The following is a 120,888-nucleotide window of genomic DNA, read 5'->3' on the forward strand; positions in this document are numbered from 1 at the left end:
CCCACCATTCTCTCTCTCTTTAAAATCATATCTTGTATTCTGAATCGATGGAGGAGATCTGACAGAGGTATTGAACATGTTTAAGGGATCGATTTGTGTAAGTGTGTTCACATCCTACTGGAACGGAGGGATATGTTCTGCTCCACAGATAGCCATTCCGCTGAGTATATCGCTATTTGATCCGAGATTGCATTTTTTTTCATTCCCAACTAATTTGAAATGTCAAACTCCGGAAAAGTCACGGTCACACCGAGAAATGTTTGGGGTGCGACAGGTATATTTACCCTTTTCGCGAACACCTGGTGTGTGCGAACACCTGACTTCAATTCAAGAATCAGTGCTATATGTTTAGACTGATAATCGAGACTGGTTATTTTCTGGCATTGACATTTTCTCTGAACCTTATGGTAACATTAACCGTCCTTTCGGAATATCCCTCCATTTAATAAAACGTCTATATAAAGAAGTTGTGTATTAAATCCTTGCCTTATTACACAAATCTACCTTGGACGTACTACAGTCTTAGTGCTAAGATCCTCTTGGTGAACATTTCACACAGGTACTACTCTTGCTTCAGGTTGTGGGTCAAAACTGACTGCATGTAACTCTCCTAATGAGGAGCAAATTCGTAAAATGAAGTCTGTAAAATGAAAACGAGGAAAATTCTTCTTGGACGTTGGTTCTTTTTCCATATTAAGCTTACAAACCTTGACCTAACTGAAGCCGAATACGAAAACACGGACGGATTCAACACTGAAACACAACAACGGTGTACAGTACGCAAGCTTTGATATGTTTCTTTAAAGGCCCTTGAGTATTTACTTGAAGATCTCGTATGTTTCACTATCGCAGACGAGAACCTTTAACGGCAGTTTACTGCTAAGCAATTCGTTTTACCAGTTGTAGAGAACTCTTGGGAATTGGCAGTCGGGAAAAGAACGGCTATTAGTTAGGGACAGAAATCGATATAATGTGATTAAAAACAGCTCTTCCCCAGATGTATGTCTGCCTTGGAACTATGAATAACAAAAAGGGTCGACGTCGCTACTAGATTATATGTACACACGACACAAGGCCGATAGTCTGAAGCAGCGGTGAACAAACAAACCCGAGAAACCTTCATGCACTTTAATTTACCAATAACGATGACAACATCCTCCCGTCTTTGTTGTAGCTTTAATAAGTTTAATCAAGACCTGCCTATCAACGTCTTACAGTTGATCACGGAGTCCAAACAATTTGAAGACATTCTAAAGTATATCCAGGTGGTATTAATATTCACTTTTTAGAAAGGCATGAGCAGTGCTTATATACATAGAAACACACTTTGGCAGATTCTTTGATTCAAGGTGGTGAGGTGAGGTGAAATTGGGTTTAACGTCGTGCTTGAGAATATTTCGCTCATATGACGACGTGCATGCGTGTGTATGTGTATGTTCGGCTGCTTGTACTAGCCCAGACAGAAGCTGGTTTTATAGTGCTAGCCCACTGAGATACCATGCCGCAGTTAAGCATGAATACCCCACTCAGACACATTATACTGACTCCGAGCCGACCAGTCCTTGTTGTACCCATTAATGCCGAGAGCCAGGCAGGGACCAACAAGTACCATATTTTAACGTCTTTTGGTATGACGCGGTCGGGGATCGAACCCGCGACCTTCCTCTCTCCGAGCGGATGCTCTAACCACTACACCACGGAGGCGGTCTCTTGGATTCAAACGTTGCGAATCCTGGCCGGTAAAGGGGGTAAACTCAATACCACACTGGTGCCTTAGCCAACGGTGTTTGAAATAATTATCCCCCAATAATGACATCAGTATTCATATTACAATCAATGAGTTCCTTTAATGAGCTTGCATTTATTGTAAGGTTACCTGCTCCTTCTTCACATAAACAGGTAATGTTACGAACGGGCTGTGTGACCTTTAGCAAATGGTAAACATCAGATAGTATACCTTCTAAATGTACTTTAAGACTAAAGTTGGTTGCAGTTTATGTGTTGCCATGGTAACCGGGCGTGGTGTAGTAGCGTCCAGCAGCTGGGCTGCTAGTCAAAACAAGGCAGTCCTTCATGAAGATGATTATATTATATGAATGAACCTCCCTCCATTAGAGTGCATGCATAATTTTATATATGTAATATAATTCAAGTAAGCCAAAATAAAATGTTATTTATTTATTCTTATTGGTATCGTGTTTCTGTAGCACATGGTTGAAGAAATGTTGCAAAACATGTTTAAACTGATACATATCTGATATTGTATCTAAAATAGAAGGAGGACGTCCAGGTGAAACTGGATTGATGAGAAGCTGTACAAGGTATCAGGGTTGAAAAGGCTGACATTATAACTGCAGACTAACACTACCTATAATGAAAACAACATATATGTATATATGAGAGGGTTCTAACCACCTCCCTGCTACACCATCAATGAAACTACGATAGAAGAGAATTGCTGACTAATTTGTGTACAGTTCTTGTACAAACATAATTAAAACAACACAACGTTTGTTACGAAAATATGAATTTAGCATTTCAATTTGAAATCGCATTGAAGCTTATATAGACAGCAAGATCGTTTGGCATTCATGCCACCACCAAAGCAAAATACCCTATTTCGAATAAACATATGGTCTTAGTATGACATTACAGTTGATTTTAATGGATATGCTGTGAAAAAGACAGTATGGTATAAACCAGTGACCTACTGCGCCCTTCTGCTTGTCAGAAACGAGACCTGACAAAATCATTTCCGTAAGAAATCCCTGCTACGAGTAGAGTCCGATGTGCTGTTCTTACTATATCATTATCATGTGTTCACAAGTGATTATACCTAGTCTTCGTAACACGCCCCACTGATAACAGCCGAAGGCAAATCAGTTGTCACTAAATAGGTAGGGGCGATTAGGTAGCCTAGTGGTTAAAGCGTTCGCTTGTCACGCGGAAGACCCGGGTTCGATCCACCACATGGGTACAATGTGTGAAGACCATTTCTGATGTCCCCCGCTGTGATATTGCTGGACTATTGCTTAGAGCGGTGTTGAACCAGGCTCGCTCGCTACAATTAATTATTTCTTGTTAAAACTAAAACTTACTCACTCACTCACTAAATAGGTAACTTCTTTGAGTGGCATTTTAGAAGCAGGGAAGTATAATATAGAGGAACTTTATGGATAACAATAAGTACAGCTGTACAGATAATAATAAGTTGTTATCCATAACGTTTGTCTATATTCACTACACAGGTATCTGTGACTCTTTGCGGGCCATGGTACCCATGGAGTGAGGCGATGCTCATGCTATCAGTCACAGGTTGCCTGGTTAACTAAGGTATTAACAGGTGCCCGTCATATTGCAGAAGCAAAGATGAACTATCATTATCATCGCACCCTGAGATTCGCCTCAGGAAAGACAGCACAACGAATCAGACGGTCGGACATTGTCAATTACATATCACATGATACGACTACTGGTCATAATCGAGCAACTATACAGTATAACAGAAGACTGGACACCCGCAAGGAAGAACATTCCCACGATAATACTCAGTCGTGGTGCTACACGACCTATCAACGTAAACGTAATGAGATGGGCAATATCCGTTGACTTCTTTGTAACATTGAAAGGAGGAGAAAATCAATGGTTCACTTATACCCATTGATACAACCTATCTGACGGCTTATATCTTAACCCTTTGTGAGAAACTACATTTCCGCTTTTACCATACTATCGATCACGCGTGCTTGGTTTAGTAGGAACCGAATATATGTAATTACTGCAAGGATGAGGTTCTTCTCCCTGGAAACTTCAGATTATTACAGTATACAAAATATTGCTATGAACATCGTATACAAATGTACATATTGAATACTATTGAAGGGTAACACTGGTGTACCAGTCTGGCAAGGCACCGAAATTCGATGAGCCGAGTTGCGACCCGTGGACACGCCAGAAACCTATGATTGTGGTTCGAATCTCGGTTGGTAAACATGCAAGACCTGCATCGTTTCGCGCCCTCCTCCACCATTAAGCCGACATAACAGTAATACATGTATTGTTAAGAGCGGCCATGACCCCAACACTCACAATAAAAGTGTCCCCAGACAAAGGAAAACTGGGCAGACGTGACAACTGCCCTCCAAACCGGTGCACACAGACCCACGTATACATGTCACGGCCCAGGCCTATCCACCCGCCAGTGGGAAGAACAGTTATATAAAACGAAGCATGAATAATGTTTCGTGGCCCGTCCAATAAAGGTTGAGAGTCATAGCATGCGATCTTGTAGCTGTAAAGGTCATGCTCCTGAAATGAGGGAAGAATTTACAGTTTTGTTTCGTGACAATAATTCCAGTCCTCAGCTCTGTAACCAATGAGACCTTGATCTCTATCCTCCTCAAGGTCAAGGACAAACGTTGCGTAAATGGTCATACATTTGCCTAGAGGAGCCCGGATGACAGTAATCCCTTCCATGGCCATCCTAATTCTTTCTGTCACGTCACTGACGGCGAAAACACTATAGCCGTGAGCACAGACGGTCGTTCAGACGGAAAATTTAATGTGTTTATCTTCGAAAATAGTGTTATATTATTATTGTACTTTTTCAATATCCAAGTGTTATGAAAACCTGAAAAATCCTGAAACTCATAATTGTTTTTTGTTGCTTATAACACGTTGCACTGGTAATGTATTTAAAATGAGAAAAAGATATTTTCGCAAGTCAAATACATATTGAAAATTCATTCTAAACTTCTACAGCCTTTATTTATTTACAGCACACATTTAAGAGGAATACATTTCCAACTATAGAAAGAAGTTTCACACGCTCAATACTCAACGCAGCAGATTTTACTGCCAAAGGACATGGTATATTGAATTCTGCAGTCTGCACTTTAAACAGGGGAAATGTCACGCTTTTTTATTCTGTACAAAAAGAAGAAACTTGACTTCGCGGAGCAAACAACTGACCTCCATTGGCGTCAAAGATGATTTACCCACTGTAGGGCTCCATCTTTAATTAGACAACTATTTATCTTCATGTCATTCCATCAGTGTGCAATACCATATTAATATAAAATAAATCTTTTCATAACCTTAAATTACCAAATAAATTTTACTTTCCGCAAGGTTGCATTTTACACATTCAGTCCAATCTTCATTATTCTATCAGTTCAATTCTATTATTGTACATGAATAACGTCACTGTCAGATACGACCTGTCTGCCGAAACAGATTCAGGCCTAAAAGAATAAAATAGCGGTAAAAATATATAGATGGGTGACTGAAAATCATTGATGATATTAAAGCTGTAATGTATGGGGGAGCCTTCCTTCCATGAGTCATTTGTGTGGTTGCTGTTGTCATCGTTGTTCTTCCTTATTGCAATGGTAAAATGTGTGCATTAAGAGTGACAATGATTGTCCTCGAGACTGTATGACAACAGGGATGACTTCAACTTTCAAATGGTCATACTGCCCTTTATGTCGAGCAAGTTCACCACGTTTGAGGAAAATTAGATCAAGACGTTTTTACGATTTTTTTAAAGAGCGTTTGACAATCCCCGTTTAAAGCTGCTTGTTCAAGGTTACAACATTTAAGGCCTCTTGCAGGAACGTTTTTAGGTTTTTTGGATGACATTTCAAACTTGGATCCTCCATTGACGCAACAAAACCCTTTCCGTAATCAGAGAGAGCTTGTATTTACTTATCACTATAGTGATGGTAGCAGATATCAGTGAAAAGGTGCGGGATCTTGTCCCACCGATGACTGCCTTCTCAAATGCATGGAAAGGCAAAGCGAATGTTTGCCTGAACGGACACGGGGAATGTGCACCGTTCTATATTTGCAAGCATTTAGTAATTAGCAGGTTGTCTCCAGATATGTTGCCGTACAGATTATGTTTACGACCAGTCTTCATGAACCCATGCCCAACGCAATGGCGACTCACGGGATGCTGTCGAAATTGCGATTGATGATTAATCACTGGATTGTCTTCTCGAAACTCGATTATATAACTCACGCCATATAGCTGGAATATTGCTGAGTGCGGCATTAAACATCAAACAAGCAAAATATAAAATATAACATTATATAACAGAAATATAGAGTCTGACTTATGTTCCTGGTTCCAGTTGTCTGAAGGGGGTGGGGTCTCCGTTTGTAAAGATATAAGGTTCTTCAATCCTCTGTACGTTTTTTCTCAAATTCTACAAATCCCAAGCCCAATTCCCAGAGTCAAGCAGATCGTTTCTGAAGATTGTGAAACTATGAGAAATAGCAAACGTCAACGCTAAGGTTCGATTATCTGCCAAAACAGATTTAACTGGATGTAAAAGGAACATAGTATAAACGGATCATTGATTTATGACATAAGATGTTCGCTGAAAGTCTTTTTTTTCATTAAGTGCAAAACTCGATAAAAGATCCTAGTCATCCAAACAAGAAACATGAGTTTCGTAACAAAAATTAATTTTGAAACGTGTTGAAATAGAAGCGTAGTGTTTTCCCCTCTTCGTGAAGAGGCTTTTTCTCTAGTGAAAGCCCTGTGAACTGACAGCTGCCCTCTATCGGGGTTAGCCGTAATTCATGCCTGTGTTGACATGCTCAACAACATGGCGCTGATGGACACAATGACACTACTTGCCTACAGACAAGCTGGGGTCACCTGGTCAATAACATGCATATGGCGCTGAGGTCACCTGTTCAATCCCGCTTTTGTTCTACGACTATACTATATTTGCACAGCAACTTTCTAGCGGGTTCCAAACACATATACTTTCATGACATTGAAAACTGCTTGATTCTGATTGGTTAAAATAGGTCTTCCCTTTCCCAAACCGTCTTATGAATACATCGATAGCCTATCGATCACAAAATATTTCGATATCGGTTTGCTTTCCGATATTTGGGACAAGGATTTGGACAGCAAAGACGTCAACCCTTACTGGTTTGATGACATTACAAGCAAGGATACGACACTGAACAACCATTGAAGAAGCATTGAGCAGGATCCAAACAGATAACATATAACGATAATACGTCAACAGATAACGGCGTACGGGACCAGTGTGCATGTTCTTGTACGACTAAGATAGTTCCTGCAATATGCACAGGTGACAGTAGAATATATTGGCCGAACTTATAGCTATATTGGCATAACAGCTTAGCTATGGAGCAAGTGAGTGAGTGAGCGAGTGAGTGAGTTTAACTTAGTTTTACGCTGCACTCAGCAATATTCCAGCTATATGGCGGCGGTCTGTAAAGTCTGGACCAGACAATCCAGTGATGAACAGCATAAGCATCGATCAGCGCAATTGGGAACCGATGACATGTGTCAACCAAGTCAGCGAGCCTGACCACCCGATCCCATTAGTCGCCTGTTACGACAAGCATGGGTTACTGAAGATCAATATTCTAACCCGGACCTTCACGGGTAATGGAGCAAGTAATACCACTTACTTAATATTAGTTTTGCAGGGTATAAACGTTCTTTCTAATAACAAATGTTCTGTTTATGGCTACACTTTCTTTATTAAGTTATTATTGTTGAGTCACATCCTAGATTCTAACTCACACTCTCAGAGTGAGGTCCCAAGTCGCCCAGACAAATTCAGCGAGCAAACCCACTCAGCCACCGAGGCTACAATTAACTGAAGTCGACCTTTTATTGTTGCTTGTAAGAGAGGGATACTGGTTGCTAAGCATCAGCATCAGGGTAATTGGCCAGTTACAATGCATCGATAGTTTGACATGTGGCCAGATAGTTTGACCAGAGACTTCAGCGGGGACACAGAAAACATACATATACATTGCAGGTATGCATGCATGCGTCCGTTCTTCCATCCATCCATACGTACGGACATACATACATGCGTGCATACAAATGAAGGTATATTTGTATAACATTCAGAATTGTCCAGATGTTCATAAACTGAGGGGTGAGTTTCAATTGAAAATGTCTTCAGATAAGTTCTTTCAATTTTCAATTACATACAAGAAACACATATACTTTCTTTTGCCCCTCAAACCGATGAAAGAATGTACAATGTCCATCACCAGTCTCACAAACAGTGTTAGGTTCATATGCATACGTATCGATACTATTTGATGTTTCATATTCAGCGATCCAGCAGATTATAGAGAATCAATTAATTAGCGACACAACAGATTGCCGCCTTAGTCTACTGAGAAAATGGCCAAGTAATATTGTGACGCGTTAGTTTCTACAGGTATAGCTGTTTATCACAGGATCCAGGAACTTTAAGCTGAGCCAATGTCTAGAGCACATCATGTTGAAGCCGTTCAGGTGGCATTATCGATCTCACTTCACAACACCAAGGTAATCAACTCTATCATGAAACCAATCAGTTGCCACGTAGAGCGGATATAAGGCGACTAGAAGAATAAGACGGTCTGGAAGTGGTGCCGTAATTGAAATAGACAACCTCTATGTAATCACGGTGGGTGGTTACATAGTTATAGTAAGTGAGTTTAGTTTTACGCCGCCTTTAGCAATATTCCCTGCGGGGACACCAGAAATGGGCTTCACACACTTATGATCGAACCCGGGTCTTCGGTGTGACGAATGAACGCTTTAGCTACAAGGCTACCCCACCGTCCACATAGTTATATGGTAGCAGAGCTTAAATGTCTTGTAATATATGTGTGAATGTGTGAGTGAAATGTGTATATGTTTTGTTTTATATCATAAAAATCCGTATTTCCGGTAACAAAACCAATATATTTAGATGTAACTTTCTTCGGCTTAAATTTTTGAAAGGCATTTAGACGTTGGAAGAACAAGAATACATGCCACGTTTTATGGATAACAACTTTTTTATCCTTTACACGACGTTTCAGAGCTAATTCTTGCTCCTTCATCCTTCGGCGATCCTTTTTCAGCTTTCATTGTATCTGTAGTCGTATGTGTTCAATATAAATTGTCAGTTCCTGACTCTGAGGTACTATGGCACCAGAGACGTTCCTGTGTGACAGGGAACGCTGAAACAAAAATCTCAATTACATAAGGTTTGTGGTGGTGTTCGCCTAAGAATATGTTTCTATTCGTCGGATTAGTCTTCAGCTTGCTGAAAATATACTTAGGATCTCCATATATATTCCACGTTTTTGCCTCGCGTATTATGTATTGTAGGTTATATTTTTTACAATTCTATTGGGATGTGTATAAAAGTATTTAGTGGTAAGTGAGTGAGTATATGTTGCTTTAGGTCGCATCAGCAGTATTGCAGCTATTCGCGTATACATGTTTGTACAACTGATAAGCTCAAATTCCTTCTATAACGATTTTGGTGACGGCGGTTTGCAAAGCTTAACCTATATAAAACAAAACAAATCACCCCCCCAAAAAAAACAAACAACAACAACAAAACCCAAAAAACAACAAAACAAAACAAAAAAACATATCTGAGATTGCATTGCATATGATCTCTGCTCCCAGTACTGCGATTACAGGTTATATTTAAGTATCCGGGTGACGCTGCTATCACTGATGCCACAACATCCGCATGCATTACGAGACAAATGCATTGTACTCCTCGTGAACTTCCGGCTCCGTGCAGAGCATGCACCGATTAGCGAGTCAGTCAGTTGCAAAAACCCACTTTCTGAACCTTGTTTGGAGTACGGGGACGCTCCGAGTTACACAAATAATTGGATATGATAAAAAATCATTAATTAATGACACCACGTGATCGCGTAAAGGGTAAACATGTCCTGCCCTATCCTTAGCACCCGTTTTTCATCACATTTTATTGAAAATAAGTATTTATTGCCAGACGCCATACAGCGACTCGCCTGCCATGCCAAGGCAATCTGTGAACACGCCATACTGATGACCGACAGTTGACTGACTGACTGACTGAGTTTGGTTTTACGCCGCTTTTAGCAATATTCCAGCAACATCACGGCAGGGGACACCAGAAATGGGCTTCACACATTGTACCCATGTGGGGATTCGAATCCGGGTCTTCGGCGTGACGAGCCAACGCTTTAACCATTAGGCTACCCCACCGCCCTGACCGACAGTTGATACGAATCCCCACGCCACAAGACAAATAAATTAGTTTCCTATACAAGCCGTAGTACAATTACGTGAGGAGCTAGTTGAACGAAAACACGAATTATTATTTGTTCTGTAAGGAAAAGTACAGATTTGTTATTGGATGTGGTGATACTAATTTATTTATCTTATCTTACACCATGTATTGAACAATACAAGTTCCCGAGAAAGTCCGGGTTACAATTGGTCTTCAGCTACCCATGCATCTCATAAGAGATGACTAACGGGGTCGGGTGGCCAGGTTCGCGGACTTGGTTGACCCATGTAATCGCGTCCCAATCGCGTGTCCCTATGCTGTTGATCGCTGATGTCCTAGTCCAAACTCCATGATTTACAGACCGCCACAACATTGCTGGAATATTGCCGAGTGCGGCGTTAAACAACAATTAACACACAACAAAATAAATGTACACTGAACAAACGATTAACTTTGCATTCGTTGTTTCCCCGTAGCATTGGCAGGTGTGTTTTTACCGGTTTGGTAATTGTGTAGCTTAATGTGGCCAAACATTAAAAATGGGGAAAATATTGGAATTCCCACTAACAACAAGTCAGTTTATTGTGACCACCTCCATGGCCTAGTAGATTGAGTGTCTGACCAGAAAATTAAAGGTCGGGGCTCTGTAACCGACATACAAAAAGGCGTAAAAAGCGTACTTGATGTTACCGAGCCTGGCGTCACCATTAAGGGATGGAACAACGACTGGCCGGCTCAGAGTCCGCACATAGTGTGAGTTGGGTATCTAACTGTGGTTTGTTATGTCGATGGTCTAACATGTGAAAAAACAAAAATATTTATAAAATGTGAAAAGGTAAAGAGAAATAAGTTTTGGTTAAAGCGTTCAATTGTTCGGGGTCGATGAACCGGAGTTGATTTACGACATAAAAACACGTTACAGTAACAGTAAGTGTATAGATCACTATTATCCGTGGCACACTTACAAGGGAATATTCCGCTAGGATGCCACTGTTGTAATTTCTGTCCAGCCAATTCCATCAAACAAACAGTAATATCATTACCAGTGCAGGATTTAACGGATCGCGTGCTGTCATTATGCTTTGGGAAAATGTGTTTTAAGCGTTCCTGATAGGTATTGATTTTTTTGTCCTGTCAGTTTGTTCCGAGGATGTTTGTGGACGCCCGTGAACGAATCGTCGCAGAGCGTATTTTGATCGTACCACATTCATGGAGTCGTCTTTAAGATAACTTGGTTGGTCGGAGAGGAAACAGATTCAAATCCACACAGCAGTATTTGCGTCAGATTGACTTAGTTAGGTTGTATGATAGGTTTGCAGTAGATGTATCTGCCAGTCATGTTTCTGGTGATGTAATATATTTGTTGCTTTGGATCTAGGGTAATCATCAAGACAAATGTCACCTCGGGAGGTCAGTTGTCACGGCAAGGTTGCAAGGTCATTTGGAGTTGGTAGTTTTTGCCGATGAAATATCTGAACAGTTCTTGTACATGAAAACATCTCAACAAGAATAGTAACCTTTTAAGAGCCCCTTTTGTTTCTCCTGGTTTCTTGCAACGTTAAACTTACAACATGAAACCCCTGTTATAAAAAAGATTCAAAATAGACGATTTAAAGATTTAAATTAGAATACAAGTTAAACGCGATAATGTAAAAAGAATCAGGGTAGTGTGTTTCAATCCCAATCGTTTAATACAGCACTGTGATGATTCGCAACCCTGAGGCACGCAAGGAACCTTTAATAGGTTTCACTTTAGTAGTAAACGACTGAGACCTGCTTCACTTCGGGTGTTCCTCCCACATTAAGCAGACACGTGCACTCCGTCATACTTCTGGAATTTCTTTTTTAAACTGCATCAACAACAACTCTATCACTAAACATCGGGAAATGGCTAAAGAAGCCGTTTTTGAAATCATTGTTCACTAATCTTCATTAACTGGGGGGTATCGGAGATGATTAAATACACTGATTTAGATAAACATCATGAATGCCACCGAGACCTTGGTTTAAAAGGGAATCAGAAATCTTTCAGCATCGATGAGAGACAGCATTGCTTGGGTTAGTCCTGCATAGTTGGAGCTTCCTTGTGCAATACATGGATGTGGTGTTCTGATGCCATTGTAGGGTATGGAATCCTATAAGGGACATTGTGACGTTGTCGCCCTTACAACAACAAGCAAAATTAACAAAAGCGCGACAATTCAGGCTTTGTAAAATATTTTTTATTCTACCAAAGAGCTACAATGAGGCAACGCGATAGTTTTCAAGGTTAAAACATGTCACGTTGTCGCATTGTCGACCAATCAAATATGCGTCAAAAAGCGTTAAAATATCCCTCTTATCGCATAGACTCAGTTGTTGAGACTGTACACCGAGCATAGGCGGACCCAGTGGGGGTGGCAGGGGTGCGCGATCCCACCCCCTTCCCATTTTGTCCTGAATGTTTATTAAATGACCATTGAAACTCTCGTGAAAACGGATGAAAATGAACTCAGAAAGCTGTATCCGCCCCTATCCGAGTGCATACAGGCCTTGATCTCGAGGGGGGGGATTATACAAAATATTGATTAGTGGTACTGAGCCGAATTGACATGCAAACCGGGATTGTATAACCACCACTTTCCATATCTCTAGCCGGGAGCCAACCTGTACCGACATATTAACGCAGGAGATAAGGATTCCAGCTGACAGGACAACTGTTTCTATCTCGACTGACCACTCGTTCACTCGACTTTACATACCTCCTAACACGGATGACCTTGAACTTCTTGCCAAGGGAGAAGATGTACTGACAGTATCAGATTATCTTTGGCTAGCCCTTTTCCGATGATACTGGCATGTAATTCGGTGTTGACAAGTGCAACATCGTGGCATGGGAGAAGAGGAAGATCCGACGGTTTACCTGGGGTAGGAGTAACTGACCCCCTTGAAACGATGCAGGTTAGAGACTAACTCTGGAATGCTTTTTATAAAGGACAAACTTCGGGCAGAATACAAATGTAGATTATAAAACAGTGCTGAACGTTTGCAGTGAAGTCAAGCCACAAATACTTATGCTCTACCAGTCTTTTCATATTCTTTTGATGTTGATTTGAAGAGACAAGAATTAATGGGTACTGCCGTCCTCCCAACAAGAATGATGTCAGTCCTTCTCTTGCATGAAGCCAGCTAGCCTGAAAAGTGAAACAAAGCTTTCCACAACGATGTGTGAATTTGCATCAAAATGTAGATAATACAATACTTTTGAATAGACTGTCTTTCAATTCTTATTCACTTTTACCACTAATATGGTTGCCAAGATTCAGAAAAAACATGGTATATATTCGCAGCATGCCTACAAAATGTATCGCTTGTATCCCAAATTGCCCGACTCTCCGTTGTTCTCGGTGCAAAGCGAAATGTCTATGCCTATGGACACACGGTATGTGAATCTTGGAGTCAAGCTACCAAACACGATTACGTATTCTTAACTTATCTGAGTTTAGAGACTATATATAATCAGTAGTTTAAATGGTATAAGAAACACGATCATTCAAACTAACGAATAGATAAAACATAAATATAACTGAGGTAAACAAATAAGACTTTGTTGCTATATAGATACAGGACAAAACCCATTTATCTGATACATTTCTAGAAAACTCAAGTGCCGCCATGTTTGCCATGGAATGTCATAAACTCTAGACTGGAGATGCGATCCTTATTAAGTTTATACACGTCTTATATTTATCTAATTGATTGGAAAGATAAAGTATAAATTTAGAACTTCTGAAACTGCAGTTTGATATATTGACAGTCATATGATTGCAATCATCTTAACGATCTCGCACACCTTTTAAATAAGCATATTATTTCATGATATCTGGTATCGCATTCAAATACTTCATTGATTTAATGAATAATGAATGATTTGGCATTAACAGTATTTATAGCGCAAAACATTAATTGATAAAAAATGTCAACAGAGATATCACCATGAAACTAGTCCGTGGAACCTTTGCGATATACCAGTGTTATGAATTTTGTAGGAAAGTGTTGAACTCGATTGGAAGAAGTATTTTCTGGAAGTAATTCTATATTGTAAGCAATAATTGACATTTGCGTGTATCGCCATGTGTGGTTATTACTTCGTGAACTATCACGCGACACACACCATCACGCGACATCATGTGTGTGCGTGCGTGTGTGCGTGTGCGTGCGTGCGTGCGTGTGTGTGTGTGTGCGTGTGTGTGTGTGTGTGTGTGTGTGTGTGTGTGTGTGTGTGTGTGTGTGTGTGTGTGTGTGTGTTGTAGGGGGTGCAGGTGCAGGGTGATTATCATATAAATTGACCCCCAAAGAGTTAATTTTGCTGGTCAGATTCAGAAAAATATGCCTCACTCTCACTGAAAACGAATCGCGAATGCATGCATTAGAGAACAAACAGGAAGTGGAACGGATGCAGCTAAACAATTGGTTCTAACCAATAATAGCAGGGTTGTATCTATTCACCATATCGTACAATACATGTGATAGTGCTCACCTGGCAATACTATTCTTACTATTGCCCAGTTACTTAGGGTACAACGTGAATGAAGACTAACATGCAGTGAACACAACAGCCAGGTTACAGAGAGTGAGTTTAGTTTTACGCTGTACTCAGCAATATTCCAGCTATATGGCGACGATCTGTAAATAATCAAGTCTGGACCAGACAATCCAGTGATCAACAACATGAGCATCGATCCACGCAATTGGGATACGATGACATGTGTCAACCGAGTCAGCGAGCCTGACCACCCGATCCCGCTAGTCGCCTCCTACGACAAGCATGGGTTACTGAAGATCAATTCTAACCCGGACCTTCACTGGTCGCCAGGTTGCAACACAGGTGCCAGGAATTTCATAATCATAGATTAAAACAAAGTATCTACTGCTCACCTGATTATCTTTTAGCATTGTTTTCATCATTATAAAGCCAGGGTCACAAGAAACAAAGCCCACATTTACGTCATATCAAACTCCATAATGACATATGCAAACCTTAATGAGCAATTGTTTAGACATACGGGTTCAATGTGGCTGCAATGGCGGTCATGTTTGATATCGGGACAGAATTTTATGAGTAGCCTTTAGAGCTCCTGTTAATGGCAGGGAGGACCATCAAATACCGAGCCTGCACGTAGCCTCACATTATAATTAAGTCATGAAGATAGAGTGTCTATTACCTTGTCTTATGCACCTTGTGGATGGATACAGCGCTTTATAAATACTCATTATTATTATTATTATTATTATTAGAAGAGAGGAAGGTCGGGGTTCGATCCCCGGCCACGTCATACCAAAGACTTTGCTTGTACTTGAGGGGTTTAATGAAAGATGGCACTTGTTGTAAAGGGCATTGAACAGGGACCCATCATGTCTGGCATGGTATCTCAGACTGAATAAGTGACATTGATCCGGACCGACCAAGCAGTCTCTCACAAACAAATGCTATGTCAGAGCAACAACCTTGAAAGCGATATTACACCTCATTTCACTTCACCTCACCACATTTCACGTGAGATAAAATGTTGGGTATATTTTTTAATGTCTAAATGACAGCTCCAATAATGAGGCCTCTTATATTACGCTGAAGCCCACGCCGCACGGCCATGCTCTAAACGCATGCAACATGATGGACATTATTACCCGGATAACCGAAGCTGTCTGTGAGACGGTAGTCATATGACTTATCCCACCGGGTACCCATTTTCTGCTGGGTGAACAGAAGCAATTTTGAACAAACGCACTTGCCTAAAGTGAGACCACATGTATCACGTGTGCTTTGTTGTGGGGCAGGACAGAAGTCCTAGAAACACTGAGGAGTCAAGCTGCCAAACACGGTCATCCATCTAAGGACTCTCCGCCACCAACAATGTTTAACTTCAACTGATTTGTCATCTGGGCTCAGTGCACAAGACCACACACCACCACTAATGAGATTGATACAAAGACAATGCTTGGAGCAGTATTGCAGTTATTCAGTATTTTAATATTGGATACCACTTGGACAATCGGTCTATAACGTTTTAACTCCACCGACCTAATGAACAGATGGGGTAGTGTCAGTACTATAATAGGATGTGAAGTTACACGACTGGGAGAAAAATAGGACGAGGCTAATTTGATGCTGTTTATTAAACTGATGCGTGTTTCGCCTTCGTGCGAAAAGCTAAAACTAAAAAGTCACCTTCCAGCCAATAAACCCATTGGCGTATGTGTGTTTTTTGCTAACACGCGAGTTATCCTCGGTTGAAGGAAAACTAAGTTCTATGGATAGTCAACTTCTTTATTGCAATGAGTGCGACGTTTCGGTGTAGGTACTAACACCGTTATCAAGCAAATGGTTCAACAATTTGAAACAAGGAGAATATATACATTGCTGCATAGTGAGTATATACAATTAACAAGGTTGATGTACATTGGATATTTGATAAGTGATTACAGCAGAGGAGGTTGATTGTGATTAGAGTTGAGTTTATACAACCCATGGGAGGAGAACCCATGGGTATACTGGAAAATCTTATCTGACCAGGTAAAGTAGGTTGAGCAAATGCAGGAGTTGATGGGCTACCCATGAGTTCTCCTCTCTCCCCTATCATCACTGAGATATACATGACGGAACTAGAAGACAAGGCCCTGCTGACATCACCCATCGCACCAATATGCTGGTATAGAAAAGTAGACGACACCTTTGTAGTTCTCAACCCCAACGACAACCCTGAACATCTCCTCAACCACCTGAATTCCCAACATCCCCGTATGCGGTTCACAATGGAAGAAGAATCTGACAACAAGCTCCCTTTCATCGACGTCCTAGTAAAGAGAGAAGACAACAACAAGCTCTCCACTACTGTCTACAGGAAACCCACCCATACCGACCAATACCTTCACTTTACCTCCAAGCACCTCTACAGGTTAAGAAAGGCATCATATCAACTCTCACCCGAAGAGCCAAGAACATCTGCTCGACAACAGAAGCCCTATAAACCGAACTAAACCACCTCCGCCATGTCTTCGTCCATTATAACCAGAACCCCCAGAAGTTAGTCAACAATGTCATCACAACCACCCTCAACCCAAGAGATAAACCACCCGCCGGCAATCAGCACCCTTTGTAAAAGGTATTCCGTATGTCCCAGCAGTCAGCCACCAGATAAGACGACTCCTTCAGCAGCAAGCAGGCATAGACGTCCTGTTCCAGAAAGGCAAGTCCATCCAGAACCTCCTCCAAGCCACAGGCAAACCACCCTCAACAACAAAAGATGACCCATCGGGAGTAGTCTACCAGATTCGTTGTCAATGTGGACACTTCTATATTGGTGAAACATCCCGCCCGCTCCCACTACGAATCAAAGAACATAAAGCGTCAGTCCAGAAAACGATTCCAAATCCGCCATAGCCGACCACACCCAAGCCAACTCTGACCATGGCATCCTATGGAACAACATCGATATCTGGAAATCAACCGACAAGACTACAAAATTAGGAAACTCCTTGAAGCCATAAACATCCAACGCCACAACCCCACCATGAATCGTGATCAAGGTTATTTCATCTCCTCAGCCTATCACCACCTAATCAAAGACCACCACCAGTAATCCTTCCATACCTCCTTTGTCCATCTGGCTTCCACGCTCCCCTTTGTGCTTGCAATCACAACTAGTGTACTTCAACCTACTTACTTATCATCATCCCATTGTACGTCAAACTCATCAATTGTATAAACTCAACTCTAATCACAATCAATCACTCTGTACATCAACCTCCTCTGCTGGAATCACTTATCAAATATCCGATGTACATCAACCTTGTTAATTGTATATGCTCACTATGCAGCAATGTATATATTTCCTCCTTGTTTAACACTTGCGTGATTGTTAGTATCGAAACTTGCACTCATTGATAAAGGTGTTAGTACCTTCACACCGAAACGTCGAAATTATCCTCATTGCGGATTGATAATTAAGAAGCGTCTTAAAATAACCGTTCATCCATAGATACTTAGTTTATCCTTCATGATAAAAATGTATTCACAACAGTATATGTTCAGTTAGCAACCAAATGATCTACGAAATTACATCGAAATAAATTTTGTTCAAAATACGGTTTTCAAGAACGCTGAATGTAATAGGTGGTTATCTTTATGAAAAAGCTAAAATACTCAAGTAAGTCTAGCATATTTTTGACGCAAAGCATTGTGGGTATTGCTAAGGTAAACCATCATGGCGTCCTCCGGCGTAAACGAAGCACCTTGCTGTTTACATTTCGTAATGCGGAACAGTTACAAATTATAGTAAGGCTATGTACCAATCACGTTTTTATTTGGTGAACTTTATGTCATGGATACATGATCTGAACAAATTTAGATCATGACTGTCATCAATTAAAATTGAAAATTTTTATCAATATTTGCAAAGTTTAGCAAACCTCTTCAGTTTGTGTTTTGATGTTACGAATGATTTTCAGTTAATATTGCTTTTCGTGAAACTGTTATTCGATCATGATTATGTCAGTAGATTATACCGTTGCAGTACATAAACCACGCCACTGTTGGTTCATACGTGTGATCCATTATTTTCCCATCATGAATGAGTCCGGTTACATTGTGGATGTTTACATGTCCAGAATAAGGATCTTATGTATCTGGTTTTTGTATCCCTGACATTACCCAACAAAGACGTTGAGTTCACATTGTTTGCTCTGTGTTGACAAACACGCAGGATGTTTATTTGTTGTGTCAAAATCAGTGTTGCTTTATTCCATATATTTTTGTATATTTTCTTCTCGTGATGTTGTGTGGCATTTTTGGTTGTAACATAATCTTTTTGCATGTATCAATACATTGTTATTCATATTGTGCATCACATCATCAATTGTAAATCCAAGACGGATCAATATATCAGTGAATTTTGATCCCTCGAATATTTCATACACTCTCCGCAGATTTCCACGGACTGACACACTCAAAAGAACAAAATGTCGGAAGGACTTGGAGAATCTCGAGGTAGTCTCATAAGCCAGCTGTCTGAATCGACAGTTTTGAATCAAGATTTAGGAGATATTGGTTTATTGGAAAATGAATTGTTATCCAAACCAAACCTACCACGTACCAAAGTTGCCAGATTTGATCTTGGCTCACCAAAATTTCCTAAAGGAAATGGAACTACTGTACCATCTGGCATCAGACTTGGAATAAAACCAATGCCGAACATGGCAGCAGAACTGAAAGAGAGACTGTATGATAAACCAGAAAACTCGACTGTTCTCATCAATGCAAAATATCAGACACAGAGACCTCCATCAACAAATGGCAATGTAAGTAATTCTAGCTTAGACTTTGAAATTTTAGGATGTCTATCACAGAAATCATGAGAACAAGATTGTTGATGATGTTGAAGTAAAAATAATCATTTATAGATATCCGTTAACTAATATTCTTTCATGAATTGGGTGAGTGAGTTGAGTTTTACGCCGCACTCAGCAATATTCCAGCTATATGGCGGCATTCTTTTATGAAACCATAAGATGAAGTGTATTGAAACATTGATATTACATGTAGCAACACAGTTAGATTCTGCATGTTCAGATTTGTTTATGCCTTTAAACTGATTTCAATATTTTATGTTAAATGCAGTTTTCCTTAATAGTGGGATGATAAAACTCTAAGACCTGCATATTACATGATAAAGATCATTACACCAGGTATACAAAAGCAGATCTGTCTGTCTGTCTGTCTATCTAATATAATAATGTGTTAAATTCTATGTTCCGTATTATTACAGCTGCAGATACCTCGTCCTCCTTCTGGTAAACGTGAGCAGCACCCAATGCCAGCTTTCAGAACCACATTGTTTAGGAAGGACTATGACCGTCGACAGCAGCAGCTCAGACAAGCAGCTGGGGTCGAACTCTCCTCACCACCTATCCTGAAGAAAATGTAATGTTAACATCTTCTCTGTCACTGTGTGGAGCATACAATGTAGCCCCAATATTGCTGATTGGTGCATTAAACAACAATCATTCACTTTCTAGATGTATATTCATGACACAATTTATGCAGACTAATTGAGATAATTGTAATTCTTGAGCGCTATTTCTCTGAAAGATGTATGTGCTATTCAAAATTGAAAGGTCAAGTGTCTGATATTTTCTATGGCTTTTCTATATTCTTAGTGAGTTAGTGAGTTTAGTTTTACGCCACTTTTTAGCAATATTCCAGCAATATCACGGCAGGGGACACCAGAAATGGGTTTCACACATTGTACCCATGTCGGGAATCGAACCCGGGGTTTTCGGCGAGACGAGCGAACGCTTTAACCACTAGGCTACTCCACTGCCCCCTTTTCATATTCTGACTACACTACATATAGGAACAATGTTGCTGAGGTGAACCATGAGTGAACTTTGATCACAGGCTATAAATGTGAAGCGTGTGTAGGTTTTAAAGCCAATCCAACTCTATCTTGTAAAATTGATTTAGTTTCATTTACCAACCAACAAAGTATTACAATGGCTACAGCAAAGAAAGCTCCATGTAGTAGTTAGATAGTTTGTTCCATAAACCAGAACTATTATTTTGAAAGGGTAATTTTCATATATTATGTAGAAGGTTGACCTAGATATGGGTCACACACAATGCATCTGGCACCACATTCTCATAGAGCTACACTCTTTCCAGTATTCAAAAAGCTGGTCCAATACGAAGGGAGATCGATCTCGTTGCTGACAAACCAACCCCGGACATACCGATGGGAGATCAAGCTAGTTTTGTTGGAACAGAGAGCGGTATGTTGTCATGCATGAAACTTCTCAACTCTTAACCATGATGCTTATAATAGAATATATATTTTCTTAAACATGTTAAAAATGTTTAACTCATTTCTAGTTTCTAATAAACATGATTAAGGAAGCAAACAGAATTTAAATGATGATTTCTTAGACATTTCTAATGACAACACATGTTTAACAAATTCCTTTTTCACAATAGCTGAAGCTGTTCATAGAATTTATGTCTTTCTTAAAACATATTAAACACAACACTCAACATTTATTAAGGATTAATTTTAGTATCTACAAACAGTGTACAAATTAAAAGAACTTTATATATCTATCAAATTCAATCTTTTGTAACAGACCCAAGGGAACCTTGATTGATGTGTAAATTTAAATTTCTTTAAGTAAGCAGGGTAACCTGACAGTCTTTTGTATCTGTACAAAGAACACCAACAGTATCACTACAATAAGTATAACAGCAGTGTTACCATTTTGTGTGTGGCTTCTGTTTGTAGTGACCATCAGTACTGCAGAAAAACACAACCGTCAGGACTCAATACCAGTATCTGGCTCAATCACAAGTACTGAAATACCAAGTGTGGATAAAGATGACGTTGATGACGATGACATTGATGAAGATGATGGTGATAGGAAATACCCTGGCGAGATTCCAATCATAGCTAAAAGGGAGAGAACTCTGGAGATAAAAACTCCCCCACACCCTCTGGACAAGATAATATCATTAAAGGAGGATGGTCCTAAGAGAGCACCCAGTGGCCGAGCTCTAAGTGCCAAACAATCTGTGTCATCAGCTCGAAGTCTTTCCAGACCCGACCCCAACATTGTGTTGACATATCTCAGGAAGAATAAGTACGATGACTCAGGTGAGACTGGTTATACTGTGTGTGGATGAATGTTATTTTATGCAGCTGCCTCAATATTTCAGCTTTATCACTGCAGCCTGCAGCTGTTAAATATTCGAGTTTTTAACGGACAAACATTGTCACTGCAAGAGCAGGACTTAACACTACTGGAATAAGATGTCACATTGTCAGCTGAAGGGAGGAAGTGAATATGGTTTACAATCTTCTAGCAATATTCCATTAATATCAGACCTCTTCGTGGTGTAGTGGTTAGAGCGGCCGCCCGGAGAGAGGAAGGTCGCGGGTTTGATCCCAGACCACGTCAAACCAAAAGACGTTAAAATATGGTACTTGTTGGTCCCTGCCTGGCGCTCGGCATTAATGGGTACAACAAGGACTGGTCGGCTCGGAGTCAGTATAATGTGTCTGAGTGGGGTATTCATGCTTCACTGCGGCATGGTATCTCAGTGAGCTAGCACTATGAAACCAGCTGGGCTAGTACAAGCAGCCGCACATACACATACACACGCATGCATGTCGTCATATGAGCAAATTCTCAAGCACGACGTAAAACCCAATTTCACCTCACCTCCATTAATATCATGTGGTGAACTCCAGACATGCACATCACATATTCTACTACTATGCTTGAAATAGAACCAGAATCATTTGGCAAGGTGAATGAATGATTTAACAACAGCTGACGTGACAGAACCTAACCAGCTGATCTCCATATATACTCCTCACAAAAAGTTAAGCAACAAGTATTTTTTTCCACATATTTTCTTCATGGGTATATGAAGTTATTACTTGGCATATAAGCCATGCAGGAGAACCCTTTACGATTGATGAACTTAAAGCATTTCCCATATTGTTTTTCTGATAACATTGTTAGCACCGCCTGAACGCAACCACCCTCAAAACTCACATGCAAAATGCATGGAAAACATGTGCTATACACGTCGCACATGCGTTCTGATTGCGTTAAAACTGCCAGCAACGACAAATTGTTGACAGTAACATTTGAGAAATGGCTAGGCGTCACTTGACACCAATTGAAGTTGCTCAAATTGTTGGAATGGTGCAGGGGGGTCAGACCCAGAGTGCTGTTGCCAACCATTTCAATGTTCATCGAAGCGTCATCTCCAGAGCGATCACTCGTCACCAACAGACCGGATTGATGACTGAGAGACCACGCTCAGGTCGTCCAAGGGTGACAACTCCCAGAGAGGACCGATACTTGGCCACCCTAGCCCGGCGGAACAGGTTCACCACAGCCAGATCTCTCCAGAATGACCTCCAGAGAGTTGCTGGGAACAGAATATAAATATAAATAGAGTTTCATATCCTGTCATCACAATATTTTTTAATCGAATATGAATTGATTATATTATCGAAAACAATGATAGTGAATCATAACATGTTTCCGACAAACACGCACCTGGCCAATCAATATACATCATTGTTTTGTTTATAAGACTACACAAAAATATGCAATGAACAAGACAATTCCTTTAAATATGTGTGCATATACATTTCATAACATATATAAATCATTTTCATTAAATATTATCAGTTTTACTTATAAGGTTGAATTAAATCGTTCTGCATGATTTTGTGCCAGTCATGGCGTCACGCTGCACGGAAACTTTGACAATTTCTTATGAATGATCAAATCATTGCATTGTATCTATTTTTAATTTCCTATTTCTTGCTACGATACTCTTTCCATGCATATTCCAAACGTTTTGTGCCATTGCAAACAATGAATAGACGGATGAATGTTGGAAAATTTCAGAAAATGCTATGCAGTGTAAAATCGGACTTTGTCTTTGTTAACATTTCAAACAAGCGCAGTCTTTCGAGCATAGCGTTCGTGTTCACACCTAATGTTTTGTCTCATTTGATGTGGACAGTTGGTATTGGTGACAAAGACCAGTTGCAATTTGATTAAAAATGTATGGGGAATTCATTGATGCATTTTCGAAGCTAAATATGAAATATACGTGATGTAATAGGCATCTCAATACCGGCCTTCGCGAAACGTGATTTTGTAAACACTATCCAATATGGCGGAAAGCGCTCTACAGCGTTCGTGTAAGTGTATTTTCGAAAATATCCCAACCGATTCTAGATTCATCGGCAACGTTTCAGAATTATCATTTGCGATTTCATGTAAAACTGATATCAGTGATCATGAATATGTTATTTTTTGTAATTCAATACTCCCAGTGATTATCCGATTTTCACATTTAAAACATACAGCAAATAACGCTGTGAATCGCGATTTCGTACTGTGTCAAAAATGGCGATATTTTCAATGAAGCCTATTTTGAAAAGTCATTTGCAGCTCTTGAGCTTTGTCTAAAATAATAGTGGATGGTATCAACAAACGGGAAATTTCCCGCAGAATTCGAAAGTGTGAAGTGTATTTGTGTGCGTGGGATATTTTGATTTCTATTGGACTTCAAATTGAGGGTTGAAGGGGAAGGACATATATGTCCATGTGGCATGCAGGGGGTTCTTGCAAGTGTACACGAAAATTAACCTTTTTGTCTTGCACTTTTTCATCATAAAAAGTGTTTATCAAGTAGTTTTATATCCAAACCCGTACATATATCAGAAGTAACTAGTTTATTTTTTGCATTACAAGGGCGGATACAGCTTTTTGAGAAAAGGAGGGTGCACACTATTGAGAAAAGGAGGGGGTGCACACTTCATTTTCACCCGAGTTTCAATGGTCAATTAACAAACTTTCAGCACAAAAGGGGGTGGTGGGCACCCCTGCACCCCCCCCCCCCCCCCTCTGGATCCGCCTATGCGTTATATCAATTCATATTTTCAACATTTACCGAGAGTTCTATGTCCACAATAAACACACCATGGCTTATGTCCCTTGGAAATGACGGTATTGGTGCCCAAGCGATAAACGAATGCGACGTTTGACCTTATTAGACCCGTTTCACGTGGTGCAGGTATAGGTGTGGTTCTTGTGTCTCAATGCGCAGGCTACTGTTTTAATCCACCACTTGCCTGGCCGTCAGCTGGCTATGTGGTCAGTTCTACTCTGCCATGACGTTGCAGTTTGAAAAAACCCGTATTCATTGTACTGAAAGTGTTACCACGTAACAAAATTGTATAACATTCAACCTGAATCGGTCACCTTTCCAACAGTATCTTTTTTCAAAAAAACTAAAACGTATGCACTACATCTAGCTTGTCATCGTTGAATGTGCCGGCATTCTACGTTTGTTACTAAAATTCCTACATGATAAATCGTATGATATGTCCCTCCTCTTCCACCTTCACTTTGATATCAATACCATATCAAAATACATCACAAAGATAAATGCAATTTGCAGTTTGAAATTCGTGTTTATGTGATATCATCCCCTCATGTAGATCAAATATACTGAAAATTACATGCACGTAAATCTCGCCAGTTTTGACACATTACTAAATCACCATTAACTGCATTTTGCGTAATATATAGTATGTCTTTATTCAAATGTCAAATTTTACTGGGAGAATTGAATTTAAAGAAAAAGACGTATCATTGTGATCAGCGGTAGTTTGGGTGTTGTATGATCGAATCACCAATGCTCGTTCTGAAACATTGTCGATGAACCGAGAATCGCTGAGAATGTTTTGGAAAATACGCAAACACAGTATTAATGTCAAAGTGAATTTTCAGCCATATTACAGAGTGTTTATAAAATCACGTCACACATATGTCGTTTATGTTTCGCCTGTAAAATCAATTGTATAAAATTCAACACCATCTTCCTTACACGAATCCCTGAATTCCTCATACAGTTCAAAATAAACTGACAAATGGACTCTGTCACCAATACGAAGTGTTTCAGTGAAATACTACTTGTTTGAAATGTAAACAAAGCCAATCTCAGATTTTACTCTGTGTATCCGTTCGCCTACTTGTTGCATACACTTGCTCATTAGTTTTAGAACATGCATTGGGAAAGGTATTGTAGCAAGCGATAGTTAAATACAATAGGTGTATTCCAATTATTTTCTAGATTCATCACAACATATTATAGTTTCTGAAAGCATAACGCCATGACTGACGCAAACTCACGCACAAAGATGATGGTACTTCTCTTAATTTCTGATTCTTACCCTTGGTCACAATGAAAACAAAAACAAAATAACAATCAGCAGACTGACGGAATTTTCGGACTACTTACATGTCACATTTATGTATATATGTTGCTTGAAACAACGAAGATTTCCTTCGAAAACTCTGGCGTACTCGTGTCAGTGAACACGCCATTTTGAAAAAGTCGCGTCCCGATAGTGATGTCATACGGACGTCAACATTGTTATACGTATTTGGTATTTTCATTGATGTGATGTTATGAATAAAATACACATGAACAATCTGTCCTGCTGCTTAATTTTCTGTTCTTATGCTTCTTTCGTATTTTCACAAACTTTTTTCACGTGATTAATATCAGTATTATTATCTTTTGATTTGGGACTAGACAGGAGACCAGTTTAAGATCAAGTGGCACCAATTACGTCATAATCAAAGGGTGGTAACTCTGGCCTGTTTAGCTCGGCAAACAAAGGCCTTATATAGCACTTATTTTGAGGGTTATACTAATTAAAACAGTTCACTTTGATTCACATAAGAATAAATGCGATTTATTCGTGTACACTTCCCCTTTAAATTATACAGTAACCACATACTTTTTGATTGGCAAGGTTGCATTAAAATTGAGATGTTTTTGTTATTTTGACTGTTTATAGTTTTTCTGTGTTTAGTTCCTGAAAATGACAGTGTTGTTGACAAGCTGATTGAGTTGCGTCAGAACTTAAACTGGGAGACACAAGTTCCTCGATATGGCCCAGAATGCAAGAAGAAATTACTCGAAATGATGCAGAAGAAATGTACAGATGATGTAAGTTGGAACTAATCATGATACAATGATTGGTGCATCACCAATCATTTTTTTTCCACAGTAATCAGTGAATATCAATGGCAACATTCTCATCACAAGATAAAAAAGTTTCTTTGACGTTAAATAAGTACTTGAGATAGTGCTCATCTATATTTACTTGCCTTTTGAGAATATCCCAGACTGTGCTAGTTTGCCCTACTGACTGAAACTAAAATGAGCTAATGGCATGGTCTGTTGGTTTGGAAAACTTAGGTCAATTACTCTGCCATTTTTTGATGTTATTTGGATTCTGTTCCATTTCACCCAATATTTAAAATGATTTAATATTTTGCAACTTTTCCATGCTCTTATTTCTCTAAAGTGTTGTCAGAGCAGTGGGGTAGCCTAGTGGTTAAGGCGTTCGCTCGTCACGCCGAAAACCCGGGTTCGATTCACCACATGGGCACAATGTGTGAAGTCCATTTCTGGTGTCCCCCGCCGTGATATTGCTGGAATATTGCTAAAAGCGGTGTAAAACTAAACTCACTCACTCACTCACTCTAAACTGTTGTCTCTCTAAGCATTCTCTAAGCATAACATTCCTTTGGCTGTACTTCCTCACACCAATCATCACATCTAAATATATTCAAGAGGTTCAAATCCAGTTATAGTTGTAGCCATTATTCAGATGAGTGAGAGTGCCATGCCATGAGTTTGTTCAGTTAGACTGCTGTTTGACAAATAGACACACAGATGAATATTGAATTTGTCACAGGTAAATATGTGTCAGTTTGTGTAATGAGAGGTCAAGAACGGTCAATCTCTGAAATGTAAGAATCACTTCAGTAAATTGTATGACCTTTCTCAGTGTTGTTCATATGACACAGTTGTTGCATATGCTCTGTGCATTGATGTGTTGACCTTACAGTTGTCGTGGATCAAAAGCTTAGTGCCTTCATATTCCTTTACGTAGTTAAATTTGTGTGGTTGTATCGAACCATGGATAACACAAGGTATTTTCGTCGATTCCTTTAACCTCGACACACTGATGCTTGACTATTTATGTGAGTGATGCAAATCTGTGAGTCCAATGTTCTTACAGGAAAAGGTCATGAAAGAGGATGATGGTCAGTTTTTCTACTGCCTACCAAGAAACAGGCGACATCCACGAGCACGGTATGACCCCTATGACCTTCAGATTGTGTCCGCAGACACAGCCAGGGCTGAAAGTATCTACTGGACAGTGTCTGCCTCATACATTACCAGGGTAATGTATTTATCATTTTTATCTCACATTAAATACTTATCTCAAAGAAATGCAATTGTTACTTTTAAGCCATAGAACAAGATTATTTACAGTGTATTCTGTTTTGATCAGTAAAAACAGAATTGAAACAAACGTGGGTATTTCAGTGCCTGCAAGGGGAGAATGGCCAGGATTCCTCCTCCAACACTGATGCCCTTCTGTGGCTGTGGGAGAGGCGGCTCTTCTACATGATATTCCAACTTCCTGTCTTTGTCAAGTTCAGGTGAGAAATGGCTTGTTGTTAATGAAATGCAGAAGATTTACATAGAAGTACTATGTATGTGCTTAGGCAATACTTAGAGTTATTTGGGAAGGGGTGGTGGTGGTGGGATTGGTCATAACGTATTACGGGACCACCATCGTTTGCTGATCCTTTCATTTTATGTAATATTCTTTCCTGACTCCCAGATAACTGGGGCACTTTGTTCCTGACAGCAGTATGTTATGTCTGACATAGGATGGAGGTAATTTTTTAAAACTGAAATGTTGTCCTCATTAAGTTATTGACACTGTGTCTTATACAAGATGGAACATGGGTTGTCTAAGGGATGTCTAATTTTTAGCTAGGGGAGGTGATAATTTTAAAGAGGGGGGTGGGGTAGGTGGATATTTTGTTCTGGGGAGGTAGGTGGGTCATCAATTTTATGCACATGTACTAGGGGGACAGCAATTATTTTACATACAAATATTTAAAATTATGCTTAAAATTATGGGAAGGGTAGGGGGGGGGGGATAATTGATTTATGCATGATATGCAGGGGGGGTACTTACTTTGTTTATACATTTTAGGGGGTCATTCACATTGTACATGCTTCTCCGTAAAAATCATGATGACCCGCCCCTAGCCATAAATTATGAATGGTCCCTAAGGTGCCATATTTGTTGTACCTCCCATATATTAGTCACTATATAATTTATTCCTTGTTTTGTGGTCTTTTGTGTGAATAACTACTGTATCATCTCTTTGCAGGCAGTGGAAGACATTCAAACAATGGAGAAGAAATATTCGACATCAGAAAAACTCTGGAAGCAGGTAATGAGATTTCTATATCAGAAATGATGTTTGTGGAGACACTGGAGAGGTATTCTGTATTTTTGTCCCCCGCCACAATGTGGAATGGAACAGGGGACTATATATTCAGGATCGTCTGTACGTACGTATGTACGTTCCAGTTCTTGTTAACATTAATCTCATGACCTGTTGTACCAAATGTCTTCAAATTTGGTGACAGCCTACATTGGGGTCGATTTGGGTGATCATGACCTTTTCTTCAAGGTCACCAAGACACTTTGACCACTTGTCAAACGCTTGTTAAGGCGATATCTCATGCACTGTTGTACCCAATGTCTTCAAATTTAGTGACAACCTACATTGGGGGATTACGCAGACACCACTGGATTTGGGTGACCTTGATCTTATCTTCAAGGTCACCACGACACTTTGACCACTTATCAAACTTATGTAAACACGTTATCTCATAAAAACCAATGTCTTCAGTTAGATATTCCTTGCTAATATAAGATATGTGCTGTATGACACAAAGTAAAGTATTGCTTCAACAGTATTACTGTCATGTCACTTTGTTCTGTTTTTTTAGGCAAGGCAAGGCAACTGAAGAAAAACAACACAAAGTGCAAATTTTCCCTCAGTGGTGCACCTTTTTAGTGTAGATGCCTTGGAATTAACCTTTGTCATTTTATTTTTCTCTATGAACCATCTGTAACTTTTGAGATCAAATGTGCTGCTTCGATGCAATGCTTTGGTACCTGGAATTTAGAAGTCTCTCTAGTGACTTCCTATAGTCAGATCTTCACTCTGAGTAGTAAGTCAAACTTTTAACGAAATGTGTGTAACGTTCATTTATTGATCCTAGGAACTGCCTGTACAAGTCTCTGTTCATGGCCAATGAGGTGCTCCAGGGATGTCTGATCCATGTCCGGTATCTGTGTCAGGCTGCCAAGGGGATCTCGGGGAAGGAGCTGGACACTGCTAGTGAGATCTCCTTGGTCAGCCTTGACCGCAGCAAGACACTGATGCTCCAGGACTTCAAGGCATGTCAGAGAGATCAAGGGGTCAAGGCCTTGGAGCAGCTCAGTCTTCTCAGGGACAAGATTATTGAGATAGTCTGGGAGTCCTGTGCTGTGAGTTATCTCCCTTGATTTGTGGATCTGTTGACCTTAATTTCCACAAATGTTGAACAATGTCAATAGCATTGGTCTTCCAAAACTTGCTTCAACTGGAAATATTACTTTGGTTAGAACAAGCAAAGTCGCCTTGCAGATATAGCTCTTATGAATTGCATCACAGTGCTTTGCAGACCAATGTGACATCATCTGCTGAGTTGCCTATTAAATGTCTTCATTACTGGGTAATTCCTCTACCACTGAAGCCGTTGCACTGTACTTTTGACACTAAAGACTCAGGTTTAAGATGTTGTGAAAATAGAGGAGTTGAGATATTAAGTCATACTTATGAGATTTGTAAGTAGAATTGTCTTTGTATGTTTTTATTGCTGATTATTACTAAATCGAATAGAAATTCAATAGCTATAATTATTAAGAGCTTTCTATTTTACAAACATTTCATGTAAAATGGTAGATCGACATCTGTTAGGTGACATGTACGCAGATACAGAACCAAGGATCATCACGCCAGGTGTAAGGGTGAGGGTTCTACAGCTTGGGTTGTCAGCATGTAACTGTTGTTCCACCGTCATCAGTACTACATGGATTTGAATACACATTGGTACATTCCTTTGTCATCCTTGAATACACATGAAGTGAGATAGGGGATACATGTTAACTGTGAGTCTGGTAATCTGGTAATAACCAGACTGTCTTGTTTCATTTTTATGTTTAAAAATAGTGACGAGGAACATTAGTGAATATATTAAACTCCTGATGTTCTACTTGCTCCTCTGAGAGCGTCCGCCCGGAGAGAGGAAGGTCGCGGGTTCGATCCCCGACCGCGTCATACCAAAAGACGTTAAAATATGGTAATTGTTGGTCCCTGCCTGGCGCTCGGCATTAATCGGTACAATAAGGACTGGTGGGCTCGGAGTCAGTATAATGTGTCTGAGTGGGGTATTCATGCTTCACTGCGGCATGGTAGCACTATAAAACCAGCTTAAGTCTGGGCTAGTACAAGCAGCCGCACATACACATACACACGCATGCACGTCGTCATATGAGACAAATATTCTCAAGCACGACGTTAAACCCAATTTCACCTCACCTCACCTCACTTGCTCCTCTGTATCAGACTGTGGCTGAAATGGAAGGGGTCACACAGGGCATCAGAGGTGACAGTCACAAGAAAGTCACCATCATCGTTCCCAAAAACATCACCGATGCCATGAAACAATCAAGAGGAACAACAAAGTCGGACAAGAAGGATCCCAAGAAAAGTGAGTTGAGACAGACACAGTTTATCCTGAAGATGATGCAAAGCAAATACTGTTAAATACACGTCTTTTAGACATACTTCATTTCAGCTTGAGACATATCTGTGTGAATTTTGGTAAATATGTGTACCAACAAAAAAGCCATGATAACTGGCATGTTTGGAGGGATGCTTCACTGAATGATGAGGCTAGTGGATGTGGCTAGTGTAAATGTATCATGTGATACTTCACGCTGTGCATACTGCTCCAAATTCAATTTATTTAGGGACAGGTTTTTAGATATAGGGATGTTGTGGGCTGGTGGGATTGGTTTCAGGATGGTGTCATATGTTGCTGACACCCCCCAGCCAATATTATACATGATTGAAATCAACAGGTAACCTTCCTCTTCACAAAACACACAAGATCTTTATATCTGTAAATAATATACCATGTAGGCATCACTTAAGTTCACTCTAATCCCATGTATAGCAGGGCTCCAGATAATTTTTCAACATCAGGAGTACGTACTCCTTATTTTTTCAATGCAGGAGTACTGGAAAAACATAAGAGCACATTCAGAGTACTGAATGGAATTTAATGGTGGATCAGTAACCTTGTGTTTCGTTTCATATACGCACCACAACATTGCTAGTCTTGTGTAAACAGGTCAATAAACAATAAAACAGTACTTTTTCAGATAAATACGTCTGTAAATGATTCTAAGACCGTACACCATTGCAGTGGTGCATATCTACTACGTTTTCAAATTTATTTCCTACCGTATCGTGCATATTTTTTATCCGTACATAAGCTGATACGGCCCTTATCTGGAGCCCTGTATAGTGTAATAAAGTACAGTTTTGCCCTGAGTTATTATATATAGTTAAACTTGCATAGTGAGGTCAATTCAGTGTGACGTAATGCAAAAGGTTGGAACTGTTGATCTTTGAGCAAAGCATCTAAGAATTTGATATATTGCTCTGAATATGCCATACAAACTTTGGCGACAAAACAATAATTCAGTATCTTGTCTAGTGCCTTCAAAAATATTAGTAGTAGTTGTGATATTAGTAGTGCATAATTGCTTTTCAAAGACTGACCTTGTTATACAGTTAAAGCAGCTAAATGTTTTGCTATCTTATGCACAGCATACTGCTTTTTGTCATTCTAATAAACATTCTAAAAGTATCCTTACAATCACAGTCCTTTTTATATGTCAGCATGATCAAGTGACAAGTTTAGGTGACATTTTGGTTTACAGGTTTACAGTTTTGACCAATAAGAGCCAAACATAAAAGTAGTGGTAGTATGTCCTCCTGAAATCATATATTATACTCATCTCTTTATGAATGACTGAATACTGTATGTATATTACTAACACCCTTACACTGATTCTACTGGCGATGGCTGTGTTAGGCAGGGCTTACATTACGTCCGTTTTTTTAACGCATGCGTTATGCGTTGCGTTTTTGCTCTTACACTATATGCGTGAATATGCGTTTTGAACATGCGTTACATGGCGGCCATAGCTGTGATGAGTATGGTGTTGGAGGAAGAGGAGGAATTCGAAGAAGAGGAGGAATTAATCACAACCACAGCAGTTATGTAAATAGTATTATATGGTATATTACTTAATATTTATGACATAGTTTAAGTCATATACAAACACATAAAGCATTCTGGAGTGATAAGTCATCCAATTACGAGGATTACATGTTACATTGGCTTGTTTCGTTCAAGAAATTACAAAATCAACTCACCGGAACTACTCACGTGTTGGCAAAATACCTTGTTAAAATGGCGTCATCAAGGGAATTCCCTCTGCGTTTCAAAATACTGTCAGACCTATTTTCAACGCAGCGCAGCGCAACGTACCCAAAACACGGACGTAGTGTAAGGTATAAATGATAAAATAACTGACTTGCGTTTTTTTGACGTAACTCACGACGCAACGCAAGAAAAAACGGACGTAATGTAAGCCCTGCCTTATAGAGTGTTGTGTTATATAGAAGACAGGCCGCTGTATGCTGAGATTGCCGAGTGGAGGAAGATCCTAGCACGACTGGCCTGCTTCCTGCGATCTATCGACTACCTCCTCATGGACGTGCTTCGCCACCTGGTGATGACAGCAGTGCAGCAGCTGCTGGAGCATTTCGTCGCATCATACAACATCGGCGACGAAGATGAACAGGTACTTAAACATTTTATTTCATGTTATGTTAATGAAAACCAACAGGCACAGAATATTTTCTGGCATACATACAGTAACTAACCTATCACCCAAACTTGATCAGTCTGGAGTCTGCATTTGTTGTAGAAACCTTCAGAAATATATTTGTTTAAATATATATTTTTTACAGTATTATTATCCATCTTAAAGATTCTGTCTATTAGTATGTAATTCATTACAATCCTCAGGGTCCTCAATCTTTCTTCAGGGTCATGAGTGACCCTGTTATAGAAGGCTTCAAAATTTGCTGGACAGAGTTATGGCCCTTTGTTGTACCAGAAAGCTATGATCCGGTTGAACCCAAAATCTGCCCAGATCATGTTTCTTGGTTTGTCTGCCCCATACATGCTGTCAATGGTTTCACCAGAGTGGTAAACATATAAGACCTGAGACAGATGTGCACACATTAATTCACTCACTCAGTTTTTGTATTCTTTTCCACAGATCCAAAATGGCATCTCTCATGCCTTTATTATCTTTTCACGAAAGTAGAACTAGCTGTGTCAGGGGTTTCATTATAGCCCTTTATGTGTCTCTTTACTCAGATTGTGGATATGTCTCCCCGAAGTTTGAAGGTTTGAGGCTTTGAATCTTGCACATTTTATCCTAGATATATGTATATATATATATAAGACAGCTGTCCCACAATGCTTATTTCTTACCTTTCTTAGATCTGTCACTTTAACAAACTGTTCCTCTGTCCTACTTCTGAACTTCTACGATAGCTGATGCAAATATTTAGTGCTTCTTGAACACATGCTTAACAAATGTGTACATACTGCTGAACAAACTGAAGTCATAACCTGTCAACTGAACATGCAGATCTGCATAATCTGTGCAGTTGGTAACAACAGCAGTGGTGCATGGTTTGCTGATGGAGCGAACAGGTACAGGTGAGGAGTCAGTGTGATGCATTAATGCATCTATGTAACTCCACTTGCTCTGCATCATTCTACACCACAGTCTCCTGGTCAGTTTGTTGCATTCTTCCATGGAATGCCTACTCTCCCATTTTTTCTGAAGTTTGTTTGGCAGTGGATTGTTTATGCCTGTATGTCATTGCCCTCTTGTATCTCATGTATTGAATAATGTACATATCATACCGTGTGTTTATCATGTTTATACCTGTATTTTATGGTTATTACATACTGACATGTGTAACTCTATAGAGTATGTTTGTCACGTGTATGTCTGTATGATATAAATCATGTCCCTTGTATTAAGGTCATTTGAAAATTCTCTTTAAAGTGACCTGTTTTTCATCTGTTTTCATGTTCTTGACATCTGTTTTTCTGGCATATCTCCATCCTTAGTGTCCCAGTGTAGTATGTCTCCATTGTCTAATTATATATGCTGGATTAACTCACTGAATATCTTCACTCAAGCAAGGACATGTCATCTCTATCATAACTGTGCACAGAATTTAGCTGATTATCTATAGTACTGTATCAGTCAGAGCAGTCAATTAGCATGCTATGCTTGCAAATTGGTCCTGGAAATTTTGGATAACAAAATGGAGACTTATTACACTGTATGGTCTCAGTTGATCCCATGTTCCTGAGGAAAGGGGGTTACTGAGTAAAAGCTCAGTTTCCAGACTGGCAGAGTTGTGAGTTATATTTTTGCTGGAGTAACCATCTATAAATAGTCCAATCGAAATCATGTGACAGAATCATCATCTGGATTGTAAAGAAAATGGCGTTAGCTGTGCAGATTTGGATCAGTTGCAGGATTTAAAAAACATGTGTATTGAATACAACTGGGGTTTAAAAGATATTTTCCAGAATATTCATATTATTTGAACTTTCCAATGCACTTTATTGAGGCTGTACATGAGGAAAGACCTGTTTTCTTAAACTATAGATCTTGATGATCAATCTGATTGTATTTTCTGGGCTGTCATTTTGTTTAAAACAAATGCAAGTGATATGAGAGACCATAGGCAGATCCAGAGGGGGGGTGCAGGGGTGCGCGGTCCCCCTTTTGTGCTGAATGTTTGTTAAATGACCATTGAAACTCGGCAAAAATGAAGTGTGCACCCCTCCTTTTCTCAATAGTGTGCACCCCCCCTTTCTCAAAAAGCTGTATCCGCCCCTGGAGAGATGGGAGTCAGATTGGTCAGTCAGATTGATCAAGCTCTGGTTGCACTACCATCGAGCCTCAATTTCCAGCCTAGTTCACTAAGTGTGGAAACTGGACTTTATAGTCAGTTATCTCCCTTGCCTGGGGAAGATGGGAGGACCTATGTCAAATGTTCTAAGTATTTTTTAACATCAGACTGCTTCAAAATATATCCTTTTGACTAAACCTCCCCAGTACCTATATGTATGCATTCACTGAGCATAGAGAGTGGTCAAGTTAGTTTCCTTTTCATATAGTATGTACTAACAGTTGTATTTATTACAGTATTACATCTATACACCAATGCTTGTACTACCATTTTCCATACAATCTGTAGACTGTTCACACTACTAGATCTGCCTCATTACTTGCATGCAGCACTTCAGCCAGTGTTGTCAATGTGTATGATCACAGATCCACACAACAAGTTGTCATCAAACACAAGGAGTAAATTATCAAATGTTCACATATTTTATTTCTGCCAGCATGTCATGATATTTTATCATTTAGTATTTAAATAATATCACGAATAACTCTAATATGATGCTCAATTTTACATTCATATCAGCCGCAACTGATTCTGTGTATAATAAATCAAAAGTCCTTGTTCTTGATAACTCCTTTAGTCTTTCTGTTAAAGCCAACATTATACACACTTAATGTTAAGAAATGGCACTTAGATTGAGGCAGATATGCTGTTACCTCACCATGCATGGGGTCTTAACATTGGTAGGTGCCTCATTGGAATCAGATCTTCCACTCCATAAAGACTTGACAAACCATCCACAACAGGGCACATTGGGTGAACTGGGAGTGACTTGTAACCGTTAAATCATAGATATGTAGGTTTTAGAACAGATGTCAGAGTCCGAAACATTTTGCCTTTTTTACATTTTTCATTTTGTACAATCCATTAGCTGTTTCTGTTTCTCTTTTGCAAATTTCTATCCTTAAGTCAAAAGTTGATTCATTTTTTGTGTAGTGGCTATGGAATCATGTAAATGTTTGGAACTGACATTTTTTTAGATACGAAATCAGGAATTGTTTATCCTGAACTCCAATATTTCTTCTTCTTTGACAGGGATAGGTAGGTATCAATGTGGAGTAAAGGTCTGATTTTAATGAGACAGCTAACATTGTATACCTGGTGACTGACGTGTCTGCTGGGTGTGTTGTAGGACTCACAGAGTGACTCAGAGTCTGTCAGGACAGATGCCAGCTATAGGCCCAGCTACATATCATCACAGAGGTAAGAGCGAGTGCATACTTCGGGCAAGTTGGGTGTGTGAACACCCTTGGGGGCAGGGGTCTGTACTTGTAAACAGGCTGTAGGGTAGGGTCTATATTGGTGAATAGGCTGTGTTGTAAGGGGCTGCATTAGGGACAGGTCTGTGAGGTAGGGTCTGTATTGGTGAACAGGCTGTGATGTAGAGTCTGTATTGGTGAACAGGCTGTGATGTAGGGTCTGTATTTGTAAACAGGCTGTGATGTAGGGTCTGTATTTGTAAACAGTCTGTGATGTAGGGTATGTATTTGTAAACAGGCTGTGATGTAGGGTCTGTATTTGTAAACAGGCTGTGATGTAGGGTCTGTGTTTGTAAACAGGCTGTGATGTAGGGTCTGTATTTGTAAACAGCCTGTGATGTAGGGCCTGTATTTGTAAACAGGATGTGATGTAGGGTCTGTATTTGTAAACAGTTTGTGATGTAGGGTCTGTATTTGTAAACAGGCTGTGAGGTAGGGTCTGTATTTGTAAAGAGTCCGTGGGGTAGGGTCTGTTTTGGTTTTTTTTGTAAACAGTCCATGTAGTAGAGTCTGTATTTGTAAACAGGCTGTGATGTAGGGTCTGTATTTGTAAACAGTCTGTGATGTAGGGTCTGTATTTGTAAACAGGCTGTGATGTAGGGTCTGTATTTGTAAAGAGTCCGTGGGGTAGGGTCTGTTTTTTGTTTTTTTGTAAACAGTCCATGTAGTAGAGTCTGTATTTGTAAACAGGCTGTGATGTAGGGTCTGTATTTGTAAACAGGCTGTGATGTAGGGTCTGTATTTGTAAACAGGCTGTGAGGTAGGGTCTGTATTTGTAAAGAGTCCGTGGGGTAGGGTCAGTTTTTTGTTTTTTTTGTAAACAGTCCATGTAGTAGAGTCTGTATTTGTAAACAGGCTGTGATGTAGGGTCTGTATTTGTAAACAGGCTGTGATGTAGGGTCTGTATTTGTAAACAGTCTGTGATGTAGGGTCTGTATTTGTAAACAGGCTGTGATGTAGGGTCTGTATTTGTAAAAAGTCTGTGGGGTAGGGTCTGTTTTTTGTTTTTTTGTAAACAGCCCATGTAGTAGAGTCTGTATTTGTAAACAGTCTGTGATGTAGGGTCTGTATTTGTAAACAGGCTGTGATGTAGGGTCTGTATTTGTAAAGAGTCCGTGGAGTAGGGTCTTTTTTTTTTATTTTGTAAACAGTCTATGTAGTAGAGTCTGTATTTGTAAACAGTCTGTGATGTAGGGTCTGTATTTGTAAACAGGCTGTGATGTAGGGTCTGTATTTGTAAACAGGATGTGATGTAGGGTCTATATTTGTAAACAGTCTGTGATGTAGGGCCTGTATTTGTAAACAGGCTGTGATGTAGGGTCTGTGTTTGTAAACAGGCTGTGATGTAGGGTCTGTATTTGTAAACAGGCTGTGATGTAGGGTCTGTATTTGTAAAGAGTCCGTGGAGTAGGGTCTGTTTTTTGGTTTTTTGTAAACAGTCCATGTAGTAGAGTCTGTATTTGTAAACAGTCTGTGATGTAGGGTCTGTATTTGTAAACAGGCTGTGATGTAGGGTCTGTATTTGTAAACAGGATGTGATGTAGGGTCTATATTTGTAAACAGTCTGTGATGTAGGGCCTGTATTTGTAAACAGGCTGTGATGTAGGGTCTGTGTTTGTAAACAGGCTGTGATGTAGGGTCTGTATTTGTAAACAGGCTGTGATGTAGGGTCTGTATTTGTAAACAGGCTGTGTTGTAGGGTCTGTATTTGTAAACAGTCTGATGTAGGGTCTGTATTTGTAAACAGGCTGTGAGGTAGGGTCTGTTTTTGTAAATATGGTGTGGGGTAAAGGGCTGCAAGGTTTGTGAGGTAGGGTCTGTATTTGTGATCAGGCTGTGATGAAGGGTCTGTCTTAGGTTTGAACACTGGATGAGGTATTAACTTTTTTTAATTAAGTGTGAAATTGAAATTTTGTTTGGTGGATTGTTTTGTAAAGAAAATTCAAAAGAACTTGAATTGTTTTATTTTCATTAACCTCTAACCTTCAGACGAATATCAGTCGAGTCCAACCTTACTCCAAAGACATCCGCCCGACCAGTGGAAGTGACCAAGAGTGGCTATATCATCCCCCAGTACGACTTTGACCAACCAGAGGAGGAAACAGGACCACCTGACATTGACCAGGTCAGAATTTGCACCAACCTCTTCACCATCAAATGTACCAATGGGATTCTAGTATAGAACAGTTCCCCAGCAACCTATACTGGTTGTAAGAGGCAACCAAGAGGTAATGCGCATGCCATCATACCCCAGTGGTGTGGATATTGGCTCACAGTATTAATCACAGGACTGTCTGGCCCAGACCTGATTATTTCCAGGTTGTCATCATATAGCTGGGATATTGCTGACTGAGTGCTACGTTAAACAACAGACACATACTTACTATTGAATGTCCTCTTTTAGTCAGAAAGAGATATCTTTACTCTGTTTTAACCTTGTGTTAGAGCCCATAGAAGTTCTAGGACCATTCTACAGTCTTGAATGAAATGTAAAATCTGTTGTTTTAAGATAGTATTGGTGGCAATGTTTGGTTATGTAAATACAATGTATGTAATTCAATAAGTGATATGGTAAAAATGACTTTATGGTTGTTTTTCTTGTATTTATGCTGCAACCAAACTAAAAGGGTTTGGGAACATTAGGATTTGTTACCCACTGTTTCCCACACAGCGGGGGCTGTGACCCTCCAGTGCATCCCAGTGCCCATAGGGTACTTCCTGTAATAGCAGCTCTGGGTGCTGTTGTACAAAGCAGCCTTAGCACTACTCCAGTCATAAGTTTATGTTAAAGTATGGGAGTTACGGTCACCTTAGCGCTAAGACTATGTTAAGGTATGGGAGTTACGGTCACCTTAGTGCTAAGACTATGTTAAGGTATGGGAGTTACGATCACCTTAGCGCTAAGACTATGTTACGGTATGGGAGTTACGGTCACCTTAGCGCTAAGACTATGTTAAGTTATGGGAGTTACGGTCACCTTAGCGGTAAGGCTACCTTAAGTCTATGTTAAGGTATAGGAGTTACTGTCACCTTAGTGCTCAGATCACTCTGTACAACGGCACCAGGTCTTTGACACCTAGTCACTGTGGCCTCCCAGTACCCAACATTATATAAGGGATGAAACAGTCAGTCTGATGAGAACAACTACATGTGAAACTAGTTACTTATATAACAGTCTAGGTCATTACAGCTGAGAAACAGTCCCAGTGTCGGTTCATATACATAGATTTTGGCCATTTATGAACATCTTGAAAGTTTGGTTGTATTATGTATTCATTGTGTTATCTAAAAACTATACATGAGAATTTGCCAGTTATATCATGGACTTACTTTTGTTTACAGATTGGTGTATCTGTAAAACATGGTAAACATGCATGTTTTCACAATATGACCACCTTGCTAGATCAGATGTATGTTTCACTATAAATTGCAAATACATGTACACAATTCACTGAGTATATTTAAAGATATTCTGTAGTCTTCGTTAACCTTTGGCACATTCTTGCAGCTTTGTAGATGGATGTCAAATGCAATAAGCATGAGCTATGTTGAGATGCTCTTTTCGGAAAGGATAAACATGATTCATTCACAAAATATATGTTTCACTATTTCAACTGCTTGTGCACATTCACTCACTATAATATGTGATCTGTAGTTTTATAGCTGCCAGTTTCCTGTTGGTAATCGCAGTAATATTAATTGCTACTTTTTGTACTGTACCTAAAAAGTAGAGGACTGTTGTCAAGGTATGCGTAGGTATTTATGTTTAATGGTCATATATTATAGGGTAGGGGCCAGTGAGGTTAAGGGTGGGTCATATATTATAGGGGAGGGGCCAGTGAGATTAAGGGTGGGTCTTAAAAACATAACACTGTATGTGGCAGGAATCATCATACTTAATCAAACTGAAAGACTCAAGATTGAACATTTTGTTTTAGGGTGCCCTTACTGAAAAAATGATGATTGATTCAATCATAAAATAACAATGCAATTTGATTGAAAGGCTATTTTTATCTTTGTTTTATTTAAACAGGACTCAAAACAATTTTCTATCAAACAAATGGATCTTAGTGTCCAACAAACAATTCCTTGGTATTTATCATTGTAGAACATAATCCATAATGTAAACCGACAAATACCTAACTGAAAGTCTCTTCAAAGGAATTAAACCTTTATTAATGATGATGTTTTGATTGCTTATGATTTTTGGAAATTTCTGAAATATTAGCTCTTATAGCCTAAAACATCTGTCAAGCTAGATGTCTCTTTCATGTGTCATGTATGTCTATCAGGTCCTGGAGGAACTGAAGCACAAGGAGATAGTGGAGGAGATTGTGGCCCCTGTGTTCCATGTCTCCCTTGTCCTCAACGTCCCCAAACCATCCACTGGACAGTCTACACGGAGACAGAGCTCTCCACGACATCACATCCGTAGCCCACAAGGCAGGCGAAGCAGCAGTTTCAACAGAGACGAGAAAGCTGTCAAAAAGAAGATTGTCAAGTTTCCTGATGAGGATCCTATCTCTGGTAAATAGCTACATGAGGAAAGAAACGCTCTTATGCTCTTATGTTACCAATACTAGGGGAGGTGGGGTAGCCTAATGGTTAAAGTGTTCGCTTGTCATGGTGAAGACCTGGGTTCGATTCTCCACATGGGTACAATTTGTAGTCTCCAAATGCTGGAGTAATGCTAAAAGCTTTGTAAAACCTCACTTACTCACTCACTCACTCACTCACTCACTCACTCACTCACTCACTCACTCACTCACTCACTCACTCACACACTCTCACTCACTCACTCACTCACTCACTCACTCACTCACTCACTCACTGTAAACAATACTGATGGCATGATCCACTAATCAGGGGTCTGAATCCAAGATTCACATCGATGATGATTTTGGAGCCAAGATCTATATCACTTTAAACTTCCTTCCCTTATGACAAGCCACACAATATATCAGTACTGTTCCAAGCAGAGCCAGCTATAACATGAAGTGACTATGATGTATGTGTTGTGTGCAGAGAGCGAGAGTGACTACCTGAGTGGGTCTGATGAGGAGGACCAGCACTACTCAGAGGAGGAGGAGGAGGACCCCACTAGGAACAGATTTGCCTACAAAGAGGAAGTCAAGTGAGTAGCAGGGGAACACTACTCTCAGATGTACTCAAGTTTATTAACTCTTGTAAAGAAAGTAAACAAGGAGCTTTATGTTATTATTGAATAATGCTCAAATTATATGTTAAAATCCATAATCAACTGTAACCATCCCTTATCTCCCCTGAAAGTGGGGATAATGAAAGTTATTCACTCTTAAGTTTAGCAACAGTTTAGCATAAGGAACATGTAATGAACTGAATGCATTACAGTGCTTCATTATGGTAATTGTCGGAAAGGTATCAGGATCTGGTATCACGTGATAAGGCCTTCCCCACACTCAGTAAATGTTACGGTATCACATGATATCTGATCGTAGGTATTGATGTATGATGACTTCTGGCTCATGGTGCCATTCTACAAAACAGCCTTAGTGCTATGGTTGTAGCAAGTCCATGTTAAAATATGGGAGTTACGATCACCTTAGAGCTAAGATGGTTTTGTACAATGGCACAGTTTACATGGCTGGAATGTTGCTAAATGTTATGTAGACCCTAGCCTTCTCACCGGAAATGGTAGTGAAGGGTCAGCTTCTTCTAAATTAATTATGAAAATTGTTTTCCTGACCCCCAAAGGCATCAGGCAATGCTTATAATATCACTCACTTGTTTGATTCATCCAGACTCAATTGTTTACAGGCTGTTGTCACAAAACCATATTGCTGTGTGCTGGGTTATATATACTTCCCATTATAGGTTTAGACTCACTTAAACCACTCACTATATGTTATGCATATATATATATATATGGTTACATCGAAGATTGATTTTGCCACTAACTTGGGGGATTCAACTTCAAACCTTATGCACGAGGATCATGCATCAAATTGCTGAAAAGCATGTGCAAATATCATGCATGTGAACAGCTGCGTTTTGGTGTAAAGTTTTGTTAAGAATTCGCCAATTTTCACTGATTTTTATCATTTATGGAACTCATGACAATAATCTTTTCAACGTTACAAATTTGTTTTACAATACATCAGTTTATGTGTGAACAGTACCTTTAAACAGTATGGAATATTTTGCAAAATTTAGCTTAGAACAGTTGCCTGAAGTAAGTGGCTATGTTTACACTACACTATACTAGTGAAGTATATAAAATAACAGTAAACAGTTATATATACACATGTATGTTTATACATGTAGTTATATCTGGAAGTATGATGTTTCAATACTGTTTGTAAGTATATATACAGTGAAGCCTCGTTAATCCAGACGGTTGCGTTTCTCAGCAAATTCGTCCGGATTGCGGATAGTCCGGACTACTGAATCAAGACCCAAGTTCAAGCAAGAGTTGCTTCCCTTACTATTACAAAAACGACACGAATCTGGATAAAACAAATAAGCATTTAATGTTAAGCTTATAAAACAATGAATAGCAAGCACAACAATAATCTATAGTCATAGCAAAAAGTCTTTCATTGTTGTTTGTGTTCGTTTAACCTTCCTCATTGAATTCATCACATGAATAATTTGTTATGGTTCGTGAACACGACTTACAGCGTCCGGACTGTGAAGCAATTTACTGTTTATTTTACTGATTGGTTACAGCTACTTACCGTCCGGTTCCGGAAGCCGAATTTCCGGATTATCGAGGCAAATTAAATAGGCATAGATTGGTAACGAGCTAAAATCGTCCGGGAGGCGAGACATCCGCATTATCGGAGTCCGGACTAACGGGGCTTCACTGTAGCTGTGTCCAAAGCTACCGGTCAGTAATTATGACTGCCTTATGTGAATATGGTTTCTACATATTAATGTTTCAGAGACTCCTCTCCCCGACAAGATCTATCTACATCTTATGTCAGCCTGTCACCTACTGAGATGGACTTTAAGACCAGTGTCTTCGACCTCATAACTGGCTTTGAAAACACCGTTGGTAAGTTGTTTGAAAGAATGAATCATGTATAAATGATGTTTTGTTAGCAGTGTAGGCAAAAAGAAAGGTGAATGTGAATAGTTGTAAACGTGTGTGTCTGAAAATGATATTATTTTATTTGGCATCACAATGTTGTGTGGTATGTTTAGCTAGGTCAATAATTGCTAAGGAAATTGACATTACTTACCTGTTCACAGAGTAGCAATTGTTCTTGTATTAGATGCAATATGCAGTAGATTCAATTAGAAAATGTACAGTCTTGATTTCTTACCTAGCATTGAGCATTCCAGGTAACAGTATGTCAGGCAAGGCAAATAAATAAAACAGTTGGTGTCACTGAACTTGTCAGTTGTGACTCGTTAAATATCCCCATCTTGCGGTGACTTTATTATAGCAGTTTGGAACCATTCTTGATATTTTCACAGGCTGATGTTATACAGCAGGAATATTACTGAGTGTTTTGTGTTTTTCTTCCACTAAACTTTCACAGAAAAGGTTATAAGAATCAGTTCAACCTGTCAAATAAGACTTAGTGCTTTCGTACACTTTACATGCTCGCCCATATTTTCTTCACAGCAAAAGTAGTCCCAATGTTACGAGAACCAAAGCTAGCTGTCTTCTACTCTCCTCCCAAACATGACCTACGGCTCAGGTTTGATGAGGAAGAGGAAGAAGAGAGAAGAGAGCTACAGATGCCTTGGCCGGACATTGACCTTCTACTTCGGGATGATCCCAAGTACCAGAAGATGCTGGCCGAGATCTCATCCTATGTCCACATGGAGTTGGAGCTGGTCAAGCAGTTCTCCACGGTAATACCCTTGACCTCATTTGGCAAAGCAGTCCCAGTTTTACAATTGTTGGAACTCTTATACCCTACATAGACATATTACTGAGATGGCTATTTCAGAGCTGGAACACAAATCTACACAGACTTTATGACCTATTTCTGAAAATGTCCATATAAATGTACTGAGAATACCCTACAGGAATCCAGGTTATAGTTTTCCTACCAGATGTCTTGATGGATTAGTGATTATCCTTGGTGATTTGCTGTATTGCATGCCTTTGTACCCCAATCAGTCACAGGTTAGCCTGGTCCATGCCTGATTAATTCCATTTTTATATATGGTTTGAATTTTTAACATTTGATTTTGTTTTCTTTGATGATGTGAATATTTCTTTCTAGAACTATGTCCAGTTTTGTACAATGGTGGACCAGTCTCGGTCTATGGATGTGGAGGAGTCAATGGCCAAGAGGAACTGGTCAACTGAGGAGTTCAACCATGTGCTGGCAGCACACACAGAGATGGTAAGACACTTCTTCACAACTGGCTATCAATGCTTGCTCAGGGCTAATCATATGTTAAGGCCTAAATGTCTTTGTTGTGTAGGTACTATGGATATACCAATAATGTACCAGCTGGTCAGCTTGGCTTCACTTCACTTTACCAAATGGTTAATGAAATGAATACTGTATTAAAGGATGTATACATTTTTCTATAGATGGGTTCATTATTAAAGGGTGCATTGTATGTGGAAAATGAATGCATATACAGTTAAAACATATTTAATAATAATTTAATACCTCTCTAATTAAATACAATTCCATATTACTGAATATACTTGAGCTACCTCCAATGTTTTCTTAGAATAGCGGATGGTGGGGTAGCCTAGTGGTTAAAGCGTTCGCTTGTCACGCCGAAGACCCGGGTTCGAATCCCCACATGGGTACAATGTGTTAAGCCCATTTCTGGTGTCCCCTGCCGTGATATTGCTGGAATATTGCTAAAAGCGGCGTAAAACTAAACTCACTAACTCACTCACTCTTAGAAAAGCATTTAAAAGTATAAAGTCATTTTTTGACACATGGTTTACAATAATTATTAGGTCATACAATATGAGTGAATCAGAAAATTTAATTTACATCTAAATGCGCAATTAAATACCTTTTTCATGAAATGTTGTCTCAAATTTGAGATTTCTCTCTTTATAAGTTGAGGTCCCACTGTGATCTTTTAGTCAATAGCTCATTTACTAAAATTTGTATCTACGCTGTCTCACTGTGTCATAATGTTTCACTTATGTTGCAGCATATGACAATTATGTTTCTGTCCAGGTGACAAGGATGAAGTATATGATCCTGAACCGGCGCATCTCCATGATCCAGGTGTCCATCACAGACTACTTTAACTCCTGTCTGCCCTATCCCCAGAAGATCATTGACGTCATACACAAACGGCTGCCAGTCACAGCCAACAAACGCAATGAAGACCTACTCTCCATCATAAAGGTAGTGTATTAGTTAGTATGGGAACAGATGACAAAATGTTGTATTTATTATGATGAATGGCGACAGCTTTTTTTAAACAGAAGGGATGAAATTAAAGGGGACCCCCAGTATGCTGTCTGCAAAAACTCGGAAACTTTGATACAAAACAATCTTTACTCTATACATACAACAATACTGACACTACCTAACATTTATATACAACCAATGTATATCAGAATTAAGGGCTTCATGTTGTAGACCCATAAACATTTGTTATTCCCCTGATTTGTCTGTTTCTAGTTTGTCACTGAACTGAACAATATTCCAGCTATGTGACAACTCTTGTGCCAGTAAGCAAGATACTGAAAGTAGTTTTATTATTACTGTATTGGTCAGTGATTTGAATCCCAGAAAATCATGATTTCTGATCACTGGTCTGGCAGCTTACAACCCATGACCTCGTACCTTTGAGTTCCCTTTGAGTACATAAACTCGACTTCCTCACAAGAAATAATTATGCCTGATGATTTACAGGGAGCATCAAGTCGACTGGACAAGCCGCCAGCATCGGTGGAGGAGTTTGTGGACCATCTGTCCTTCCTGGGTCGGATGTCTAACGAACTGGCGGCTCTAGAGAAGGAGTTCAACATTGTCAACAAACTGTTCACTATTGCCAAAGATTACTATGTTGTCATTGAACCTGAAGACCTTGCTCTGTATCAGACCCTGGGGCCCAGCTTCCAGCATCTGAAAGTAAGTGCAGATCACTGATATATATATAGCCAAGAAAGTCAAGAGGAGATTGTTATTAGATTTGTCATTCATCATCACTAAGCTCGTATTAAGCCAAGATGGCCATTTGTGATAACTTCTTTATCATATCCTGTTCATTTTATAACAAAAAAATGAAAATAGTAGCTTTAAAAGACACAAGGGTTAAAAATTTCCAAAGTCTCATGTAGACGTGTAGATGATAAACCACGTCATGGTTGTGTACACTCAACTTTGGCTAAGTGTCTCACATTCTTTTATTGTCCCCAAGTACCTATGGACAAAGAAAGCCATCAAGCACATTTCCTTTTTTGTACAATACATCAAGTACCAGTACACAGTCATAACGATAACCCAAGTTTTAGTGAATCATATTTATCGACAGTTTATGTACTTGTTTAATTTTAACAAGTATAATCAATGAAAAGTAAAATGCCTCCCACTGCACAAATATTTTTTAATATTTTGGATGAATCGTATGCATAATTTATAGTGGCCTAATGTTGTGATTTGTTTATTGAGTAGAATAGCTTCCATTCAGGAAATACTTGCCATGTATGCTGTTGGGACTTAGATGAAGAGTAATTCTCAGATGGTAGTAACATGTGACCTGGTTAACATGGTTACCATTCTGTCTGCCATTATTTTCAGTCCACAATTCTGTACTGTGAAGCCAAGAAGGACGATAATATCAGGAAATTCAGTTCTGACCTGGACTCCCTGATTATCAACATCAGGTCCAAACTGATGGACCTGAAGAATCGGGTGCGGGATCCTGAACTGCTGCATGCCGATACAATGGCTGTGACAGCGCTGGAGACCATCCGCTTCCTGCAGGACGAGGTACAGAACCTGTCGGTGAGAGCTCGCAGCTACGCCAGCTATCAGGAGAGATTTGGCAGTTCACTGTCACAGGCCAAGAACAGGTTCCTTGGCGAGTAAGTGCAAATGTAGTGAACATTGTTTCTCGATATCTCTGTCTGTGATAAAACACAGTGTATTATGCACCTCGTGTAGAAACCATCAAAATATGTGATGAACCTTGTCTATGGTATGATTGGGATGGGGAGAGTGGAGCATTGGAGTCTCAACCATTGGAAATTTGTTCAATAGAGAAACATATGCACCTTTGAATAACTGAGGCCAATTTTGTGTTCAGTCTAGACATCACCTCTAAAATACACGGGTCAATTTACTTTACTACTTTACTGACCTTTAAAGCTTTGACAGTCATTTAGTTTTGTACTAGTTTTTCTGTGTATCATAAGTGGTAAACTCATAATTGCCAAGAGAGGTCATTTTCAAAAAGAAGCCGAGGAAACAAACACAAGCAATTTTCTTGGAACATATTGTTAATCTAAGACAATGTTAGCCCTTAGTGTCGTTGACTTGAACTTCTGCATTCTGTTCATAAGAAAAACATATAAGAACAATAACCAAGATAAACTGTACCCTGTAAAACCTACAGGAAATACAGAACCTAAATGTTGTGGACTCGCATCAGTCATGACAGTGTTGAAACTATTCTCATTGTCAGGGAGTACATGTTGATGGACAAGAAGTCCGATGAAAGTGCCCAGGAGATCCAGGCTGACCTGTCTGAGATCGAGCGAGACCTGACACTGAGACGGCTACTGTGGCAGTCCCTGGAGGAGTGGACCAAGCTGCTGGATGAGTGGACGTCGACGTCATTCGACTCCATCCATGTGGAGTCTCTACAGAAGAATGTCAACAAGTTCACACAGACTGTGTACATGCTAGACAAAGGTGGGAATCAAGAAACTGCCCTCAGGATTCGAAAATTGGTTTACAACGATTGATAATTGCAGATTTTGGAGATTTTTAGAAATCTCCCTTAATGTGGCTGCTGCATTATGTGTTTACTCTTTGAATCAAGTGAAAAAAATTTATAACTTTTGTTTGAAATTAATCTTGACATTTATTGAAAATTAAAAACGTGAAGTTTAAGCAGGTTAGGTTTTGCCTGAAGATAGTTGACACTGACCCTAAATGTTCCCCTACAGGGCTCCCCCACAATGAGGTGTTGCCTCGTCTCAAGGAGAAGGTGATGGACTTCAAGCAAGGCATGCCTGTGATCACCAGTCTCCGCAACCCGTCCCTCCGAGCCAGGCACTGGGAGATCATAGAGAAGATCATCAACAAAGTCATCGTTAGGGACAAGTCCTTCACACTGGGCAACCTGCTAGATATGAATGTAAGCAATACAGTTATGATTTAGAGGAACACATTTGATGGGTAGACAAATTCTTAATTGCAATAGATGCGACCTGTGAACATCCTAACACCGTTATCAACTGACTGAGTTTGGTTTTACGCCGCTTTTAGCAATATTCCAGCAATATCACGGCGGGGGACACCAGAAATGGGCTTCACTCATTGTACCCATGTGGGGATTCGAACCTAGGTCTTCGGTGTGACGATCCAACGCTTTATCCACTAGACTACCCCACCGCCCTGCACCGTTATCAAGCAAGTGATACACAACATTATGCACAAGGGGAAATATATACATGAAGGGTATTTGAGTTTATACAATTGAAGGGGTTGATGTACAGGATGTTGACATTACTGATGCTTGTTGTGATGACACATACTGATTGAAGCTAGATCAGCTGTCAGCTTCCACAAAGAAAATTGTGTTCCCTCAGTTTTAACTTAAATGTTGTTTGTGGCTTTGAAACTTTGTTGCATGCATTTATATGGTTCATTGTGATGTGTGAGGCTGTTTCTACAGATATTCAAGCACAAGGAGAAGATCCAGGACATCTCAACTACAGCCAGTAATGAGGCTACCTTGGAGCTGATGCTGCAGAAAGTGAGGAACTCATCCCTTGTTAGGGGGGGGAAGTCATTTGGGGAAATCATAGTGAGAAATGTCACTGGGTTGTTTTGCTTGATGCTGATTGGTTAATGCATGCTACCATTCCTGGGTTTCATAATGTGCAGTTATCCTGACTCATATCGTACTGCAATCACAACAATGTGGCATCCTATCAATGTATTGTAACTAGCTGTTGGTGATGTCATAAATCGTTCATAATTGTTCACTGAAAATTTCACATCTCATGTGTTGACAGCTGATATGTTATTTGGTCATCAGTAAACAAAGAAATTGTTGTTACAAAAATAATCCATTGGTAACACATACACTTCAAGATGGGGAGTGCACAGCCCCCTTTTTGGGTAATTTACATGTTACCTGAACTCAAGGCCAATTTCATAACTTAGTATTTTGTTCAATTAACTTAACTTTTCAAAATTCTGACTTTGCATATTGAAATGTATTAGGTAACCCACTCAGAATTTCAGATTATCTGTCCCTTATGTTTATATTTCAAATGTTCCTCACTATGGCTTGGGTGATTAATTCATACATTTGTAATTCGTAGTAGATTGTAAACTTTCTCCAGACAATAACTAAACCTCATATGTTACTATCAACAGCAGATTCTAAGTAAATGATGACTCATCAACTTCCTTGTGTCTCTCGTAGATCATCGACTTGTGGCAGAACACAGATTTCCGTCTCTTGCCTCATGCTGGTCGAGACACCATCATCATCGCAGGGGCAGATGACATCATGGCCCAGCTTGAAGAGAGTCAGGTTACCGTGGGAACAATCCGTGGATCCCGATATGTCGGACCTATCAAGGTGAGGACAGATTGCAACACTGAGGTTGTATTTATCCAATGCTTAGTTTTTGTATATTGTTAAAAATGTTTGAATCATCATCATCATCCTTATCATCCTTATCACCATCATCATCATCATTATCACCATCTTCATCATCTACCTTCTTCTGTATTTCTTTGCAAATATATCAATCAATAGCAAATAAATAGAAATCCAGTTGTTAGGCAACAATTTTCAGTTTTTTTAATAAATGCATCATGGAACCAGAGCCGGAAGTCGCCAATCCAAAACAGATGATTTACTATCTGGAATGACTTGTTTATTGTTATCTATGGCTCATTTATAACCTGACAACAGATTGGCGGGGGTTGTTTCTGCAATTAAAACTTTCTTGTATTATGGTTTAATGTGCCCATGATGTACTAAAGTGTTATGCTTGATGCACCTGTATTGTACAGGCACAAGTGGAGGAATGGGAGCGGAAGTTACAGGTGTTCTCCCGCACACTGGATGAGTGGCTCAACTGTCAGCGCAACTGGCTGTACCTGGAGCAGATCTTCAGTACCCCAGACATACAGAGGTCAGCAGTTGATAGTACATTTGGAAACTCATGATCTTGTTATACAGGGCAGGGGGGAAGTTTGCATCATGGTTGATGCCTTGTCTCATGATTTAAAGGCCCACATTCATTTGCCAACATGGGTACAATAAGTGAAGCCCATTTTTGGTGTTGGAAATTATGTGCTGTCGTTTTTCTCAAGAGCTGTTGGTTGTTGGGTGACATCCCAGATTTAGGTTGATTTACTGTGTGAATGTATTTCCTACTTTATTTTTGAGATTTTGTATATGTGCTGTCGTTTTTCTCAAGAGCTGTTGGTTGTTGGGTGACATCCCAGATTTAGGTTGATTTACTGTGTGAATGTATTTCCTACTTTATTTTTGAGATTTTGTATCAATAAGCTTTAAGAAGTGTGTTGGAACATGTTTTTCTCAGTATTTTTGTTATACTTTTTTTGCACAATTATATTTGAAGAACATGAACCTGGTGTGTTGTAGACAACTGCCTAGTGAGTTCAAGCTGTTCACCCAGGTGGACAAGGCCTGGAAGGACATCATGCGCCGTGTAGAGGATCGACCCAATGCTCTCAAGTCAGCCATTGCTCCTGGAACCTTGGAAACACTGACGTCTGCCAACGCCAACCTGGAGAAGATTCACAAGTGTTTGGAGGTACACAGTAGTCACACACTGCCAGTTGGGAGCTTGATTACTATTTGATTATATGATACATGGGGAAAACTTTTTGAAAAAAAGGAAATGTGCATCTAGTGATCAGTAAGGCACCTTGCAGTCATGTTCTTTATGTCGGCCATGTTATGTTTCAAATGTTATTTACTATTGTCTGTATAACCATGTTGATGCATGTGCCCCAAGATGGATGGGATATATGTCATAGATCTGATTTTCTCAGTTTTCACCGTGTATTACATCCTGACTAAAATCAAGGGTTTTCCAGTGATTGAATGTGTCACAATAGGCAGTGCAGAGTTGCATCCCTTGACCATGTTGTCATGGGTTCAACTGATATTTGCCTTGATTCTGATCCCTGGTTTGTGAGCGGCACACTACGAGCACTCCCAGTGCATAAAGCTGATATTTTCATGATATAACTGATTGAGGTGAGTCTGTAGCCCAGCTGACGTTGTCTGTATACAGGATTACCTGGAGACCAAGAGACTGGTGTTCCCCAGGTTCTACTTCCTCAGTAACGATGAGCTCCTGGACATCCTGGCACAGTCCAAGGACCCCAATGCTGTTCAGGTAACACCCTCCTCCCTAGATGTACTGTTAGCTAGACTGCAGTATACTAGTACCTTCTACAATTTACATCAGGAAAGCTTTGATTTTGTGAAAGGAGAACTGCCTTTACCTAGGTTTTCATTTTCCTCCTCCTGTAATTGGTGCAGAGGGTTTTTTGTGTTGCCGACGTCAGATGTCGCTCTTAATAAACTCTCTTATAAGTAGGAACCCTTTTCAAACACCAAGTAAATTGAATTGCACTTTTGGTTGTTTTTTACAAGTCTTTGACATGAGAAAGCATTTAAATTATTATCACCTATTTATGAACTTTGAATATCACTTCATATTTACCTATCAAGTTGTATACATATGGAAGTGTAAATGAAATATATCAAGGTTTATAGATGTTGAGAGAAACAAATGTTGATTTTATTACATCAGCCTGTTTTGAGCTTTTGCAACACATTTTCCTATTTAATGTGCTGTTTTGTGGTGTCATACTAATCATGCATCAATCAATATAGTTGTTTAATACTGTAATGTAATAGGATCACCACATGATGTTCCAATGCTAATCTGTTGCATGGACATCATGGTTTGGGGCATTCTTTATTATGACAATCGTTTGCAGCCTCACCTTGGCAAGTGTTTTGGCAACATCAAACAGCTGGACATTCGCCAGTTGCCACGACAACCGCCAACTGTTAAGAGGATCATTTCCTGGGAGGGAGAAACTATAGCTATGCCGAGGTAGGTCCACAGTTTGTCCAATAAATGAAGAAGCAGCAAGGTCGTTTTCATGAAATTAAGAAAAAGTGTTTGCTCTTTCTTGGCACAAAGATAACCATCTTAAAATCAGTAATTGCTGAAAGAGTTTAATTGAGATGTGTGGTCAGACTGAGTGATCTGATTGATGTCACGTCATGTGTATCTCCACGGTGGGATGTTGCTCATGATATCGACCCCTGGACTTTTCTACCAAGACTGTGTACAGACCACTTACAGTGGTCCACATTTTATAATAACATTACCAACATGGCCACTTCAGCCATATCCTAAATGCTAAACAGCATTTCAACTTTCACTTGACAGGGTAGCCTCTCTTTTCTGTGCCAGGCTCTGGTTCTGATGCAAGATGCAGCACCAAGTCCAAGTGTCTACATTAGACTTTAACAGTGTGATAAAAATGTTATACTGTTGTAAACTGCATGCAGCTCACTGTGTCTCTCACTATTTAAACACATGTACCTTTGACTGGAATCGAGTGTCTTCGTCATGAAAATATGATATCTTGTTGTCCATCTTGCTGATGACATTGATCTGTTCCCAGGAACGTGAGGGCGCGAGGACCAGTAGAGCAATGGCTAGGGACGGTGGAGGCAGGCATGTTTGAGACTGTCAAAAAGTAAGTAACATCTGATGTCAATGAACGAATGACTTCTGAGAGTTTCTAGGACTTCAGTCCTGCCCCACAACGAAACAAATGTGATACACGTGGTCTCACCTCAGGCAAGTGAGTTTGTTAAAAATTGCCTCAGTTCACCCAGCAGAAAATGGATACCTGGTTATGACTATAACCTGACATGACTATAACCTTCTAGCGCCTAACAGGTTATCCGGGGTAATAATAATCAGATTCTGATAAAGCGATCACTTGGTGTTTGGAGACTGTGCACTATAGAAGATGACTTATTATTATTATGTATTACAACTTCAGTTTCCTTCTTCAGTTTCCTTTCTCAGTTTCCTTCCTGTCTTAGCTCTGCAAATAATAGTTCTTTGTTAAAGTATTGTAGTTATGATAGTTGTAGCACAAAGGACACTCTGTGGATTGGAACCTATGTAGTGATAAAGAGCTTGACGGACTAAGTTGCTGATGATACAATGTAAATACGCAAATATGCAAAAGTTTGTTCGAATCCAGCAGAATTTCTGCAGATCAGATATACAAAGAAGAACAATGTTGTAGAAAGGCTCCACAGGTGCAAAGACACTTTGATTCTTTTTGAACATTTCATATATTTTATACAATTTGATTCAAGTAGAATTGTTTTTGATCACATTTGATCACCTAACAACATGAGGTCTGGATACAGAGTCATGTTTAGTAGATTAGCCAGATCTCAGACAGAATGATATTTGAGTACTGAAAGCCACAATGGGAAATGTATTATCACCATATTTTCTTCCACAGGCATCTGAAACTTGGGTTGTCAGACTGGATTGGTATTGACTTACAGGAGTGGGTTCTCAAACACACAGGCCAGGTGGTCCTTACTGTGGTAAGTTGTGCTATGGTGGGTCTTCAATCACACAAGCCAGGTGGTCCTTACTGTGGTAGGTTGTGTTAGCGTGGGTCATCAAACACACAGGCCAGGTGGTCCTCACTGTGGTAGGTTGTGTTACCGTGGTTTCTCAAACACACAGGCCAGGTGGTCCTTACTGTGGTAGGTTGTGTTACCTTGGGTCCTCAAACACACAGGCCAGGTGGTCCTCACTGTGGTAGGTTGTGTTACCCTGGGTCCTCAACACACAGGCCAGGTGGTCCTGGGTACTACACACAGGCCAGGTGGTAGGTGGTTGTGTTAGCGTGGGTCCTCAAACGCACAGGCCAGGTGGTCCTTACTGTGGTAGGTTATGTAAGCGTGGGTCCTCAAACACACAGGCCAGGTGGTCCTTACTGTGGTAAGTTATGTTAGCGTGGGTCATCAAACACACAGGCCAGGTGGTCCTTACATAGGTTATGTTAGCGTGGGTCATCAAACACACAGGCCAGGTGGTCCTTACTGTGGGTCCTCAAACACACAGGCCAGGTGGTCCTTACTGTGGTAGGTTATGTTACCCTGGGTCATCAAACACACAGGCCAGTGGTAGGTTGTGTTAGCTGGGTCATCAAACACACAGGCCAGGTGGTCCTCACTGTGGTAGGTTGTGTTACCCTGGTCCTCACTCACACACAGGCAGGTGGTCCTCAAACACATGTTAGCGTGGGCTCAAACACACAGGCCAGGTGGTCCTTACTGTGGTAGGTGGTACTGTGGTAAGTTATGTTAGCGTGGGTCATCAAACACACAGGCCAGGTGGTCCTTACTGTGATAGGTTATGTTAGCGTAGGTTGTGTTACCCTGGGTCATCAAACACACAGGCCAGGTGGTCCTTACTGTGATAGGTTATGTTAGCGTGGGTCCTCAAACACACAGGCCAGGTGGTCCTTACTGTGGTAGGTTGTGTTACCCTGGGTCATCAAACACACAGGCCAGGTGGTCCTTACTGTGGTAGGTTGTGTTAGCGTGGGTCATCAAACACACAGGCCAGGTGGTCCTTACTGTGGTAAGTTGTGTTACCCTGGGTCATCAAACACACAGGCCAGGTGGTCCTTACTGTGGTAGGTTGTGTTACCCTGGGTCATCAAACACACAGGCCAGGTGGTCCTTACTGTGGTAAGTTGTGTTACCCTGGGTCATCATACACACAGGCCAGGTGGTCCTTACTGTGATAGGTTATGTTAGCGTGGGTCCTCAAACACACAGGCCAGGTGGTCCTTACTGTGGTAGGTTGTGTTAGTGTGTGTCATCAAACACACAGGCCAGGTGGTCCTTACTGTGGTAGGTTGTGTTACCCTGGGTCATCAAACACACAGGCCAGGTGGTCCTTACTGTGGTAAGTTGTGTTACCCTGGGTCATCATACACACAGGCCAGGTGGTCCTACTGTGATAGGTTATGTTAGCCTGGGTCCTCACACACACAGGCCAGGTGGTCCTTACTGTGGTAAGTTATGTTAGCGTGGGTCCTCAGACACACAGGCCAGGTGGTCCTTACTGTGATAGGTTATGTTAGCGTGGGTCATCAAACACACAGGCCAGGTGGTCCTTACTGTGGTAGGTTATGTTAGCGTGGGTCATCAAACACACAGGCCAGGTGGTCCTTACTGTGGTAAGTTATGTTAGCGTGGGTCCTCAAACACACAGGCCAGGTGGTCCTCACTGTGGTAGGTTATGTTAGCGTGGGTCCTCAAACACACAGGCCAGGTGGTCCTTACTGTGGTAAGTTGTGTTACCCTGGGTCCTCAAACACACAGGCCAGGTGGTCCTCACTGTTGTAGGTTGTGTTACCGTGGTTTCTCAAACACACAGGCCAGGTGGTCCTCACTGTGGTAGGTTGTGTTACCCTGGGTCCTCAAACACACAGGCCAGGTGGTCCTTACTGTGGTAGGTTGTGTTACCCTGGGTCCTCAAACACACAGGCCAGGTGGTCCTTACTGTGGTAGGTTGTGTTACCCTGGGTCCTCAAACACACAGGCCAGGTGGTCCTTACTGTGGTAGGTTGGTCATCAAACACACAGGCCGGATGGTCCTCACTGTGGTAGGTTGCTCCTTGAACATCCAGATCAGGCAGTCGTCACTGTGGTAGGTTGGTCATCAAACACACAGGCCAGGTGGTCCTCACTGTGGTAGGTTGGTCATCAAACACACAGGCCAGGTGGTCCTCACTGTGGTAGATTGGTCCTTGAACATCCAGATCAGGCAGTCCTCACTGCAGTGTGTTACTGTGATTTCTCGACTATCCAGACCAGGTGTTGGTCACTGTAGGTTGTGTTACCATTTGTCCTCCCACTCTGTAATCTACACTTGTTCACCCTTCTCAACTGTGAAATTTATGTAATGAACACTTTGGGAATGTAGGCATAATGAATATTGCTCATGTAACTGAGAAATTGCATTTTCTTAATCAAAGCCTCTTTTAATTTTGTCATTCCACAGAATGCTTAAAAAGGTCCTTATCATCTTTTGTCCTTTTAGTCAAAATCTATAAATCTTCAAGTACAAATATGATTTTTGGTACAGAGGTGAAATGCTGACGTAAAAAACAAGAATAATATTTGGTGATGAACATCTCTCTATCCAGACTCAGATCATGTTCAACAAAGAGGTGTCCCGCTGCTTCGACCAAAGAGATGTGAAGACAGCGCTGGTACAGACAAGGGACCGCATGGTGGACTTCCTGAACAAGCTGGCTGGCCTTGTGCTCACCAACTTACTGTCCTTCCAGAGGAACAGCATGGAAGCCCTCCTCACCATCACCGTGCACAACAGGGACATCATCAACAACATCATCAACAGCAAAGTTGTTAAGAAGGATGACTTTGAATGGAAGAGGTACAGGATACAGTTGATCTATTTCAGATTGTTGACTGTGTGGTTGTACTCAAGTTGTAGGGATAGTGATTATATAAAGTGGTGACTCTTCTTGACAAATACCTGGGTTTGATTCTGAACATCTGTCATTTGGTCCAGGATGATGTGTGGTTGTATTAGAGCTGAGGGATAACTAAGCGGACAAAATGTTGACTCTTCCTGACAAATACCATGTTGTGTTCTGTCATCTGCTTCAGATAGAAGTGTTTGAAGTTGAGTGTGAGAGTCAATTATTCTTTAGGGGATTCCTAAGTTGAAATACTATAAGAGAAAACTTCCTCCAGGACCATCTGTGTTCAAACTCTGAATCATGCATTTTGTATCACCAGCTGAGGTAGCCTAGCAGTTAAGGTATTAGTTTGTCATGCAAAGACTTCGGGTTTAATTCCCCAAGTTGGTCCATCTCGAAATCCCCCTGCAATGTTGCAATGACTGTAACATATAGACCAGTGGCAACTTTGCCTTGGGAAGATGCACAAGAAGTGGTTGGTCCCTAATTGCAATATCTCCTCCTGTCCTAACCTCTGCTGTATATCCTGTCCTAACCTCTGCTGTATTTCCTGTCCTAACCTTCTGCTGTATTTCCTGTCCTAACCTCTGCTGTCTTTCATGTCCTAACCTCTGCTGTCTTTCCTGTCCTAACCTCTGCTGTATTTCCTGTCCTAACCTCTTCTGTATTTCCTCTCCTAACCTCCACTGTATTTCCTGTCCTAACCTCCACTGTATTTCCTGTCCTAACCTCCACTGTATTTCCTGTCCTAACCTCCGCTGTATTTCCTCTCCTAACCTCTGCTGTATTTCCTGTCCTAACCTCTGCTGTATTTCCTGTCCTAACCTCTGCTGTATTTCCCGTCCTAACCTCTGCTGTTTTTCCTGTCCTAACCTTCTGCTGTATTTCCTGTCCTAACCTCTGCTGTATTTCCTGTCCTAACCTCTGCTGTATTTCCTGTCCTAACCTCTTCTGTATTTCCTGTCCTAACCTCTGCTGTATTTCCTGTCCTAACCTCCACTGTATTTCCAGACAACTACGGTATGAGTGGGACGAGCAGACCAACAACTGCCAGGTGCTCCAGTCTAATGCCTCATTCCAGTATGGCTACGAGTACCTGGGGTGCTCCTCGCGTCTGGTCATCACCCCCCTGACTGACCGCTGCTACCTCACCCTCACAGGCGCACTGCATCTACACCTCGGGGGGTCACCCGCAGGGCCTGCTGGCACAGGCAAAACTGAAACTGTCAAAGATCTGGCAAAGGTAGGCAAGCAATGCTTTCAGGCTTTGGGTTAACGTTTATTCACAAAAATATCCTTTAATCAAAATTTATTGTATCATACTAATGATTTTTTTATGTTACTGTTTCAATCATTATATCAGTGTTGTTGCTTGTATGGTATAATATCATCTTATGAATCTTGTTTTCAGGCAATGGGAAAACAGTGCGTTGTGTTTAACTGCTCTGAAGGTTTAGATTATAAGGTAAGTTAATGAACACATTCTTTTTGTATGATTCTTGAAACAGGGTTCAGTACATGCTCTCAAACATTCAATATTGTCTTACTACTGAACAATTTGACATTATGTTAGACTTAGCAATACTTTTAGTAAATGTTCTGACAGTTATGAGATATGTTCACATGAACGAGAACTAGACTTTGTAGAATTCCATGAATATGCCATGCATGCATGTTTCGGACTCACTAAAATGTACCGTTATGGCTGATTTCATAGGGTGGATTTTTTTCCATATTTGAACATGAGCAAGCCTTTGACCAAAGCTGAATGTCAAAGGGAGAGGAAGATACTAACAAATCAAACATATGATACAATCATTTACTTTGGGGTACTTACAACACCAAGTGTAAGAAATCAGCCCTTTTATCAGTGTTTGTGTGAAATAGGTAAAGTACATGTATGTGCAAGTGTAAGAAGTAGTTAAGGCTGGATGGCAACTAGTTGAACATGGAATCTTAATACTCCTACCATTATTGTGAAGTTGTAAAGTTTAATCTTTGATATTTCCAATGGGTAGGAAGAAGGACACTTATCCTACCTCATTCTGTGCATATATACATAAGAGTTAAATTCAAGCAGGCAGGGTTTCCATGGACAGGGTCATAGGGGTTTCACAATCATATTTTGTCGATTCATTTGTCCTAATTGTATTGATCCAGATTATTTCACTGGTAATCATACTACCTGGTTTAACTGTGGTTCTACATGAGGAGTCAGGTTCTTTCCTGATGTGTTGCAGATGCTGGGCAAGTTCTTCTCGGGCCTGTCCCAGTCAGGGAGCTGGTGTTGTTTTGATGAGTTCAACCGTATAGACGTGGAGGTGTTGTCTGTGGTGGCCCAGCAGATCCTCACTATCAAGTCAGCCAAAGACTCTCAGTCACTCCGCTTCATGTTTGAAGGCCGGGACATCAAACTCAACATGACGTGTGGCTACTTCATCACCATGAATCCCACGTAAGTGACGGGAGGATCAGACTTGTGATTTAGTGTTAGTTCTTTTTGTCCACATGTATCACCACTGCACATGAACTGTACCACCCATTCTTTCCATGTTGTGCCTCGTACAGCGCTAGCATTATGGTCCCTTGTTTCATAGACTTAGAGGAGATTGCAGTACTGATTATATAACCTTCTAACAACTAGAAAGATCTAGGTCAAAATATCTTGAGCATACCATGAGTGACGTTGCTATTGAAATGTAAAAAGGAGATTTTCGTGATTTTATCAACTTTTGATGGGGCATTCTTCATTACCTTTACCAACTGACATTCGGTTATTGTCTTAAGTTGGCTTTTATAGTGCTAGCCCACTGAGATACCATGCCGCAGTTAAGCATGAATACCCCACTCAGACACAGTATACTAACTCCGAGCCGACCAGTCCTTGATGTACCCATTAATTAGAGCTTGTACTAGCCCAGACTGAAGCTGGTTTTATAGTCCTAGCCCACTGAGATACCATGCCGCAGTTAAGCATGAATACCCCACTCAGACACAGTATACTATTTCCGAGCCGACCAGTCCTTGATGTACCCATTAATTAGAGCTTGTACTAGCCCAGACTGAAGCTGGTTTTATAGTGCTAGCCCACTGAGATACCATGCTTCAGTTAAGCATGAATACCCCACTCAGACACAGTATACTAACTCCGAGCCGACCAGTCCTTGATGTACCCATTAATTAGAGCTTGTACTAGCCCAGACTGAAGCTGGTTTTATAGTGCTAGCCCACTGAGATACCATGCTTCAGTTAAGCATGAATACCCCACTCAGACACAGTATACTAACTCCGAGCCGACCAGTCCTTGATGTACCCATTAATTAGAGCTTGTACTAGCCCAGACTGAAGCTGGTTTTATAGTGCTAGCCCACTGAGATACCATGCCGCAGTTAAGCATGAATACCCCACTCAGACACAGTATACTAACTCCGAGCCGACCAGTCCTTGATGTACCCATTAATTAGAGCTTGTACTAGCCCAGACTGAAGCTGGTTTTATAGTGCTAGCCCACTGAGATACCATGCCGCAGTTAAGCATGAATACCCCACTCAGACACAGTATACTAACTCCGAGCCGACCAGTCCTTGTTGTACAAATTAATGCCGAGACCCGGGCAGAGACCAACAAGTACCATATTTTAATGTCTTTTGGTATGGTGGGGCCGGGGATCGAACCCACGACCTTCCACTCTCTGGGCGGACGCTCTAACCACTACACCTCGGAGGTGGCTTGGACATGGAATGGAATACTATTCTGGTACATATAGTGGGTTTATTGTTAATCCCTAAGGTAATGATAATAAGAATGAAATACCCTTGGTAACCTTCATAGTTGACTTGTACTGCCATGATTCTCGCTGTGGGTAGTTGGTATTTGAGTAAAAAATAATGTTGGCACCAAGTGAAAGTTTCGGTTGTGAAGGATAACACAGAATATTGACCTTGAGAGATAAAAGTGTAATAAGGAAATCCCAGTGGGTAGCCATTATCTTAGGTCTCATCTTGTTTGTCTGTGAAGCTTGTAATATGTGAAAATACAGCACTTTTTACTTGCAATGCAACACTCAGTATTTATGGTCACTTCCTGGAGACATACTGGTTCTCGATGCCTTCCAATATTTGTTCAGTCATCGCTGCCAGTCATTGGTTACCTGGTATCTTGTTCTAATCCACCATTGCCTTTTCGTTCTTGTGAGTAAATCTGTCAAGTACCCAGTTACTAGATCCCTATGTATATTGTTTTGCATGACCAGACCATGACATACTGTACAAGGAAATGTAAGAATGACTCACAGCTCAGAATTGTTTCCCTTAGCTGCGTGATTTGTGATCCCAATAGTATTTAACATTCAGACCTGCATCAGCTAGCTATCCTCCTTCATAAGCTGGCACATCCTGATATGACTGGAACCTGCACTGTTCAGAGCACATTCACAGAATCATGGTCACATGCATGCTTCCCTTACACTACCCTGTTGGACACAATGTTGATGCATGTATTGTTTCAGAGAAGGACCAAGGTAAGGTTTCCATGGGAGGCCTGAAGGCTCATCGCAATGGTTCTATGTCATGTGTTCTATTCAACTATGACAAAAGTAGTCCTTGCAAAGCTTGCACATTTGTTACCCTTAGGGGCATCACTTCATTTTGGTGTATGAAGTGGCTGTGCTAAAAACGTTAAGTTCCTGACAAATACAAGAGTAAAGTATGATGATATTTATATACAGCACCTTACTATATTTACGGGCTATTATATGGGATTTCCTTAATTCAGATCAACAACCCACTGAAAACATCAAAATATATCACTTCACTCAATCAATTTGCGAATTCCAAAGAGTTTGTTCAATTTTGTCATGGTTGAATAGAGATAAAACAACTGTGTTTTCCATGTAGACCTAGGTTTCCTGTTGACATAGCCATGTTTAATTTAACCTCACACTGCATGTTTGGTTCCAGATTCTATTTAATAATACTGGTAACCGAGCTCGACATTGAAAGCACAGTTTGTTTATCTTCTAAATAACTCCACACACATTTCTCTCACACAAACATTTTAATTGGCCCACATGCACCTATTATAATCTGGTGCTGCATGTTTCAGAGCTGGGGGAAGGTAAGGTACCGGAGAGGCCTGGAGCCTCAGTACATAATGTCTATGTAATGCATTCCATTAATCTGATAGTGTGAGATGTGTTGACATCCTATATATGGGCTGGATCCTATAATGAGATCATGTTGTCAGAGTTTGACTAACACCAACAGGAAAACAAAGAACGCAGCAGCTCATCTGAGGTAACTGCATGTATTACTAAGTTCACCAATACAGGCCATTGAATCTTGTTTTCAGTTTAATTTTAAAATGTTCAATTTTTATATCATTGTATTTGCGATTGCTTACTTGTGTACTAAGTATGTCTTATTCTGACAGGTTTTGATTCAATTTGTTTTGTTAATTCTGTTTAAAATGTTTGATTTGGTTAATGGATCCTTTAAAAAAATTTAATATGAAATTAAAATTTGTTGTTCCTTCCCTCCAAGCATCATCATGCAAGGTTATGAAAAAAAATGGCATCATGTAACCTTGATTTACTTTGTATTTTTACCTACTATACTTGAATAACTAACTTCTGGGGATCTGTGTTTGAAAAGGTTCCCAGGAAGCCATGCTTATCATAAGAGCTGACTAAAAAGCTTATATGGTCAGTTTCTGTGACTTTGTTGATTGCATGTTGTAATATCATAGTCACTTGGATGGATGCTCATTATGACAATCACTGGATTGACTGGTCTGGTCTTGTTTGCAGATCACTGTCATGTAGCTGGAATATTGCAGTGATTGTGTTAGAGCAGAAAACAACATGATCTTGCTTTTACAGTAAAATATGATGATCTCTGTGTGTCTTAACTAAATCCAGTTTTAATCAGTCCTACAGTACTACAAGTATTGAAGTTGATATTCAAATACTTATCATTAAGACAAGCATAGCATGAAGATCATACTGTGGATGAGGCCTTTACTCATTCAACACAATGATCTTCGCACTATGATTGTCATCACTCCATACTAAGGTGTACTAAGGTGTACTAAAATGACTTTGTGGTACAAGACTTATGTTAATAATTCAGCAATGCTGTGCAGCGTGTTGTTGTGGAAACAGGTCATGTTGTGTGTAATGGGTTGTAGTCTGTGGTGACTAGCATGTCATGCATGTGTCATGCTCATGACACTTATTAGTGTCTGAGAATCTAACTGGTATATACAGAGTGTGACATTAAGGGCCGAACTACATGTGACCAATGTCATTATTACTCAGTCTGTGACAGATTAAAGCTGTCTTTAAGGAATGACATTTTCCTTTTTTATCAGACTATAATTTGTGCAAATGGTCATAATAAACACTGCAGAATCTTTAATCGATGCATAATTCATTAGGGCTACGCAATATAACCGGTTCACCGGTATTTACCGGTTCAGACATGAAAACGATACGTATTGCGATACGCTGATCGAAAACCGGTATTTCGACATGCATTCTGAAAACTTCGTAACACTCGGAAATCTTCGGATATTTCCGTTTCTTGAATTGTTCTTTTCCCTGTTTCATTAGTGCCAAATGTTACTTACATTTTTATTTTATCATGATTAAAAGTTTTTATAAAAGGTTAATCAATCATAGTGATTTTGTTGTGGTTTTGCTTTATAATCAAGCATTAACTCTATTATAAGTAGTTTTTGTTAAAAAAATTATCTTTGCAATATATTGCAATACATATCGCAATATATGCTTCCGCATCGCAATATATCACAATATGAAAATTCTCTGCAATACCCACCCCTATAATTCATGCAACTCATGAATAAAAAGAGGCAAAAAAATGAGTAAATTTATGAGGGAGCTGCCTACAATTTTAGTCACTAATCTGAACCCCAAATCCAGTATGTTTTGTTCAGTCTAGTAAGATCTACTTATAGTCAATATATTGCCACTGGCATCTTATCAAAATGATGGCAAAGTTTTGGTTAGAGACTTCTATAATGACTAGAATTATCACAGGCCCATAGTTTAGGATACATGTATATCATTCTTTAATGTCGCACACTGTATATGTATCATGTATGCTAACAGTGGAACTTATCTCTGGGGAACCTTCTTGAGGTACTTGTTACTTTTGGGATAAGAATTATTATATCTGTACCCTTTTCTTAAGTATCTGAACCCTTTAGAATATACTGTAAACCAAATTTCATTAGTTCATTAAGCGGGTGCATGCTGCAGTGTTTGCCATGACGCAGAAAACCTGAGTATTTGACGCACAAATTATTTCAAATACACAGTGAATTTCGAAGCTTGCGTCATTGTTGACGCAATGCTACTGGGCCCTTAGTTCAGATAATCTAAACTTCTAAAACTAAATGTTTGCCGGTTAACTGCTCAGTGCTGATTAAATACCTGACCTTCCTTACCTTGTTTTTTGTCGTTATTAAACAATCACAGTTGATGTCTTGATAAAAGTTCCAAACTGAGGTTGACTCCCAAAATTTGTCCATGACTCCCTCTCATGACACAGGGAGTCATGATGACTCCTAAATTGTTATGCTTAGGGCAAACACTGAATGCTGATCAAAGCTATGCAGCAAAATCAGGTAAACATATGTAATGATTATAATGCAATAGGTGCCATAAAACTGCCGTTAATGGCAAGTTGGCCTACCTTATAGTCCGTCAACTGAACTTATGGCACCCTGTCTTTCACAATTTACCTTTTAACCAAAAATGCCTTCAAAAGGTTTAAATTTCATAATATTATGTCAATTATAAAAGCGTCTTCTTAAGAAGCCATCTTATAAAAATATACAAAATAGAAGTAGTTATACAAGGGACCAAAATGATACGATGGAACAGCAAACAACATGGTATGACACGCGTGCATGTTGTTTACATTGTTACGCCTGCAAGCAAATCTAAAGGGACTGTATAATCATCACAAATCCATCTTAAACAAGTAGATTTATTGAAGTCTTTAAAGACTGGTTGCTCAATCTCTTGTATCTATATCCAAATTTGAGCAACAGCTTGCATATGGTATGCTTTGATACATTTATGTCATGGTCTTCTTTTGAACAATATTTCTTCAGTTTGCTTGAAGATATGGACTCATTGGATCGATGTAACCGATACATGACGTCCCTCACAACCCTTCTATCGAATTCATCAAGCTTTCTTTTTTTTTGCATGTTTTGAGACGGTCCCCGATTTAACTGCCACGTCATTGTCAGGCTCTGAAATGGTGTTATGGGAGATAACTCTTTGCAATGTTCTTTTGCAGGTCTTGGTGGCATTAAATGTCTTTTGGAGAAACACTCAATTGAAAAAAAAGAGAGTTTTTTTCGCTTTGCCTCGTGCTTGAAATAGTTATAAACTCTTTTGATGATTTGCCAGTCATCTTTGTACAACATCGTTTTCACCATAACCTGTGTGTTGACGATCTTTGACATCACTTAAGGGTGCTAATGTCAATACCCGTGCATGTACATATCACGCTGACATACATTTTACAATGTTGTTGGCTTTTCCATCATGTGTTAACCCATCGTAAAACTCTCCACAGTTTTACAATTATTATATGACAGGTTTAAAGGCAAAATCTTTAATAATCATTTTAAAATTACTAAAATCGATATCTTGTCAGGTCACGGTATACAATTACCATATGAACAGAGTAGTGTTTTAAAATATTCAGGAGTTTTATGTAAATTGTGAAAAACAGGATGCCAAAAGTTAAGTTGACGGACTATAGTGACTTGGACGATTTGGTGTCATTGTATGTTTTGTGTGGGACATTGTTTGTATCCACCACAAGTTTGTCTGGTCCAGACTTGATTATTTATATACACATATCCAGAAGAGGGTACAGGACTGTACCCCCACATTTTGGATCGCGCTAAACAGTTCCTTGGAAGCTTCATATGTGATCTGGTGGAGCAAATTGATGTTTGCATTAGTGCCACAAAATCCGTCTGAAAGTTGTACCCATGCTTGATTTATAGTACCAGGATGCAGCTATGGTATTTATTACTGCGATATTAAAGAAGAAATATTAAAGAAAATTAGAGAAAGAAATTTGTGCAGGTTTCTTTTTTTCTTCTAATTATTTTTTTTTATACATGACATTGTTGGTATGCCCACAGCTATGCAGGACGAGTGGAGCTCCCTGACAACTTGAAGTATCTGTTCCGCCCTGTGGCCATGATGGTGCCGGACTATGCCCTTATCGCTGAGATCATGCTGTTCTCTGAAGGGTTTGTTGAGGCCAAGTCCTTCTCCCAGAAGATTGTCAACCTGTACCAACTTGCTAGTAAACAGTTGTCCCAGCAGGACCATTACGACTTTGGGATGAGAGCCATCAAGTCCGTACTGGTCATGGCAGGCCATGGCCGCAGACATGCACAACAGAGGTCAGTGTCTACTCAATAAACAAAGTCCTATGAGGATTTCGTGTCACGATGTGCCTTTAGTGTTTATGTTGTCATGATAGTCATCTAGATGTGGGGAGTTCATAATGCATGTCCTGGCTGAAAGTGTGTCTTCGAACCCTGATGACATGGATAGATGCTCAAGCAATCAACCACTAGTCTGCATGACCTAAGGTTGCATGGTCCAATAAGTACTCCCTATGCTGGTTCATGGTCAGACCTTTGTAGCTCTTGTTGTTGTATAGAATGAAGATCTCATTATCTTACCCGATATGTTATGCGACAGTTGGTCAACCTTTTGTCCCAGGTAAATGCTCATTCTCAGTCAGTGCTTCTGCTTCAAACTTCCTGACAGGAAAACTTGCCTTGATATAAGACAAACATATACAGTCTCAGTTGCAGTCATTATGCATATGACCCGTGAATGAACCCGTCCGGGTTAGAATGAACCTTCAGCAACCCATGCTTGTCTCCACCCGTGAAGGTCCGGGTTAGAATGAACCTTCAGCAACCCATGCTTGTCTCCACCCGTGAAGGTCCAGATTAGAATGAACCTTCAGCAACCCATGCTTGTCTCCACCCGTGAAGGTCCAGATTAGAATGAACCTTCAGCAACCCATGCTTGTCTCCACCCGTGAAGGTCCGGGTTAGAATGAACCTTTAGCAACCCATGCTTGTCTCCACCTGTGAAGGTCCGGGTTAGAATGAACCTTCAGCAACCCATGCTTGTCTCCACCCGTGAAGGTCCGGGTTAGAATGAACCTTTAGCAACCCATGCTTGTCTCCACCCGTGAAGGTCCGGGTTAGAATGAACCTTCAGCAACCCATGCTTGTCTCCCCACCCGTGAAGGTCCGGGTTAGAATGAACCTTTAGCAACCCATGCTTGTCTCCACCCGTGAAGGTCCGGGTTAGAATGAACCTTCAGCAACCCATGCTTGTCTCCACCCGTGAAGGTCCGGGTTAGAATGAACCTTTAGCAACCCATGCTTGTCTCCACCTGTGAAGGTCCGGGTTAGAATGAATCTTCAGCAACCCATGCTTGTCTCCACCCGTGAAGGTCCGGGTTAGAATGAATCTTCAGCAACCCATGCTTGTCGTAAGAGGCGACTAACGGGATAGGGTGGTCAGGCTCGCTGACTTGGTTGACACATGTCATCGGTTCCCAATTGCGCAGGACGATGCTCATGTTGTTGATCACTGGATTGTCTAGTCCAGACTCAATTATTTACAGACCTCCGCCATATAGCTGGAATATTGCTGAGTGCGACGTAAAATTAAACTAACTCACTCACTCATTATGCATATGGACACATCAGAATGTTTCACCTAGTTTGGGACAGGCCATGACAGAATTACTCACAAGCTTGTATTTTAAATTGTTAATATGATAACATTTGAAAGGATCTGTATGCAGCAGTTATTACTATCTGCTTTATTTCCTGTAGTTGAATTATGTGGATGGTAATGAGTGTCGGATGAGCTGTACCTGCCTGTTGACAGTGACATAGGGAGAGCGAGGAGGCTGTCTGCTGAGGAGGAGTCCCACATCCTCATCCACTCCCTCAGGGATGCCAATCTACCCAAGTTCCTGGCTGAGGATGTGCCGCTGTTTGAGAGTATCCTGGATGATCTGTTCCCTGGCATCACCCCTCCACAGCCTGACCATGGAGTTCTGGAGGTAGGGATAGCGAGCCAATTGTTGCAATGTTGAACAAACTCTTTTGTCATGCAGTTTATGGTAGATTTCAGAGCTTCTGCTACAACAAATAGTGGTGCTCTTGAAACATAACACACCATCACAAACAAACAACATTTAGAAACTGACACAAAGGTTTTCAGAACTGGTGCAGCTAGTTGGAGTATTTGTCAGCCATTTTGAAATTACACTTGAACCCACCTAGACAATGTTTCATACTGAGAAATTGTCTGTTGTGAAAACACATTTGATATCTTCTTTGATTTTGATTTAGGATCTTCATATCAAATACATTGTTTCCAATTTTCTGAAATGTTCAGCCAAACTCCAAAGCCATTTTTATTTCAACCCTTGCACACTACAAACATGTATAAATACGCTTCTTGCCTGTATGTTAGGATCTATTATTTGTATTACTATAAAGAAAGGCCTGACCACTATTATGGAGCTCTGACATGGTTGATGAAAATATTCCAGAAAGCAATTTCAATGGCCATCCGAGACCAAGGTCTACAACACTGGCCGAACCAGATTGAGAAGGTGAAACAACTACACAGTCAGATCATGGTGCGACACGGCGTGATGCTGGTCGGACCGACTGGAGGCGGCAAGTCTGTAGTCAGGAACATCCTCCAGAAGGCACTGGTACTTCTCCCGACCATCTCGACACAGCAGGATCACAACCCAGACTCCAGTTCCAAGAAACAGAACTATACAGTGAGTTGGGGCTTAATGGAGTGAGTTTTTGTAGAGTTTGGTGATACGCTGCAGTGGCCATTGTTTCAGTTACAATGTTTTAACTTCTGAAAGTCTGAAATTATTCACGTCTTAGACATTTGCGATATTGGTGAAAATACACTGATACACAAGTGGAACATATCAGGAACTTCAACTATTTTGCTACAAACATGATGTCACTGGTGGATATAGGCATCATCAAATTCAGAGAATATTTCCAGAAGCAAAATATTAAACATTGGTCGTCAGCCACCTCTAATGATGTTGTAGACACCTCCATGCTGAACAGAAACAAAGACTAATTAATATTCCTTTGTAATAATTTTGTGACCTGATTGCTGTGTCCAGTGATTTACTTGAGTACAATGTTCACTATGCATTTCCAGCACAATCGGGCCAAGAAAGGTCATGTGGATACTTTTTCAATCAACCCCAAGTGTGTGAAACTTGGTGAGCTGTATGGAGAGACCAACCCAGTGACCTTTGAGTGGACAGACGGTCTGATTGCATCGGCTACTCGAAAGTTTGCCAAGAGTGTTCAGTCTCTACCTCCTGGGGAAGATGGTCGAGAGAGTCGACCAGAAACATCCATGACAGCTATGTCTGAGGCTCTCACACAGGTGAATGCAAGAATAGGTTATTAATGTCACCATATCCTTGTCAGGTAACATCTTTCACAAGCATAGTCTGGAATGAAAGTCACCCAATTGAAATGAGTGCAGTAAAACTCAACAAAACTGTTTTCTTTCTAAGTGGCTACTTTCAACTCTGTTCATTGGTTGCTCAAAGTTCATGGAAAGTTGTTGTTATGACTTGAAAAGGGATGTCCTCAGTAGCTAGCCATGAAGATCTGAGTTTTATGAGATCTGTATCAGTAAAGAAACTGCATGTGGACCAATCTCATTGTGATCAGATCATTTCCCCATTTCACCCCCTCTCTGTTTTGTTTTTGCCATTACAAACCTTCAAACAAAAGGTCACATCAGGTGAACTTTACTGATACATTGTACTGAAGTATAAAGTTTGATGTTATTGAGATTCCTCTTTGATTAAACTGTTCATTATCTGTATTTGTGGAACTTTTGCTTTTAGACAAGCTCCAGAACTGACGCCTCTAGCCTAGCTGGGGATGCTGATGCATCAACAATAGTAACTGAGGATGGTGACAGAAAGGACCTGTCTGATGGAGTTGTGACAGACTGGCAGTGGCTGGTTCTGGATGGTCCGGTGGACACATTGTGGGTGGAGAATCTGAACACAGTGTTGGATGACTCCAAGGTGGGTGTAGATGGTAATTGGGAGAATTAGATGGTCCTCCACTGTGGGTGGAGAATCTGAACACAGTGCTGGATGACTCCAAGGTGGGTGTAGATGGTAATTGGGAGAATTAGATGGTCCTCCACTGTGGGTGGAGAATCTGAACACAGTGCTGGATGACTCCAAGGTGGGTGTAGATGGTAATTGGGAGAATTAGATGGTCCTCCACTGTGGGTGGAGAATCTGAACACGGTGCTGGATGACTCCAAGGTGTGTGTAGATGGTAATTGGGAGAGTTAGATGGTCCTCCACTGTGGGTGGAGAATCTGAACACGGTGCTGGATGACTCCAAGGTGTGTGTAGATGGTAATTGGGAGAGTTAGATGGTCCTGTATTTATGCATCAGTATTTGATGAAGTGTCAGTTGTCTACATCTATATAATCTCCATAAGTACATTTGTACCAATTAGTTCAATTTCTGTTTGTACCATACCTTCACTCTTTACCTCTTCCCACTTCACAACAGGTTCTGTGTCTGGCAAGCGGCGAGCGTATCAGCCTGACGCCAGGGATGAGGATTCTGTTTGAGGTGGACAATCTGTCCCAAGCCAGTCCGGCCACCATCAGTAGGTGTGCCATGGTATACATGGTGAGTAGCTCTCATAGTATATACCCATATGCTCTCCTGGGAGTCTGCCTTTGTATACTTCCTGTAGCCTGTACTTGTTATTGATTGCTTGTCATAGTATTTCTAAATCATGAGATATTGCTCATAATATCTATCACTAGTTTGTGTGAGTTAGAATACAAATGTTTAATCTCTCTTAGAATATTTGCTTTTCAATGAAAGAACATATGTAAAATTAGACATGTTGTTCATAAAAGTGTAAATCTATGTCAGATTCAGTTTCATTGGACTCGACCCTGGTTCTAGAGCAGAAGGGGCTATGAGGATTAGGTGGTCACAATGTATGAACTTGGTTACTGTGCATGTGACTGTGTATAAATGGCCCCAAGTGTACCTGATGCTGTGAACCACTGCTTTGCTTTGCATGGAGCTGACTTTTCTCATGCTGAAGCATGTGCACTCATTATGTTTCTGGGTTTTTTTAAGGAAATATTAAGAAATGATATGTACAGATATCAGTGTGCAAAATAGCCACTGGCCCGACTGGCTAGTGAATTTTCATGGGGTCATTTTGTAAATATATCACTCTCTCTGACTTGTTCACTTAAAATACACTCTTAAATCATGCAAGATTATGGCCTGATATCAATGTTCATCATATTAGCAGCTTAATGATGACTTATTTGAACATAAACAAAATATGTCAGACATGTGTTTTCTTGTTTGTTGGTAGTTTATCTTTATGTAATCTTTTGCCAAGTTTCTACATTCAAATTTCGGGCTAGTGAATTTTTTGTGTGCCAGAAACTTTCAGGAATAGCTATCCTGACAGGCTAGCAAAATTTGGAAACTAATTGGCACGCTGACAGATATACAGTATATCCAGTGTAAATCGTATTGATCTATACTTCCTTCAGTGACCAGCTGCTCAGTGAAGAGAAAATTAGACATGCTTGTATTGATTCCTACATGAATACATGGCAATTCTGTGATACGTCAGGATCCTGTTGACCTGGGCTGGAAACCCTTTGTCAAGACCTGGCTCCAGCGTCTGCCCCGAGAGTTGCCGGAGAGCGGCAGAAGTCACTTGCAGGCCCTGTTTGAACACAGTGTAGAGAAGGGGATATCATTCCTCCGCAAGTACAAGCGTTTCCAGGTTCTGGCCACGCCCGAACTCAGCATCATCTCCTGCATCTGTAACATCCTCTCCGCCTACCTGGACTTCATGAGCAAGCATGGAGGATTTGGAAATCCAGGTGAGATTTTAGATCTGGAGGATCATTTGTTAGGTGTGGTATGTGTACAGCAAAATATATCTTTAGAACATCGTGACATCATGAAGCATGTTTGCTACTTTTGGAATGCTGTAGACATGCTACTACATTTATTTCAGGATTGGATGTGATTAATATTAGCCTGGTAACTATTCTATGTATGTAATCTAGAAATGAAATGAAAATTCTTAATGCGCATTATACCTAATTTCATTTTTATTAATTGTAATCACACACAAATTTAAGAAATTCACGATGACAACATGATATGAGGGATTAGTCTGTAACTTGATCCACACTGATTTGTCGACTTGAATATTTTAGGTCTTACTTCCAGACATGAAAAATGTGATGCTTACATTAACATATGCAAATTTTCCACACTGTACTTCATGCATGACATTTCCCTTTGTCTATGTAGCCTGAAGGGATAAACTGGGCTTGTCCTGTTTCATAACTGTTTAACAAAATGTCACAAGGTTCATATGAAGCAAGTATCTTTTCAAACCTAGAGTTAACATGAAGAGTGTTTGCAGACAAGGAAGAGCTACGCCCCCCCAGCCAGGAGAGCAGGGTGTCAAGTCGCAGTTCCTCACGGGGGCAGGGTAGCCGTGCATCTAGAAGCAAACGCAAAACCAAACGTTCCGTCAAAGTGAAGGAGGATTTGAATGGTGCTGATGATGGTATCAACAACAGGTGAGTGACTTCATGACACTTTGAAATAGGAGCAATGCTGCAAGTGGACTGTTAAACAACTGTGATAAATAGTACTGGGTATTGGAAATCTCATGAACGACTCACTATGTATGAGAACTTTAGTTGACAGCTATCTTTTAGTTAGTCAGTCCCAAATTTAAAAAAAACCCAAACATGCAATATCTTGAAGAATGCTGCAGAAATAATAGTAATAGAAGTTTCATAATATCTCTCAGAACAATTCCCATTTGAAACTGTTCCAAGAAAACGTGTGCATGCAGTGTCAATAAACATTATCTGTGTTCAGATTTGTGGATTTTTTTACAAATAAAGTTTGCAAAACACAGCTTGAAAACAATGTTGCAAGGGTAAACTGTTTATTGCCTGCTGACTAAAGAACCTAAATCATTTGAAATATATTGGCAAGTATTTTTCACACTCCAGCAACAACTTGAGGTGTTTAGTAGTCAAACAGTCATCATTAATACTTTATAGATGTGTATACACTGTCCTACAGCCGATATACCATGGTGTCTGTATGGCAGGCTTACCTTTTGCTGGAACTAATTCATCACTTGAGTTTTGATGAGTCTCCGCTCACTTATTTCTCAATGACTGATGGCTGTCACACATCTTTGGTTCCAGTTCCAAGCAGTTTTACCTCCAGAAGAGTCCCGGTCAGCTGCTGAACATCCTGGGGAAGCTGTTTGTCTTCTGCTTCACATGGGGTGTGGGTGGCACACTGCGGAGACAGGAGGACAGCGATGAAGATGACACTGTCAACAGGCGTCGCGCAGACAAGGTGGACAAGGACATCAACATCTGTAATGAGTTTGACAACTTCATGAGGGAACTTTTTGAGATTGAACCTCCTTTGGGTGAGTCTGAGTGTTTTCTGTTGAACATTATGAAATCCTTCAAGAAATGAGATGAAATATACATTTCGGATCCTGAACAAAATCAAACTATTGCTATGGTAACATACTTGTGTTTTCACTTGGTCATGAGCACGAAGCAAACATATTGGCAGGGTCCTGTTGGTGTGAAATTGTCCATTCTCAATTTGTATAGTTTTTAATGTTTCTGCTATTAAGTAGAAGCAAGCCATTCAACTGAAACATCTTTGGTGTCATGGGAGTTATTCAGGAGATGATCTGCTGTTTCTTTTGCTGTAAGACATTCATGGTTTTTGGTTAAGCAGGAAGATGTTCATATCAACATCCTGATCTGTATGATTAGCTTCTTAAATTTCTTTACTTAACTATTTCCCTGCATGTTGCTTTTCCCTGTTTACAGGTGTAAGACTTCCTGCTGGAAACCGAAGTGTGTTCAGCTATTTCCTGGACATGGAGTCGGGGAACTTTGTGGCGTGGGACGCTCTCATCCCATCAACTCGCTCCCTCATAGAGAAGGGTGCGGTCATCACAATCGGAGAAACTATGGGAATCCAAACTGACCACAAGAAGTCACATGAGCCCAAGGAGGCTGAGATTGTGTCCACAGTGGACATTGTCCGCTTCTCCTTCTTGACTGGCCTCCTCTTGACCAACAAGCATCCTGTATTGCTCACAGGTAGGCAACCATATTGGCAGTTGGGTTAGAATTTGTCCCCTACAACTTATGCTTGTCATACTTGTCAACTTAATCAATCTAGATGTCAGTACCATACCTGTGCTTATGATTTCATGGAAGAAGCTACATAAAAAATGTGAAATACTTCAGCGTCTCCTGCAACTCTGCAACTGAAAATCTCTAAGAAGCTGCATATATCAACAATAACTCATTTGGCTGTTTTCTGTCATGTGATCTGTCATGACCCTAATTTGCAATTGTCTATTGACTATAGTTAGCCTGTCATGTCAGAGATTTGTTATGATTATGCCTTTTTTACAAGATGTCGAATGAAAGGTGTCCTCAAGCCACTAGAGAAATATTGATAATGGTCCCCCGCCGTAATGTGGACCGGGGGACTATGTATTCAGCAGCGTCTGTCCGTCCGTACATACATCCCGATTCTTGTTAACGCGATATCTCATGAACTGTTGTACCCAATGTCTTCAAATTTGGTGACAGCCTACAATGGGGGATTACCCAGACATCAGTCGATTTGGGTGACCTTGACCTTATTTTTCAAGGTCACCACAACACTCACCACTTTTCAAACTCTTGTTAACGCGATATCACATAAACTGTTGTACCCAACGTCTTCAAATTTGGTCACAGGCTACATTGGGGGATTACACAGACACCAGTTGATTTGGGTGACCTTGACCTTATCTTCAAACTTATGTAAACACGGTATCTCATAAAACGTCTTCAATTATGTCGACAGCCTACATTGGGTGATTATGCAGACACCAGTCATTTCAGGCATCTTGTATGTGACCCAAAAAATAAAAGGTAGTAAATATGTTATAAATATTCCATTCTTTAGCGGCGGGGGACATTGCCATATCAGTGGCAAACACTTGTTCTTGTTTTGTTTCTTTGTTTATTCCAATAGGCATCTAAGCAATGTAAACATCGGGTATTCAAAGTAACAAGAATAGACAATTAGAATAATGTTTGAAGAGATATTTGTTTTCTACCTCCAAAGGTGATTCTGGTGTGGGTAAGTCGGCCATCATAGACTATATGTTGAAACGGCTGGAGAAAGATGGTGGCACCTCATTTAAGAACGGCACCATCCTGGGAAGTGTCCTCAACTACTCTGAGAAGAACAGCTCACTGCTAGAGAACATCAGTTCGCTGACCAAATTTGGTGAAGATGATGATGGTAAGAGTATGGAAACCTTTCTGGGATCAACCAAACCCAAGATTAGTACTGGTCTTCTGAGCACCACGGTGCAGTTCAGTGCTCAGACCAGCTCAGCCAGGCTGCAGGCACAGATCATGCACAAGCTCATCAAGAAGGGGAGAGAATCCATGGGAGCACCCAAAGGAAGGAAGGTTTGTTGTTCTGTTCATGGATTAAACAGACTGCAACTAAAAGTTTCAATCAGAAAATAGAATAAGAATAATTAAAACTTATTTGTATGTTAAAAATCCCTTTTCAGGTGGATTTGAAAAAAGGAGATACAAATAACAAAATTCATACAATCATATATAAGAGATGACTGAATGAATCGTGTGTTCAGTGACTTGGTTCTTTGTGTGTCATCGTACAGCAATTATTTTGATATCAGTCATTGTCTTGTCATGTTTTATTGACTGCCAACATACATACTGGAATATTGCTGAATAGTAGAATATATTTATTCACAATGAACCAACAAACTAAGCTCATGCTAATGGCTTTGAATATGTAAAAAGGTGAGGTGAAGTGAAATTGGGTTTAATGTCGCAATTAAGAATATTTCGCTCATGTGACGACGTGCATGCATGGCTGCTTGTACTAGCCCAGACTTAAGCTGGTTTTATAGTGCTAGCTCAATGAGATACCATGCCGCAGTTAAGCATGAATACCCCACTGAGACACATTATACTGACTCTGAGCCGACCAGTCCTTGTTGTACCCGTTAATGCCGAGCGCCAGGCAGGAACCAACAGCTGGCAACAAGTACCATATTTTAACGTCTTTTGGTATGACGTGATCAGGGATCAAACCCGCAAACCCGGGCGGACGCACTAATCACTACACCATGGAGAATATGTAAAAATGTTACTGTTGTCTTTAGTAAGGTATACAATTATGATCCTATTTTGAACTATTTCTTCAAATGTCTTTTAAAAGATTAGTTGGTAACTCAAATCTTCAGAAGTTGATCACTGAATTGTCTGGGTCCAGACTCAATTATTTACATATAACTGGAATATTGCTGAGTGAGGCGTAAAACTAAACTCACTCACTCACTCAGAAGTTCATCACTGAGTCATACCGGTATTTCCAAAGGTGACATGAATGTTTTGTCCAGGTGATTGTCTTCGTGGATGATCTGAACATGCCGGCACCGGAGGAGTACGGCGCCCAGCCCCCCCTGGAGCTGCTCCGCCAGTTCCTGGAGTGTGGGGGATTCTACGACACCAAGAAACTCACGTGGAAGGTAGGCCACTTGATGCTAGCTATAGGAACTGCAATGTTCAACAGTGTGTCGTCTTTGTATGCCTTACCCAGCTCATGCAATATAGCAATAATGGGTGAACTTATCTTGTACTAGACTTAACACACGTAGAGCATGCTCAAACCATTAACATTATCACCACAGCGAATGTATCAGGATCCGTTTATTTTCATTCTCAGCTCCCTTAGAATACAACTCAATCTGGCCTGTCAGATGCTGGGTCAACAGTCAAATATTACTGTCTCATCCTTCAGGGCCTTACGGTACTGGGCCCTGTTTCACAAAGCTCTCGTAAGCCTAAGATCTCTTAACTTTTCTCATAGCAATCGTACCTTCTATATAGTAGCACAGACTTACGGCAGTCATAGCGCTACATTAGTTTTCTGAACGGGGCCCTGGTTTGTGTGATGGTGCACACAGTATCAGTTATTTGAGTTCTTGGTCCTGATGTTATTATTTACAGGCTGATTTACAGGATATTTCTGAATTTGTCATAATCCACCAAGAGACTGATGATTTGACAACAAGCATGTGCTTTGTTTCAGGACATCCTGGATGTGACATTGGTGGCTGCATGTGGTCCCCCAAGGGGTGGTCGGAACCCAACCAGTCCGCGTCTGCTCAAACACTTCTGGTAGGTGTTCTCTTGTGCACACTTGTACACAGCTAGGTATTTGTCAGGTCTTCCTACACCCTCTACTTTATCACTTCAAGCCACTTTTTCTTCAATGTTGTCTGTATGGGAATGAGGAAATGTGATTGTTGTTGTCAGTTAAGGTTACGGTCCAAACTAATTCATTCCATTTTGCAGAAATATGTAGAGCTCTGAACGTCTGGACCTGTTCAATTGTTAAATACGATGCAGGGTCAGAGTCTCTCCATACAAACTGTAGTTTGGATGTAACTTTTCTTTTGTCATCTTATAAATAGAATGATTCTATTGCTAGTGTAACTTGGCAAGTGAAAGTGTAATCATTTTCATTGTTGTGTTGCCATTGCTTGATCGACAATTGCCGTGTGTAACTTTGATCAGTGTGGATCTACATACCTTTACAGAAACAAATTCCTGGAAAAAGTAACCCACATAATGGAGTTAGTGAAGTTTAAACTGGCTAGTAACTTTTATAGATAGCTAACCCACCTTGCAATATTTGAGGACTTTATCACACCTTGACAGAATCAATCACTGCTATCAATAGTGTGCGACTGCATCAATGCTAGTTTTTGACATTTACTTGGGTCATTGTACTGCCAGGAGCTGTGGACTGTTACAGTGCATCCCTAGCTTTAGTTGGTATAGTCATGCATGAGTTGTCCCACTGCACGTCACATCTGCACGGTACGTCTGTCTCTAGCATCCTGGCACTTCCGACGCCATCAACACGCTCACTGCAACACATCTACCAAGTCCAGCTGGGGCGCTTCCTCCAGGACGGAGAGTTCATGCCCGAGGTCACTGACTGCTTGTTTCCGCTTGTCTCGGCCAGCATCGCTGTCTACTACCGCATGTGCAGCAGCATGTTGCCCACGCCCACCAAGTCACACTACACGTTCAATATCCGAGATCTCTCTAAGGTATACTACCAGATTTGGTATATATTGTGAAAGGTGTTCACTGTCATTTCTCATCCAGATTGTACCCAAGATGGCTTTCTTTGTAATTTGTTTGTGTTATCATAATCAAAATAGTGTTCACATTTCTCAGCAGTTGATTATTAGCTCTTTGTTGTTTCTCATTGTGTGTTGCAAGCTTGTTCAGTTTGAAAAATGACACTATTTGTTTCAAAATCTTTTTTATTTTAATTTTGTCATGCTGTTGGAATCTGGAATATCCTTAGGTAGAATACTATAGTACTTTACAACACTGAAACAAATGTTGTGCACTGATTAATTGTTTAGGAGATCATACACTGAAACCTCATTATTAAGGACCCTGTTAATCTGAACACCCGCCTTCTGGATGATTACTGCTGGGAACTGTTAGATCTAAACAATCAGAATACTTTGATTCACCTTCAGATTTGATGAATGTCGTTTCACAATTACTGTAGATAACATACATGTACAGTTGCAAATATATTTTAAAAAATGACTCTTTGAGATTTGACAGTTTCTGAATCATTTTCCCATGAATCATACTGTGCATTAAGATCAGGCATATGTTCATTACAGATGTTTGTCAAGGTTATTTGTGCTAACGCCTGCTCAGATATAGATGTTCCCAATGGTTCAATTTTTCCACAAAATGGAACTGAAAAAATGAAAATGTAAAGTCATAAAAGATATTTGTCTCCTCCAAGCAGGATGGGCTTTATATTTTGTGGACCAGTGGAAGAAGGTCTACACCAGCCTTTAGACTAGTTTAAAACAAACAAATACCTCCTCAGGTGATCCAGGGACTGCTGCAGGCCCATGAGTCGGTGATCGTGGGCAAGGAGAACTGTGCCCAGCTCCTGGCCCACGAGGCCACCAGAGTGTTCCATGACCGACTGGTCAGCAACGACGACCGACTTGTATTCTTCCAGATTCTCTCCGACAACATGCATGATTACTTTAAGGTTAGAGTTAATTAAGGTGGATGCTTGGATTCACAGCAACTACCACTGTTCAGACCATTTGGATGTCCATAATGGCCAGCAAATACATCATTTCCTTGATGTAGAACTGTAACTACATCGCATCTTCTGTTTACACTGTTCGGATAGAAAGTACAGCTAGGCTGATAAACCAAGCATGTAATCATCCCAATGTTATAGGAATACTATTTGAATTCTGATGTCTGCATATTATATATGTAGTGGTTTGTTAAGCTGAATATAATCATATTGATTACTGGTTCTTTGAAACAGGTCTGGTTAATGTAATGATATTACTTGTGTCTATTTACCTAAAGTAGGTCCTGTACTTGAGTGTTTAAATTCTGCCTATAGGTGACCTGGACAGCAGAAAAGCTGATGACCGACTCGGTCCTGTTTGGGGACTTCTCCGACATGGATGATGGGACTGTGCAGAGGGTATACAAACCCCTCACTGACCGGGTCAAGCTGACCAGGGTCCTGGAGGAGCAGTACATGACCCTCAATTCCGGCAACACCAAGGTGGGAACACCGGCTGTAGTCGTCATATTTTAGATTTGTTAGAGTCAAATGTGTAATGCAAATTTCGGGAGAATATCAGAACTTCAACCACTTCCAAAGTTGGTAATGTATATGTGTACTTCATCAAGTAATGAAAGAAGAAGACATTTGAAATTAAAATTGTGTGAAATGACGACATTAACTTGAAAGGAACTATGGCGTAGAATCAGGCAGGTGACAATCTAATTCTAAAATTAATTACAGCCTCCTTAGAATACTTAGCACAGTTGAAATATGGATTATGGTAGCTATATTGGTATTAACAGCTATGTTTGTTTGTAGGCCTCCAAACTTGTGTTCTTCAAAGATGCAGTGGAACATATTGTCCGAGCTGCCAGAGTCTTCCGACAACCAGGAGGCCATCTCCTGCTGGTGAGTCAAGGACTAGGAATAGAACTGAATCTAATAGAAGAACCTAGTACAGTTGCTATGTTCATGTTTATCTGTTCTACATGCTTCTTTTCATGGATGTTTAACTTGACATTTCCACACCTGTGTTGAGATGAGTAACTTTCTAACTGAAACTGAAAGTGTTGTTACAGTGGGTACTACAGAATGGTACCTTGGGTACATGTATCTATAGCACTACAGCTGCAGGACGGGTGTGTTCTGGGTGTTGTTATAGTGGGTACTACAGAATGGTACCTTGGGTACATGTATCTATAGCACTACAGCTGCAGGACAGGTGTGTTCTGGGTGTTGTTACAGTGGGTACTACAGAATGGTACCTTGGGTACATGTATCTATAGCACTACAGCTGCAGGACGGGTGTGTTCTGGGTGTTGTTATAGTGGGTACTACAGAAAGGTACCCTGGGTACATGTATCTATAGCACTACAGCTGCAGGAAGGGTGTGTTCTTGGTGTTGTTACAGTGGGTACTACAGAATGGTACCTTGGGTACATGTATCTATAGCACTACAGCTGCAGGACGGGTGTGTTCTGGGTGTTGTTACAGTGGGTACTACAGAATGGTACCTTGGGTACATGTATCTATAGCACTACAGCTGCAGGACGGGTGTGTTCTTGGTGTTGTTACAGTGGGTACTACAGAAAGGTACCCTGGGTACATGTATCTATAGCACTACAGCTGCAGGACGGGTGTGTTCTGGGTGTTGTTACAGTGGGTACTACAGAATGGTACCTTGGGTACATGTATCTAAAGCACTACAGCTGCAGGACGGGTGTGTTCTGGGTGTTGTTATAGTGGGTACTACAGAATGGTACCTTGGGTACATGTATCTATAGCACTACAGCTGGAGGATGAGTGTGTTCTGTGGTGGGCAAACAGGTTCCCTCACAGGCTGCTGGTGTGCCAACACCCTGGGAAATCTATCACTGCCTTGCATGCTGGAGATGGAGAAATATATATCCTAACAAAATATGTAATATTTTTAAACCTAAGTCACCACTTATTGCAACAACATGTTGCAATACTATACAATTATTGACTGGTGATGAGGTCAATACCTGTTTTTACGATGTCAGAACAGGTATTGACCGAATTCACCAGTCCATTATTGTTCTATTATGTAATTACCGAAAAAAAGCTTCTAAAAACCAAAACATGTCTATTGAGTCAAGAAAAGTGATTTTATTTTCGCTACAACCCAATAACGTTATGTCAACAATACTGTGACATGTTATAATAGAATAATGTCATAGCTTGACATCAAAATCTATTTTTAGTAACTCAAGTCAATATGACTTTTGCTTGGACCTGGGTCCTGGGACCTGAATGAACATGCTTTTCTGTCGACTGTCACGTGACCGCCTCTAGACCAATCAGGTAGCCGGAAAAATATGCTTACATAATAATTTGTGTTGTTAAACTCCGTTTTGCAGACTGATCAAAGTTTTAGTGCAATGCAGTGGTAAACCAGGGTAAATTTCTGCATTATAGCTTAGTCAAGGTACATTTCTGTAGATTGCTATTCAACCACCTCTACAATCAAGTCACAATCTCTACCATGCGTGTGTTCCCCCTGCAGGTGGGACTGGATGGGACGGGAAAGTCCACCATCATCCATCTGGCCAGCCACATCGCCAACTGTGAGCTGTTCCGCCTCTCTCTACACAAGACGTACAGCATCCCAGAGTTCCGTGATGACCTCAAGAAGGTGTTTCTCAAGAGTGGTGTAAAGGGCATCAACACAGCCTTCCTGCTGACTGACTCAGACATTGTCAAGGTAGTTCATCCTAGATTATAACTGATACATTAGTGTCTGGTACCTACAGCAACAGTATCCCATCATCTCTTCATCTCTTGATATGTTAATATACATGCAGGTTTTGAACAATAATGGAAGCCCAAACTCGATGACTACAAGTTTATGATTTTTTAAATTTGCCTTTTTAAATGGTCTGATTCTCAATGTTATATACTAACTCAAGTACATACATTACCAGGAAACATTCCTAGAAGACATCAACTGCATCCTGAACTCAGGTGAGGTGCCCGACCTGTTTGACAATGAGGAACTGGATGGCATCAACATGGATCTGAAGGGGGCAGCAGCTGAAGCAGACATCCCCGACACCCGCTCAGCTGTGTACCAGTTCTTCATCTCGAGAGTGAGACGGAACCTCCATGTGGTCCTCACCATGAGTCCGGCAGGCGGGATATTTCGACAACGGTGCCGCATGAATCCCGCCCTCATCAACTGCTGTACCATCGATTGGTACGATGAGTGGACGGATGAAGCTATGCTCAGTGTGGCCCAGGTCTTCTTCCAGGACACAGAGTTCATCGCTAACCCCAAGTATGATCTGGAGGTGAGGATGATATTCAGATTAATATCAATGATTCGATTATTTACATGCAAACTATGGAATATCAATTACCAAATTTGTCTTTTATTCCAAACATCATTTTCAAAGCTGCTACAGTGATTGTAATCATGGACTTTTTTTCTGCAGCCTAGTGGTTAAGCTGTTCACTCGTCACGCCATAGACCCGAGTTCGGTTCCCTACATGGGCACAATGTGTTGAAGCCCATTTCTGGTGTCCCCAACCATGATATTGCTAAAAGCAGTGTAAAACTAAACTCACTCACTCACACACTTAGTCAAGGCTAGTTCTGATGTGATAATTCTGGACTGTTGTTTTCTGTAAAATATCCTGTAATATTAATGTGTGTTTCCCCATGATGGCTGCAGGTTCTACAGGAGCGTGTGGCAGAGACGTGTGTGGAGATACACAGGAGCATCACGGACAAGGCGGCACAGTACTGGCGGGAGATGAGGAGGCACTACTACTCCACGCCCAGCAGCTACATGGAACTTATTAGGCTGTACTCCAAGATGCTCAGGGACAACAAGAGGGAGTTCATGAATAACAGGTTGGTCACACAACAAGAAAATATTTTGGTTAGGCAAATAACAGTACATGAAAGTAATTGCTGGTTTTCAAATCATATTGACACAGGGACTCCTTCCAGCCTTAACCAATCTGTGACAATGTTTTTCGTTTGCCAGAGATCGTCTCCAGATTGGCTTGTTCAAACTGTCTGAGGCCAACTCGTTGGTAGGAGTGATGCAGGACGAGCTTGTGTCCCTGGGACCAAAGATCGAGGAAAAGGCCAGGGTGAGGATGACATACTTTCTGGAATTGGTCTTACATGCAGATAAAAGAGAACAATAAAAGCAAACTTAAGTCTGCCATTGGTTCTGTTTCTGACTAATGTTATAAGAAATACTAATTGAATGTTGTATTTTAACCTTCAGTGAGGCAAAGGATAGGGGTCCACTTGTACATTGTAGGCATATAGTGACAAAGAGTATTTGTTCACATTGTTCTGTTCCAACCCTGACTGCAGGACACGGAGGTGCTGCTGAAGCAGCTGGAGAAGGACCAGGATGCTGTGGAGCAGGTGCAGCAGATCGTGGAGGAGGAAGAGGGCATCATGAAGAAGGAGACGCAGATTGTACAGGACTATGCTGATGTAGGTACACCAAGATGGAGAGTGTCCATGTCTAATCTGGAGGTCAGATGCAACAATCTGAAAAATGTTCATGCACTTTTCTTGGCTAATGTATAATCAGAAATGTTTTTTGATTTCAGGAATGTCAGCTGGACCTTGCCTCTGTTCTGCCAGCATTGCAAGCAGCCATCAACTCCCTGGAAACTTTGGACAAGGCATCAGTTGCAGAAATCAGGTAAGGTTACTCGGAACAAGGGAATTTACAAGAAAAAGAAAAGCAATAATGATATGTTTGAAACTCTGCTACTGCTGTTAGAGACTATCATGATATGTTTGTAACCCCTCTCTGTTGTTGTCCAGGGTGTATTCAAGTCCACCACTGCTGGTGGAGACAGTCATGAATGCAGTGTGTGTGCTCTTCCAGAAGAAACCAGATTGGTCGACTGCCAAGCAAATGCTGGGAGATCCAAATTTCCTGAAGAAACTCCTTCAATTTGACAAGAATAGCCTTCCTGATAAAGTAAGACATTTTAAAGACTCCTGTCAAAGTCATGAATCTAATTGTTTTGTACACTTTCTTTAACTTCACTTTATCAATTGATAGCTATTCACAGTTCAAATGTATTTTCTAGCCAGCTACTTCATTTTCTGAAAAGGTTCATGTCCTTAAGTCAATATCTAAGCCAACTGTACTTTGTCAAGGTAATGTAAGACAGTGTTTGATGTTGTGATGCCTATCTGTTCCAGGTGTTCACAAAGCTGAGGAAGTACTCCAAGAAGCCCGACTTCAACGCTGACACTATAGGGAAGGTGTCTAAAGCCTGTCGCTCAATATGTGAGTGGGTACTTGCACTGGAGCACTACAATGAAGTCTACAAGGTCAGTTTAGATTGTGTACTCTTGTGTAACCTGTAATTGATTTAGTTCTTGATTGTCATTGTCAGTTATTAACAGGGTACTACAGAACTAAGGGAAACAACTCATAACCCTCTCATAGTTAGCATCATCCAGGGTTATAATCAGTTGCATGTGGATAGTTTAATCATCTTAAATGATGTCATGACTTCTTCATTGTTCTTTTTGATTTGACTGCCTCTGTGGTGTAGTGGTTAGAGCGTCCGCCTGGAGAGCGGGGTTCGCGGGTTCGACCCCCAACCGCGTCATACCGAAAAGACGTTAAAATATGGTACTTGTTGGTCCCTGCCTGGCGCTCGGCATTAATGGGTACAACAAGGACTGGTCGGTTGGGGGTCAGTATAATGTGTCTGAGGGGGGTATTCACGCTTAACTGCGGCTTGGTATCTGAGTGGGCTAGCACTATAAAACCAGCTTCAGTCTGGGCTTGTACAAGCAGCTGCACCTACACATACACACGCATGCACATCGTCATATGAGCAAAATATTCTCCAGCGCAACGTTAAACCCAATTTCACCTCACCTCACCTCTTTCTGATTTATAGCATTGCTACCATATGTAACCTATCATTGTATCAAACCTTTTTCAGGCTAACAGCTGAGAGAAAATGCCAAGAATGTAATATGAAGGAGGTCCTTTTTGTTTCACAATTATATCTTTCTGTTCATGCTTTTTATTGTCACCGTGTTACAGATGGTGAAGCCCAAACAGAAGAGAGTGGAGGAGGCTAAGGAGGCTCTCAAGCTAGCTCAGGATGGCCTTGCTCAGAAACAGGCTAGCCTCAATAAGGTTGGCAATGTTCAACATTTAAGAAAGCAATTTTAAATTTGTTTTGGGGCACAAACTACACCTACTGTGTACAACCCTTCAGTTAAAATTATCTCTCCAACCTTGATTATACTTAGTATTGGTTCTTGTGATTTCATCTCATAACTTCTGATGACTGTGTGCACAGACAGGATAGAGTGATGGGAATGGATGGGCCCAGGTGAGACATAGGAATATGCTGTTTAGAACTGCTTCTTTTAGCCATAGCTGTGCTCATTGATTTAGCCAAACTGGTAAATACATGTATCTGAGACGATCATCATATTGTTGTTCCCCCTACGTGAAGCTGACATGCTGTGGTGTCAAATACTACTCCAAGTTGTATCAGTGAAACAACTGATGTGTTGTATGTGTCAGATTGAGGACCACCTGAAGATGATCCAGCAGCAGTACCAGGACAGTGTCAACCAGCGGGAGGCTCTCAAAGAACGCAAGAAGACTACAGCTCTACGTCTAGAGCGGGCCTCGGTGCTTGTCTCAGCTTTGGCTGATGAAAAGGTACCTGAGTTAGATCTAATGGGTTTGTCCTACGACAGACTTTAATGAGTTGAGAATAATGTGACAAAATTTCTACTAAATATTCCTCTTCCAAGCATTCTACTAACTGTTCCTCCTCCAAGCATTGTACTAACTGCTCCTGCTCCAAGCATTCTATTAACTATTCCTCCTCTAAGTTTTTTACTAACTGTTCCTCCTCAAAGCATTCTACTTAATGTTCATCCTCCAAGCATTCTCCTCCAAGCATTGTACTAACTGCTCCTGCTCCAAGCATTCTACTAACCTTTCCTCCTTCAAGCATTCTATTAACTGTTCCTCCTCCAAGCATTCTTCTAACTGTTCCTCCTCCAAGCATTCTACTAACTCTTCCTCATCCAAGTGTTCTACTAACTGCCCCTCCTCATCCAAGCGTTCTACTAACTGTTTCTCCTCATAGCATTCTACTAACTGTTCCTCCTCCAAGCATTCTACTAACTGTTCCTCCTCCAAGCATTGTACTAACTGCTCCTCCTCGAAACATTCTATTAACTATTCCTCCTCTAAGTGTTCTACTAACTGTTCCTCCTCAAAGCATTCTATTAAATGTTCCTCCTCCAAGCATTCTCCTCCAAGCGTTGTACTAACTGCTCCTGCTCCAAGCATTCTATTAACTATTCCTCCTCCAAACATTCTATTAACTATTCCTCCTCTAAGTGTTCTACTAACTGCCCCTCCTCATCCAAGCATTCTAACTATTCCTCCTCCAAGTGTTCTACTAACTATTCCTCCTCCAAGCATTTTAATAACTGTTCCTTCTCCAAGCATTCTACCAACTGTTCCTTCTCCAAGTGTTCTGCTAACTATTCCTCCCCCAAGTTTTCTACTAACTGTTCATCCAGCATTGTACTAACTGTTCCTGCTGGAAACTTTCTACTAACTGTTCCTCCTTCAAGGATTCTACTAATTACCCCTCCTCCAAGCATTCTACTAACTGCTCCTCCTCCTCCAAGCATTCTACTATTTGTTCCTCCTCCAAGGATTCTACTAACTGTTCCTCATCCAAGCATTCTACTAACTGTTCCTCCTCCAAGTGTTCTACTAACTGTTCCTCATCCAAGCATTCTACTAACTGCTCCTCCTCCTCCAAGCATTCTACTATTTGTTCCTCCTACAAGCATTCTACTAACTGTTCCTCATCCAAGCATTCTACTAACTGTTCCTCCTCCGAGCATTCTACTAACTGTTCCTCATCCAAGTGTTCTACTAACTGTTCCTCCTACAAGCAGTCTACTAACTGTTTCTCCTCCAAGCATTCTAGTAACTATTCCTCCTTCAAGTGTTTTATTAACTGCTCCTCCTCCGAGCATTCTACTAACTGCTCCTCCTCCAAGTGTTCTACTAACTTTTCCTCCTCCAAGCGTTTTACTAACTATTCCTTCAAGCCTCCTACTAACCTGCTCCAAGCGTTTTACTAACTGTTCCATTCTCCAAGTGTTCTACTAACTGCTCCTCTTCTCCAAGTGTTCTACTATATGTTCCTCCTCATAGCATTCTACTAACTGCCCATCCTCCAAGCATTCTACTAACTGTTCCTCCTCCAAGCATTCTACTAACTGTTTCTCCTCCAAGCATTCTACTAATTGACCCTCCTCCAAGCATTCTACTAACTGCTCCTCCTCCACTAGTAACTATTCCTCCTCCAAGTGTTCTACTAACTATTCCTCCTCGAAATGTTCCTCCTCCAAGCATTCTCCTCCAAGCGTTGTACTAACTGCTCCTGCTCCAAGCATTCTACTAACTTTTCCTCCTTCAAGCATTCTATTAACTGTTCCTCCTCCAAGCATTCTACTAACTGTTCCTCCTCCAAGCATTCTTTTAACCCTTCCTTATCCAAGTGTTCTACTAACTCTTCCTCATCCAAGTGTTCTACTAACTCTTCCTCATCCAAGTGTTCTACTAACTGTTTTATCCTCCAAGTGTTCTATTAACTGCTCCTCCTCCAGGCATTCTACTAACTCTTCCTTATCCAAGTGTTCTACTAACTCTTCCTTATCCAAGTGTTCTACTAACTCTCCCTCATCCAAGTGTTCTACTAACTGTTTCTCCTCCAAGTGTTCTACTAAATGTTCCTCCTCCATGTGTTCTACTAAGTGTTACTCCTCCACGCATTCTACTAACGCTTCCTCATCCAAGTGTTCTACTAACTCTTCCTCATCCAAACATTCTACTAACTCTTCCTCATCCAAACATTCTACTAACTGTTCCTCATCCAAACATTCTACTAAATTCTTCACTCCAAAGTTTGTTACCACCATACAAGTGCTCTTGGGTTTCACCAAGTGGTACATATCTGAGCTCTTCATCACTTTTGGATTTCTTCCCATGAAACTGAAATGCTCTGATATAACAAATATTGTTCACACCTGTGTTAAAAAATACGCACTGACTTCTCCTTCAGAAAGCATTGAGCTAATTCTGCTGCTCCAGATGTTGTACTATTTCCCTTCTGCTGCTCCAGGTGCGATGGGCAGACTCAGTGAAGGTCCTGGACTTCAAGCTGCAGGGGCTGGTAGGAGATACCCTGATGGCTGCTGCTGGAGTTGCCTACCTTGGTGCCTTCACTGCTCGCTACCGCAGAGATCTCACCACAGTCTGGTTAAAAATGTGTGGCGACCGAGATATCCCCATCTCACAGGAGTTTGATCTTGTCAAGAGCATGGTGGATGCGAATATGGTGAGAAATATAGATCAGTAATGTTCAGTTATGGATAGTTTTCAGCAACTTGATTTTAAGTTTCTTACATTTAGGATTTTGCTGAGAGAATCAGTGAACTTCCTGATCTGACAGATCTAGAGGAAATTTGAGGATTAGACAAACTCATTTTTATCAGTATTTTACTTATTTTTTAAGTATAACAGTCAAAATGTGCAACAAACCTTTTATATGAATAAGAGAACAAAATGAGTTCAACATCCCAAAATATATATATTGTCACATAATTTATTTATTTTTAACTTTATTCCCCCAAAATGGGACATTACAACTGTAGTTTGTAATTAAAATTTCAAACTAAAATATCTCTTGACGTCTATCAAGGACCTCACCCAAAATTTATATTTTCTTCAAAATTGTGTTCTAATTGTTTGTCTGCAGGTTTTGAAATGGCACAACGGTGGTCTGCCAAGGGATACCCACTCGACGGAGAATGCTGTGTTTGTGAAGAAAGCCAGGAAATGGCCACTACTCATTGACCCACAGGGACAAGCAGTCAAGTAAGTTGAATAGCACCAGCATGTATGTAGCAGTTGTAGTCAGGTGTGATCTACAATGTTTTACCTTGTCAAGCAGTTCATGAGTAGTATGGTAGAAACATGGAAATGTAAAGTTAGCACCTATGTTGTTTGTTGGTTTGTTTATATATTGAAATCATGACATTGTGGTCTGTACATAAATAAGTCTGGACCAGACAAACCAATGATTAATATTTGCAATTATGAACATATTTTGTCTGAATTACAATGACATGCAATTGACCAATTCACCGAGCCCTACCTTCCAGAACTGTTTTGTTACCTGTTCTACTCTGAAAAGCCCTTCGGGTTTATGGTTTGGGGACAAATACAGCCTGTTACAAGAGTGTTCTGGTAGGCTGCCTCAATGTTAAAGCATTTGTCTGTCTCACTGGATGCCCGGATTCCATTACTTTATAGGTACATTGTGCAAAGGCTGTTTGTTCTGATCAGCGCCCTGATATTGTTCAAAGTGATGATGACATTTGTTTCTGCAGCTGGGTTCGAGAGATGGAGGGCGTGCGACTGAAGGCGATGACGGCGACAGATCCCAACCTGATGAGGACCATGGAGACAGCTCTCCGAGTGGGAGACCCAGTGCTCATCAGGGTAATCACACCACTAGTCTCAGATCGTGTTTTACCGTAGCCATTTTCTGGGCTGTTTTGTCAGTGTGACATTGAACAGCGAGAGAAATTAGTTACAGAGTTAAATGTGTACACCAAGCCGTCTCTTACCACACTGACTAAGGATGTGGAATGAAATGCAGTGCATGACATCTACAAACATGTTATGTTTGTGGCTTTCATAAAAGATGTCAGATTTAAAGTCCATGTTTCTGAATTGTATTCAGGACGTAGGAGAGGAACTGGATCCAGCTCTTCGCCCCATCCTGCTCCAGGAGACATTCCGACGTGGAGGACATCTCATCATCAAACTGGGCGACACGGAGATAGAGTACAATCAGAACTTCAGGTAGGGGGATATCTGTGGCTCATCCAGGTGTCTGGGGATCTGTTACTACACCTGTAATCCCACAACTGGTTTTAGGTCAATGTCTGTTGGGAACGCTTACAAAATAACACTATCTGTACCCTTGATGAAGAATGATATTAAGTCTTATACAACTAGTTGCAGCCGAGTTGTAAGACATGGTTCCTGTAGATCTGTCTCCGCCTCAGAGTGATGTCCCTTTTTGTTGACATCATGTCAGAGACACGACTTAAGAAACCTGATCCTATCTTGAGAATCTATTTGTGGACCCACTCTGAATAAGGCTTTCTCTTTTTAGTGACTGCGATATATATACTGTCATTAACGGTAGCGTCTTTTCTTCACTTAAAGAATCCATGTTACCGAGTCATAAATGAGAATACAAGAGATATGAGTTGCCTGCAACTTAAGACTACACAAAAACCAAAGTTGTTACGATCTTTATTGCTACAAGTTGTTGCTAAAAGTTGCACACCTTGTTGTGAAATAAGGTGAACACTTGTGTTTGTAGATTGTATCTGGCATCCTCCATGGCCAACCCCCACTACCTGCCCGCTGTCTTCATCCAGGTGAACATCATCAACTTCACCGTCACCTTTGACGGTCTGCAGGAACAGCTCCTGTCTGCAGTGGTCAAACAGGTATACACCTCACTAGGCTTGTCTCCTACTGACAGATGGTTGCCAGTAGACTTTCCTGCCTCAGTTTCACAGCTTCATTACCACTGATACTTGAAGACATGTCATGAGTGAATTACATTAGAGAGCACTGTAAATCTTCCAATGACAGAATATATCAAGGGTATAAATGGAATACTATGATTTAGTATTGCTGATGTGATGTAAACGTTTAAGTCACTCACTCACTATGATTTATAACACAAATTAATATGTATGCCTGTACATTTTGAAAATGTTGGTGTATTGTGCTTTTCAAAACCATGCATATTTCCATTTTGTTGGCAAAGTTTACTCAACGTACAAGTCAAAACGGACTATTAAAATTATGATATTAACACCTGAATCCTGTAATTGAAAAAGGCTGAACTTACCACAATCAGATTCTTACATATATAGTGTGTATTAGGCATTAATTGTGATCAGAGCATCATCCAACAAAATGTTGGACAAAGTGGTGAGATGTGTTCAAATGGGAAGTAGTCTGATGAGTGGATAAATATTTATGAGATTCAAACCAAGTTTAGGATGAAATAATGCTTTCAATATTTTGCGGTACCTATCGCATTACATGCATATTTATTGCATTAAATTGCAATACAAAAGTGAGGCCAATACCTATCTCTAGAATCTCTATCCCATGTACAGGAACGCCCCCAGCTGGAGTCTCAGAGGACTGGGCTGCTGGAGAGTATCAGTAATGACAAGCAGTCGCTGCTTGACCTGGAAAACAAGTCCTTAGGACTCTTGCAGAAGTCGGATGGTAAGTGGATTGTAGTATTCCTCAGGTGTTTTTAAAATGTTACATGCTCAAATTACGATGATGAGAGGTATTCACATAGTTCAAGGTTGTTTTTGTTCATATATAGCTTTCAAAGTCACGATATGTCTGAAATACTGCCGGTGTGACTTAAATTTTAACTCACTCACACGCTACAATATATGCTGCATAAAGGCATTATGATGCAGCTTGGCATGCGCCAATACTGTAATGCAACTTACCTTGTATTGTATCGTGGTGTATGTGCAGGTCACATCCTGGACGACCAGGTGCTGGTGGAGACACTCCAGAAAAGCAAGGGAGTGTCAGAGGAGATCTACCAAAGAGTGGAACAGTCGGTGGAGACTGAGAAGAACCTAAACCAAGCCAGGAAGAGATACCTCCCAGTAAGTTTGTAACTCATTTTACACCTGGGAAACCAGTGGAATTAACCCTCAGTTAAGTCTTAGGATAATGAGACCCGAAGAATAGCTTTCTTACCCTTTAATGGTTTGATTCAAATTGTATTATGAACTGCTCTAAAAGTATGAGATGATGATACCCTTTAGAGATGATGATATGTTTGTAATGAAATGAAGACTACTGTTTTCATCTTTCATTCCAGGTTGCAACAAGAGGAGCTGTGTTGTACTTTGTCCTGGCCGAGCTGGCTACCATTGACGTGATGTACCAGTTCTCACTAGAGTGGTTCCAGGACATGTTCACAGCCTGCATCACCAGCAACGCTGACCAGTCCTCCACCTCCACCACCCCCTCCCACTACTACAGCGGCGTCATCAGACCGACCAGCGCACGCGGCCACCATCAACCAAGTCCACAGCCTACGAGTGATGTCCTCACATCCATGGACAACCCGGAACAACTGATGAAGCACCTTCTCAGCATGATCGACCGTCTGACTTCTAGCATCTACCGTGTTGTGTCGGTGGGCTTGTTTGGACATCACCAGCTCACCTTCTCCTTCATGCTGGCCAGTAGTGTGATGCGAGCCAACTCTCGGTATGAGGACAGTGTCAGTCACCTGGACAAGATCAATGAGCTGGAATGGCAGGTATTCCTCCAGGGCAATATCATGGCCAGCATGTTGGATGACAAGACTCTGGCTGAGAAGGACGGTAAGACTGCACATACTGCTAATGCTATGAGACCTTGTTTCAACAACAGACAAGTCCAGGTCTTGTTCTCTATAGATATGACTTTGATTTGACTTTGACTTTTCATATTTGGTCAGTTCGGGATCGAAGTCAGCTCTGGACCAATAAATACAGTTCATGAATGATATGGTTAGCTTGTAGTCAGGATAAGGAAAAATTTCATTTGCTTCCAGATCCACAGGAATTAGTTGGAATTTACCATGATTTTGATCCTTGGTTTGTCCATTGGTCTCGCCATATTGCTACCTTTCAACTTTCCTCCATCATTAAGCTGACATGCATGCTGCAATATAAGTATGTTTCAAAATGGGCAAATTGTCTCATTCTAATATGTATTTCTCTGCTCAGGACTATCGCCAATGGAGAGGTTGGAGTCCGAGGCCCAGGCAGGAGATCCTAACTCAGACAAACACAAACAGTTGCCAAGCTGGGCAGCAGATACAACATGGAGACAGTGCCAGCATCTGGATGCAACACTGCCAGCCTTTGACGGTCTGTGTCGGAGCATCATGTCACACGCCCAGCAGTGGAACAGCTTCATGACTGCAGAAGATCCATATAGCCTCATGAGTCTTCCTTTCAAGGAGGAGGAAGGTAGGCCACAGTCATTAAATATTGGATTCATGGAGCTTGATTACAGCATGGTGTATACAGTATGTTTGGCCCTTAGGGATTCCTGAACAGAAAGGTCCCCAGTATCCCATAGTTGTTGTAAGATCCAACTAAGGTCAGATCAGGTCAGGCTGTGTGCCTTGGCAGATTGTACATTATTGTGCCTGATGGTGTGGACAGTTAGTCATGCTTTCAGTCAAAGGTTGCATGGTCCAGATTGATTATTTAGAGACTGTCATGGTCAAGCTGGGTTTTCATGTCATAGTTAAGCAATATTTAGCCACTCACTCAATTTGTTTCTAGCACTGACTAGATTACTCCCACATTGCTGACTTTTCCTTATCCTGACTCATGCTCTTTTGCTTGTCTTCTTCTTCTTGCGTAACATAGTGGAACACTTGTATCTCCCTAATTGAAGCTCCCTTCAATTTAAAATCACTAATTAGTATTCACCACGAGTTACCTCCCTTCCACAAGCTGGAACGAGGGCTTCACCTCTACCCATGTGCCTCACTCTTCTCCTTCGCCCAGTGAGCTGGACGAGAGCTCTGTGTCTCCCGACACACTATATCCTTTGAATTATATTTAGTTAGTTACCTCGTGATAGACATCTATAGAGGTTTAGCTAGTATCCTTCAACGATTATATATTGATATTTAGTCGCTTTTCTACAGTTTATTCATGGACGCGTGTTTGTTTCAGTGGATTACGCTGATGAAAATTCTGTACTATTGCAGATTACGCTTTTGTATGCTGCTGCTGATCCACCTTTTATATGATGTACGGCGCCATGTTCATTATATTCACATTGCAGTTGCGTACTAATTTATCCAATTCTACCTTTTATTAATATTTACTTTGGCGCTTGGCACGCACAGCAGATAGGTCGCGATGCAGAGTCTAGTATGACTGATACACCGAACCCTCGCCAGTCTACTGCTGTTGGCCGACTCTCCCCGTGGTGTTCCGCTAGAGTGGTGGAGAGGTGTGGACGAGTCCGCCATCTCCAAGAAGCATCCTGCTTCCCCAGACATCCCATCGCCGCAGCAGAAGACTAGAGGGTTTTCTACTACATCTCAACAGCCGAGATCTCCTATCATCGAAGTTTGGGCCTGTATGATGATCAGCCGATCATCATACCTGATGTACATCAAAAGATTGACCGATGTCGGCACAGATCAGCATGCAGCCTGATGTACCAACGCTGATATTCGATGATCGCCCTGAGGGTCCCATCATTACCAACACTCAACGCAGACGCCGCGACACCCAGGGCAGCGCCGAATTCTGAGGGAAAATCAACGAAGTCTACTAGGACTTTTCAACCGAGATTGTTCCAGCCGATGACCTGGACCTCTACGATGATCAGCTGATCATCATCCCGACGCACGCCACAAGAAACGACCGGTGACAGCTACAACGACATCAGCAGAGATCACCATGCAGCCTGATGCCTCTACACTGATGTCGGACGATTTTCCTGTGGACCCCTCCATTAACACCGCAGATAAGGCACCGACGACCTCGTCGCAGACCATCCCTGAGGACCTGATGCGGCAAATTATGACCATGATGGAGGACCACTACAGACTGCATAAGCAGGGACCGAGCCTTCGCGAAGGCTCCAACGTGACAGCACCCCAGAGGCACCCCCGCCAACGAAAGCAGCCAGGACGATGTCACCTTCGCGAAGGAAGTCACGGACCACCTTGACGAAGGACCTAGATGTACAGCTTCGCAAGGCGAAAGGACCTTACAGCGAAGGCGAAAGGACCTAGATGTACAGCCTTCGCGAAGGCGGGAAGGACCTAGATGTACAGCCTTCGCGAAGGACTTCGCGAAGGCAGGATAGATCATCACCATATGCGGTTTCATCCCTAGATGTGGACTCGGACCATCAGACATCACGGAAGCCTTCGCGAAGGTCATATCGCCGCTCCCCGACCGACGCAGAGGAAGCTTCAAGGCATGCGCCGAAGGACACCTGAATCCAGATCATCATCATCTAGAAGGACATCGAGGGACTATACAAGAGCTTCGCTAAACTATCAACGCTCCCTCACAAGTCTCCGGAGAAGATCAACCCATAGACAAGTTGATCATCGATATCAAGTATAAGAACTACAATCGATATTGGTTCTGTTGAATCCATGACGAGACGTATGTTCGCTGGCCTAAATAGATCTAGAACGATCAATTAGACACTTATCACCAGACTTCGTGAACACCTACTTCTGAAAATGATAAGATGATCCATGCGCCCCTACTTAGGCAAGCGCTTCACCGATCCCACATCCTGTTAAACACAGAGGCTGTTCGCAAGCAAGCCATATATATATATTATATATATATATATATATACTAATCGGGTTTTGACTCGATACCTTCGCGATGGTCGCTAAGGCTAAGTGGCTCCAAGTCTACTTCACCCAGAAGATCTAGAAGGGATACTTCGAGAACTTCGCTAAGTCTCCGGCGCTCACCGAGGAAGTCTCCTCCAAGGTTTCTATATACTCAGCCACTCGCCATATATAGCTACCGCCAGTCCGTTTCAAGACGCCGCATAAGTTGATTATCAACTGTATGCCAGATGCCGTCTATAAGCCTACGCGAAGATAATTGTTCAGGCTATTTACAACACAGAACGTCGCTGTATTATTTAGTCAACGACATTTCATAGATCTTCACAGAAATCAACTATTCCGTGATAAATTGCTAATATGCAACCCGGACGACGATACGATTATCTACATGCGTGACCATTACGCGATATCTGCAGACAATTCAATATCGAAATTGAACAGCAGCCTTGTTACAGCGTAGTATAACTCTTAATCGTCAAAGTTTCTGAGAAGAAATATGGACAACAAGTTCAATGTTAATTCTACAATTATGACGATACATTCATGTATACAGTCTACAAGCTCACAACTTGCAAGTTGTTTGTACCCTTATATAGAAGGAAGTCGGAATTATATTCAAAACTGAAATTACTTTCACGACAACCAGGAAAATAACCTACCCAGCATAAAATTACAGAGCGAGATATTTCGCTACCGGAGGTTTTTCGGCGGTTACCATTAACCCTCAAACACGTGGGTCACCGGATAACTTCGAAGCTACGGTGAAGACCGACGCTTATGCTAATATCAACGCATTTACAAGAATTTATTCAAGGTGGGTTTTTTCCCGCTACACCGTGACATCACAGCTGGTATTATACAGAATCAAAATGCCTTGTTCTGATTGGACCATGAGGGACAACGACTCCACGAGAGGTCGATCTCAATTCACAGTTCAAGACTTACGCCACAAGTGACAACTATATATCAGTGAACGAGCAAGCCTCATTACAGTCCAGTTAACCTGAACATTCATGATTAGACTGCCTTCTTCAGTTAGAGACCTCCCCTGTCAAGTTAAGACGAGGGATCGGCAGTCAGGCGATTTTACATAAAGTTCAACGAGGACAGACACACCTGGTTGTGCACCTACATCGCCAAGGACTTCGTGAGCTTAATTACCTAGACGAAAGATACAAGTGGATCTAAATCCACAGCGCTTCAGACTACAGCTGAATTTCATCGTTTAACTAACACAACTAGATGGTTAGTAAACCTACTAAGCTTCTGTTTGGAGAATAAAACGGAAGTTTCACGCCCAACCTGGGATATGAATATAGTGCTCCAACACCTCACAAGTGAGGTTTATGAATACGCCTTGATGACATACTTGGACCCCATGATACGATGATTCTATCAATGATGGCCAGCAAGAGCACTGTAAATTTATCTCCACCGAACCAAACAGGAGGAAAAAAAAAAATGCAACAGATTATTTCCTCTATCATCAACTTACGAGAGTGAAGTCTCATGTACTATATCTCCGCTTGATCAGAACTGTCATACTACGTGCATATGCGGATGGACCTATTCGACCCTCCATGAGCTTAATACTCATGATATTAGAGCTTAACTTCTACAATTGTTCTACACAAATGTGATTGAAATAATGGAGGGTTTATTTCTGAAACTGATATGGTGGTTGCAAACCATTATCTGAGAGATATCACCACCGAGGACGCCTCAGGTATACACCAATTCGATCCCATGGTCCTCGCGACAACAGCTGACAGTTCTCGGAGAAGATAAGTCAATCTAACAGATTTTTACTTATCTTATAACAATACTAAATAGCTTCATGCTATATATAATTTACTTAAGTTCCTTTTATCATCACAGTACTATGATTATTACATCATACAATATATAAGTTAACAACTCTACAGAGTTTGTTATTATATATATTTACCTTAAGTTATTCATATCTTAAGAGTAATACTATGGTAACATGATAATTGCATTAGCTAACAAACTCTACAGAGTTTTTATTATTTTATAATGTAGCTTAAGTTAATTAAGCTAACAAACTCTACGGAGTTTTACTATTATATAGGTAATTTAAGCTAATTATACCTTAAGCATAGTACTATACTCATATTATTAAAATATATTAGCTAACAAACTCTAAGGAGTTTTGCTATTATATAGGTAGCTTAAGCTTATTCATATCTTAAGCTTAGTACTATGTTTATATCATATAAGTAGATTAGCTAACAAACTCTAAAGAGTTTTTTGCTATTTGGCTTAAGTGTCATCATATTTCTAAGCAATATGGTTATATTATAACATGTATTAGCTAACAAACTCTACAGAGTTTTAGCTATTATATATGTAACTTAAGCTTATTCATATCTTAAGCTTAGTACTATGTTTATATCATATAGGTATATTAGCTATCAAAACTCTAAAAGAGGTTTTTTGCTATTATATATTTCGCTTAAGTTTCATCATATTTTAAGCTTTATGGTTACATTATAACATGTATTAGCTAACAAACTCTACGGAGTTCTTGCTATTATATATGTAGCTTAAGTTTTCCTTCATAAGCTCAATACTAGGTTTATATCATATAAGTATTTTAGCTAACAAACTCTAAAGGGTTGTTTTCGCTTATTATACAATTAGCTTAAGTTTCATCATATCTTAAGCAGTATGTTTACATTATAGTAGATAGCTAACAAAACCTCGACGGAGTTTTGTTATTATATATATATAGCTTAAGTTTAAATATCTTAAGCTCAGTACTATGTTTTTAACATAAAAAAAAAAAGAAAAAAAAGTATATTAGTTAATAAACTCTAAGGAGTTTATTTTGCTATATACATTTAGCTTAAGTCTAATCTTATCTTAAGCTAGTACTATGGTTACATTATAAACATATTAGCTAATAAACTCTACAGAGTTTTTTGGCTATTATATATGTAGCTTAAGTTAATTATATCTTAAGCACAATACTATACTCATATTGTAAAATATATTAGCTAACAAACTCTACGGAGTTTTGCTATTATATATGTAGCTTAAGTTCATTATATCTTAAGCACACTACTATACTCATATTGTAAAATATATTAGCTAACAAACTCTACGGAGTTTTGCTATTATATATGTAGCTTAAGTTAATTATATCTTAAGCACACTACTATACTCATATTGTAAAAATATATTAGCTAACAAAACCCTACAGAGTTTTGCTATATATATGTAGCTTAAGTTAATTATATCTTAAGCTCAGTACTATACTAATATTATAAAAATATATTAGCTAACAAACTCTACAGAGTTTGGCTATTATATATGTAGCTTAAGTTAATTATAGCTTAAGCACAGTACTATACTCATATTATAAAAATATATTAGCTAACAAACTCTACAGAGTTTTTGCTATTATATATGTAGCTAAAGATTATTCATATCTTAAGCTCAGCATTATATCTATATCATATAAGTATATTAACTAACAAACTCTAAAGAGTTTGCTATTATATAATTAGCTTAAGTTTAATCATATCTTAAGCTTAGTACTATGTTTATATCTTAAAGTATTTTAGCTAACAAACTCTAAGGAGTTTATACTAGCATATTAACAAGCTTAAGTGTATTAGTCTTAAGCATTGTATTAATGTTATATATACTTTATCATAATAAGTACATGGTAATAACCTTTATATGGCAGCTGATAAGTTAGCAGCAGGAATTCATCAGTTCAGTGCCTTTATGAAGTTCCCATAGGGTTATTACAATCATCACAGTTCAAATCACTAATTATTAAAAATCCAAAGTATTAGATATTCCCACCTCCGCTCTGTAGGATTCTACAAGCAAAAGAGCATGAGTCAGGATAAGGAAAAATATGTAATTTTTGGAATAAAATTGATATTTTATACTTATCCTGACTCATGAGGTCAGCCCTCCCATCCTCCCCCACATAACACTTTGGATTTCCCTGTAAATTCAAATGTTGGGCTCAGTATATGAGGAGAGAGTGAGGCACATGGGTAGAGGTGGCTCTCGCTCCTCCCCGCTTGTGGAAGGGAGGTAACTCGTGGTGAATACTAATTAGTGATTTTAAATTGAAGGGAGCTTCAATTAGGGAGATACAAGTGTTCCACTATGTTCGCAAGAAGAAGAAGACAAGCAAAAAGAGCATGAGTCAGGATAAGTATAAAATATCAATTTTATTCCAAAAATTACATTTTTGAAGGAAGATGTCCGTCCAGGTGTTGTGTTCCGATGGGAAGATCTGACCAGTTTCCAGAAACTGATCCTGGTCAAGGTTGTCCGACCAGACACTCTGACTGCTGCAGTTGCCAAGTTCATCCAGTCTCAGCTGGGTCCAACATACCTCTCAACAGGAGCCTTTGATCTGAAAGAAATTTATGAAGACTCCACAGCCAAGACTCCCTTGATCTTTATATTGTCTCCAGGTAAGCGTGGCAGTTCATGTACAGCTGTTGTGGTTGGACCTTGAGGGGCCTGAAAGTGACTCCAACCATGTACCGGTCTCATATGTGCTTTCTGTTAAGAGGAAGAATCTCAAGTTCTCAAGAAATATTTACACAGACAACAAGTTGTCTGTGTTCTTTTGAGATAGATTTCTTAAAAAATCAAGACCCTCTAAAAATACAAGTAAAAGATCTTGTTGGTATAAAACAATTGTCACTTCATGTATTCCATGGGGATTTCAGGTCCCCAGCAATTAAAGGATCAGGTAAATAGGGCTCTGGGATGTGGTTGATTGCCTTGATTGACTGCTAGGGATGTTGTACAAAATATCAGTCACTGGTTTGTCTGGTCCAGACTGGATTATTGACAGGCTGTTGTGATTTAGATATATTTCTAAATGCTATGATAAGCATAAAAAATAACAACAACAAAAATCCTTCACACACGTAGCACTTGACAAATATTTTGTGAATTCTGTGGTGCTGATGAGGATGTCACTCGCTATGTCCTCCAGGTTGTGACCCTGCCTCCCAGCTGCTGAGGTTCGCCAAGGAACTTCGAGGGAGCACCTTGCACCTGGACATGATCTCGCTGGGTCGAGGTCAGGGGCCCAAGGCAGAGGAGCTGATCTCCAAGGCCCAGATCTTGAAGGGCAGATGGGTGTTCCTGCAGAACTGTCATCTTGCGGCGTCCTGGATGCCTAGGCTGCAGGCTCTAGTGGAGAGGTGTGGAACAGACCAAGGCAGAATGTTGTACTTGTCTTAGATAGGATGGAAACATTCAATATCTGCTCAATGTATTCCACCACTCTGCCCCATGATACTGTAAAAGCATATAAGAGAGCCATGTAAATGTATCAAAATATATTTTCGATATCTCTTTTCTGCGGATATAAGTACAAGAAGTCTGAATCCACCCTTTGATTATTTGAACTCAGACTGTCTTAATATGTTTCATGTAGAACTCTATTCACTCCCTTTGATGATAGAATATGTATCAAAGCATGGTATGTGTTGACTTTTCATTCATTACACTGCGTGGGATATTGCTACTTCTCAATATAAATAAAGACATATCATATGGTGACAATCATAGTCTTATGCTATGTTGTTGTATAAGTAAAGTACTTATCTGTGTATACATTGCAGGTTTAACTGACCAAGCACTTATCTGTGTATACATTGCAGGTTTAACCGACCAAGAACTTATCTGTGTATACATTGCAGGTTTAACAGACCAAGTACTTATCTGTGTAAACATTGCAGGTTTAACCGACCAAGCACTTATCTGTGTGTACATTGCAGGTTTAACCGACCAAGCACTTATCTGTGTATACATTGCAGGTTTAACCGACCAAGTACTTATCTGTGTATACATTGCAGGTTTAACCGACCAAGAACTTATCTGTGTAAACATTGCAGGTTTAACCAACCAAGTACTTATCTGTGTATACATTGCAGGTTTAACCGACCAAGTACTTATCTGTGTATACATTGCAGGTTTAACCGACCAAGTACTTATCTGTGTATACATTGCAGGTTTAACCGACCAAGTACTTATCTGTGTATACATTGCAGGTTTAACCGACCAAGAACTTATCTGTGTAAACATTGCAGGTTTAACCAACCAAGTACTTATCTGTGTATACATTGCAGGTTTAACCGACCAAGTACTTATCTGTGTATACATTGCAGGTTTAACCGACCAAGTACTTATCTGTGTATACATTGCAGGTTTAACCGACAAAGTACTTATCTGTGTATACATTGCAGGTTTAACCGACCAAGTACTTATCTGTGTATACATTGCAGGTTTAACCGACCAAGTACTTATCTGTGTATACATTGCAGGTTTAACCGACCAAGTACTTATCTGTGTAAACATTGCAGGTTTAACCGACCAAGTACTTATCTGTGTATACATTGCAGGTTTAACCGACCAAGAACTTATCTGTGTATACATTGCAGGTTTAACCGACCAAGTACTTATCTGTGTATACATTGCAGGTTTAACCGACCAAGTACTTATCTGTGTATACATTGCAGGTTTAACCGACCAAGTACTTATCCGTGTATACATTGCAGGTTTAACTGACCAAGTACTTATCCGTGTATACATTGCAGGTTTAACCGACCAAGTACTTATCTGTGTATACATTGCAGGTTTAACCGACCAAGTACTTATCTGTGTAAACATTGCAGGTTTAACCGACCAAGTACTTATCTGTGTATACATTGCAGGTTTAACCGACCAAGTACTTATCTGTGTATACATTGCAGGTTTAACCGACCAAGTACTTATCTGTGTATACATTGCAGGTTTAACCGACCAAGTGATGACATTGATCCTCAGTTCCGACTGTGGCTCAGTTCTAAGCCTGATCCCACTTTCCCGATCTCCATATTGCAGACTGGAATGAAGGTACAGTACAAGTCTCTTATTGCAACAACCATTTTGCATATGTCTTTTTTTAAATCAGATGACATGTATTTTTACAAACTGTAGGTCAATGAGCTGCCAAGTGAAAAAAATGTTTTCTTATGAGATAGGTTGGAAGAAATATAGAAGAATGTAATGTGAGAAACTTGCTGCCTGTCTCATAAATGATAAACCTAAGAAAACTGCATACAAGTCTACTATAGATGATATTTCCAGCTGAAATTTGTAAATCTTTCACACACAATATGCATGAGTTTTGTCAGTTTTAGTGTATTTCCATATTCATCACAATATCAATATTTCCTGTTGTCTGATGTATAGATGACTGTTGAATCCCCGCGAGGTCTCAAGGCCAACATGTTGAAGTCCTTCGGCAGTGGTGGTACTGGGGTCGTGACGGAGAAGCTGTATGAAGATGGCGCCAACCACTCTGCCTGGCACAAGCTGCTGTTTGGGTTGTGTCTGTTCAACAGCGTCATTCATGAAAGGAAGAAATACAGCACTCTTGGCTGGAACATTCCATATGAGTTTAATGACTCAGATCTAGAGGTGGGTTGAATGTTGATTGACATGTACCCATACGAGCAAATATATCAGTGCAATTAATTTCAGCAAGTCTCTCTGAGCGTGTATGTTTTCTTCTTGCAGACAGGTAAGGCATGCCATTAGTTCTATTGTGTACATTGTGGATGAACTGACTGATCAGGTGCCTCAACTTGTGTCTGGAAAACCAGTGAATATAGCCCTCTACATTTGTTATGTTAAAAGACAGATTATGGGTAAAACTATGCTGAATTACCTCCTCGCAACTCAAGTGTAAAAATATTGAAAGTTCTGGGAGGAGGCAAGGTGGTCCAGTCATCCAAGGTGCAACAATATGCTGTGCAGAGTTGTGTCCCTTGAGTGCCAGAACCATAAGATCATGGAATGGAATATATTGACCCAGATGCTTGGTTTATCAACAGCACCATAAACCCTTGCTTCTAGCTGCCATCAACATGGTAAATGTCTTTAGACAAACATCAGGTTGGTTTGTTCCCACATCAAGCTGATACTCGCAGGTATACAGTTTGAGGTGACATTATAGACCCCATTCTCTGATTCACAGACTGACTTTCTTTGATTTTCTTGAAGTGTTCTGAATCCAAAAGGTATGTTGTCTTTGTAATCATGTTAATATTCATAACTTGACATATTTCAGGTGGCGATCCTGAAGCTCCAGATGCTGTTGGAAGAAGCTGACGACATTCCATGGGCAGCATTGCTGTATCTGACAGGGGAGGTAACTTTTGGTGGCCGTGTGACAGATGACTGGGATAGGCGGTGTCTGCTGAGTATGCTCAAGAAGTTCTACTGTGTGGATGCTCTCAGGGACGACTACAGCTACTCGGTTAATGGGGTCAGTACCTGTAAAAAAGTACCAGCAATGGAAATAATAGATTTTTTCTTATCCTGACTCGTGATCTTTTGCTTATCTCCCTTTCCCTTGCGACTGGTAGTGGAACACTTGAATCCCTTGAAGTTCCCGAAGCGGACGTAAAAATACACTCACCCACGAGTTACCTCCCTTTTCCTGCGTAAACAGTCATGTGACCAGCCTTACTTGTCACTCTCTCCCTTTTCGCCCAAGTGGATGGTTGGGCGAGCACTGGAGTCCCGTTTACGGCATCATATCCTTTTTATTTAGGTCCTATTCTTCAAAAAATTACGTTGTGTATGGATTTGGCTATAACATGTAAAAATTGTGAAAAAAAAAATATTATTTGTATTTGTGTCATAATTTCATCATGATGTAACTTGTTTACATTTCATGAAATCTTGCAGTGTTTGCAGTCACAGGTTATCCGTGGCTGATCCTCACCCCCCAATGCCCTTCGGGCATAAAACCATGTTCTTCCAGCTTGAGCTGTACTTATTGTGTTGATTTATCTAATCTACAATTTAATCAATATTTGTCTTATATCTATAGACGTGCCATGGATCGGGTGAGGAAGTCATCTCAAGTCCTGGCTGATAAAACAGGAGATCAGCCCCCAAACCATATGTTGCTTGCTACAGTTGAAAATCATAATACTGGTGCTATGTTGAGTACGTTGCAGGGGCAGTCTGCTGGTACAGGGGTCAAGAAGAGATCGGCTGCAACGCAGGTGACTCCGACTCAAGCTAAGAAGAAGACGTCTTCTTCTATGTCGCAGAAGAAAGCATCTGTTACCAGATCGGAGGGTAAATCTACGCGGCCTAGTAAGTCAACACATCAGAAATCCTTCAACAAAGAGATATTACCTCCGCATGAAGTAGACGTTTTTGATGATCCCCCATTACTTCTACCCGAAGTACCTACGAGATCGGCGACTCAATCGACTTCCACGATTACTAGCTCGTCTCCTGCAGCTGTCACAGCAGGCCAGCTGTTTGACGAACTACCACCAACTTCTCAACAGACTGAAGTCGAGACACACAACTCATCAGCGTTCGCGAACGCTTCATCTACGCCGCAGCTGCTTCAATCAATGTAGAACTTTGATCCGGGTGAATTTATGAGACAATTCACCAACCAGATGATGGCCATGATGGAACGTAGGTTGGAAGAAGAAGCGAAGGCTCGGCGAAGCCTCTCATCTACTGACTTCGTGCGCAAACCTATGGACCTGAGCGAACCCACGGACCTGTGCGAACTTACTCCTCATAGAACTACGGCTCAAGACTACGTTGGCGAATGACACCTTTGCGAAGGTCTCCACAGTCTGACGACTCTGTCATCTTGGAGAAGGATAGAAGACATGAGATGCCTACTCACCATTCTACATCTGTGAACCCTCAACGTTCGAGAACATCGAAGGATCCATCTCCTACATCTAGCCGCTCTAGATTGAGATCTCACATCTCTCACAGACATTTGTGAAGTCACTCAAGGTTCACGAAGGGATAATCTAGCGACAGAGGTTCGAGAAGAAGGCTCACATCACAGAGGTACACGAAGAGATGAATCCACAGATAGAGGTTTGCGAAGAGAGGACTCTCAAGATAGATGTTCGCGAAGGGAGGAATCTTCAGACAGAGGTTCGCGAAGGGATACAGGTTCGCAGAAGGATGATTCGTGGAGGCATAGCTCTACCGATCAGGAGATAACTGATGAACAACCAGACGTCGTCTTCCCGGACTCAGAGGTTACAGCTTGGATAGCCAATGGTTTGAACTTGTAGTCTCCTTCTAAGGATATAGATGAAGTCTACACTTATAAGATGCGTAATGACGACTTTGACTCGGTGACTCTTCCTCCGATTGAACCTATATCCAAGGTACATTCTAACCTACACACAGCTTTGAGAAAGCTGCAGACATCTACAAGGTTCGAGAACTCTTAGATCTACAGGCAGATAACAGCAACACAGACATTGTCAGGCTTCGCGAACCCTAGGGTTAACAAACCCTTACATCAACAGGAAGGATGTTGACGTCGACTCTATTACCATAAGGCTGGATAAAACGAAGCAATTATGAAAACGGATGGTTTTGTCAGAGTTTATAACTAAACAAAAAGATCTACAACATGTGCGATCTCTACAGTTTACAGCCTGCACAACTCTACAACCTGCACGAAACTTACACCTGTAATAGGTTCAGTTTTGGACGACAACCTACTTGATGAAAGGATCCCTTCATCTACACGGATGCTGAGGTCTTATACCGGGTAGCAGATGGCCTGCGGATATTGTCGTTCACTCACTCACTCCAACACAACAGAGATGTACTGCATATACGCTGATGACTTCGACTCCAATATGATATCACCTATGAAGCCGATATCTCAAGTACTGGAGAACCTGAAGGCGACCTTTGTAAAGGGCTTTATAAGGTTAACAACGCCTTCAAGAATCCTTGAACGGACGTACACAGATGATATTATTAACACTCATCACTCAGCGTGGGGATTAGGATTTTATATCCTATCAACTAGATTCAACATCGGTATTTCTTCAAGATCCATACAGACATACGTCTCAACAGCCTCCTTTGTCATGCTGGTTATATTATCCACAATGGGAATACGTGATTTATATCACTGAACAAGATTTTACACTTGGAGCAACCCTTTTTCAAGAGGTTTATATGAGCGGTGTAGAATTACACACACTTGACACCGGTGACGTCATGCTTGAAGCTGATTGGTCCACGTCAGACAACGCCTCCCACTGACAGAGCAGGCACAAGCAAGTTTACTGACTTGTAAACAAACCCGTGGTATGGGGGAATACTTCATCGGCAGCCTTGGAAACAGTATACAACTACAGCCTGTTATCATCATGGGAATCTAATAGATGTCTAGCCTTGACAGCAGCATAAACAATGTTTATTTTGGAAGTTGTCGCTGATAAAAGTCGGTATGAGTACCGGTACCTGTGCCCTGCGATGCTACACTGGAGCCAGCCTTGCTATAAATAGACAACGCTTTGATGGATGCTGATCAACACAGATCGCCTGCATATATAATGGGAAGAATGATGTATCATCACTGCAATTAGAGGTAAGCACTTCCATTGGAACGTCCTACCGTTTGGAATATCGTCGACTCTATGATTATTCATACGTATAACCAAGCTTATCGGCACCTATCTGCAGCATCGAGGTCTGCGCAGTGCCGGTTATCTGGACAACGGCATACAGGTTCTTCAAAGTGCCAATCAACTCAGATAGCAGCTGAACTTCACAATTAAGTTGCTCACGCAGCTAGGATGGCTAGTGAACCTGATGAAGTTGGAGTTAGAATCAATCAAGATCTTCAATTGCTGGGAATAAGAATTATCACAACACAGAATCGAATTGTGGTCCCAGAAGATCATTGGGTCAAGATACAAGCCATGATTCCACAAGCAGTCATCTCTCCGTTAACACTACGAACATGTCAATGTCTACTCGGTCTACTAACCTCGGCGCAGGACTTGACTCGCACAGGAAGGTTACAACTAAGGCCGCTGCATCGGTTCCTGACAAAACATCTGGACAGCGTCGACCCTATCTTGCTGCCAGACAATCTTGAGAGGTACCTACTTTGGTGGACCCACAGGTCGATCGTCTGCGGAGGGACCTATTTACAAGAGCCGGCCTTCGACACACATCTCTACGTAGACGCATCGATACAAGGTTGGGGTGCACATCTCAACAATCAAGTTGCATCAAAGAAGTGGTCCAAAACAGAGCAGTATCTTCACATCAATCTGCTGGAGATGAAAGCTGTGGTCAACGCCTTACAACTATGGTCGAGCTCGCTGATCAACAGAATGCTGATGGTCCACACGGAAAACTCTACAGTGGCATTCTCCATAAATCGGCAAGGATCTACAAGATCACCAAGCCTACTACAGCTCACATTCCAGTTGTTTGATATCATGGAGGAGGCAAACATCTGGATAAAGGCGTGTCACATACCCGCAGCCAAGAACGTGCTTACAGACACACGCTCTCTCCCGACCACTGCACCCGTCACCTATGGAATGGATACTCCATCCAGAAGCATTTCGGCTCATCATAAGGGAAATAGGATCCGCATGCATAGACCTGTTTGCCATGAGCTTCAACAAACAACTACAGACGTTTGTCTCACCAGTTCCAGATCCTCAAGCCTGGGCAACAGATGCACTGAACATATGATTGGAAGGACTAAACGCTTATGCGTTTCCACCACTGATATTACTACCGAAAGTACTGTTGAAGATCAAACAGACACAGGCGCTACAACTGACCTTGGTCGCGCCCTACTGGCCAGCGAGAGTATGGTTCCTAGACCTAATAGAAGATCTCGGATGTCCAACAATCAAGTTACCAGATTGGCCGAACCTACTCATACATCCACACACCAAGCAAGTCCACGGGAACCCAACACTGTTCCAGCTACACGTGTGGACCGTATCAAAACATGTTTGAAGAAAAGAGGATACTCCTCCAGGGCAGCAAAGGCAGTAACGCTAGCGTTACGCAGATCTACTCGTAACCTGTATGATGACAAGTGGCTGAAGTTTGAGACTTATGCAAGGTGGAAAGGCTTCATTGCTATGAAAGCTACTCATCCTCAAGTGGCGGAATACCTGTGTCCTCTTAGACAGACTAGACATCTGAAAGGTTCGACTTTATCTACATACCTCGCTGCCATCAGTACAGTGATTACCATGAAAACAGGCATCAAGTTGACGAAAGTACCAGAATTACTTGTTCTGCTGAGATCTTTTAAACTGGAGGACCAGCAAAAGAAATTCAGAGCTTCAGCCTGGGATCTGAATGTAATTCTACGTCATCTTACCAGTGATGCCTACGAACCTCCAGATCAGACTACCTTCGAGCTGCTGACACAGAAGACTCTGTTCCTGCTTGCGCTAGCCATGGCAGCTCGGATATCAGAGATACATACGCTGGACTTTGGTCGAACCAGATTCGACACGGGGCAACATTCTGCAGTTCATCTAGGACTTAGATGGGACTTCATTGCCAAGAACCAACTACCTGGTCAGCCAGATAGACAGTTCCACGTACCAGCGCTATCTACAATCCTCGGACCAGAGGATATAGAGAACCTATACTTGTGTCCAGTCAGAGCCCTGAAGATATATCTTCAAAGACTAAGACAAGGAGACGAAAATTCAAGCGCCTGTTCATCCCATTATCCACAGAGACATCAGCAGAAGTCTCAAGAACGACGATATCGTTCTGGATGAGAGCCGTCATATTGAGAGCCTATAAAGCAGCAGGACTAGAACCTCCTAGAGCTTCCAACCCACACGAAGTCAGAGCACTGGCGTCAACATTGGCTCTGCACGGAAATTGCTCTATATCAGCAATTATGGAAGGCTGCTTTTGGAAGTCGGATACGGTGTTTGCCAACCACTACCTCCGAGACATAGCCACTGAAGACGTCTCAGGCATTCACCAATTTGGGCCTCTCGTTGTAGCACAGCAACTAACGGTTCCTCAAAGGGCGCTGAGTTGGAAAATCTCACCCTTTATCACGTTGACTTGTTGATAACTTTTACTAAGGAAAAGTACTAGTTTGAAAGTCCATGCACACAGTCTAAGACAGACTAGCATGAGTGATTCAAGATCCTGTACGGGTAAAGATCTTACCTGTACGTGAAGGGGTCGCAACTCATTTATGATAAAGATCTTATCATAATCTATTGGTTGTTATAAGATATCTAGTAATAAGAAGATACTAGTTTATCTGAAGCCACATTAATCAAGATGATTCAATTTGTCTGAGATGGAAGTAAGACAAGAAGTGGTCCCCCCGAGTTATAACGGAAGCTGGAAGAATAGGATCTCAGAAATGCCGCTACGCAGTTCCCATGGGGGGGGGATACAGGACGTATCTAAAAGACAGCTGATGAATCCATCTTGACCGCAATAAACTGTTCTACAAATTCCAGTCAGCCTATAGGGCACATCACAGCACCAAAACTGCCTTGCTACACGTCATGAACGGCCTTCAACTGTCTGTAGACAGCGGCCATCCATCAGTTCTAGTTCTTTTGGATCTATCAGCGGCCTTCGACACCGTGGATCACCCAGGCTCATCCATCATCTTCAGAAGGCTTTTGGTCTTGAAGTCTCCACATTGTTGTGGATTAAATCTAATATCGAACAGGTGCCAATCAGTTATGGTCGGTCAGTCACAATCCAGATGTCACAACATGGATTACGGTGTACCACAAGGTTCGGTTCTTGGACCGGTTCTGTTTACTTTGTACACCACTCAACTAGGCCATGTGATTGATAATAATTCTGTTGATCACCATATGTATGCAGACGATACTCAGATGTCAGACTGTTTGAATCTTGATGACAGACAACCACTGGCTAAATTAGAATCATGCACCGTCCAGATTGCATCCTGGATGTCAACAAACAAATTAAAGTTGAATCAAGATAAAACAGAAGCTATGCTTATTGGTACGGATGCAATGGTGATGAAAGTAGGTGTTACGCACCTGTCTGTGTGTCACGAAAGTATACCATATGTACCTGTGGTTAAGAATCTGGGTGTCTTGATGGAGTCCACATTGAGTATGGACTGTCATATACAAGAGCTATATCGAAAAGGCCATTTTCATTTAAGAAACATCGGCAAAGTAAGGCATCTTATATCCCAGGAAGCTGCCGCTGCATTAGTTCGAACAATGATATTCTCACGCCTGGACTATTGCAATAGCCTACTGTGTGGTGTGTCACAAGAATCTCTTTCAAAGCTACAAAAAATACAAAATACTGCAGCCCCAATTGTGTGTCTTGCTCCAAAGTTTGTACATATACAGCCACTTCTATGATCCCTACACTCACAGCCCATCTCAGCTAGAATTGAGTTTAAAGTTCTTGTACTCGCATACTAGTGCCTTTACGGTATCGTGCAATCCTATTTGTGTGAACTTGTAAGCCAGTATAATCCAGCCAGAACTCTCAGATCCCAGTCCCAAATTCTGTGCACAGTGCCTAGATACAGACTAAAAGTATTTGGATTCAGATCATTTGCCTATCAATCAGCTGTTCTATGGAATTCTCTGCCTGAAGATCTCAAAACAACCCCAAGCCTGCTCTCCTTCAAAACTCTCCACAAAACGTTTTTATTTAAGAAGTACTTTGTCTAGACTCTCACCCAAATAACTTTACTTGTAGCGCCATGAGCATACCACTGGCGTGGAGTTTGGCGTGTTACAAATTCACTCATTATTATTATTATTATCTAGTGCCTAGGAATATGGTATGATGAGTTGAAGGCCTCCATCCCCCGATACATATACTGAAACATACATCAAATATTGTAAAAAGTTAATTTACTAGCTGGGATTATAACATGCAAAATTTATGGTACAAGTTATTTGCAGCAATTAAAGAAAGCCTCTGTATGTGTTTTGCGTCTTTTTTACTTAATATCAAAGTTCAACCAAACATTCCTGCTTCATGTGAATCACAATCATAGATATTTATGCACAAAGACTGTTTATATATGTACATATATTTTAAAAAATGCCTTTGAATTCACTTCATTTGGTATCATACTTGGTAAAATCTAATAATAATTTATTGCAGAATTACAGAATATGGTTTTCTAGCCTACACAATGATACAATGCTGAGTGAGGATGTCCAGTAATGGTGTTTGTTTTAACATTGAGGTCCTTCGTTCCAGGTGTATCACCCAGTCCCAGACAACAGCAGTGTGAGTGAGCTGCTCGGCTTCGTGGAGAACTTCCCCGACTATGACTCCAGTGAGATGTTCGGGATGACGGAGAATGCTGAGAAGATATGTCGAGAGCATCAGGCCACAGACCTAGTATCCACCCTTGTTGCTGTACAGCCCAGGATATACGCTGGCTTCACTGGGTGAGAACAAGTTCAGCACTGCTGTCAAACAGGTTGCTTAGGCAACACATTTAGTATTCACTATAGTTTCTACTGACCAGAGCCAAAAGCTCAATTAAAAAATAGAATGATTTCAAATTTTGTTTGCCGGACTACTTCATCTATCATGGAAAGAGTACCAGGGATTATATAATAGGATGACAGTAGTAGGATAACAGTAATACAGGAATAAAGTGGAAACCAAATCGTGGTAAAGAATGAAGTTGAATTGTTTGAAACATCTGATTTGGTGTAGAACTCACATTTCCTTCTTTTAGATTGGGTAGCAAGCTTTTTTCAGTGTTCACCTGTTGAGGTTTCTTCATGTAGAAGGATCATATCAGATCTGATTTATTTCTGCCCAAACAGGGATCATATCAGATTAAAAGATCTGATTAATTATCCCCAACGCCGCTTTCGGGGGGTATTAAAATGGACTCCTTCCGTCGTGCGTGCGTGCGTCCGTCCGTCCGTCCGTCCGTCCGTCCGTCCGCGCTCCGTGCACATTTGTCTTTTCCGGAGCAGAACTCTAAAACTGTTCAATATTTCTTCACCAAACTTGGCACATAGATAGATCTGGTGGTGTACTGGTGCCTTTTGGTAGTTTTGGAATTCTGAATAAAACTTTTTTGGCGTTTCCATGGCAAAAAGTTCGACTTAGCCTGAAATTGGTGGTAGTGCACTTTTCCGGAGCAGAACTCTAAAACCGTTAACTATTTCTTCACCAAACTTGGCACATAGATAGATCTGGTGGTGTACTGGTGCCTTTTGGTAGTTTTGGATTTCTGAATAAAATATTTTTGGCGTTTCTGTGGCAACAAGTTTGACTTAGCCTGAAATTGGTGGTAGTGCACTTTTCCGGAGCAGAACTCTAAAACCGTTCACTATTTCTTTACCAAACTTGGCACATAGATAGATCTGGTGGTGTACTGGTGCCTTTTGGTAGTTTTGGAATTCTGAATAAAACATTTTTGGCGTTTCCATAGCAACAAGTTTTGACTTAGCACCTCTCCTTCACACCTAAATATTTGACATAATCATACCTCGTAGACATAATCATGAAGAGTATTTTGCCATTGAGGGGGATATTGATGACTTTGTCTTCTTGTTGCTATAGTTTATTGTTTATTATCCAATGTATAATGTCTCTTTTCTGTTATATATCTTAGACCTCTTCACTACCACAGCTTCATTTTGACTCAAAATGAGATGATACAATGATATAAGTAGCGACCCAACAAACTTGTGCTTGAATATTCCTGTTTGAAGTTACTGACACACAGATTGTGATGTAGCTGTCCAGTTGAAGACAATACAGAGAGAAGGTTATGGTTATTTATTCAGTTAGAAAGTTGATGATACCCTGGATGTTTGACTTCCATCTAAGTGGTGGTCACTGTTGTAGAACCCAGAAGAGCAGTGATGATATCGTGTTGGACATAGCCTCGGACATCATGGAGAGACTCCAGAAGTCAGTGGAAGATGTAGGGGACGACCTGATACCGCCCTCGACTGGCTCTAGTCACAAGCTGCCCAAACTACAACTACAGTCACTGCTGAAGGAGATTGGAGATGCCAAGATGAAGGACAGGGAGAATATGACCCGTGAGAAAGACTCTTGATCTTCTTGTAGTCATTGTGTAGTAGGATCAAATATTCACCGACAAAGGGCAGTTCCATAAACCAGTGGCTAGTTAACTTATTCATGGTTAGACTTTTTCAACTTCTTCTTATTCTTATGGACAAAAGAGAGCAGATAAGCATAAGCATTTGTCTAATCTACATTTATGCATCTCTATATGTATTTGGGAAACGATATTTTTACAAAATACAAATAAAGCAAATAAGAATGAGTACAGACAATGGCCTGATACACAAGTCACCAGCTTAGTACACCCGGCCATTCCTTCGTCCTTCAGCCCTAGAGATAGCCACACACGACGTGATTGGAAACTCCGCCCTTATCACTGTATTGCGCCAGGAGATCGACCGCTTCAACAATCTGCTTCACGTGATCCATACATCCTTGGCAGCATTGATTCTGGCTGTCAAAGGGGAGATAATCATGTCAGATATGCTGGAAGATGCTTACAAGGCTCTCCTTACCCAGACAATACCACAACAATGGAAGGTAATTAGGATACTCCGGTCTTTGTGCAGATACTTGTCACTTATAGTAGAATTTTTCATTTTCATGTGATAATTGTCAACAGTGGCTCTATTACAGCTAAGTATTTTCAGCCTCCTTAATTCATTTAAATTCATCAGGAACATTTTAGATGTAAATCTATTATGGGAGATGACAACAATTACATCGCTTCTAAAAAAAATCATTTTTCTCTCTTTGATGCCGAACTCAAAAAAGATTAAGAAGCTCATTATTATATATTGTGTTACATCATATTGTTAACAAGCTGGTACATCAGTGTACTGTCTGAGCCTTCAGTTATCCTTTGTATTATACATTGTCTTCCCTTGCTTATGATAAATAACCGTGACTCATTCTCCACCGTAACTTGTAATTGTTTTTCAAAACATGGTTGAAGCTTAAGTTTACACAACTCAGATACATGGTCAGACTGAATAATTGACTTTTTTTGTATAAATAGAAGGTCAGATGATAAAAAAATATTTTGTGACAAGATGTATTGATAAAGAACAAAGCATATTGTATGTCATTCTTCTTTATCCAGTGAACAACTACTCCATTCTTTTGTGATAAATAGGGGTTTAGTGCAGCAGTCAAGTTTCTGTTTTCTGATTTTCCAGACTGCAGCCTATGAGTCAAGGAAGCCACTTGCATCGTGGGTGACGGACCTCATTCTGAGAGTGGACTTCTTCTCCCAGTGGGCAGAGACCATCACAACATCAGTGGGGAAGAAGTTCAAGATCATGACACAGAACCGCTCCCAGGCCCAGTCAGAGATAGATCTTGGGGAGACCTTTGCCATGCAGCCTCGGAGCTTCTGGCTGTCTGGCTTCTTCTTCCCCCAAGGTAGACATTATGTAGAGATATGTCTTGACATCTTGTTAACAACAGTCAACTTCACAGCTTCTGGCTGTCTGGCTTCTTCTTCCCCCAAGGTAGACATAATGTAGAGATATGTCTTGACATCTTGTTAACAACAGTCAACTTCACAGCTTCTGGCTGTCTGGCTTTTCTTCCCCCAAGGTAGACATAATGTAGAGATATGTCTTGACATCTTGTTAACAACATTCAACTTCACAGCTTCTGGCTGTCTGGCTTCTTCTTCCCCCAAGGTAGACATTATGTAGAGATATGTCTTGACATCTTGTTAACAACAGTAAACTTCACAGCTTCTGGCTGTCTGGTTTCTTCTTCCCCCAAGGTAGAAATAATGTAGAGATATGTCTTGACATCTTGTTAACAACAGTCAACTTCACAGCTTCTGGCTGTCTGGCTTTTCTTCCCCCAAGGTAGACATTATGTAGAGATATGTCTTGACATCTTGTTAACAACAGTCAACTTCACAGCTTCTGGCTGTCTGGCTTCTTCTTCCCCAAAAGTAAACATTATGTAGAGATATGTCTTGACATCTTGTTAACAACAGTCAACTTCACAGCTTCTGGCTGTCTGGCTTCTTCTTCCCCCAAGGTAGCAATTATGTAGAGATATGTCTTGACATCTTGTTAACAACAGTCAACTTCACAGCTTCTGGCTGTCTGGCTTCTTCTTCCCCCAAGGTAGACATAATGTAGAGATATGTCTTGACATCTTGTAACAACAGTCAACTTCACAGCTTCTGGCTGTCTGGCTTCTTCTTCCCCCAAGGTAGACATTATGTAGAGATATGTCTTGACATCTTGTTAACAACATTCAACTTCACAGCTTCTGGCTTCTTCTTCTCCTAAGGTAGACTTAGTGTAAAGCTGTGACTTTATGTAGATGATCAGTTGCTTGTCTCAACTAAATCATGACAGACCACTAAGTTTCTGTTTTAGTGAGTGATTTTCTTTATTGTCACTCTGAACAGTATCTCTGTTGTATATCAGCTTCTCATATTGATATTTAGAAAGAGAAATGTTGATCATTTTGACAATTTTGGCAGTGCTATTAGTTGCTACATCTCTGTAAGGTGGCTGACATTGACCATCTGTGTGTGCAGGTTTCCTGACAGCAGTCCAGCAGAACCATGCCAGGAAGATGGGCATATCAGTGGACTCCCTGACATTTGACTACAAGGTTCTGCCTGGAAATGTAGGGCAGGAGGATCCCAGCAAGCATCACCAGGTCCTGGACATCGAGGAGGCAGCATTCATGGTCAGCATACCTTCTGTGTAGTTATCCTTGTATATCGCGTGCTAAGAGAGTGTTTCACAGTTTATGTTCTCATGACAAGGTTCTGATGCCACTATTTAATGCATCCACAGTTACATTTGGGACGGGTTTTAAAACATTCACTCATCATGCTGAGAACTGAGTTCGATTACCTACATTTGTAGCATGATCAAGCCCATTTGTGGTGTTTCATGCTGTGATATGACAAATAGTGGCATAAAGCCATACTCGCTCACAAAAACATTTTATCCTTTAAGAGGATGTTCAGGAAAAGACAGAAGTTTCTTTTTGCAATCTGTGATTTTTGGTCAGCAGAAGGTCCTAAGAATACAGAGACTTAAAGGTACTCTTGGGACCCAGTTTAGAATATGTCTCCAGAACTCTGTTCTAGGAGGTGGCTAGATAGCCTGGATTACTTGACTTCTGGTGTGCAACATAACCCAAACAAGTCATCCTTGACAGTGGCTGATGTTTGTTATGTAATCTCTAGGGACCCCAGCCCCCAGAAGATGGAGTCCTCATATTTGGTCTGTTCTTGGATGGTGCTCGATGGGACAGCCTCACTCAGTCCTTGCAAGACCTTAATCCTAGCCAGAAATTCTGCCAGCTACCAGAGATTCACTTCCAACCAGTACAGGTATTTAAGTTTTATTGGTTTATTTCATTGTCAAAACTTTGAAATATTTGTATGATGGTTATTAGACATTGTAATTGAATTCTCTAAATTCAATTTTGAAATACTCTAGCCTTACCTTCAGATTGTGTTGTTATAAAGTCCATGTGTTATATGTGTCATAATTCCTTGTGTCAGGGGTCAAAAGGTTCATAGGTCTGCAGGTTTGCCATCCAACATACAGAATTTGTCAGGGAGGTTACAGTACAAGTCAATAAATTACAGCCTCTGCTTTCATATATTTATTCTGAAAGTGAATAGGAGCAATATGATTGTGAATAGGTAAACAGATTTGAAATATAAGCATTGTTGAGCTAGTTTTAACACCTTCCTTGCTGGATGTGAATGTGTCGTTGTTGCTCTGCTACTTCTCTTGTTTCGATAACATATTCAGTGGTGCTATGACTTGTGCATTTGCTTTGTTAAGATCTCTTTTAGGATGTCTACATTTTCTCAGTTTTGTCTCGTGAAAGATTACACAGAGAATTCTGGTTAAAAGTAGCAAATTGCCTACGCTTTTAATACTTGTATAATTGTTTGTCCTCACCCAGTTACTTAGGTCCACGTCTGCTCAGGAAGCTGCCATCAAATCCAGTCCTAAAGAAGTGGTCAAGTCCTATGATTGCCCTCTCTACCGGACATCCACCCGAGCAGGAACGCTCTCCTCCACTGGTCACTCCACCAACTTTGTGTCATCCATTGAGTTGCCAACATTACAAGAACCTGACTTTTGGGTGCTCCGTGGAGTGGCCATGTTGTGTCAGCTTGATGACTGAGCCAAGGGACAAAGTTCAAGGACATCATCTAAAGGACAGCGGCTTGCTATTTACATGGAAGACAACAGGAAACATAGGCATCTGAGTAATGAGGCAAAAACGTGATCATCCCAAGACTCCTTATCACAAGGATCGCCACAGTTGACGTGTCACTTGAAGGTCAATGAATTTCTGAATTATTCAACAGTGATAATGTCCTTTGTTGTTTATGACTTGTGACATTGTGCCACGAATTTTTCTTGCAGTGTTCAGTAATATTTGCTCATTGACTGGACTAAATATTTGTCACTGAATGATATTCAGTATTTTTTTGCATGCCCTTTCAGTGGCAACACTACCTTCACAGATGCATTGGAAACTAGACAGAATCGAACAATTGATGTATACATATAAATGTCTGTTTGTAGTTGTTTGAAACATGTTGTATATATCAGAGAGTTGACATGTCTGTCCTCTTCAACAGTATTATTTATCTATTGATAATTTATTATGATGTTTTCTCTCATTTCAATAGCATTCCATCCAGTTTACTTGCAAAACTGAAGTCCGTGTATTGAACATATTGTCAGAGTGTGGTAACGGTTTGGTTGAAATATTATGTGCTTGTTGATAAAGCAGAACTGTGGTATTTATTCCTGTAATCTTTTTATGTACATATTCTCTGGGGCTGATAAAAGTGATGCTTATTCAAACTGCTGATTAACTAACCTGATTTTACACCAGTATTACGAGTTCATTGTTACTGATACATGTATATTTAATTGTTTACACTTCTTGCTGTGATATCATCTATATTTTACAAAGGTTGTCAATCCATTTTTCACATCTCCCATTTCATCAAATGTTTTTCATCCATGAAGGCCTGATAATGATAATGTTGAGGTTCTGATTACACTAAGTTTGGAAATAGGATAGTTGCTAGGCTCTTCTTCCTTCTTCAAACCCTGTGAGTTGTTTGTCCACTAGAAGGAAAATCATAGTCAGACAGGTTGTTAGAACCACATCATTCTTCTTCAGCCTGAATATGATCATACCACAATGAAACAGCATTATTCCAACATATCAGCATTATTCTTGATTTCTTGCCAAAATTGTTTTAATGCCAGATGGTACCGCTTGGTACAGAGTGATTGTAGAGTTATAAGCTCCAGTACTAATCCAGCTGCTCTGTACATGCACACCAAACATGTTCCAAACAATGGACACATTTTCATTAACCATCAATCTTATACACCAACAGGTGCAAAAAGGTCAGCTACACATTTTGTAGAGCCACAAACTGGTTGTTGAATATCATGCATGAGGGAGGTAATGCAAGTCCAGTCAGTTTAACCTATTGATTGTTGTCAAACCTCATTTCAACGTGTGATCATCATGTTTGATGAGGGCCTATGCTGCCAGTTGTCCAAACACCTATAATTCACTGTGGAGAGTTACTGCCCTTAGAAGTACCAGGACCTGCTTGTCATGTATTCAGTTCCCAAATTTCCCTATTCATAATTACTGATCATGTCATGTCACTCCCAGGTTTCAGCAAACTTCTACAATGGAACTTATACAACTGGCATCACTCTGGGCTTTTCTCCCATGTCAAACTGACACGCTGTCATATACTGTTCAAGCCTACCTACTTACTTATCTCTGTGATATGTTTTGTTGATTAAAGACAGATACTCCATCCAATATGTCCGTCCCAACCTATTACTGGTTTGCATTATCAATAATTTTGTATTTTTATCAAGTTTTTCCTTGAGAGAATAAACCATAACATTCCTGTGTGTGTTATTAATTGTGTGTACAACAGATTGATACAAATTTGTCATCAAATGAAACCAGTATATTGTCATCCAATGAAACCAGTATATTGTCATCAGCACAAGAATACATGGCATTTGCATCAAGCAGCTTTCACAGTTCATTACATCTTGCCTCATCTGACGGAAGGTCTAACCATTATTGACTTTAATATTTTCAACATTTGTTCTGAAACTTTCAGCCAAAAGAACTGAAACTGTGCAATGGTGAATCAAGCAATGGTGAATCAAGCAATGATGTATTAAAACTTGGCGCCAATCCATTTTAAACATGGGGAACATCAACTGAAGGTTCATGTTTCCCCAGTATTCAGCACTTCCATCTTGATCATTATCAGTG

At 40.7% G+C, this 120,888-nt stretch overlaps 1 protein-coding gene across 1 annotated transcript; it reads left to right on the top strand.

Moving 5' to 3' along the window:
- The first annotated feature begins 18,291 nt into the window (after window positions 1–18,291).
- Window positions 18,292–120,508, top strand: LOC124285411 (dynein axonemal heavy chain 6-like). The gene is made up of 86 exons (XM_046721635.1): window positions 18,292–18,372; window positions 19,023–19,394; window positions 19,862–20,016; window positions 20,758–20,864; window positions 21,368–21,736; window positions 26,501–26,637; window positions 27,719–27,883; window positions 28,030–28,145; window positions 28,893–28,955; window positions 29,797–30,064; window positions 31,185–31,329; window positions 33,318–33,499; window positions 34,084–34,113; window positions 36,838–36,908; window positions 38,954–39,089; window positions 41,257–41,491; window positions 41,990–42,098; window positions 43,888–44,000; window positions 44,577–44,809; window positions 45,187–45,309; window positions 46,117–46,290; window positions 46,804–47,022; window positions 47,692–47,978; window positions 48,578–48,807; window positions 49,065–49,255; window positions 49,796–49,876; window positions 50,555–50,713; window positions 51,154–51,275; window positions 51,752–51,923; window positions 52,410–52,514; window positions 53,125–53,243; window positions 53,824–53,898; window positions 54,688–54,775; window positions 57,400–57,650; window positions 58,711–58,942; window positions 59,111–59,164; window positions 59,940–60,154; window positions 66,892–67,158; window positions 68,678–68,855; window positions 69,351–69,590; window positions 69,998–70,231; window positions 70,704–70,889; window positions 71,395–71,517; window positions 72,497–72,752; window positions 73,307–73,466; window positions 74,112–74,344; window positions 74,763–75,038; window positions 76,063–76,415; window positions 77,381–77,509; window positions 78,073–78,161; window positions 78,883–79,102; window positions 79,915–80,085; window positions 80,458–80,625; window positions 80,947–81,036; window positions 82,655–82,852; window positions 83,073–83,438; window positions 83,823–84,004; window positions 84,141–84,249; window positions 84,482–84,607; window positions 84,727–84,821; window positions 84,947–85,106; window positions 85,334–85,465; window positions 86,196–86,291; window positions 86,688–86,828; window positions 89,326–89,541; window positions 89,962–90,080; window positions 90,596–90,707; window positions 90,952–91,073; window positions 91,603–91,732; window positions 92,417–92,531; window positions 92,799–92,935; window positions 93,154–93,664; window positions 94,052–94,307; window positions 100,815–100,822; window positions 100,926–101,144; window positions 101,678–101,888; window positions 103,482–103,584; window positions 103,924–104,151; window positions 104,804–105,001; window positions 112,774–112,967; window positions 114,391–114,590; window positions 114,905–115,116; window positions 115,755–115,980; window positions 117,113–117,267; window positions 117,776–117,922; window positions 118,510–120,508. The coding sequence occupies exons 2-86, from the start codon at window positions 19,056–19,058 to the stop codon at window positions 118,732–118,734; spliced, it is 14,892 nt and encodes a 4,963-aa protein (XP_046577591.1). The 5' UTR covers window positions 18,292–18,372; window positions 19,023–19,055; the 3' UTR covers window positions 118,735–120,508.
- Window positions 120,509–120,888: the final 380 nt, after the last annotated feature.

The sequence above is a fragment of the Haliotis rubra genome, unplaced genomic scaffold (genome assembly GCF_003918875.1).
Source record: "Haliotis rubra isolate DU_JTF1 unplaced genomic scaffold, ASM391887v1 Scf36, whole genome shotgun sequence".
Classification (NCBI taxonomy): domain Eukaryota; kingdom Metazoa; phylum Mollusca; class Gastropoda; order Lepetellida; family Haliotidae; genus Haliotis; species Haliotis rubra.

Coding starts and splice junctions, on each gene's coding strand:
- LOC124285411 (XM_046721635.1), top strand. CDS start 19,056: ATGTCGGAAGGACTTGGAGAATCTCGAGGTAGTCTCATAAGCCAGCTG. Junction 20,017..20,757: donor CCACCTATCCTGAAGAAAAT/GTAATGTTAACA, acceptor CACTCTTTCCAG/TATTCAAAAAGCTGGTCCAA. Junction 47,023..47,691: donor CCAGCTTCCAGCATCTGAAA/GTAAGTGCAGAT, acceptor CATTATTTTCAG/TCCACAATTCTGTACTGTGA.